This window comes from Rousettus aegyptiacus, unplaced genomic scaffold (genome assembly GCF_014176215.1).
Source record: "Rousettus aegyptiacus isolate mRouAeg1 unplaced genomic scaffold, mRouAeg1.p scaffold_m13_p_10, whole genome shotgun sequence".
Taxonomy (NCBI): domain Eukaryota; kingdom Metazoa; phylum Chordata; class Mammalia; order Chiroptera; family Pteropodidae; genus Rousettus; species Rousettus aegyptiacus.
In genome coordinates this window covers 14,151,846-14,288,952 of record NW_023416285.1, presented here as the reverse complement: position 1 = coordinate 14,288,952, position 137,107 = coordinate 14,151,846, and the positions used below count along the sequence as shown (strand labels likewise).

Below are 137,107 nucleotides of genomic sequence, written 5' to 3'. Positions count from 1 at the left end.
GATAGGTCTGAAGTCTTGGAAGTCCAAGGTTAAGGTACCAGCTGATTCGGTGAGGATTCTTCTTCCTGGTTCATATCTCTTGTGTCTCTTCTTCTAAAGGCACTAATCCCACTCGTGAGGGCTCCACACTCATGACCTAATTACCTCCCAAAGACCCCACCTTCAAATATGATCACATGGAGGATTAAGGCATCATGTGAATTTCAGGGGAACACAAACGTTCAATCCATAGCATTGGGACTAGATGGTCAAAGATGGCCTCACACAGAAATCTGGAAATTGGTATTAGCGATTGGCTGGGCTTCCTTCTCCATTCAAGGTCTTATCTTCACGATGGCTAGCCCAAGCTTCCTTACCTGTTGGCCCTGCGTTCTAAGAAGGTGAAGGTGGAAGCTGAAAGGTCCCTTAAGGCCAATAAACCCCCTCCACTGCATTCCTTTGGCCAAGGCAAGTTACAAAGTCTCGCTACATCCAGGGCAAAGAGGAATAGACTTCATCATTTGACAGGAGGCAGTGCAAAGTGACATTGCAAAAAGATGTGCGTGCACTGATGTGAGGTTTTATTATGCCCAACTTTTCAAACAATCTGCTGGGTTTACTAAGCAAATTAAACTCAGTGCAAGGGGTGAGTTATGTCTGGATGCATCGGTGGAGGTGACAACATGATACTGATCGGAGTCGGAAATCAGAGGGGCATCCTGGACGTGTGAGGACATTGTCATTTATGGTGTTACTTGACTGAGAACCTGGTAAGGAAGGTTTTTGGACTTTGCCTGATTCAAAGTCTAGTCTATAATTTTTTTTCCTGTGAAATTAGACATTCGCCTCATCTCTGTTACAGCACAGCCAGAGGCATCTGGTCGGGTCTGCTAACGTATGTTCTTAGATTTTCCTTGGCAGAAATTAATTTTTTTTCTTAAGAATTTTTTTCCTCTCCGAGGCTGTCTTTGGGTTAATACCAGGGATCCACAATTCATAAATTTGTTCCTCTTGCTTCATTGTTTCAAAATGAGACTTTTAATAGATTCCAAAGACTTAATAAGAGTGCTGCCTAGTCACATAATGAAGTTACTGTGCACGTGGCTGACAGGTAGTAATTTATTATTATCCTGGTCCCTGATAAGAGTCGTGCTATGCACAGCGGGTGCCTAGTAAATATTAGCGATAATCACATAAACATTGGAAGAAAGTTTGTCCCTTTGTGTGTCAACCAGTCATTCATAACGCATTCTTCTATTACTACCATGTCTATGTTCTGTCACTTTTATCAATTATTGTATGTGGAGGGGAACTCTAGCTGTGTCTTTATTATTATTAGTTTAAATGCCCGGTTTTATTCTGCCACCGTGTTTTGCTTAGCATAGCAAGTCAAAATATTTTTCTGTTCCTGCAGTGAAAGACTGCAGTAAGTTGATCTTGCTAACAAGAGATAATTATTAGCCTCCTCAAGAATGTTACCACATATGCTAATGTTACTACATAGTCCATTGCTAAACGTGCCAGGAGGATTAATATTTCTATAAATTTTGGACAAGACAAGGTAGCGGCAAAAAAGAGATAGGGCTGTTTTAATATTCGTTCTTGCTCCATTTGCATATCCATCACTGGTAATTTGTTAATGCTGCCGCGTTTCAGTCTGTGTTCACGCCGAGAATTAATGCACCTCCCCTGAGTACTACACCCAATTCCAAAGTGAGAACTAGGCAAGTCAGAACACTGGATGATTCTGGCAGTCACAGGGTTTGCGTTCAGGAGCAGCTTCGCAGGGTGATGCTTTTCTGAAAAGTAAGCAGCGCAATGGCAGATTTTAAGGCATGGTTCATTGATGCTGAAGGGTTTCTTCCTCAGGCGAACGGAGCTATTCTGGCACTTGGATTGCACAGATTTTTAGTTTTGTTTTTTTTTTCCCCCACCCTTATTTGTTTGTTTTATTGTTGTTGGGAGCAGACAGAGGAAGGTAAGGGGATTTAAAATTCAGCAGGGGATTTCTGGGAGTCAGAGGTCAGTGGGCCTGGCATGTCTTTGATTGCAAGCCGAGGGTCCAAAAGAAATGGGAATCTTCAGAGACTTGGGGGCCCTCTCACATGTCGACTTGCTAGATGCTCTAACAAGACTGCAGAGTGGTAAATATTAAAAACTTTTAATTCTTTCAGCACATTTCCAGGGGATTCTATTTAGGAAAACTTTGGATAAACCACAGGAAGGCAAATGTCTATAGGCTATATTAACTTGAAATGGGCTGTCATTATTAAACATTATTACAAAATATCTAGCTCGATCATTCCGCAGTTCATTTCGTCAATCAACAAATAATTATTGAAGGTTTCACATGGACCAGATGCATGGTGGGATTTGGGAATACCAGTGGAGTTTGCAGTCTAGAGGGGGAGAAAGACAAGCAGGAAGGCAGTTTCAATATGATAGGATTTACGGTTGGCGTCAGAACAGAGGGTTGTAGGTCCACACGCAGATGCTCCAGGCGCCATGGACAGGGATCTGAGTAGGCCTCTCTGGAGGAAAAGACCTCTTGAGCAGAAGGTGCAATGAGAGGCGAGACAGGAGGGGCAAGCAGCACTGGGTCTGTGGGATTCAGACCCATACTATGGAGTTTGGCCAATGGGAGGCATGGACGGCTGTAAGATGGAAAGTTACAGGACCGAGCTGAAGTTTTAAAGACTATTCTGCTTGCAGAATAAGGGTGGCACAGAGGTGTCTTAGATTGTGTTGCCCAGAAGCTGAGCCTAAGCTGGCTTCTTGGGCAAGCAGTTGTGAGGGAATGCTCGCAGGCGAAACCTGGAAATGAGTGAGTGAAGCATGAATAGGGCAGACGGAGACATGATCTAACCTCACTGGATCCCCAGGGGAGCGCTGGAGCATGGCGGAGGGGCAGCCTTGTGCCTCATTATTAGGCAGTCCTGGCTGTGGGCTGTCCCCACAGGGGAGGCAAAAACCTCCCAGGCTCTTCCAGGTGAAAATGACTGGCGCTCTTCTCCCAGGGCAAGTCTCCAGAAGGGAGCCCTTATGAGCAGTTAGTAGCACCCAGTCAGGGGGACCTGGGCAGGGCGCCAAATCATCTACTTGCAGAGGGAAAGAAGCGCAGTGTAGGGGTTCTTGACATCCTCCACGTGAGAGAGATGGGGCAAGCCACTGCTGGAAAGGAAAGGACAAATCAGTTCCTCTGATGGCAAATGCATTAGGCTTTTTAGAGAGAGCTGCTAAGGGATGAGAACAACAGGACACTTCAAGTGGTTTGGCTGAGGACAAGACTTAAGAGGTGCAACTATCCACCATGAAGGAAAGAAGTCCACAATTCAGAAGTAATCAGAGGTAAAGGGAGTGGAATTTGAGTAACACTGAGGTGTGTGTTGGGAGAAACAGGGACCAGGTTATGCCAACATTCTAAAAATAAATAATTCTCTCCGGTTTCCATCAGAGGAGCTCAAGGTAATTTGCAAACATTTGCAGGCAAGTTTTCACTGGGCTGAACTGCAGGCAAAGCTCCCACTGACTTCACAGAGAGCTCCCAGGGGATAAGCAGCAAGGTGAGGTTTTGGTTCTGGGTAATTAAGACTTACGGCACCCTTGTTAGTGAAGAGATGCCTGCACATATCATTGAAATGCAGCCAGCTCTGCAGCCCTGCAGCCCCTCGGCTGCCCGTGGCCATTAGAAGCCCGCTTGAGCCGTCATTAATTTTGCTATCCTTCACTTTCCGAAATCAGAGGATGACATCACTTTGATTAAGAGGGACAGTCACGTTATAGACAATCAGTGGAATCAGCCTGCGTTAGTCGGTGTCCTCAGAGCTGCTCACTGATGGTGGAGTTGGTGCCCCCAGAGGGAAATGATGTTCTCCGAGATAGACTCAAATTCCTTCTGAGTAGGCAATATTCTCCCCTAGATGCCCACCTGTACTCCTTTCTTACATTACTTTCCCGTCCTGTCCCCTTCTCTAAGACACAAAGGTTTGTCAGGCCTGGACAAGAGAAAATCTCCCTAGAACATTCTTTGAATCCCTCCTCTGGATCAGAGTGGTTGAGGGATGAGCAAATGAATTAGCAGATGTAAACTGAGCGTCACCATATGCACAGTGCTGTGCTGACAGCCAGGAAGGGTACAAAGAATTCTGTAACACATCCTGACCCTCAAGGAGCCTACAATCTTATGGGAGAGGCAAGTCTCTACCCAGGGTAAGATGCCTACCAACAGCGGTTAGCAGCACAGCTTCAGAGCTTTGAATCTTGGCTCTGCCACATTGGCTATGTGACCATAGGCAAGTCATACAACTTCTGTGTCTCCATATTTTCATCTGTAGGATGGGGATAACTACAGTACCTACTTCATGGGGTCACTGTGAGGAATAAATGTATTAATGAAAAGGCTTAGACCATGGTCATTACTCAAAAAATGTGAGGAAAGCAATAAACACGGCGTGTTAACTGTGCTGAGGGCTTTATGTGCTTTGTTTCATCTAATCTGCAAGTGACATATGAGGTGCGCACCATCATTATCCTCATTTCCCCAACAAGAAAGTGGGGGTTCAGAGAAGTTAAGTAACCCATATAAAGCCACAAAGCTAGGAAGTGATGGAGCTGGGTCTTGTACCCAGAGCCAAGGCACTTGGTCATTATTCTAGAAAGTGTCTCTTATAAGAAAATAGATGAGCACCAAATACTTTAGGTACTCGGAGAAGGAAGAGCTCCCTGGGAAGTGGGGCAATCAAGGAAGGTTTCTGCTGAATCTTTCTGGCAGGAAGTTCATTTATTTATTCAGCCAATATTTACTGAGCACATAATATGATCAGGCGCAGCATTGGAAATATCGTGTGTAATGCATAGTTTCTACTTGCAATTTAAAGAGGAAGAAATCAACGATCATACGCTACAGCAGAGGGTGGGGGCTCCGTAAAGGGCCACGTTGAGCAGGACTTTGTCGGGGGAGTGGACAAATCTCTCAGGGATGGGAAGACAGGGAAGGGAGAAGAGCGAGAAAGGATTCTTAGGAAGGTGAAGAGTTATGGCACAGCATGAGCAAAGGTTCAGACGGATGACTGGTCAAGGAAACCTTAAGTATTTACATGGCTAAAGCCAAGGGTGAAAGCAGGTAGGATGGTGAGAGGTAATTATAATAACAAACATCCTTTGAATATTCATGGCTCCTCAAGCCCTTTGCACTCTTTCCTTATTCTTTCCTTGGAATGGGCAAACTGCAGCCTGTGGGCCAAATCCAGCCCACCACCTGTTTTTATTTTTAGCCCATGAGCGAAGAACGGTTTTTACAGATGAACATTTGCAATAGATTTCAAAGATAGGGAATACTAACTTGGAACCTTAATTAAGCAAAATGTTATCCTTCCCTCCAAGAGATTTCCATTGTTCTCATTAGCAGACCTGTGTTAAAAAAAAAAAATTCTTCTCAATTATTATTATATTCTGAACTTTTGTCTATATAATATGTTGTGGAAATTTATTCTCTCTCTAGTTATATAAGTACCTGTGTAATAGCCTTAATGTTGTATCTTGACCTACAAAACCTGAAACGTTTACTACCTCATCCTTTATAAGAAAAGCTTGGCCTTCCCCTTATATAAGGCATCATCCTTACTTAAGGATAAGGGGACTGAGGCACAGGAGGACTAACTGGCGTGACTCGGGATGCAGAGCTAAAAGGGGGGGGTGGGGGGCGGAGGGGGGAGTAGGATTTGAACCCAGAGCGCCTTGTCCCGAGCCCAGGCTCTGAACCGCACTTCCACCCCACGTTTGGGGAAGTCTGAGAAAAAAAGCTAAGGGCCTGAACTAGGACAAAGGGAGAGGGGATGGATGGAGGGGGCACAGCTGCCGAGATGTGGAGACCAGCCAACAGCGGGGTTCTCTGGCTGCTGTGTGCCGACCTGTGCGGGGCCGGTGCGCCGTCAGCCTCGTTTCTCAGAGAAGAATTCCCGACCAGGGGCGTCGGGCTTCTCGCTCAGGTGACTGGGCAGAGTCACGGTGCGGTGCGGCAGGAATAGCAGGCCTGGTGAGCTGAGGGTGGGAGAGGGGGGACGCTCAGCTTGGACGAGTGGAACTGGAGATGCCTGGGGGGCAGATATGAAGCGACGTCCGGGAGGGGGCGCAGAACACGGGGTCTGGGGTCAGGAGCTCGCGGTAGAGTTGGGAGTCATTAGCGGTGGGGGCTGAAGCCTTGGAGAGTCAGAAATCGTATGGTAAGGGAAGAAATTATTCCCTGTGCTAAGGGCTGAAAGGCTTACCTTCTCAGAATGGGTGTGGGAACAGAGCCCTTTCTCATCTTTGAAGGTCTGGTGTGGAGGAGGGTGGGGGCCATGTTCCTGGGTTCAGCAGATGCGAGAGAAGGAAACGAGGCTTTTTTTTTCCTGAAATGGATTATCAGTGTCATCATATGATATCTTTTCACACACAGAGACACACAAACACACTCCAAAGGATCTTAAAGGATATATATTTCCAAAACTCCAGTGCGTGTATTAATTTACACAGACTTTTCTGATTAGCTTCAGTGGCTGTCTGTCGACTTGACCGTGAGGACTCCCCTGTAAAAGCAGAGAGACAATGCCCAGTGTAATGGAGAATGCAAGGAGATTTTTCTTCCAGTGAGGTTTCAAAGTAACAAAGGCAGCAGTCTCCGATTACATAATACTTACTTGGAAAAGTAAAAATCTTTGATTATCTATTTATGTCCTGCCGTACTTGGGGCAGAGGAAATCAGACAAGCCTAAAAGAAACTAATTCCTACAACTTTCCCTTTTCTGCTCTCTTGCTTCGCGGCCTCCCAGCCTCGAGGCGCTGGCCTGTGTGCGGCAGGGGCAGCCGTGGACCCTCTTTGGCAGGTTCTCTCTAAGGAGTAGCACTGCCGCCGAGGGAGAGATCTGGGTAAAGGCCCAGAGGCGATGATGCAGCCCCCCAAGTGGGCACAGGACTGAGTCAGCCTGGCCAGCTGCGGCGATTCATATGGATGGAACGTTTTCCCAAGAATTCTTGGGGGCAAATAAGAAGACTATGAGGCTGTCTGAAGTTTTAGAGGAAGTAAGGGTTTTTGTTTGTTTGTTTGTTTTTTGAGGTTTTGGGTGTGCCTCGTCTTTAGAATTTTTGCCTTGGGTTTCCTTGGGGCCAGTCCTGGTCTATAAGGCGCCTGTGTGCAAGTTAGAAAAAGGGGACTCTGCTGCCGCTGGCCTCCCACTCCAGGCGAGCCTGAGGCTAGGACTAACGGCAGAGTGAAGGAGCCTGGGGACAGAGCACAGCCACACGTCTGCCCCCTGCCCCTGTCCCATGTGTCTTACTCATTAATGTGTAGAAAGAGCAGCGTCTGGGGAGTGGGCTTGCCCGTCTCAAACACCTAGTTGTCCTTTTCCTGGGACAAACAATATAGCAATAGGCCTTGGGGCATGTGTCATTTCATGAGCCCTATACTCCCCTAGATTTAACCCTAGGAGGGGTCATCCAGGAGGTACTCTGAAAAATTACAGCCACAGTTTGAGGTGCTAGGGTTCCGGTGAATAAATGATCACTTTGGTGTTCTAAATGGAACTGAAGATCAAATCAGCAAGACCTAGGAAAGTTATTCAAAGATAAAAAAAAAGATGCAACGTGGTCTCATACCTAATACGAACACAAGATTTTCATGAGATACCTTTCGAAGAGAAAGCACATGTACATAAATATACAACAGCTGTATCAACTAAAACAATTATCTTTTCCGATTTGTAGGGAGCGTATGATGTAGGCAGAGGAGAGACTTGTATATTTACCTCTGCACCTGATTTGATTTTAATATCATTCTGTCCTTTATGAACAGTTCCCAAGTGCTTTGTCAGGAAGAGTTGCTTACTAAGACACTGAAAGTATCTTATAAAAATAGCAGACAATCTAAACTGTGAATCACTCCATGGAACCCCAGTGGCACTAGCACAATGACATTCTGCACCGAGGTAAACAGTTGTGCAAAAACGTGCTCAGCATTCTTTCCATGGCAGACTCAGTGCTAACCTCGGGGCAAAGGAGAACTCATAAGGCATAACCTAGTCGGAAAAAAAGTCCACAACCCAGTGAAGAAGGAGCCAACAGATTTTTAAAATGCAATACAAGATAGGGTTAAACCATTAGAAATCAATTAGAAGAGATTGCTCCGAAGTTGTCTTGATGACATATAGGTCTTAGTATAGAGAGTGCTGGGAACAGAGAAGAGGAGACGTTAACCCAACTTAGGGGTGCAGGGGAAACATCAAGGCAGAGACAGTGTCTTGAAGGATGAATAAGAATTCGAAAGCAGAGTGGGGAGTCTTCTCAGCAGAACAGCTGGGCAAAGGTTTGGAGACATGAGTGTGCCTCTAACAAGGGGAGCGTGAAGGGCTCTGCGTGGCTGGACAGCATAGTCTGTGTGAAAGTGACAAAGGATGAATCTGGGAAAGAAGCCAGGGCGACTGGGCCAGACCCAGTGTGAATGTGAGCCCTGAAGGTTTTCGGCTGAGAAAGACGCAAACAGATTGGTATTTTAGATGGATTCTTCTGCTGGCCTCTGATCAACAGAGCAGAACCTGTCAATGAGATCCGCCAGAAGTGTGATACATGGTGTTGCCATTGTTTTTCTCACGGACTCGGAGAACTAATCCATTTCCTAAAGGCTTTTGCTTAATCTAAGGGAGTGTTTACACCCTAGAACAGGAGACTGCAAAATGCAGTCCATGGGCCCTATCAGGCCCACCACCTGACTTGGTAAATAAAGTTTTATTGGAACACAGCCACTTCATTCCACTCAGTATTGCCTATGTCTGCTTTCTCACTTTGGTTGATTTCAAAGCAGAGTTGAGTAGTTGCAACAGAGACTGTATGACCCTCAAGGTCTAAAATATTTATGATTTGGTGCTTTACGGAAAAAGTTTGCTGATCTTTCCCTTTGGTTCTCCAAAGTCATTGCCATTTTTCCCATTAAAACCAGAAACTCCAAAGATAACCTTGAAGGTTGGCCTCGTTAGCTTCTGTACTGCTCACCACTGCATTTATTAAGTAGCCAATTTCAATTGCACTTTTCAAGCCAGCAGTGGGAAGCAACATGGAGAATCATGTCCAAAAAAGGTGGCAGGAACCAGGAGAGCCTCAGTGTTTGACCAGATAGGCAGGACACTCTATTTCTTCTCTGCCAGAGTCCTCGAGTGTGAGATCAGCAGCCTGCCACGGACACCACGTATATTGATTACAAGAGTTCAAGAACCTCTCACCATGTCCTTATGGGTAGGGTAGAACTGATAAGGCATTGTGTTGATAGTCAAACAATGGCCCCCAAAGTGTATGGATTCATGGGCCGACGTCAGTCTTGGAGAGCTCTCTAACAGTTCCTGCAAGGCTCCAATGTACGCCTGTCCTGCTCAGCATTTTTATCGGCACAAATAAATCAGAAGCCATGTTTATCAATGTGGAGTTTGCCCACAGCTGGGGGATGGGAGAGAGCTAATAACTGGCATTGGTATGTCAGAATAAGTGCTTGAAAAATCCTTGATAAACTAGAGCCGTGACTAAAATGTGGTCTCTACCAGAGAGGCAGTTTCTCCTAAGTGAGGAACGCAAGTCTCTAGTAGGTCCACCCCCAACAGTCAGGGGTCCTGGGGCAAGAGTACAACGGGAGGCCAGCATGCCATGTGTTCAAATCTTTAGAAGTTAATAAGTCAAGCTAATGTTTTTTCTTTTTTTTTTTTTAGCGCCATATTCTCGAGGCACTGCTTTTCCCCCGCCCCCCACCCCCACCCCCACACACACACCTGCCACTACCCTGAGTCACTGCCTGTATAGTTCCAGCTGCCTGGCTCCCCGTGCTGGCCACCAAAGTTTGGGGTTCTTTCAACGTGGTGGACGTTGACAACAAAGAACATTCTGAGCTTGATCAAGATTTGGAGGATGTTGACTCTATAGAAGAAGAATAAACTGGTGAAGAAACAAAAATGAAAGCGCATCAGCTGACGGTTCAGATGGTGTAAAATCCTCGAATTCTTGTAGCGCTCCTAGGAAGACGTGATGGTCTGGTAGAAACGCCAGCAGGATACATTGAAAGCTCGCCTAGGGTAGTTAAAAGATAAGTGAATGCTTTCAAAAGCCTTCAAGTTAAATGCGCACAGATAGAAGCCAAGTTCAATGAGGAAGTTCATGATCTCGAAAGAAAGTAGGCTGTTCTCTATCAGCCTTTATCTGGTAAGTGATTCTAGATCATGAATGCAATTTATGAACCTACGAAAGAAGAATGTGAATGGAAACCAGATGAGGAAGATGAAATTTCAGAGAAGCTGAAAGAAAAGGCAAAGATTAAAGAAGAGAAAAAAGGCTGAAGAAAAAAAGACCCCAAAGGCATTCCTGAATTTTGTTTGACTGCTTTTAAGAATGTCAAATTGCTCAGTGATATAGTTCAGGAACATGATGAACCTATTCTGAAGCACTTAAACGATATTAAAGTGAAGCTCTTAGATGCTGGCCAGCCCATGAGCTTTGTCTTAGAATTTCACTTTAAACCCAAAGACTATTTCACAAATGAAGTGTTGACAAAGACATATAGGATGAGGTCAGAACCAGATAATTCTGACCCCTGTTCTTTTGATGGGCCAGAAATTATGAGTTGTACAGGGTACCAGATAGATTGGAAAAAAGGGAAAAGAGTCACTTTGAAAACCATTGAAAAGAAGCGAAAACACAAAGGACGTGGGACAGTTTGCACTGTGACTGAAACAGTTTCCAATAACTCTTCCTTTACCTGTTTTGCCCCTCCTAAAGTTCCTGAGGGCGGAGACCTAGATCATGATGCTGAAGCTATCCTTGCTGCAGACTTTGAAGTTTGTACTTTTTACGTGAGCACATAATCCTCAACTCAGTGTCATACTTTACTGGAGAAGCTACTGAAGATGATGTTGATGAACATGATGAAGAAAGTGAAGAAACAGAGGAGAAAAGATAAGGAGGAGATGAGAAAAATGATCCAGACTATGGCTCAAAGAAGGTTCAAAACCCAGCAGAGGGCAAGCAGCAGTGAGGCAGGATGGATGTGGCCTTGTGGGTAACGGGCACTGTGACAGCCTGAACGCAACGATTATTTACTTACAGGCTTATGGTTGGTATTTTCTTGGTAGACCTAGTCATTTTTAAAAGGGAAAAATCACTATTTTAAAGACCAGTTTGTCCTACCTAGCATTTTAATTTCATCATATTCATCATCATTGCCAGATATGTTGAATGCAGAATGTCTCTCACACATTTTCATTTATTGCTACATAGTTTGGTTCTTCTGGAGTGTTTTTTATCATGTAACTATTAGATTACAGCTATGAAAATAAAATATTAAATGAAACGAGTCTTTTGCTTTGCTAATTTTTTTCCTGAAGAACCAAAGTATTTATTTCAGCTGGTAGTTAAAAGGGTTTAAATTGGCTTGCACCAGCTCTGTCTTTCATTACGTTGTTTTAGAAATGCAGTGCTTATAATAAGACAACTTATCATTTTAAAAGACAAAAACAAAACTTTTCAAGACGAATGTATGGTTAAGACATTCCAGTAAGACCACACCTATTAACTTAGGTTGTTAATGGATTTTTATATTTGAGGTGACATGGTTAACTAATGAAGAACCTTAACTCAGTAGTACCGTTATTGGTTACCACAGGGGGGAAAATAAAATCTAGCATTTTCAGAAGTTAAGCTTCATTCTTTTAACTGTACTTTTAAATTTAACTTCCATTAGCTAAGCATCTTTTCCTTGTGATAGTGTCTACCTTCTGTGTCCCTGGAAAGGATGACACGACTATTTCAAGTTTTCCTTGGTGTTTGTTTGCTTGGTTTTGTTTTTGCAGCCTAAAATAAAAATGTCAAATATAAATAATAATACAGTCAAGCTAACAAACTGCTAGACAAAAAGTGTTATATCCTCCAACCGTGACATATATACCTTCTTCACCACCTAGAAGCCCAGATTCGAATTCAGAATTCTCAGTCCTCAGAGTCTTAATACTGGAACACGGCGGCGTGAGAGAGCCAGTCCCATCCTGGATCCCAGCTCTGGCCCCATCTTTCTCCTTTCTGACCTGCGCTTGGACTCCTCAGCAACTTCTCCCCATTGCTTTCTCTTTACTGCCTCAGCAGCTGTGTCTGTCACTTGGTGCCACTTATGTGGCTCTCCCCTCTGGCTTCTGCACTTGTACCCAATTCCTGCTTCCACCGCTGTTTAATCTGTTTCCAATCACTTCGGATAACCAGAGTCTAGTGCTTCGGCACAGTCCCCAGGCAGTGGTGTCCCTGATGGATTCCCCCCAGGGCTAGGAAACAGAACCTGGCCAACTCCCACCTACCTTCCAGCAACCAGGTCTTATGTGATAACCTCCTCTCCCACTCCCATCCATGCCTCTGCCTCCGGTACTTAATTACAGATGATGAAGACAGGCTTCAGCACATTCGGGGCAGACGGGGGTGGGAGGCAGTCCCCCGGCCCCCACAACAAGCAATATATTGTTTTTGAATGCTAGTGTTTTTATTTTCAAAGGGTCACATGCTTTAAGAAAAAGTTTTAATCCCATGATTCATGTATAACGTACATTCCAAAAAGTACACAGAACATAAATACACAACGTAATCATAAGGCATATGACCACCAGGTGAACAAGTGTCCCAGGAGCCCCCCCACACTTGTGCCTCACTGTCTTCTTCCAAAAGGAAACCAACCACTGTTCTGACTGCTGATGCTATTGTCCAGTTTTGCCTGTTGGGGGGTTTTATGTAAACGGCACCAAACACTGTTGATTCCTTTGTGTATGGCTTCTTTCCCTCAATATGTTGGTGGGATTCATCTGTGATGCTGTGTGTGGTTCTAATCCACTCATTTTTATTGCTGGGTGGCCATTATATGAGCAAACAACAAGTTATTTACACATTTTATTGTTGATGGGCACTTAGGTTATATTCAGTTGTTAGTTATTCTGACTAATACTGTGGCAAATGTTCTTGTAAATATCTGTTGAGCATGAATTTGGCACCGCATATACCTAGAAGGAGATTGCTGGATGGTGAGTTTTGCATATTTTAAGTTAGTTGGTATTCCCAAACCATATTCCAAGTGGTTGAACCGACCTCTACTTTTACCTTCAGGCTATGAAAATTCTTGTGGCTCCACATTTTCATAAGGTTTTTATTTTAAATTCTTCTCCATGATATAGCCACGTTTGTTTCCCTGTTGAAAAATGTCATGCTTCTTTTCCTTTCTCTTTTTTTTTTTTTTTGCCAAAGAAGGGAAATGATACTTCTTGAAGATGCACCAAATTTGTCCTGTGACTTCTCCTGTCGCCAGTTGGAGGAGCTCAGCTGTGGACCAACCAACCAGCCTGACCTCTCAGAGGCTCTTCTCTCGGAGTCGTGTAACTTTTCACCAGACTGTTTCGCATTCACGGAACAGCTTCCCTCCTGTGCCTGGCACGACACCTGCGGCGTACTGGCTGAATGTGCAGGGGATCTATTGCTGATCTTCAATTCGTTTTGCCAAGACAGTGTTTATCCGAATAATCTTATTTTGATTACGGCTTCATCTATTTGTCACTCAGATTATTCTCTAAGTCCTTTCAAGGAAACGGACCATAACTTCTCTAATACATATACCTCCATCACCTGCAAGAATTCTTGGGACCCAGTGGGAAGTAATCAGTATTTGCTAACTGACTGACTGGCTCAGGGTGGCTTCAAATCCATCTTTATTTTTATACGATAGTTTAAATGATTTAATGAGTGGTTGTCACTGACAAGGCACTTGGGGACTGTGCATAAGATGACACAATAACATAAAAATAAAGCCTGCTCAGAAACTAACACACATTGCTTCCACGCACACATTGCTCTTTATAGCAGAGGAAACAATTCTTCCTTCGGTCAAGGGAAGTTGCTTTCATTGATAAAAAATAAGCAAATCTACGTTCCCTTCTACTACCTTAGTTGAATGCTTAAAAAAACAGGAATCATATATAACATCTACTTCAGCACTGAATATGCAGGAAGTGTTGCATCTCTTTATTTAGAGATTTAAACGTTGCCATCATGTTCACTGCGGTGATGGTAGGCTTTATATCTAAGACAGACTCATTTCTCAAAGTCACATTTAAATATCTTAAATGGTAGTGTTGGCTCTTCGGTATTGCACAACATATAACAGAAGAAGGAAGGTTAACCTCACCAGAAGAAAAAAGAAAGTAAAGAAATGGTGCAGCTGTGGATATTTCATGTTAGGGAGTGGCGGGAAGGGGGGGGGGGAAGAACAGAGAATTTTAGGGGAGCCAAGTTGCAGGGAGAATCTGGATGTTGGCTTCATCCAGAGCAGAGTGTGGGAGTTGTTCTCTAACTTAATGATGTTCTAAGTGAGGTGTACGGTTTTTCTCAGTTGCATGTTTCGTAGGCAGAGTTTCTCTTCTGTTCCCTTCAATAATCTAAATACCAAATACGGATAATCCAGATGGTTACCTAGACATAAGCACACACATGGTTTTGTACCTGTGGCTTTGCTCTTGATTCTAGGTTTTAGGATAGTTTTGTTTATTCATTTATCCATTCGTTCATGTGTTCTTTCATTCATTCGTTTAGTCAAATGATCAAGCAACAAATACCCAGCACCCACTACATGCCAAGTATTATGCTTGGTGCTCGGATTACAAGGATGTGTCCTGGCCAGACATTATTCAAATAATCACACACAAAATTGTAGAACTGTATCAGTGTAAGAGGTCTAAAGAAAGAATATAGTATGATGGAAATGTGTATTAGAAGAACTTAGTCAGGGAGGTCTGGGAAGTGTCCTTGAGGAAGTGAGCCTGGGCTGATTGATATCTGTTAAATGAGCAGGTGAATTAGCTAGGTGAAGTGGGGGAAGGGAGGGGAGTTCTCAAGAAAATGAGAACTGCTCTTGCAAAGACCCTGTGGCAGGGGACAGCATAACTTAAATGGGGATTCAAATGAAGGTCAGTGTAGCAGGAATGGAGAGATCAAAGTGTTTGGGCAGAACCTTGCAGGCCCTACAGGAGCTCCGTCCTCATCCTAAAAGCAGAGGTGACACATGGGGAAGAATAGGTGGAGGACAGGAAGGGATCCAATTTCATAGTGTGAGCTGTGGGACTCAGAGACATACAAGGAAGAGGGTTTTAGAGCCCCTGGTTGGCAACTTTACTCAATTACAGGTGTCCCCTGACAGCTGTTAGCCGCCGGGCAGGCTGGTCTCCCAGGCCTCAGTGAATAATAGCGAGAATGCTCAGGGGCAGCAGAGGGACACACTCCAGTGGTCCAGATCTGCAGCCTCCTCCGTGCACAATGAACCATTTGGGCAGGAAGCTGGTGCTTGCTGCTCACGGAGCCAAATGCGTTTAGTTGTAACAGTCTGACAGGGAAGCCTGGTTTCAACTTTAATAGAACACAAGGCACACAACCAGCTGGCATAATCTCTCCCCTGAAAGGTGATGTGTGGCATTTGTGTGCTGAGGCTTCAGCTTACAACTGAGATTAAACGTAGACATATTCAAAATACAAATGTTCTCAACTCGATTTATAATGCTAAAAATAAAATACATTGTAATAGCCATTTTCATACTCCAGGTATTCAACATTCAGAGATTCAAAAGATCTGAAAAAGCATTTTTGGTTCAAGCTATTGTAATACATAGCATGCTAAGACCACAATAAATCCTGGAGGGCAGAATTCTGGACAGTGGAGGAGGGGAAGGAAGGGGAAAACAACTATTTCCTGAATGCTGACTGATGGCTGGGGACAGGGTTTCTCAACCTTGTTGCTGCTGATATTTGGGGCCAGGTCATTCTTTGTGCTGTGCACTGCGTGATGTTTATCAGCTCCCCTCCTCTCTACCCATCAGATGCCAATACCTGCCCCCCCCAGTGGTGACAACCCAAAATGTCTCCAGGCACTGCCAAATGTCCCCTGTGGGGCAGAGTACCTGTCCCACCTCCACTCCTCACTTTGGAACTACTATAATTGATCCATAATTAATAAATCTGGTGGGGTGGTTTTGTGAAATAAAAACAAGGATTACCAATAATTTGAAGATTGTTTTACATAAAAAAGTTTTATGATGTCCTGTGGAACGTGACTAGAGGTTTTTCAAACTAAAATCAGTTTTAGCTCCCAAACTACGTAGACACGTGTACAGAAAAGACGGCACTCCGGGCTGCCTCGGCACTCCCAACCATGGGGGCAGATCCTTTCTAGTCATGGAGGAAAGCTGAGCTTATGATTCTGCAAGTCGACTTTGTGGCTTTAAGTTTGAAATAAAAGAACGGCTTTGTCATTTCTTTCTTAACGGCGGAACAGAAAAGGAACCGGTTGTTGGCTATCTGTGCTCTGGAGATTTTCAATATTTCTCTCCATCTCAGCTTTGGTGGGAAATGGGAGGGAATGAAAAGCTATAACACAATCGTTGGGATGCTTTAACCACAGTCTAGAGGAATTGGAAAAGCTCTGCAAAATTTCCCAAGAGAGTGAAGCGCTCTCGGGTGGCCTCCTCACCTCTGCCGGCACAGACATCGCCGCCCAGCTGGGGCAGCCGAGGGGACAGCCGGTGTTCGGCTTTCGGCTTCTTCACCGTGCTGTGTGTGAGTGACCTTGACAATTGGCAAAATCTCCTTGCGTCGCCACTGTCCTTTTTCTGAAAATAGAAATAAAAGCAGTGACTGAACCCCTGTCCGTGTGTCGCGAGGTTTAACACAATCGCAGTTGGGGGGGTCCGGCGTTGTCATTGAGGACCGTTACCTCTCACTTCCATGAGAGGTAACTTATTGGGAAATTGGTTAGGAAAGCAGATGTTTCTTTTATATAATTGGAGACGCAGGATTTAGAAATGTCACAGAAGTACCCGTTAACCATCCCAAATTGAAATCTCCTGAGTTGAGATTAGAAATAGACAAGTTAAACTTATGCATATATAAAACATATAAATTAAATAAACATATATACAAAATAAGTTTCAACTCATCTCTAATCTATTTAGTTGTTTGGTCTACATATTTAATGTATAAAATAGATTCAAACTATATATGTATGTGTATCTATATATACTAGAACAAACAAATATTCTGGGATAAATTCAAAATGTGAATAGTAATAAAATACCACCTAAAAATATTAATAATACCAAGGCTTACATTATTCGAAAAGGCTTTTTGTATTTTAGATTAGAAGGTATAAGATTAGCTATGTCTACGAAAAATGTGGAGTTAGAAAACTTAGTTGGTCTGACTGTCACTAAGCCCTAGACAGAAGCCCCCCCAGGCAGCCTGTATGTTTGTTTTGGGGAAGAAGAATTTATCCATAGCACCTGGAGAAATATGGAGAGAGGGCATGTTTTGTTTTGTCATTGTGCTGCTGGAAGCAGGATTGGGCAGGAAAATATTGGTTTGTTAATATTAAGGCTGACGACTGATCCTTGGCTAATGTTGAAATTAGCCAGCTCAACTTAGGTTAGTGTAGGGGGAAAACGAGGAAGAATATGAGACCGACATCCTCAAAACCGGAGCACGATTTTAGAACATCCCAGTGGCAGGAGTATGGGAGGTTTGTCTAAGAAACAGGGCGGGAGAAAGAGGCCTGTGAGTTTTTCGATTCTGACAGACAGAAGTGGGTGCCCTGAAGTGTCAGGCTCTCGTTCCTGTCCGAAAGGACACTAATAACCCCGTAGTTATATAGTTTGCAAAGCACTTCCCCAGACACCGTTTCACTTAATCCTCAGAACAATCCTGAGAGTGGCTGTCATCATTTTCAATGGATAAAGCAGCTCTGTAGGGTCAAACAGCTTGTTCCAAGGCTTGATTGGGAATTAGTGGAGAACCAATTCTATTCAACACACCGAGTTGCTTTTCTTTAAAAATAAATAAATAAGTAAGTAAAATAAAAAAAAAATAATAAAGTAAATAAAATAAAAACGGAAAGCAGTCAGGATTCCAGATGGATTTGTAAATCAATAGAGTGGCTTTGTTTGCTTTTCAAAAAAGTTTTTTCCTTCCAGCTCACCATCCTTCCCTTTTTGGTTTTAATTTCCTTCTAGTGGCCTTGGGGTAAGGTCGTCTTTCATTTTAAAAAGGTAAGAAAAGCTGTCTTCTTCTTAATCACCATCCTCACACCTCCTGTAGGTTAGTCGGCTACATCTCGACATCAGCTGCTGGTGGGTGATGTGTCGCCAGGTGATATGTACACGGACAAATGCATGCTGTGGTTTTAATTACCACGGTCTCTCCGAGGACCGTGCCTGCCCTCCTACATTTAGGGGCTCCACTTCTCGGGTTTTAAGATGCACTGAACAGAAGTCTGTCCCTGTACTGGACCAGGAGGTCTTAGCCCACGAAGGAACTCAGCTTCTGATGACAACGTGTCCGCCCCGCTCACTCGGCCGCCATGCTCGCTGCAACCAAACAGCTGCCACTTTCATTTCTTCTTTTCAAACGTTTCTTAAGTGTTTGGTTTGTTTTTTGTCCTCCACCGATTTGGACACATTTATGCTTTCTGGAGAGGTGTTTAAACCATTCTTGTTACAGCTTTTTTTTTTTTTTTCATGGTGTCCTGTCAACAGTACAATGAGGATATAATTTTACGAATTCGAAATATGTTTAAACGGAACTTAGTAAATGTTATTGCTCAGCACGTGGCATTTGACCTTTGCAATTTTATTTTATGCCACAATCGATGTTCTTGCTTTGAAATCCTTTGTAACTTTTATTTTTGTTCTAAAGGCAGTATTTTTTTTTAAAAAAATTATACCCATTTGACTGTCTTCTGATAACACTGTCCCTCAAAATATACTGGATTCCTAGAGTAATTCATATCCGTTTATGTGCCTGCCTATCTACTTATCATCATTTATCTATATAAACAAAAACTGCTTACTCTGACAGGTACCAGGACAGATTACCGCAGTATTCTATTAGTTCCCAGAAGAGGTCTTCTGTCCCATGGCCTCTGGTGAAGATCACGTGGGATTACCACGCCAAAGTCAGGCAGCCAGTCATCACTCACCAATCCACTCGGCCTTTTATGGAGTAAATTTGCTGCCTCTCCACTTCGCTCAGATGTGAGAGAGTTAATTATTTAATATGTTTGCAAAGTACATTGGGTTCCCTAGAGAAAGTGTGCCACATAAATATATATAAATGAATAATTAAGGTGGAAGCAGATTACTTGGTGAGTTCTTCCTTAACTGCCCCATTTTCCTAATGAGGTGTTTTGAAGTTACAATCTAGTGTTGGCTTCTCACCCCTTCTCCTTTCTGATGCCCTCTCCTTCTTCCCCTTCTTAATTTCCTTCTGTTTAATTCTCCTTCCCTTCTGTCCATTCTATCAGTGCCTACCGAATTGTGGGCACCTGGTCAATCACAATGATTTAGCACCAGATCTATAGGTAAAAGCCTTCATTAACTTCAACCGTCGTCATAAGCTTCTCAGAACTCAGGGTGAGATTAGTAATTAGATAATGATTCTCATGTGCTGTGAAAACAAGAAGCCAGGCTCATGAAATGCTGAGCACAGCGTGGTGATCCACAGTCAAGAAAAGCCTTGTTAACTGACCCCTTTTCCCTATCTGTGCAAGTAAAACAATAAAAGCAAATCCCTCCTACAACCTCGACTCCTCCCATGGACTCGAACGAAACAAGGAGGTTACAATTGAAGAACACGATTTGGAGGTTCGTTGGACTGTCTTTGAGGGAACAGTGGACTAATTTAGATCGCGTTGGAAGGAGAGACATAATTATTTCTTGAATGTGGACGTCCAAATCCTAGTTATTCCTTTACTAGAGATTAAGAGGAATTAGGGAACAGTTCACGTCCGTCCTGCTAAACCTGACCCAGTTTATTTACACTGTAATCTTACTTTGGAGCATGAGAGGGAAAATGAGCTGCTCTTATCAATTAATAGCTGAGGAAAAATTTAGATTCCAAGTTCAATGTAAGAGCTATTTATTCCAAAGCACAACAGAAGTAAAGAGATGCGTTCTGTTATGCTGGAGGAACGGAGGGGCGGGCAGGGCTAGAGAGAATTTTTTTCTCTCTCTCTCTTAAGAGTTTGAATTACTGTGCAATCTTGGATTTCCTAGTGACCTGTGTTAAAGCCCCGGGGCTAAAGCAGACCCATAATGGATCTATTTCTGAATTGTTCAGCAGTATTGGAGTTTAAAACAGCAGTCGTGGTACATGCATATAATGAGGCTAGTGCTTCCTTCTGAATCCAGGAGGGCACTGGTCACAGCCCTGCATGGCCTCTCAAAGCACAGAGGACAACAAGCTCTTCCTCTGCTCACTTCCAGAATTCTCCAAGGAAGTCAGTCCGATTCAGAGCAGATGCAGAGGTTGCTTTAGGGGTATGAGATAAAGGGTCGGTGAAAGCCTCTGCCTTCGCCCCCAAATTTCCCTGCCTTGCTTTGCCTACCCCCACCCCCATCCCACATTCTACTATCAAAGATTCACTTCTCTGGGTTAAAGCATTGTTTCATGTTCAAATGCCTCTGGGAGGTATAACACATTCTTTTCATCAGTCATTAATAATTTAGTGTTCATTCCACAAACATTTGTTGTTTGTTAAATTTATTCATAACGTGAATTAATTGGAGTCAGGGGGTGACGTGTTGAGTCCAATGCTGCCTTTCTACTGGTAGCGTGACCCCTCAGATCCTCCGCTGGCACTCCTGGAAAACTAGGGGGGTGGATTCAGGAGGTCACTCCAGTTCCAGCACTGTCTACCTCTAAGACGGCTGTGGAAATGGGCATGAGCCAGGTGATGGGAGGGCCTGAGACACAACAGAATGAACATGGAAATTTATCAGAAGGTTCTGGGTCTTCGATCTGCTTTGTATCAACCTGTGTCCTTGGGTCTGATTTCCAGAATTCAGCTCAGAGCCTGGTACAAAGTAGGTGCCCAATAACATTGTATTTAAAAGTATGGAAAAATGACAACATCTATATGTTAGTTTTTGAGGGCTTTTGGAACAAAGTGCTCCAAACTAGGTGGCTTGAAACAGCAGACATTTATTGTCTTACAGTTCTGGAAGGTAGAAGCCCAAACTCAAGGCACAGGCAAAGCTATGCTGCCTCTGAAGCCTCTAGACAAGGATCCTTCCTTGCCTCTGCTAGCTTCTGGTAGCTCCGGATGTCCCTTGGCTCTTGGCAGAAAAACTCCAGTCTCTGCCACTATCTTCACATAGTTGTCTTCCCTCTGTGTCTTCATATTGTCATCTCTCTGTGCATGTCTATGTCCAAATTTCCATCTTCTTGGAAAGATCTTAGCCATATTGGATTACGCCCCACCCTATGATCTCCTCTTAACTCGATTACATAGCAAAGACACTATTTCCAAATAAGCTCATATTCACAGGAACCAGAAGTCAGGATACAATTCAACCTATAACAACCTAGTTCACAGAACTGTTGAGACAATGACTGAAACATGGACCTGAAAGGTCTTGATGACTGGAAAGTGTTTATGCTAATGTAGGGTAAGGAACTCAGTTGAGATTTGCATCTGGCCCTTTCTCCCAACCATTCAGCTACCCACAGAGATTTTCAGCATAAGGACTCTGAAATAAAATTTAGGGACAAACGAAGACAAACGAAGGGGAAGACTATAGAAAATGAGGTCAAGGGCAAAGAAGACAAAGTTCACTGTGACCTTCGCAGGGCTGCCTGGACCTAGTTCAGGTCCCACACGAGTAAGGTGACCTCAAACACTCATGTGCAAACCCAGACTTCCCAGTAGGCAAGTGACACCCATTCACCAAGGCCACACTGGAAAGAATGAAAATTACTAGTTCATGCTCGTCTTTATGTCTCTTATTACTAGAGACTTTGAAGGTCACTTAATGAAGAAAACCTTTTATAAGAACCGGTAAGGTATTAAGCATCACACCATTCAGAAGACAGATGTGGTTCCTGACCTCCCAGGGCACAGGTTCTAAGGACTCATGGACAGCCACGCATGCATTTTATGTATACTTTCCTTTTCCTCTGTGGGGGTTAGCACCACGGAAGTATTACATTCTCCTTGATTAGGAACCAGAAGTCTAAATTTCAGTTCTGGGCTGAATAGTAATTTTTCCCGAAGGTTTGAATAAATCATTCAATTTGCTTCAGTTTCAACTATTTTCAGCATTTCTATTTTAATCATTAGTTTGGGCTGCTTAGGACCCTAGAGTAACATAGCCCTTTTGTGACTTAATTTGGGATGGGAATGAGGCAGGAGGCAGAAGGTGCCCCGAGAACCAAACAATAGAAGACAGGCTTGAGCTAGAGCCTAAAAGATGTGGGCAGATGTGAGAGGCATTTTCTCGTTGGTGACAATGGCAATTCTTTGTTCTAGCAAAGCACGTTATGGAATTTTCACAACTGTAATTTTGGTAAAGATAGGAGAGATTCTCATGGAAGGAAGGTAGTTTAATTTTCACTTTGTTTTAACTGTAAGGAAATGAGTCAGATCAACTATCCATTCAGGTAAACCATAGTACCTTAAGAGAATAAGTGCATATAATCCATCCACTCCCCTTTTCACTTCGAATGCCAGGAAGCTCAAAGCTAAATGTACCATTCAGTTAAAATACTAATATTAGTCTAGAACTAATATTAGTATTTTCAGTTACCTATTGCTGTGAATAAACTACCCCCAAACTTAGTGGCTCAAAACAAGTTATTTTTATCTTTCACGGTTCAGTAAGGACTCAGCTGAGTAGTTAGTTCTTGCTTGGGGAGTCACATGTAGCTTCAGTTGGATGGTGGCTAGGGTTGGAATCATCTGAAGACTCAACTGTGTTAGATGTTTAACATAGTTTGCTCATTCATATGTCTGGCACCTGGGCTGAGATGGTCGGCATGGCTGGAGGCTGGCTGAGCATTTCTCTCTCCCTCCACACAGCCAGCTTGGGCTCTCCCAACATGCTGGTAGTCACAGTTCACACGTGGCAGCTGGCTTCCCCTAGTGAAAATACCTCCCCCAGGGTTATAATGCGAGATATAGTTCATGGGTGGGGTCTATTTCGGAGACATGCTACCACAGGTATTTATAAACCTTCTATTTTTCATGGTCTTATTTGTGATGTATCTTCCTTTATGAGACTTCGTTGGAAGAAGGCGAGTGTGAATAGTACATAAATGATGCTTTACTCTTATCTAGGACTAGATAATTTACCATACACCCACTATGCAACCTTACCTGACCTCTACGACACCATGTAAATGGGCAGGTCAGTGACTTTATCCCCATTTTTATAAACCTGGAGACCGAGGTTCAAAAAGGATTAGTGACCTGCCTGAGGCAACATGGAAGTAGGAAGTAGTGGAATTAGGCCCTGGACAGGTATATCGGACATGACAATCTATCCTCAAGCACCTGGTGAAGCACTGACAGAGACCTAAGGCTAAACCCCAGGTGTGAGTCCCCGGCATCCTGCGCACCTGTTTGCCTCTCCGTCACCCGCTTTCACAGCACGAGTGTAGTGTAGTGGTATGAGCTCGAGTCCTTGAGCGAAATGCCTGAATCCAAACTGGCTCCGCCACCTCCTGGCCACGGACCTCTCTGGTCTTTCCAATGACTCAGTTCTTCATCTATAAAATGAGGCTGCTGCTGCTGCTGCTGAAGCCATAAGCATTAAGTGAATTAGTACCCATCAAATACTAGATAAGAACTTTAAAAAGAAATCTCTCAGAAAAAGCTGCATAGATAAGTAGGAGCCTGGTCTAGCTTCCCCTTCTGTACGCTTTTCTTAGTTTTATGGGAACCTTGCTAAGCATCCACACCAGGTACAGCTGATCTTGACATTTCATTTTACTTCATATTGTATATTACCGCTACAGTAAAAGCTCTAAGTCGATGTTAATGCCTGCCTGAGCACCATGATTTCAGCTGCAAGACGCAGTTATAAAATATTGTCAGGACTTGTCGACACAACCCATGTACCCCAAGATCTCACGTGTATTCACTGTCTCTCCTCATTTATTTACACTGACGTCCTCTGCCTGGTGCCCAGTCACTCTTTTCTCTTGCTCTCCACCTCAAGTGCATCTGCACATTTACATCCAACTTCTCTCCATTCCACTCCTTTTCCACACACACGTGCTTCTCAACACATCACTCAAAGATATTCTCCACCTATAGACACATGCCCTCGACCTTCTGTATCCCAAGGTAATTTCCTTTCTCAGACCCTCAGTGTACAGTTATTTCTGTGCTCACTGAGCCTGAACTATCCCCCCCTCCCATCCCAGGTCACCCAAGGATAGCAGGCGTAGTTTTTGCAGCCATACCCAGCAGGGCAAGATGCAGACCCATGTTTGAGTGAGGAGGCTGCACCTGCCCAAGGGTGTTCAGCTCACAAAGCTCTTCATCAGTGGCCAGAGAGTGAACACGAGCACTTGCCCTGCTGCCCACCTGGACAAGGCACAAACAGCCCATGTGGAGTCCAGAGAGCTTATGATAGTTGCCGCTTAGGGCAAGAGCTTTTGACACGGGAGGAGCCTTGGTTGAAGGAAGCTGCCTGCTTTTTCCCAGCTCAGAGTGGGGAAGAAGTGAACTGAATATGCACCTATTCAGAAGGGCAAAGAGCCAAAAATAACCAAGAGCAACAGCGTTTCATCTGACAGGCCCAGAAATACAGCTCATTTCGGAGCACGCCAGGGCTACAGACTGAGTGATTCAGAAACTCTCAGTATTCCCGCAGAATTACCTGGAAAAACTCTCAGGTTACACAAGGGCTTCCATTCCCTCTTTGCTACAACTTTTCAAAAGGAGAGCTCTGTGGCTCATAGAAGAGTCAGAGACTTGAGGCTCAAAAGATGGGGTCTGAGGGCCAGGACGTGAGGATGGTATTTGGTAGAATATTCTAATGAAGAAAGAAATGGGAAGTAATTGGTCAACATGGAGTATGCGCCGACAGGAAGAACAGAGATAAGAAATGGATTTAGGGGAGGTAAAGTCTTGGCATAATGAGAAAAATGGAAGTACTGAACATTAAAAATGGCATGCGGGATTTAGCTAGATCCTGAAGGTCAAACTTGGCAGAAAAAAAGGTCATGGTTTTCTCATTTTATCATCGAGATGGTGAATGCGTTGTTTGACAGCAGTCTTCTCTTCTATTTTTGTTTTATTCTCTTCTATTTTGATGTAAAAGACAAATGCCACAGTTCATTCATCTTTATTCTGACTATCTGAAATTGCAGAAAGGAAGGGAGTGAGAGAGAGGAGAAGGCTGTAGGATTCCTGAGAACCCTGACTATGGGAAGAAGATGGAGGAGATACCCATGAATAAAAAAGGAAAAGTAGGAAGGAAGGGAAGAAGGGAAGAAGATAGGGAGGATGGAAGAAAAAAATGAAATAGTAAGATGATGGATTCCATTTTATTTAGTGAATATGTCTAAGAACTATTCAAAGCATGAGGAAAATAAATCCACAGAGCTGATTAAGAAATAACCTCTGCTTTCAAGGAGCATGCAGCCTGCTGGAGGAGGAGACCAGGCCAACAAACCGACTGCAGTATAAAGCAGGATTAGCCAGTTGCCACGTGGGCTACAGGCAATGCTTGGTGGGGCAGAGAGAAACAACCAATGGAGTTTAAACCTGAGGGCCTGAGGGATGGCTCCCTAGAGCCGGTGGCATTTGCCTGGACCCCAGTGGTTTTTGTAGAAGGGAAGAGGGAAGGAGCGTTCCTCATGACCACATGGAGCCCTCCCCTTCTCTCCTGTAACCCAGAGGTCAGTTGTCCCTGTAGGGGCAGATCTCTGTACCCTGCATATCTTGAGTCCCTAGAAATGTGGCTTCAAGTGTCACCATGGATTATGCCAGTCTGAAGGTATGTTACTGCTGGTCCACAGCAAAATGAGACAAATACCAGTTGGGAGTTTTGCACAAGCAGATTATATTGAGATTAAAAGACTATCTTTGATTATGATATTAGGTCCTTCCTAATTTTTTGATGCTCTGTCTTTTAAATGAAATTACGTTGATGGGAGATATTCTAAGTGTATTTGGGTGTTGTTTTTTGTTTGATTGAAATATCTTTACTTGGCAAGTTATTGCCACCTGCATAGGTCCCTGGGATGGTATTCAGTGCTCATGAGGCAAGCAGTCAACGAAATTTTGGCCTTGTTTCTCTAGCCCTTCCCATTCCAGGCCACCGATGCTCCTTCCACTGAGCTTAGATAAGAGAGTCCACCATCCTCCCTCAGACTCTGCTGCCTTTGTCCTTCTCTGTGTTGAGGTTTGGAGTTGTTCTCTCCCTGTCTCTTTAGAGGAGATGTGATAAACTGACTCACTTAGGCAGTGATGAGAGATACGAAATTAATCGTCTCCCCAGGGGCCTTTGCATTTTAGCGGAGTATCAAAACTTAATTCAAACCGATGCATTATAATAGTGGAATTTTAAGCCCTTCCATATCACAATGGGAAAGAACGATATTTTTTAAGTAAAGGCCCTTCTGAAATCAGACCACACCCTTCAAATTACTAACATAAATGGCTAGAGAGGAGGCAAGGGCAATAGCATTCTGTCTTCTAGATCAAAATGTCATACTCCACTGTGAATAGAAATCCTGACCTCCACTTGCTCTGACTCTCTCCAGTGCAGAATTAATCGGTCAATGCTGCCACCCCCTGCCCTGGGTCACAGAGCAAACCAAAGTCCCTTTTAGAGAACCAGATTGTGTTTGGGTGAGTTTTCTGCATGCCTGCTGCTCATCTTGGAAAAGGATGGTTCTGCCCATCTCTGGATTCCAAAAGCCTTGGGTGGTGTCTGACGCATAGTAGGAGCTCAATGGAAGATGAGTAAGTGAGAGACTGGATATGCTAGGTTGGAAATAGCCCAGTCCCCTGTGGGGGTCCTTCGCACTGAGTGTAGTTAGGTATATTTAAACCCTTAAAGCTCACAAGGCTTTGAAACTCCAATTCCATGAATCCTGATTGTGAACAACCTGAGGGAGCCATTCAGTTCCCCGAGGACCAACCAAGTCCGTGTGCAGTGAAAGAGAGAAATTCTGAATAAAGGCCCAGAAAGACAGGTAGAAACCCCACGAATATTGTGAAGCCCCATTCCCTGGAACTGACTGACAATTTTCCTTCCGCATACATTAAAAAGTATAGTTTATACTTTAGCCTGACAGAGAAAATATGGACATGATCTGGGACAGAGTCACCAAATCTTTCATCCCCTTGGGCATCGGAGAGAATAAATGGTTTTCCACATCACACAGGAGAATGGAAGTGGTACAGGGTGGTGGTGACATCTGTCAAACAAGGAGACCCTCAAATGCTTCAATGTGGTGGCTGCTGGATGTGAGAGGAGCAGAAGTGACCCTTTCTCATAAGCCAGTGGTTCTGGAAATGCGGTCTCTGGACCAGCAGCATCAGCGTTAAGTGGGAGCTTGATAGGAAGGGAGCTTCTCAAGCCCCTGCCAGCGACTGACAGACTCCAAAATTCTAGCGAGGCTGTCTAGCCACATGTGCTTTCACAAGCTCCCCTGGTGATTTAGATCAGGCTACAGTCTGAGAACCACTAATATAAGGCATCACCTTGCAGTGAGTGACTCTGGGCCAAGAGCCTGACCCAAGGCCACTGCCCTCAAGCGACCTCAAAAAAGTAAAGGATGACTCAGCCGAAGAGCTGAGTGTAGCCAGGCCTATATTGAGATGGCTGAGGGCACGTCCAGTCCCAAGAGATTCCAAAACTGATAGAAGCCAACCCTGGGTATGCCATGTTCACCATCAGCCTGTCCCTAGGCCTGTCGCCTTGACCGCCTGTCGTGGCATCTCCACAGGGAAAGAGCTGTGCCCTCTCAGACTCCCAATCTATTATAAGCTCCAATCCACACAAATCCACCAGTGCCAAATGGAAGCTTTTGTGAACTTTCTCGAAGGTGGATTAACTGTTTCCGAGCAGCAGCCACGGATCCCAGCAGTTGTCTCAGCCTCTAGGCACAGCCATGCCCTTCCCAGATAGCCAGGGCGGCCTCGAACTGGGGGGGGTCACGCCATCGGCCGCGCCCGGGGCAGCCGGGCCCTGTTGGCAGAGTCCGGGTCGGCGAACAGCCAGACCCAACCTGCGTCACCAAGGCCGAAGCCAAGCTACGCCTGGATTTTTATTTATTTATTTATTTTAAAGCTGTTTGTGCACTTCAAGAGCTTCACCCCTCTCATTTGAGGCTTGAGTACAATTGCATTGGCCTAACTAGTTCATATTCTTTTCGGTCCAAAGTGGAAGCCGGGACACACAGATGCAAATCAAATACAAACCCGCTTTGGGCGCCGATACTCCGTATAATTAAAACAAAGAGCGCGGCGGCGGCGGCACCGCACAAAACCCTCGGGAAACATCCAGAACGTGCCGCGAACCAGCCGGCAGGGTGGGGCGCAATCCCGGCTAAAAATGTGCCAGCAGGGAGGCGGCCCCACCCCTGCAGGTGGACAGGTGGAGGTAGTCAGGGATCAAAATCCATCCTTAAAGGCTAGAGGCTGGGCTGCTGCGTGGCGCAGCTCCAGGGGGCACACTCGCCCCGCACCCAGCGGGAATGGCGCCCTCGCCAAAAAAAGCAACCGAACAAAACCCATTGCACCGGCGGGAACTGGGCTGCGCGCCCCGCAAAAGGAGTGGGTGGGATTGGGAGAATTCGGGAGGGATGAAGAGAATGAGAAGGGGAGAGAGAAAAGGAGAAAGTGGGGGGCGGGGGGGAAGGCGGTGATGGGATTAGGAAGAGAGGTGAGAGAACGCGGGAGAGGGGAAAAGGGAAACGGAGGGAGGGGAGGAGAGCGTGAGGAGGAAGAGCGGGGAGGGGGGCGGGGGAGGACGGGAAAGAAAGGGAAAGGGGGAACGGGCCGGCGGCCGAGCCACCGCGGCGGGGGGCCGCGGCCACGGGGCGGGGCTGGGGTCGGTCCCCACCTGCGTGGGCGCCGGCTGCCCTGGGGGGTGGCAGCCAGCGGCGGGAGGGAGCGGCCGGGAGGCGGGCTGGGCAGGGAGCAGAGGGGAGGGAGGGGACGGGGACTGGGAGGAGGGGAGGAGCCGGCGCGCTGCTGGGGCTGCGGGGGCGGCGACGGCGGGAGCGGCGGTGGCGGCGGCGGGTCCGGCGGCGGCAGGTGGCCCCGCGCGCGGCGGCCGGCCCTGCCGGGGGCGGGCGGAAAGGTGGCGCCTCGGGCGGGGGCCGGTCCCTGCACCAGGTGACCTGTTCCGGCCCGAATCCGGGCGGCCTCGCCATGCAGCGGCGCGGCGCGGGGCTCGGGTGGCCGCGGCAGCAGCAGCAGCAACCCCCGCCGCCCGCGGTTGGCCCCCGGGCCGCAGCCATGGCCCCCCCGAGCGGCGGCGGCCCCCCGGGCCTCGGCTGCCGCCCTGCCTGCGCGCTGCTCCTGCTCTGCTACCTGGTGAGCGCCGGACCCTGCTCGGGTCTTCCTCTCCGCGCGGGGCTCCGGGGACGCGGGTGGGGGGCCTGGGACCTCCGCCACGCGGAACGGGCGCGGTGCTGCTAGTTTTCTCTGCCCTGGCCGCTGCGCCCCGGGCGCGCCTGGCACCTGGGATGGGTACCCGGGGCGCGGGGCGCGGAGAGCGGAGCGTGGACCGGACTTGCCGCGCTGCGCTCTCGCTTGTTTCCCTTCTTCTCCCTACCAGACTCGTTCCAGACCTGGGTCAGGTTCCCCTCGAGACCCGGCCTGACCCCACTTCACCTGGGAGCCTCGCTACCCCGCGTTCCTTCCCTACCCCGCCGCGCACGGCTCTCCAATCCCCTCCCTGCCCGTCCTGGGCTTCCCTTACGATCTTCTCGCCGCTCCTTTCCTCCTCCTGCCCAACTTCGCGAATGCCACTCGCCCCGACCCTCCTTATAGTTTCCACCCGGTCCTCCTGGCCCGGACTGTTTTCTGCCAATGCACTGGGCGATGAACCTCGCGTTTCCAGCGCTCTTCAACTCCTCCATGATCACTCCAGCCAAGTTGCGGATGCCAGAAAGAAATCTAGTTCTTTGTAACACACTTACCGCCAGAGTGGTGACTTTCGCTGCGTCTTGAACATTGTCATTTCTGAGAATACGTTTGGCTTATGCATGTCAGTTGCAATTTGCACGCTTCTTGGCTTCTGTTTTAGTCAACTAAATAGCTCTAACCTATTTTTCAAAACCAACTCATTTAAAATACCAGAGTAATTTAGACCCTCAGAAAAAGGTGGGGAAATATCCCTCGGTTGCTTTGATGGCTTTTCTTCTGCTTTGGATTCTCCTAAACAATGGTAAATTTACAGATGGTGACACCCTTCCTGTCCAGCCTACCTTATGTTCCAGGATCCTGCAGAGACCTTGAGTTATCTCGCCATATATTACTGTAAATAAATGAAATGGGAAATGCTGAATCATGAAACTGATGTAATAGGAAATTCACAGAATGCGAAAAAAAAAAATTGAGCAGTATCATTGTCCAGAATTCTTTTCATTTATGTGGCGTTGTCATTATTCGGAGTCTTTCTTCTTCTTAGAAGCTAAAAACTGCTTAGGAGATACTTGCAGGAATTAGAATTTGATTCCAAAGAAATTTGTCACTCAGCTCAAGTTTCTTTTAATACTCATAACTTCTTGGGTGTTTCATTTCTTGAAGCAAGAGGGTGTAAAAATGCAAATTGTATTTCTGCTTTTGCATCTACCTGTTGAGCAATCCATGCTTTTCTTCATATTTTAAAATCGCATAGAACCAAATTTTGTGGTTGGATTTACTTCGTATTTTCATAAGAAGTTGGCAGTTAACAGGAATGATTTTTTTTTTTCACCCAAGAGATATTATTATTTAATATTTATGCCACAGGGTTACAGCATACAGGCTCATAAATAAAACTGCCATGACAAATGACAGGATTTCAGTTTAAACAGATGATCCCTGTCCATAGGCGCTGGTTACCCACAGAGGGAGAAATGATGTAGTAGAGTATTGTGTGAAACAGCAATGTACCGGTGGTCTGGAAAGTTCCACGTGGAAACCCTAAAACCTGGCAAAAAGAGGCCACTTCTTGACAATTTCAAGAAATCAGAGTCACAGCAGCATAGCCTAGAGGCTGAGTGATCTGAGGAAAGAGAGACAGATGGTGGGGCAGGTATTATAGTTCCGTATGGACTAAGGGGGATTTAAGACAACAGGTCACAAAGAGGGGGACATGAGACCGTGGGTAGACTAGGTGAAGAGAGGAGGCAGGACTCTGAAAAGGGAGATTATAGGAAATAATGTGTGGGAAATAACTAGAGCATAGATGAATGTCTCTGCAGACAAGGACAGAATGGAATTTGGAACTGTCATGGAGAGGGAAATGTCAGTGCTTCCTGACCATGTCTGTTCCCTTCAGATGGGCTTCAGATAGGCTGCTGTAAAAGGACTTTGATAAGAATGGCATTTTGCACCTGAATGAGAATCTTTTGCAAAACCCAAGGAAGAAAAGTGTGATTTGGGAGGCGGGCTTCCACTGTCATTCTGAAGGTCTAGCCACTTACTAGGGATTTGCTCTAGAGACTTGTGCTACCTGAGATACTGCCAAAAGGTAAGGCTTCCTGACTTTAGAGAAGTTTAGTCTGCAAATTGGGGAAAATGTAAACATGTGCATGAAAAACATGAAACAACCAAGAAAAAATGCAAAATTGGATGTATTCTGCTCATTAGGGAATGCTTCCTGGAGGAGGTGATCAGTACAGGGAGGGAAGGTAGGTAGGTGGAGGGGAGAGATTGAGCAAAATAGGTAGGATCTCAGGAATGTAAACAGCAGAGGAAGAAGGCTATTCTGTAATTTGGAAGCCGTAGTAGTAGTAGTAGTAGTAGTAGTAGTAGTAGTAGTAGTAGTAAAGAAGAATAGTGCTAAATTGTTTACGTGCATTATCTAATATTAATCTTAGCAATGACCCTGTGAGGGAGGAGCTGTTGTGATCCCCATTCAGATAATGTAACTGATGCTCAGAGAGGTAGTAAGTTGCCCTGGGCCACATAGGTAGTCCAAGATTGAAACCCTAATCTACTTCCAGAGCTCCAGTTCTTAGCCATGCTAGTTTATTTGCCTTCTGGGCTTCATTGCTTGTAACCCATTCCCCTCATGCATAGATGTATGGGCCATTAGCAAAGCTCTTGCAATTAGCAACTACTGTACAATTGGCCAGGATGTGAGGTCATGTCTAAAGAAGCCTAAAATATACAAAGCAGGAAGCACAGGCCACAGAGTAGAGGCAGGATGTTAAAGAGGTAAAAAAAAAAAAAAAAAAGTAAAATTGGAAGATATTTGCCATTTGTGATGGAGAGGTAAAAGATCAGGTCTTTATATAGCCCAGGGGCAGTTGGCTGGCAGAGTTTAGCACTTGAGTTTGTATGAATCAGTGTCCAAGTGCAGAGCAGAGTGTGCCTAGGAATGCATTTCAAAGCCGATTGTCCGTGATTTGGGGACTAATTCCTGTTTTGTGTTATTCCCACTGATTTGCTTGTTCACAAGGGCTAGAGGTTGAAAGTGGCTTTCTGAACAGATGCTTTTCAGCCGCTACCCTCATGGGGAGCCTGCTTCCTGGAGCCAGGGTCCGGAGGCCATGGGCGCCCTCTCCATTGGCTGGGACGGAGTAACCTTCAGTAGTAGCCTAAGAACGAAACTGTGACTGTAGCTAGGATACTGCCAAAGCATGAATAATTGTGACGAGGCCTGAAAGATAAGTCATACAATGATGCCAAGCAGATTTCTGAAAAGATGGTCCCTGGCTCTGGCAGCTGTCAGAAAATTCTGAGGTCACCAAAGGTCAAGATGTAGAGAGCCTCCCCAGAGGGGGTGAGGTCCTTGGAAGCGAAAAGTAATGCGAGAGCTTCACTTGAGGTCACACTGGTGCCGAGTGGTGTGGTCCATGCAGGACTCGCTCTGCCCTACAGACCCCCTCGCCATTCTCTTACATCATTAACTCTTACCTTCCTCCAGTCTTGGCTAGAACAGCCCGAGGCTGCCCCAGCCCCATCTGTGACGATGACACTTGTAGAAGGCAATTGTGTCCATTCTGAACTCTAGTCTCAAAAGTGTAATTTTTTCTTAAATGAGAAGATAAATCTTATTCCGGCCAGTATTGACATCAGCTGTAGAGCTGAAATGTTCAGTGGACATTTACACCTGTTAGACAACCAGAGGACAGAGAACTAAGAGGACATCAACAGTGCAGATGTATGCTGGGGATCATTAGCAGATGGTGGCTGTGACAGAGCCTTGTACAGAATTCTCTCTGTAAGTGGCCTTTGGTTATCCCTCTAGAAGTATTCATTAATTCCTTACTCTGTGTGTGACTCAGGACCTGGAAGATCAAAACAAGGTAAAGAGGCCCACAGTTGTCTAGCTTGTGCAGGAGCGATTATGAATATTTAAAAACAGAGATCATCCTCAAACTTCATGGCAGCCAATAGCTTCCACATTCATCCTGGCCAGAGCTCTTAAAATCTCCCAAGTGATGATGTTTACCTCTTATCTTCTAGCCTTTCTATTCCTGCTGGTAAAAGTGTAGAAGCCACAAATTGGCTGAACAGAAGCAGCAGGAAGAAAGGTAGAAGAGAAGACATAAAGAACCCAGGTATTTCACGAAGAAGATGGATAGACTTGAGTAGAACATAAATACCCGAAAGTGGATTCGGTTACCTTGTTTATTGGCTCATCCCATTCCTCTGAGGGGCAGGAGGGCCCTGCAGCATGTGAGGCCTTGCCAAGGAGATTCTGATTTGGCAGCTCTTATTCATCTCCCATCCTCACCTGAAAAAGAGCTGGGGCGATGGCTCAGTGCTGTGTGTGTGTGTGCGTGCGTGGATAAGGTAACGTCTGCTCTCCCTGGACATAAGATGTAGTGTAGTGACCCGATAGAATTATAGCCATCCCCCACCCCCTTTCAAGGTGGGAGTGAGGGATGTCCTGAGACTCGCTCACCTGTGGGCAGTGGTGAAGCTACAGAGGTAGATGGGTGAGTTGAGGGCATCATTTGGGGTGTTTCTGGAAGATAAGAGGCACACCATCGCCGACTTCGGAGTTAGCAGATATGGGTTAGAACTTTGGTTCTGCTTTTGAGTAGTTGGTTGACTTCAAGCAAATTAATTACCCTCTCTGAATCTATTTCATTTCCTCAGCTGGAATTTTATGTTCCTCGTGGGGCTGTTGCGAAGATTAGGTTTGAAGGGAAAAGTTCTGTGAAGTTCTGTGTGAGAGGATGGGGTAAAAAATTGAATGGGAAAGACTGACTGTCCCAATTCCTGGCACACGGGAGGTACTCTCAAACATCAAACCAAACCAAACCACAGTTACCCTCGTATGATTTGAATTAAAGAAATAGCATATCAAATCACATTAGAGCGGGCAGAGGACCCAACACACTAGGCGTGTTGTGATGGTGTGTCCCCAGCCAGCTCTCAGGTTTGGGAATGTGTACTAGGAAACTAGGAAATGTTTCCCAAGGCATATATCTTGATTTTGAACTTCGTATTGACATTATTGTCCATTCTGCTTACTTGCATGCTTTGTTGACATAAACAGAATTTTTGCTTATTTCTAGTCAGCAGAAATTGAAAAAGTAGGCCTTGTAAGCCAATACAATTACCCTTTTGACCTATGGAAAGTTTGATCTAGCCAGTTTGGAGAGAAAGCCCTCATGAGCCAAATCTTTCTTAGGGGACCAATGGGGCAGAATAGGCAAGAGTGAGAAAAACAGCCAATTATTGCTTGCATATCAGACATACCCACTTACACATGTAAGTGTAAATGAATTTCCCATAGTGAGACCTGAATGATTTAAGATTTTCCAATCTCTCTCCCTTCCTGAAATAACAAGTGGATCATATAGAAAAAAATAAAAAAGCCAAGTTTTCTCAGCTCTTTAGAATAAAGGAGGGTTATTTGAAAAGAGTTTCTTATTGATTTTGTTTAAAGGAATCAGATGCAGTCATCCTGAAAGAAGTTTAGGCGGTATTGATAGATTTTTTTTTTTTTCTCCATCCAGAAGATGCATAAATTCATCTGCTCCTCGATTCCCAGGCCAAACCGAATGCATTTAGATCTCTAGTTTTGGGCCTTTTATCATGAGCACGCGTTCGCCGACCCATTTCGATACATACGCGTTATACAAAGACAAAGGAATCGGTGTTCTGTGACTGCATGTGACACTTGTCTTCGACCAGGGCTTACTTCTGGGAGAAACAGGTGTCTGGGGGCTCAGGCGTCTCTCAGAGCCCAGCTCCACTGTGTGTAGAGCAGATCAGAAGCTTCCGAGGTGGGGCGTCTATGTGGCTGTATGAGCGGCGTAATTTGAGAGGCACAGAAATGTCCCCTCACACCCCGAATATCTTGCTTACAGCTACAGTGCATTTGGCCTTTGCTTTTAAGGCATTATTTCCACCAGGCTGGCATAGAAATGCAGATAGATATGTGACATGACTGCAGTGTTTCGTCATTATCACATTAACGTGGATGAACTTGCCAGATGAACAGGAGTTCAACAGGGGGCGGAGGGATAGGACATGTAAAAAATGTACTTTGTATTTTTGGTGTGGAGAAATGGAAAAGTTCTAGAATGTAGGGCAGTTGTCTGAAAGGTTCAGAGGGACTGAATAGCTGGGAGAAGTCTACCCCACACGGGTAAGGTGGGTGCCAAGGTGCCACCTTCCCTGACCTCACTGTCCCCACCTCAAGGGGCCCAGTGAGATGTCAGAGGGAAAGGGCTCTTAGGAAAGAGGTTGATGAGAAAATAAAGTGTTGAGCCTTCCCCATCCCCGGCCCACCCTGAGAAAAAAGAACTTGTGAATGTCAGGAAATGATAGTGGGTACTCATGGCCGGATCAAGTCCTTTGGTTTATATGTGGGTGACCCAAGGGCTGTGGATCAGAGACCCGAAATGGACCACCAAAACACCTGGCAGAATGCCCATGCCCAGTAGTTTTATTTCAGCGAGAAACGCTTATCCAGATCGTACGATGTGTCAAGCTCTATCCTAAAAGCTGGAGGCGTAACAATGAATAAGACGTGGACTCTGACCTCATAGTTTCTACATAAAGGAACGTTTTGGTAATTTTTAGCTTATGTTAATGCAACATGGCATGTGAAAATACCTACGAAGGTTGGACACGTGTCATGCCTGTAGCTGAAACTCTTCAAGTTAATTGCCTTGTTTTCCTGGCAGGAAATAGCTTATAACCACACATATGACTTGAGCCAGGAAATCAGCTTCAGCTTAATCAATATTTAGAGTATGATGTGTTGCTAATCGGTGTTGGTTTTGTACACAACAGAGGTAGCCCCAGCTCATGGGGTAGCAGCTGCCCACTGGGCCTGCTCCAACCCACGAGACGCCAGCTTCCTTCATTGCATAGGTGCCCGAAAGACTGAAGATTTTAACCCTTTGAGGGATTTAGACCATGCTTCTAAAACTGCATACAGTAATTCTGAGATCCTTCTTGGGGCCACCACACTCCCATCACATTATGAAAACATTACCCAATCCCTGAAGTTGATTTTCTCTTGTGCCCTAGCTGTCACTCAAGCTTTTCCAACTTCTCAAATAATCTTCCTCAGTCCATGGAATTATATTTCTTTGCCCAGCTTAGCTCCAACTTCTCATTCTGCGTAGATCTTTCTTCAAAGAAACAATATCAAGATGTCAACACCACCACCAGGGCACCTTAGCAAAATAACAAATCAAGCTCTATCAACTATACATGTATAAAATTATGCCTAATTGGGTTATTCATCTCATTTTTCTTATATGATAGCACCTTAAAAAGGGATGTCTTCTGTCACTTTGTGTTTTTCAAAACTTTATCTGGAATAAAAGTTTGATGACCGGAAACAGTGGTGGGCAAACGATGGTCCATAGGGCAATCCAGCCAGCTGCCTGCTTTTGTAAATAAACACAATTGTACTGGAGGACAGTCATATTTATTCGCTCTTGAGTTGTCTGTGGCTGGTCTCTTGATAGCACAACAGAGATGGGTAGTTGTGATGGACACTGAGTAGCCTACAAATCTAAAATATTTACCATGTGGTCCTTTTTCCCAGGGAAAGTCTGCTGACCTCAAATCTAGAATAGCGCCATTCAGTAGAAAGACGATGTGAGCCACAAATGTAATTTCAGATTTTCTAGTAGCGACATCAAAAAAGTAAACAAAGAAGTGGAATTAATTTTAGTAATATGTTTTATCTAACGCATTGTATCCTAATATCACTATGACATGTACTCAGCATGAAAATTATTGAGATCATTTTACATCCCTTTTTTATATTGTCTTTGAAGTCCAGTGTATATTTTACACTTAAAGCACACCTCAGTTCGAACTGGCCACGCTGAGTGCTTACTGTGGCTTGTGGTTGCTGGAGTGGATCGCATACTTCTAGAACTCATGAACTTTGAATTTACTTTTACCATGTTTTGGAGCTGGTGAAAATAAAATAAACTTCATGTAAGTATATGGAGATCCTTTTTAAAACGATTTCAAGGGAAGGCCCCGGAGAAGGCATGCCATCAGGTGTCCTCTACCTTTTTCATTCTCATCTGTCACCAGTGATCTCTGCGATGACAAGCCTGAGATCTGGAAAGTTGTGGTTGGTCAAGCAAAACTGAAGCCACGCTCAGCGCACTGCGCTTATCAAGGCAGAAAAGCGGGCTGGTGTGTTTTCAGCAACAGGGTGTGAAATAATGAACGTGATTATTATTAACTGCACTTTGCAATGAAATCTAGTGAAATCAAGTAGCCTTTCCCCCAGCATTCTGTTATAAAGAGGCTTTAGCCAGAGTTCCTAGCATCGGCAATAAAAATGTGATAAAAAATAAAAAATCAAAGTGGAGAACCGGACTTAACGTGAGTTGGTAAGGTATACCGTACCTGAAAAGAATGAGGAAGAGGTTTGAAGTCATTCTTTGAAAAGAACACAATGTGATATTTAATATCCCACAGCATGCCCTGGACTCTGCTCCCTATCGTTTCATTAACTAAGCAAATGTTTCCTTTCGTCGAACCAAGTGAAGGGAGCGTCAGGTGTGTTGAGAATGAGGCGTGCCAGCCACCCATGGGCCACTGTTCTGGTCCAGCTTCCTTCAGCACCCGCTTCTCTGGCTTCGGCTGGACTCTGGTGTGGGCGTAACCAGCTCGACTCCCATTTCGAGAAGGGGGCCACATCTTGGCACGCGTGGCCGAACGAATAAACCGCCGCTTGTGGGCAAATGCTGCGTGTCTCTCTATCCTTGCGAAAGCGGCATTCCGCCCGGAGTTCTCAGGCTGCTGTGAAGTGGCAGCCCTTGGGTGTTGCTGCCGTGCACGGCGGGGTGGAGAACGGGGCAGAGGGAGTGAGGAAAGGGAGCCGGGCGTCTGGGCCCGCCTCTGCTCCGCCGGCTGAGGTTAGAGTCGGTCTCCTCTTGGTTGATGTTTCCTCATCCAGAACATGGGGTGAGCTGGCTCATCACCGACGGCTCATTTGCTCTAACATGCTCTACTTCTAATTGTAAGATTATTTCTATTTTTGTTTCCCCCCTGTAATTTGGAAGTATAAATGAGGACATAAAATAATTACACCTCTCCCTATGGGGGTGGACAGTTTGGACTGTACCCTTCCTCTCTCTCTGTTTCTTCCCATGACTAATCAAAGGGAATGGCCAGCCCCTCTCCTAGTCTCTCTCTGTAATATGGAGAAGCTACATTTTCCATTTTCATTTTTTAAGACTGATGCTTCCCTCCCCGCCTCCATTTTTGGGAAATTTGTGCAGATCTTTCTCTTACTCTCTCTTCCTCCTCCATATGAACAATCAATGCTCTGTGTACTCAAACAGTCTGTATATATATATATTTTAAAAAACAAACAAACAAACAAACAAACAAAAACTTAAATGGTACTTCTGAGCCTGCTTTAAAAAACAAAACGTTGAAGATCATCCCATTATCTGTACATGAAAATTTCCCTCGTTTCAATAGCTGTGTCTTACTCCATGAGCAGATGTATTATAATTAATCTAACCAGCTCTTTTGACAGGAAGTTAGGTTTTCCATCTTTTGCTATTACAAACAGTGCTGCAGTGAGAAGCTGTACTTACAACATTTTGTACAAATTTGAGTATATTTGTAGGAGAAAATCCTAGAAGAGGAATTATTGGGCCAGAGAGTGGGTGCATTTATACTTTTGATAGATATTGCCTAATTGGGGTCCATAGAGATCATTCCCACCAGCACTAATAATAGGCCATGCTTCCCTACACTCCAGCCAGTGTGATGCCTTACTGGGCTTTTTGATCTCTGTGACTACTCGGTTAAAAATGGCATCTCTGTGTACTTTCAATTTGCATTTCTCTTACTAAGAGTGAGAATTTACTTATCAAAGAACTATGTCGTTTGCTCATTTTTCTTGATTGTCAGCTTTGTTTCTAATTGACTGTCAGCGCTTTAAAATGGAAACACCATTCCCCTTTACAGAAACCTTTATTGATTCTTTGCTATCAACGGAATAAAAGCCCACATTCCTTAGGCAGGGACTCAGTGTCCTCCAGAGCCTGGCACTGCCTTTCTTTTATCAACTTTATATCCCCATGTCCTTTGTGTATGCAATGCCTCCCCCACCCTCATCCATTCTCCAGCCAAACCGAGCTACGTGCTGGTCCCTCAACCCCCTACCTTCTTGTCTCTACTTAAGCTGTTCACACCACTCACAGTGTTTCCCCTTTGCTTCTCTACCTAAGGAACATCTCTTCATCCCTCAAAGCCCAGAGGTAGTAGCATTCCTTCCATGACACCTGTCTGAGACGCCCCGGTCAGAGTTACTCTCACCTGGAGCTGCGCCGCTTTCGGGCTGGTTTAGACTTTGGAACATGGGCCACATTCTGCCGTGTGTCACTGCCCTTTGTAAACATGATTCCTGTCCTAGCCACCTTGGCCCCTCCTACAGCCCTAAACCAGAAGTGAAGAAAGGGGTCCCTGTTTCTTCCTTCTTTGGAGAAGACCACGGCGACCTTTTGTTCAACACTGTGATAGAAATATTCATTGCATAAAAACTTACCATTTTAACCATGTTTCAAGTGTCCGATTCAGAGACAGTCGGTACATTCACATTGTTGTGCAGCCATCACCACCGTCCATCTCCAGAACTCTTCATCCTGCAAAACTGAAACTCTGTGCCTCTCAAACGATAACTCCTCTGCCTCCTCTTCCTCCAGCCCCTGGAAGCCGCCATTTTACCACCTGTCTCTATGAATCTGACTCCTCTAGGGACCTCATACAAGTAGAATCACACAGTATTTATTCTTTCGTGACTGGCTTATTTAATTTAGCATAATGTCCTTAAAGTTCATCCAATTATAGCACGTGTCAGAGTTTCCTTCCTTTGTAAAGCTGAATACTATTCCATTGTGTGTATGTACCATATTTTGTTTATCCATGCATCCGTTGATAGACTTTGGGTTGTTTCTATCTGTTATCTATTACGAATGACACATGGGTATATGTCTAGAAACATACCTCTTTGAGTCCCACTTTTAACTTTTTGGACTATATGCCGAGAAGTGGAATTGCTGGATCATGTGGTAATTCTGTGTTCAATGTTTTGAGGAAACTGTTTTCCACAACGGCTGCACTATTTTACATTCCCACCAGCAATGTGCAGCGTTCCAGTTTCTCTACATCCTTTCCAACGCTTGTTATTTTGCTTGTTTATTTTTTTTTAATAGCCGCAGTCATGGGTCTGAAGTGGTCCAAAGTAGCCTTTTTGCACTTGTGTTTTGGATGCCCGAACACAATGCCGAAAGTCTGATTTAGAAGAGCTCTCTCATCACCCATAAATCAGCACCTCGTGCTCCTAACAGTGCCTTGATTTTATGACCAAACTTACCAGATTTCTCCTGAAAGGAATGTCCGCACTGAGAGGCCTCGGCCATTTAGAGAACTAGATCAGTAAACGGGGAGCTAAAATCTTTCTTGGCCCGCGTAGTACCATCCGTGGTGAAGGAACCAGACAACCAAGTCTGTGGTCCAAGCTTGCCCGTGTGCAATTTGGAGCAATGGAAACCTCCTGCCGGTGCATCCATCATGCGTACTTGTCCTGGCTCAGAATTTACAGGAGGAAAAGAGGCCGGGCTGGTGTCCCTGTCCTGTCCCCTCTCTGGTGTACTTTGAGCTCTTCTCCCACCCTTTGATTTGGCTGCATCTCTCTAGCATTTGAAGTCAGGACAATAGTTTGGAAATGCCTGAAGCTGGATTGTCTCTTTTCACTCTAAGGCAGATTCACTGTGACTGAATGTGTTTTGAACTAGCTCCTCCATTTGGAAACCAACTCTGGAATGACTGCCACGTAGTTTGAAAGTCACATTTTGATCAGCAGATGCTACTGAGTCTGGGGAGAGAGTTTCCTGTGGCCTAATCTTCATTTGTGTTTGTGTGTGTTGGGTTTTCTCCAATTGTTCAGTAGTGGCTTTGACATCTTTTATCTTCCACATTCGTTGCTTTCTGTAGATGGATATTTTCTATCCCAGGAAAATCATGACTCGCATATCTGTCAATATGATAATTTTTAAACTTTCTGTATTTCCTTTTTCCCCCTTTTCAGAATTTTGTGCCATCTTTGGGCCGGCAGACTTCCCTAACGACATTGGTGATACCCGAGGCTAAGCAGAGCGTGGCTTACGAAGACTTTATTTATTTTACCGTCTTTGAAGGAAATGTTCGCAACATTTCTGAAGTCTCGGTTGAGTATTTATGCTCTCAGCCTTGTATAGTGAATTTGGAAGCCGTTGTTTCATCTGAGTTCAGAAGTAGCATTCCCGTCTACAAAAAAAGGTGGAAGAATGAGAAACATCTCCACACCAGCAGGACGCATCTAGTACATGTGAAATTTCCAAGCATCATGGTTTACAGAGATGATTATTTCATCAGACACTCCATTTCCGTGTCCGTGGTCGTACTCCGTGCCTGGATTACTCACGGATATAGTGGTGGAGACATGAATGTTAAATGGGAGGAAAACTCGCTACACACCGTAGCGAAGAATTTTACTCTGCTGAAGACAGTCCCGCCTTTTGAACGCCCTTTCAAAGACCATCAAGTGTGCCTTGAGTGGAACATGGATTATATTTGGAACCTTCGGGCAAACAAGATTCCCCAGTGTCCTTTTGAAAATGGTAGGTCATTTGCCTTGCTAGGGACCTAGTTCTCATTTCTTCAGGTAGTCCGTGTCGTAAGAGAATGGCGAGAGAAAATTCTTATATTCTCGGTGGGGAAGACGAGGAAAATGGGGCCTGTGATTTTGGACTTTGGGGATGAAAAGGGATATAAAAAGGTGAAGAGGGGAGAAAGAGTAGGAGAGAATAGGACTTAAGATGTAAGTGAGAGGGATAAAGGGGCCATGGCCACAGGACCTCGAGAGGTTTGATTCTGCTCGGAGTTGGAAAGGAGCCTTAATGCCGCTGAAACAAGGATTGGCAAAATCTTCCTCCTCTCTTTCCTCAAAAATCCCTCCACTGTCAGCTAGTTTCAGGGAAGCAATGGCTTTTCAGCCAAGCAGACCTGGGTTCCATCTGGGCTCTGCCACTTTCCTTCTGCCTGTGTAACTTTGGAACTCGCAGAGCCCCCGTTTTCTTGTCTGTAAAATGGGGACAAGGAAGAACGGTTTCCTCAGAGCAGTGTCGTGAGAATTAAATGAGACGTAATTTGCTTAGCATATAATCAGCGCTGAGTAAAAAGTAGCCCTGAGGATGATAGAGTCCGAACTCTCCATTTTATCCTAAATACCACATGGTCACAGCCACTGAGGGATCCATACGGGAGGCTCCCATGCCCTTTAAAGCCTCTCTTAAGCACCGGGCTTGGAGCTCTCTGGCTACGCACACTTAGGAAAAGGGGTCGGAAGTTCTCTCCAGTGGTGTGAGGGGCACCTAGCTATGTGGATGCCAAGCACCTGGCCCTCTTCTCCCTACCCAGCAACAGGGAGCCAACCTGGACACCACCCAGATCCAGTAGCATTTCCCAAAGTGTGGCCCTAGGGACAGACTGCAACAGAATCACCCAGAACTCTTGTTGCAAATGCAAATTCCCAGGCCCCATTCATTTATCTATTCAGTCAGGATCTGTGGGGCAGGGCCCTTGAATCAGCATTTATACATTCCCATGACTCTGACGTAGCCATAAGAACATCTAGACCAGGGGTAGAGCTGGTGGGACTTTGATCTAGAGTTACGGTGGCTGGGCACCCAGGCAGGCTTGGCGGGTGGAGGAAATCAATGAGCCTGTGACAGCATGCCCTTCCCTGGGACACTTCTGACACCTGTCTTCAGGAGGACTGGTTTGGGGCAAGGTGACTTAAGGATGCAGCAAAAACGATTGCAGTGAGTGTTTCCTGGGATCACCCCAAAACAGCCTCGCATACAAGGAAAACTTAAAGGCCTGTGCAACTATATAGTAAAGCTGGTCAGAGGCCACTTGCCATAGAACCAACACATTTGGCATTAAAAACATATCTTTATTTTGAAATGATTATAGATTTACAGGAAGTTGCAAAAATGGTAGCAAGTCCGGTGTATCTTTCCCCCAACTTCCCATAATGGCCATAATAGTTGTACAGTATCAAAACCAGGAAACTGATGTGGATCTAATAGCATTAACCATGCTACAGACTTTATTTGGATTCCACCAGTTTTTACATTCATTACATTCACTTTGTGTGTGAGTGTGTGTGTGTGTGTGTGTGTGTGTGTGTGTGTAGTTCTATACAGTTTTATTCTACATTTTGTTTTAATAGCCTTATTCTGTGCGGGACTTATTTCATGTGTGTGTGGTGCTTTAAGTAAGAGGTATGTATGAAAAGGAGGCACATTCCTTTTGTGTGTGTCTGTGTGTGTGCATCGAGGGTAGGGTGGGTGGTAATTAAATGTCTGAAATCGAGCTGCATGCATTTCGATGATCAGTGTGCATCCCTCTTCCAGGCAGAGCCCCATGCTAGCATCCGCTTGCGATGCCTTCCACGGGGGGACCTAATTTGCTGAGGAAAAGGAAGCATGGGGCACACACAACCACAGTTTTGCTTTGCTTTCGATTTTGTCAGGGCTTAATGATTCCATTTTACGTTTGGCAAATCGCATATTTCTCGTTGAAGAATGACTGAATTGCATGCTGGAAGTCTTCAAATGAAGTCACTTACGGACTGGCTGAGTTCTTAGGGCACCTGAATGTACCCTTAAAATGTGGTATGTCTTTTCTTTCTTTTGTTGTTTTTTCCCAGATTCACAGGGCTCAGGTTTTTCTCCTCACCTTCTTCAGATTATTACTTTTGGGCTGAAAACCAATCTAACACGAGCAGAACGCAGAGGAAAACCTTTTCTAAGAGTCAAAGTCACTGAAAAGAGGGGGGGAGCTCCGTGCACCCTCAAACCAGCTCTGCTTGCACGGCTATGATTGGTTCACCAGTTCACCATAAAAGGGGAGCATTTCCTCTCCCCCTCTTTAAAAGATGCATCAAAAGAGTGTCCGCGGCAGCCCCGTGGAAGGTGTCCGCAACCTGTGTTCTGACATTGGCTGTGCAGTGGAAGGCGGCCAGGCCTCTGGCTTGTTCTTAGCAGGGACTTCTTTCTTCGGCTCTTGATGAACAAGAGTCAAGTCAGAACAACAAGATGGCATTAGGGAGCCGCAGGGGTGCCTTTCATATCTGGTCACAGCCTACACAGCCAGCGCCAGTGCGGGCTGCGGGGGGGACGTTTTCTGTGTCAAGTGCCTGGTGTCCTGTGAGGGCTCTGTCTCTGAACTGAAGTACCGCCTGACTTGCTTTCATTTTCTTTTTCCTTTGTAAAAAGAGAGCGAGCCAAAGTCCCCGTGCACAGACATTTCTGCGAGGACGGCTGGAGTCCCGTGCACCAAAGGCCGAGCTTAGGCTCCCGAGGCGAGGGCCGCGGGTGCCCACGCACACGCCTCTGCGGCTCGTCTCCTCCCCCAGCACCCACGCCTGGCCAGGCTGGCCATCTGATTTTCAGTCGAGATGCAGCAGACTTTTGTCCTGCCCTGCTGAGTAAAGCTACCCGGGGTCAGATGTGGGCAGCCTCTCAGGATACTCGTGTGCCCAGGCTCCATACCTGCTCCTGCTGCCACAGGAGGCCAGGAACACCACGCCCGTGGCTCCACTTATGATAGTCTATTTTCTTGGGGAGGGGACCAGGCCTCAGCTGTTGTCCCTTACCAGTCACACGTGTGTCTGACTCATGCGTGAACTCATGAGATAAAGAAATCGGCCCTCGGGGCCAGGTGCTCTAGGCCCGCTGGACTTCTCTTCCTGTCATGTCCTATTGTGACAGGTCAGCCGGTCCCGCTGCCCCGATCTCCAGACCATATCACGTAGCCAGTTGCTTCTCGCCATGTGGGTTGCTGTCATCCTGGTCTCAGCCACATCGATGGATCCCTGTCTGGACTCTGGCCACAGCTTGCAGATGGCTGCCCAGCTTTGCCCTCATTCCTGACACAGCAACCAATGCAAGCAGGCCCATCGGCTCCTGCGAGCGGTTCCTCCCGCCGCAGCTACTAAAGGTCAACCCTCGTCCCTAATCGTGGCCTGTGGACTCTGTCCCTGTGCCCTTCCGGCCTCTTCTCCTGCCATGCTCCCCTTGCCCACCTGTTACAGCCACATAGGCCTGCTTGCTTCTTTCCCCTTGAACATACCGAATTCATCCCCAGTTTGGGACCTTCGCGTACTGCTCCCTCCACCTCAGCTGCTCCTCCCCAGGTTACCTACCTGGCTTGCTCCCTTTACCTCATTCAAAACCTCTGTACAAATGTCATCTCATCAGCGACAACGTCCCTGACCAGCTTATTTAATACAGCAGCCTCACCCCTGCCCAGCCCAATCCCATCATTGTCACCTTCATTTTCCTACATAGCCTTATAGCCACCAGACATTGACTTTAAATATACTTAATTGCCACTTTGCCCATCGAGAGTCTTCCTGTTAGAATGCGGGCTCCATAAGGCCTGGGTCCCGGCTCGTTTTGTTCCGGTGCCTGGCGCAGTGCCTGCGTGTGGCAGGTGTGCTGTGATTTGTCGATCGAGTGATGAGATGGAGTGATGAATGCTCTCGGCCTAGGGGCAAGGACCTTTTCCTCTTATGCGTGCGTGTGGCCATCAGACGGTGGCGGCATCCTCACACTCTTCAATGCCACATTAGGGAGCATGTGGGGGTATGGGCGTGCCTGCCTTGGGGCTCGCACACACCTACACTACTGCTTCCCGGGCAGACCCGTTTGGCGGTCAAGGCTGCAGCCTCCCCGTCAGCGATCCTCCTTTGCAACCACGTGTGAGCTCACCTTCGCCCCGTGCACCTGCCCTCCTACTTTGCATTTGATTAGTTTGATTTCTTATCCCTATGCCTTGGCTAAAGCAGTTCCTTTTACCTGGGATGCCTGCTTTCCCTGACGCCCCCCCCCCAACCCCCACTACTCCCCCCCCCCCCCGCCACCTGCTATGTCTTCCTGGCAAAATTACACCCATATTTCCACCCTTCTCTCACTCAATCCCTGAAGCTTTTCTCTTTATCTTTTTTCTTTTTGATCCCCACAATTAGAAATGAACTCTATCCTCTGTTGTTACCCACCACCCTACATGATGTGGGTCATGTTCGATTCGATTAAAGTTTGCTTGTGCACCTATTATTGTACCAATTTATTTTCTAAGCCTGCAGGCTTGCAGATGCAGACAGGATCCCTTCCTCTCTTTAGGTGCTTACGTGGAAGGTAAACACAGCTACCAATAGGGATAGTTACTTCCTGTTACTGATCGCTCACTATGTGCCAGGCACTGTGTTAAATGCTTTAGGTGAGTATCTGATTTAGACCTGCCCAGTGCTCTACTGTCATATTTACAGAGGAGGAAACTGACCCAGAGAGGTAGAGTGATTTGTCTCAGGTCACACAGCTATTCGCAATGGAACTGGAATTTGAATCCAGGTAGTTTGGTTCCCAAATGCCACACTCAGTCATCAGTCTGTACTGCTGGGTGATGTCACGGAACTGGTTATTCAAGTCAATCATTCACTGAAAAATCTTTTGATAGGTTTTCGTGTGGTAGGTGTGTTGTGAGGCTTCTTCACAGAGGAGATGACATTTGAACAGAGACTTGAAGGATGAGTTTTCAAAGTCAGAAAGGAATGGAAGGAAGGGCATCCAGGTAGAAGGGAAAGTGTGAGCCACACAGAGGAGGAGATGCAGCCTGGCGGGGAGAATGGCGATGAGTCTGCATCCCTTGATGTTAGGGATGGCAGATAGGTTTCGTTTGTACACCAACTGGGAGTGATTGGATGTGGCTACTTAGAGCATGTTGTTTTGTGCCTGGGGAGAAAGTACCATGTGGATTGATTACCAATGGCTGGCACAGGATGGGAATGTGGAGTAGAAGCCCTCGAGCTGGGTGTTTGTTCATGGAGAAGCTCGAGTATAGATGGGCAATTCAGGAAAAAGGACTGGAAAGGCAGGTTGGAGCTATGCCAAGGTGTAGTAAACATACTGCCCTAATGTCTACCTTATGTGAACATTTTTCTAATCTTTCCTTTTAGTTTAGAAACTGGGGAACATGGAAGTTTCCCTCTTTTCCATTCTCTTTTCCTTTCACTAAAAACATATTCTCATCTTCAGATACATTGGATTGGAATAATGATTTCTTATAACAAAATTCCATTACAACAAAGTAATAGATTAAGTCAAATATTGCAGCTGGACTTTACCTGTCTCTGAAAATATCGGTTTATGCAGCAGGACTATTCAAGTCAGTGATGTGATGATACTTTCTGTAATCATAAGAACTATATACTTGGTACTTTTAGGAAAAAAAAAAAGGCTTAGTTCCTCTTTTTTCCTAGTTAATCACAATAGTCTGAAATTTTTAGTAATGACACTAATGAATGCTTTGTATCTGCATTGCCCTTTACAATGTTCAAAACACCTGTTCCACGCACATTGTCTCATTTAATCCTTATAATATTCCCATGGGAAAGAGTATTATTCTCGTCTTTTCTTCACCAAGAGGAAAGCCAGGCTCGTGGTGCTTGTTTAACTGGAGTCTACGCTTCCTGATTCCTTCGACTTTGCTATGCCGCCTCTCTGAAATATGCTAATACAGCCCTAACCAGGTTCTAAATTAGGAAGAATACTCTTTTTTTAGGTTGAATTTTTACCGATGTGAATCATTCTGTTTTCCTCACCCACTGGACTTTGTCTCTTTAAAGCGAATTGAGCATCCGTGGAGGCGCAGGCTCCCTCTCCCTGCCTGCATAGAAATGCTCAAAGATGTTTTGTCTTTTAGCCAAAACAGTAATACATGGACCTGGTAAAAAAAAAAAAAAATTTAGATGGTGTGAAAGGGTTTGAGGGAAGAGTAAGTTCCCACCCAGCTCAATTTTCTAGTCCTAGTCCTGGAGGCCAACTCAATAACAATAGTTTCTTGTGTCTCCTCCTGGAAATGTTTTCTGCACGTGTAAGCGTTGAGGTGATAGCCCCTTCTCTTTGTATACACGTGGGGAGAATACTATAAATTCTGCCCCACGCTCATTAACGGTACAGCAGAGACTTTTCTGTACTAGTACGTGCTGCACAACCTCACTCTTTTCTAGCATTCCATTGCCCGGTGGTCCATAATTTATTTAACTCGTCTCCTGCTGCTGATCACGTGCGTCGGTTCTAGTCTTTTACCATTAGCAACAAGGGTTCACCAAACATCCTGGACACGTGTCTTTGTGCAAACATATAAGTCTGTTTGGAGGATAAATTACTAGGAATGGAATTTTTTCTTAAGACTTCTAGTAGTTAATATTCCACAGACTTTCTTAGTCACTCACTTCCCCGCCTGGTATCTTTTGGGGGGAAGTTCTGACCTAAATCATACTTGCTTGAAAGTAGAAGTCCTGTTCTCAGGCTTCAGCGTTAAGGAAAATTAAACACTGAGTCACTGCTGCTTTTTTAATGTCTTGTGTTTGGAAAGCATTATTGAGTTACCTGTGCTCTAGCTCTACTTCTCCAGGTGGAAAACCTTAGCTTCTTTTCCTAAAGGTTCTGCTTACAGGTTTGTAGTCACAATTATTCACTGCGATGAGATTATCTCTAACTTCACAAATGGGCCAAGGATCTCAGCTGTGTTATCGTGAGGCATTTGAGGCACATCCTGAGTAGGCGTTTGTTACTTGGAAATGGGACCTTCCCCAGAGAAGGTGTCTGTGTCAGGGCTCTGATCACTCAGCCAAAGTGGACAATGAGCTATGGGACCCTCCCAGCCACCCCACTGAGGGATGATATTCGAAATACTTAACAACCAGGAAGAGGTAGGGACCTGCCAGTCTCCCCCGGCACTAGCCCTAGTGCTGAAGCAGGGCAGTGCTGAGGCCGTGGAAGTTAAAGGCAGCATCAGTCATCTAACCAATATGGACATATTCCAGGTTTTAACCACCAGTGTGGCTGTCTAGGGACAGGCTGGCTGAACATCGGCCCTACTTCTGTCAGGAGGACTTGTGAAGTGTGATGTGGTTTAACACAGAGCCCATTGGTCTGCAGCGGGAGACTGGGTCTGAGTCAAATGTGGGTCTCTTATTTGCTGTACAACCTTCAACAAGACACTCAAACTTTTATTGTCTCCAAATGAAGGACTTTACATCCTATAATACCTAGCGCCTCTTCTTGCTCTAAAATTGGAGGAAATAAATAAGCAAAACGATCAAGGGGGTGGGTTCCAAACCTGAACTGTATTTCTGACAATTTACGTTTATTTCATAATGATGCCTAAGTTTCAGGGGGAAAAAAAAAAGGAATTGATTTAGGGTAAGGATCTGAAAGAAGATAGACTATTATTTGGCTTAGGCAGCATGGGGCATGTTACAGAATTGTGCAAAGTGTTGAGTCAAGGAGAGGTTCAAATCCTGACCAGGCCACAATGATATTCATTTGTTCATTAATTTATTCACTTACTTGCAAAATGCTTCTGGAACTTTTATCAAGTATTGGGCTCTGTTCTGAGCTCTGAGAAGGGAATAATGAAGTAATGTCCCTTCTGTTTTGGATCTTACATTCTAGAGAAAATTGGGCAAGCCACTTCACCCCTTTACATCTAAGTTTTTCTGTCTGTTTATTCTTTCATGGTAAATAACACTAGAGCTGTTACTCTCCATTCTGTGAGGACCATCACTAAGTAATTACAGCCCTCCAAGTGGCCACAGTCAGTTATTGGAAAATAAGCCTATATGTTTTTTTCTGGGCTAGATGAATTCTTAAATCCTTTCCTGCTATAAAATTTCATTCTTATTAATTATTTATAATTAACTGGAAAAACAATATAACCCTGAGGGAAAATTACAATGGAACTCCAAATCATGAAGCTATTGAAACTACAGATTTTACCAAAAAAAAAAACAAAACAAAAAACCCACAGTCGCTTTGGTTTTGTTGGACACAAAAGGTATGTGTTCTCATACAATGACTTTAGATCTTTGGGTCTTAGATTTTCCCTCCACTGTCTTTTGCTGCAAATTCTCCTGTTTAACCCACTTCGCTTTGATCCTGGGATAAAGGAGAGGCTCATCAACACTTACTTTTAACTCCTTTCACTTTGGAACCCTCCTCTGTGAAGCCTCCTTTTAGTGGAATCTGGTAGGGCAGAATCACATCCCACTCATTTTGATAAATGCTTCTACTACACACTAGATAACTCAATAGCCATCAGTAACAGAAGGCCACCTGGGGTCTAACATGGCCATCTGGTCTTTTCTGTGCCACTCGACACGAGGGAAGCCAAACTAAGCTTGGGCCGATATCAAACTCTGGGTAATTTTTTTTTCTCCCAGATTCCAAAGATACCCTTGCAGCATTTCTATTTCTAAATCCCTCTCCCTACCCTCATCACAGACCAGCAAGGCCAGCGTGTCCAAACTGAGCTTAAATTGTAAAGAAAAAGTTCGTCATGTTTCTGTTGAAAGTGATAACTCCACTGTTTTGGGCTTCCAAATGTATCTCTACATAATAAAACTAATAATAAAGTGGGCACTGAGGAAAATTTGACTTATTTAATTCATAATCATAATGTGTATATATATATGTATATATACACACATATATTGTATGCATACACACACACAGAAGTCTGAGGTTATGAAAACTTTGCTCTTATAATTTCCGACTTATAATGAACCAGAGGTACTGCTTTCTATGGTAAAACATAAGAGTGGAGGAATTTAGCGTCCCAGGCTGCGACTCCCATAATTTGTGCTCATATTGGCATTTAGAAACTTGCACAGAAATCAACTCTTTTCTCTCTGGGAGGCCCAGGGAAATAGATTGCTGCCACTATTTAATCACGGACCTTTAAACCAAGGAGCATTTTAGAGAAAGAGAAAAATGATCCTGATCCTTAGTTTGAGATGAGTAAATTCATTTCTCTTTGGAGGGAGGGGGGCACAGGAAATAAGAAGTTCCCATTCGCCTTGTTTAAAGCGGCAGGTGTTAAATACAGATGAAGTAACTAAGTTCTCCCTTTAAGAGTCATGGACGCCCTCATTTCTAGAGCCACAGCGTTCCCCCACATTTGCAAAATAAAGTGGACGGCCCTCTAGTTTTAAGGGGTGTGGTTAGGAAGATTTGCAAAGGGTAACGTGTTGAGTTTACTAGAAAAGTCTTCATAGAAGAAAAAAAAAACTGCAATTGTAAGAGCATGCATTCTGAAATCAAACTGGTTGAGTTCGAATCCCCGCTCTACTTCTTATTATGTAACAGGCTCTAAGGCTCAGTTTTTTTCATCTGTTAAATGGGGCATAAGGATAGAACCTATTCCATAGATTGTTGTGAAATTAAATGAGATTACTTCTGAAATGTGCTTAGCATATTGCCTGGGCATAGTCTAAGTGTTAAATAAATGTTAGTTATTATTTTGGCAGCTGTGCCTCCATTTCTTCATCTGTAGACTGGGAATAATAATGATGAGGATTCAGTGAATTTTTTTTTAAATTAAATTATCCTTACTTTGCAGCAGTGTGGACTATAGTGAGTCCTGCTGAAGTGTTAACTGTTACTGTTATTATATAAATTCAAAATGCTTTCTTTAACAATAGAGGAGGCATGTAAAAGAGTCAAGCGCATAAAACCCGGGCTCAAAACTGTAATTTGGCTCTCCAGTTATTAGCTCTGTGACCTTAGGCAAGTTATTTTACCTCTCTATGCCTCGGACTTTTCATTTATAGAATGGGACTAATAATAGAAGCTACTTATAGGGTTGCTGTGAAAACTAACTGGGATAGCTCTGTAAAATGCTTAGCAGGCACCTGGCATATAGTCCACATTCAATAAATGTTTGCTATTATTTGCAGACTATTTTGTTTAAATGTTGGAAGCTAGGCAGAGGGTTCTAGGAAGAATGTGATTTGGGGAACAATGCTTTTCTGGAGATAATTGAAAGGCAGCTGTCTGGTCATTTACAGATTTGGTCACCCTCCTGGGCTTTCTCTATGCCTCCAGTGGAGAGAACACAGGCATCGTGAAGAAGTTCCCAAGTTTTCAGAACCGTGAGCTGGAGGCCACCCGACGCCAGCGGATAGATTACCCAGTGTAAGAATGGGCAGATGATGGGGGTGGGTAGGGCCATGCTCTTTTTCTCTGAGAACTGGAGCAGGCTAGTAGAATCCCTAAAGAGGGCAAATCTTTTGTTACATGCTTTGGGAAAATGTTGAGGTCTGTACATCTTAGGCAGATTTTGTGGACCTGAAAACTTCCAAGTATTCTTGAATTATTCTTGCACTTAGCAATCCTCAGTTTGCCTTAGACTTTATATGTCCATCCCAGGAATGACATGAGTAGGGAGCAAGGCATTGGAGCCTGAGGCCTTCGCAAGATTTCCAGCAGAGCCAGCCGCAGCCAGCACAGACTGCGGCCTTTGTCCTGCCTTTCCTGTCTTGGAAGATTGGATGATGAGCTGCTGGAGATCTTACTGCTTCTGATCTTCTCTGTTGATTTCAGCAAAAACTCAGATTTTTTTTTTTTCTTTCTTTCTGCTGAATCGAAGATGCTGAAAATGGTTCCTGGTTCACCTCAGACTGGATGGATTTAGCAGTGTGATTTAATTCTTCCCATACTGCTGGCTGTAGAAAGATCTTGAGTCACTTTACTGAGCGTATGTTCTTACTAAGCTTCCTTGTAATAACTTATCTTCATGAGCTTGCTCAGCCGGGTGGGTCAGGAGGGAGCCGTGTGGCACCATCTGTCTGCATATCTTACCACTGATTTGGAGGCCAGATTATAAAGCTCAGAATATTCTAAAGGGCTTGTTTGGATATATCCCCAAAGAATCTGACGTCGCTGATACTTTAACCCAGACTTCGAATTGGTTCCTGGAGTGATGGGGAGAATTTTTTTGCATTTGTTTTGACCCTGATTCTTGTTTGATGTGCAAAATTCAGTTACTTCCAGCTCCGCATCTTTGAACTGCTGGTCACTAGGATAGTATGTGACTTCAAACAAGTGTTCAGCAAATATTTGCCGAGTGATTGATGGATCATATATTGTGGCTAAACGTGTCCTAGTTAAGTTGCCTACTGTCATTTTGTCCTCACTCCACAAATCACAGATGTACAGTATTTTTTTTTTTTAACTAAAATAGTCCCAGTCCGGAAATGGAACAATTAGATTAGTTGTTCCAGATTGGTCAGCCAGAACTGTGATACTGAGCAACCTAATGTGTGCCTTAAAATAGTATATATGTGTCCCGATTAGCATTTAGTGATGCCATTTGCAGAGTAGGACATTTTTTCTACCTTAGGGCTTTTATCTTTGAAAGAAACAAAATTGCTCAGAAAGCCCTAATTATGTTTTTTTCTTTTAATCATCGAAATTAGAATAGCTTCTTATCAAATCACCTCTTATTAAAATCCAGAGTTTTATTCTGTGTCTGGTTTTATAAGCCTTAATCAAGAATTCAAATGGTAAGCATGTGAGATTATCAGAGGCACAGAAACAGAGTTTTTGGTGCAAGGTAGAATGTCTGCTAGTTTTGTACAATGATGCTTAACTCCTGTCTTTTACAGCTTCTGTAACTACCTCCTTTGTCTCAAAAATCAAGCTTTGCAAGCTGATCTCCCATGATGAACATGCAGGCGAATTCATCCCTTCATTGGAAAGAAAGCAATTTACTTGGTCATTGTTAACTATAATTACCTGTTCTTGGATGATATCAATCTGCAGAATCTTTTTCCCCTCACTCTTACAGGTTTACCGTTTCATTGTGGCTTTACTTACTCCATTACTGCAAGGCCAGTCTCTGCGGGATTTTGTACTTTGTTGATTCTAATGAGATGTACGGCACGCCTTCTGTATTTCTTACCGAAGAGGGTAAGTACGAAACAGAACTTTAAAATGATATTGTCATTTTCTTATGCTCTATCTATTGGCAAATATATCTGTATAGAATAAGGAAGATACTGCCAATGTCGCAAGTTTAATGGGAGCAATGGCTATCAAATGTGGCCTTCAAATTAAACTTTTGTCCTGAAGCTTAAAATAAATGTCTTCTTTACAAAGGAATGAAGTTGTGTTTGTTTTGCTTTGATTTTTGTGAAATGAGGAAGGAAGACGATCTAGTCTGGTTGCTTCTTTGGACAGTTGTTGAAAAGGTGTAGCTACCTCATTTACTCCTATTTTTTTTTTTTCGTCATTTTCATGAGCTTTAATTTTCCTTTTAGGCCACTTGCATATTCAGATGCATCTTGTCATAGGAGAAGACCTTGCTGTGAAAACTAAATTCATCCTACCTTTGAAGGAGTGGTTTCGACTGGATATCTCTTTTAACGGAGGCCAGGTATCCGTGGGCACATCCCCCACTTCTGCCCATGAATCATATCAGCATCATCACTTAACATTAAGCATCACTGTAAAGTCAGGGAGCAAGAAAACCTGTAAAAGCAAATTTGTGGTAAATGATAAACTCTTTACAACTATACGCTTTTTTGATCAAACTTTTATAGATGGAAGATTAAATCATAAGAATCTCATACCGTTTAATTGGCTTTTAACGTGCTTCTTTCGACCATATTGCAAATGAGTAAATAATATAGCCAGCTATATAGCCACAATTATCTGAGGAATTCATTGCTTTTCCCCTGGTGAGATAGGCTTTGTGAAGATAAATGTTAAAACAGCATCAGCCATGTTTATATAGGGTTATCAGATCTACAACTTTTTTTATTTTTATTTTTGGCAAGAAATTTATTGGTTAGTTCAGTCAGGAAATGGTTCTACTGTTTTTGGAAGTTGAGACAATTGTTTATGTTTGGCATAAACAGACAAATAATAATTAACAAACCTAAGTGATAATTCTGGTGGAACAGAGGATCTTTATCTACTTTGTACTATAAAACACTATAACTGTTTCAAACTCTCATAACACAGGCTTTCTGGATTATAAATCTGTTGTTATAATTGAAGACAATTCCATTTTTTTTTAGTCTACATGATGTCAGTATGCTACTTTTTTTCTAGTGGCTTTATTTTCTCATCAGCTTTTCTTATTGATCTATGATTTTCCGGTAACAAAACTGGAAGAGACATCTTGTTTGTCTTGTGTATTAGATAATACACAGACTTCCCTTGGTGGTTAGGTTTATCACATTTCCTTTTTCTAAAGAGAAAAGAAATCAGGTCAGTCTTTGCTTTCCCGAGGAGAGTCTGTGAAATGTTAGCTGGGATGTTTTGTACATTAGTTTCTTTCCTTAATGATGTCAGGTGGCACAGCTATGGTCCATATTTTAGTTTCTCATTTACATGAGAACATACGATGACATTATAGCTTGGTGGCTGCTTTTCTCCTGAGAAGGTCAGCTCAGTGCTCGTGTCGCTTAGACAGGTATCAAACCGTCAGAGCAAATCACAGATCTTATTTTGCACCTGCTGTACACAAGACAGTGTGCTCCAGGAGCTGATAGACTACTTATGGACATGATATTCAGCAAGTGAAGGGTCATCGTAAGGCAAGCTTAATTGCCCAACGATTCATATAGATTCAGAGAAGAGAGACAGTACTTTATGCTGGGATTCCCAGGGAAGGCTTTGTAGAGAAGGTTCCTACAAATAGGGAGAATTGAGATGAGGAGAGAGCCAGGGGCGTTTTAGTGCATAGGCTGGGAGTGAGCAGATAAACCAGTTTGACTGGAGTAGAAATTTGCAGATTGTAGGACATTAATAGAAGAAGAGACTATCTTTAGGGGTGGAATGTGGAGAATCTTGAATATCATGGAATTTAGATTTCTACTTGTAAAGCAGCAGGGCGTCATGGAAGCTTTTCTAGCAGAAGAAGAGTAAATCAAAGTAGTTCTTTAATTAAAGAGATGAATTCAATGGCAGAGCACATGATTGGATAAAGCAAGAGAGAAGAATTAGGAAGACCAGATGGGGTGGAAAGAAAAAGGAGTAGATTTTTTTTTTTTAGTAGACTTTTTGTCTTTTTTCTTTCCATTCCATCTGGTCTCCTTAATATACATAGGTCCCCAAACAATACTTAATTGTTTTTCTTCACAAAATCCACATCTGCGGTGTGGCTACGATATTCATTGCTTTGACTAAATAGACAAACCGACTTAAAGTAAATGGTTGGTTTAGAGAAAACAACTGGTTCGAGTCATTTTCTTCATTTCGTATATGGCTGAATGGGGCTGGTTCTTTATGGGTTAGTTTGTCTCACAGACACAGTGTCAAAGGCACATTTTTGAGGATCAAAAATGTTAGGCTGGCACAGATTTGGCAAAAACTGGTTCTTTGTTGGCACTGGGAGAACTGGAAGGAGCCCGTTAACTCCAGGGGCTTCTGTCGTAATCCAAGACATGAGAAGAATGCGTGACGGCTAATAACATCCATGACAAAAACATTGTTATCATTGAAATGACAGCGACGAATCTCAGTGCTTAGGAAAAGAGAGTGAGGGACAGTAGAGCTCGAAGAACACGTAGCACCAATCTCGTTTTCCCCCCTAAGGCTCCCATGAAATCCGAGTAAAATTTCAAACACTCGTTGTAGTATCTTACACATTTCCTTGTCTTTCTATGCAACAAGCTTTGGAGCACAAACACATTAAGTGAACCTTTTGGCTTGTAGTTTTGAAATATCCGAAATCCACTGGGAAACACTGTATGATAGATCTTTTTACCACATCAAGTCATTTGGAGAAATCAAATTTCTTAAGTCTTAAAATATACACAGGGCTAGTAAGCTGTTAATTTTATTTTTGCAGAAACCGAGCAGGTAAAAGACTATGCAGCACATTTTATGAGTAATTTATACCAGGACTGTATTTGTGATGTGAAATGTTGAAGCCTTACTGATCCTTGTATATCTCTCCCACTGTAGATCGTAGTAATCACCAGCATTGGACAGGATTTGAAAGGCTACCATAATCAGACAATTAGGTAAGTGAGATTTTCTTTTGATTCAAATATTGCTGGGTGAAGGTTAAGGAATCTTCATGGACTGTAACATTATTCTCACACCTCCTTATTCACCTTTTCTTAGCATAGAAGAGTCTGCCCTGTGGCTAGTCTTTGTACTTTCTTTCTTTCTTTTTTTTTTTTTCTTTTTACTATCCACAAACTCTCCCGGTTTCCTCCACAATCTTTTTTTCTAAGCAAGAAAAACTTGTTCTCTCTCCAGATCTCATTGTAAATTCTTCCTTTCATGGCACTTTATATAATTCATTTTCTTTGAAAATTATCTTCCACGAAGGATTCTGAAAAATAAATCAAAGTGTTAATGTTGCTTATTGAGAATAGTTGGTAACTTTGGTTAGTATAAAACATAAAAGCAGACAGTCTTCATATTTATGTTTATAATCTAAATTTGAAATGTATGCAACTGTTGATATTGGTGTAACTTTTCATCTTTATAGAACTGTTCTCTACAAGAGTTACAGAAACTGAGAATTGGGTCCTTTGCCTTGTATTTCATAACTTCTTAAATTTGCTTTTCTATTTCTGTAAAATAGCAGGTTTTATAGTGGCAGAATGATGGGGCAAGACTCAAGATACCTCATCATAGATTGATAATATATATAATCAAATATATGTATACCTATGAATAAGTCTAAAGAACAGAAACAAAAATTACCAGCTTTGTGTGTATAATTTTAAAAAATGTATCAGGACCGTCAGGGTAGGGAGCCATTCCTTTGCCCTTTTGACTACACCAAGCACAAAGCTGCCTTTCCAAACAGTTTCCGTTCACTCAAAAGTCCTTATACCACCCAAATTTTCTTGAAAACCAATTATTACAGAAAGGAAAGCAAACAGGGGAAGAGATAGGAGAGTAAGGGCCTACGCTCTACTCCCTTTCCCCATTCCTGCTTATGGTTAAGTCAAGCCGATTTCTTTTGGATACTGGCACATAGAACAATTCTTATTTTCATGGCCGGATTAAAGGATTAGAGTGCTATAGAAAGGCTAAAGAATGTTATCCCATCGCCTACAAGAAAAGGTCAGTGGTGACTTGATAGCTATATTGTAGCGTAGACACTGAGGCCTAAGACCCGAGCAGAAGTCTCAGGGCATCAGGTGGGTTTAGGCAAATCAGAGGGAAGCCAGGGACAGGAGTTTTGTTGAACAGCAGGTGGCTGCGGGCTCTTCTCCAAAGAGTTCAAGAGCAGGAAGGCCTGGGAGTTCGCTTTGGTGCAACAGATGATTGTGACTTCTTCGGAAATGCCTTCGAGTGCCCCATTCCGCGAAGGGGACCCGGAAATGAAGGGTTTGCGTTTCAGGATATGAAATCCTCAATGATACTTTCCCCTCCTTGACACCCACCCCCAACCCAAAGACATTTCTGACAACAGATTGAATTTCATAGAGTCTTTTTTTTTTTTTTTTTTAATGTAAGGGCTGCCTTTCCTCTTAATTCCCAGAAATCTAGAGGCTGACTTGAGTGAGTCATAAACAAAGAGATCTCAGTATGATTCAAGGCCGGGACCAGGAGGAAAAATGAGAGAGGCGAAACAAAAACAAAAGCAAACACAAACCTCGGTAATTGTATTAGTTTGTTTGCGCTGCTGGAACAAAGTACCGCAAACTGAGTAGCTTAAACAACAGAGATTTATTGTCTCATAATTCTAGAGCCTAGAGGTCTGAGGTCAAGGTGTTGGCAGGGCCATGCTCCCTCTGAAGGCTCTGGGGCGGGGTCTGTGCTAGGCCTCCAGCTTCCGACGTCTTGGCTTGTGGCAGCCTAACTCCAGTCTCCGCATGGCATTCCCCCCGTGTGTGTCTGTGTCCAAATTTCCCCTGATTATAAGGACACCAGTCATATTGGATTAGGGGCCTCCCTGCTCCAGTGTGGCTTCATCTCAACCAACCACAAACGCAGTGACCATGTTTCCAAATGAGGTTGCATTCGGAGGCACCCGTGGGTCAGACTTCAAGATGTGCATTTTGAGGGGGGGGGCACAATTCAACCCAGAACAGTAATCACATTTAATACAACTTTTTTAACATTAAAAATTAGTGTAAAGAATCCATGATGAACAAAATACTAAAATGTTAAGAAAAGATAAAATCGGTATGGCCATATAAAGTTCCAGAGTTGAAGACCCACTTCCAGGTACATACCAGTTCAGCATCCCAGGTAAAGCACTGAAATGATTCCTTAGCTGGTAACACCGGCAGTGCTCAGACCTCACCGCCACCTCAGCTGCCCTTCCCAAACCCCTGGAACCCCCTCCCCCCATCGATCGAACAACTAAAGGGTTAACACCAGGCCCATGGGGGTCCCTGTGGTTAGATATCAGGAATTCCACTTTCAAAGAGGGCTGAGCCAGTGAACTAAATATTTACGATGTTTATAGATGTTCCAAGAAAAGCCTCTTAACCTTCCTTTTTGTTTCCGTAATGCAAACGTTAATGATAGCTGCTCTTCCACAAAGTTGGTGTAGGAAGATCAATAATTAAGTGCTGTACACGAATGAAAGGCTCTCAGTACCATTTGGTGACAGGTGACAACTGCAGACCTGTACAGTTTTGAATTCATCCATCCATTCATCCATCTGTCCATCTATCCATCCACCTTTTCATCCATCAGTATGTATTCATTCATCCAGCACATCCACCACATGCCAGCCACAGTGCTGGACTCTGGGAATAAATACAGCCAGTCCCTTCCTTCATGGAGCTAGAAAATCTAGTGGGGTAGACAAATCGTGAACAAACAAATTCATAAATAAATTTAAAATTGCAAATTGTGGTGAATGCTGGGAAGAAAAGGAATAATAAGGTGGCTTGAGAGAAGGACAAAGGAATCAGAATTTAGAGCAGGTCCTGAGGAAGTGATGTGGAAGGTGAGAATTATGCTAAGGAGTGAGAGGGACAGCTAGCTAATTTGAGTCTCTAACCTCCCCTACCCCTTCAAGCTGGAGCTATTTCCCAATTCTGAGTGAGGTCTGTTTAACAACAGTGATTATCTTTCAAGCTGCTGGTGCTCCACAGTAATAAACCAGAGCACCCTCCTATGTCCAGATAAGAGTAAAGATAGTGTGCCAGCATGTCCGAGGTTTTTGAAAGGGACGGGCCTGGGCTCTGGAAGAGTCTAGCTCAGCTTTTATGTCAGTGAAATTGATGGCCATCAAATAGTGCCCAGTACAAGGATCTCTTGCAATCTTTGTACAGCCACTGAGAATTTTAGAGGAGAAAAATGTTGGAGACCAGGCTAGAGAGATCTCCTGTTTTCATTTTATAATAATAATGATGATGATTTTTTAAAAAATCCAGTACTATAGAGATCAAGTAATTTATTGATCAGTTGAAAACTTCAGTTAAAGCAAAGATCCATTTAAAAAAAAAAGATAACTTAAACATTTGATTTTGATAAAAAAAAAATTAAAATGTACATTCATTTGCCAGTCTTTCTAGATAGAGCTTTTCCTTTGAGTAGAGGTCTACTGATTGGAATTCCCTGTGATCTTCTTGCATAAATAGCATCCAGTATCTGTTTCTTTTGATTAGAAGAAAACAAAAACACTTGTGAAACTATCAGAGCCCAAACTCCATCTAGATTTCTTCAACTTCTTTTTCTACCGTTTTACAGTTGTCCTAATTCCACAATTTTGTTTTAGTAACCCTTCTTTACTGAGCCTACCCAAAATATTCAACTTAATTTTTATAGAATGAATAACTCTTTCTGCCCCACTCATATTTTATTGGGTAACATATTTAATTAAATTGTATAATTACAATCACCATACAAACTGGCATTAACAGGTTTGAGAACACATGGATCTTATTCTTTCTAAGCATGTAACGAGATGGTAGCAAAAGTCCAACAGGGGACTAGGTTGACAATAATAACCTAGGGAACAGTGTGGTGTCTCCTGTGTGGCAGGCACTATTCCAGATGCATTGCTTAAATAACAATTCATGTAATCCTCACAACAGTTCTGTAGGTAGCTACTATTATCTTCTCCATTTATAAAACGAGAAGACTAAGTTTCCGGTAAGCAGACATCCAGCACATTGTAGGGATCGGCCATCAGGGGAGCTGGCGGGTGGGTTAGGCAGAGTTCTGTTAAGAGAGATTTTACCCAAGATCTTGAAAAACAGAATCAATTCATAGCTCTCAGAGGTAGTAAGTTTGTGGTCCCACCTGAAAAAAGACAGGAGACCATCACCTTCTCATGGCCCTTTAAGCTTGGTATTCTGCAGAGAGGAATATAAGAAGAAGAAGCACTTTCTTCCGTTTGCGTTGCCTTCGTGCGTAGCTCGTTTCTCAGGGTTCCCTCTGGGTGCCCTCAGTTGACGCTGTCCGCAAGTGCCCGTTTCTTTGCTCTTGTCTTTCTATCCAGCCGGGTGTACCTGCTGAGGATCAGCTTCCTTGCTAACGGTCCATCCCCTCTCCTGTGACGACCCCAAGTTGCCTGGATTCTCTGACCCAACCACCGGTAGCTTGCCCTGGCCCCGTGCGCGTCGCCCTGGCCCACCGCCCGTGTGCCTCTCTGGGCTCCTGGCGGCCCGCCTGACATTTCGTGTTCTTTCCTTCTGCTTCCATCTGCCCTCTGGACTCCCTGGCTCTTTCCTCTTTGCCTGGCTTCTCGCTTGATGCCTGTCTTGACCCCCCTTGCTGTTCACATATGCTCTGATCACACCTTGTTCACCCATTCCTGTTTTAATTTTTAAATAGGTAATGAGTGCACATGGTTTAAAAAATCGAAACTATAGGAAAAGGTATACGGTTAGCTGTCTTGCTTCTAGCTCTGCCCCCATCTACTCCATCCCCTACATGCCCTACCCCTACCCCTGCTCCACGGGGAGATAATTTTATCAGTTTCTCATACATACCTACAGAGTTCTTATGCAAATACTCCCCGCAATCTATCCTCCTCTTTCTTAAATAAAAGGCATATTCATGTTCTGCACTTTTATTTTCTTCACTTAAGGTCAGCCGCAGAGCCCCTTGTCTCTTTTTTAAGCTGTAGAGTAGAAAAGCTTACGCCCAGGACCCCGCGGGTGGGTGTGGGCCAGTCTTCAATGACAGACACCTGGAGTTTTCCAGTCTTTGGCGAATATACTCAAAGCTTCAGGAAATAACTTTGGGGATTTTATTTGTGCCAGCCCAGTTCTCCTTCCATTCTCCTTCCTGATCCTTTAAGTCTTTCGGGACAAGGTAGACTTACAGCAGTGTGTCACCTGTGCTGACCTCTTGTTTTTGGTCAAGACCTTTGACCTTGCTGTGGCCATCTCCTCTTAACTCAGTTCTTATCAACTAGGATGTGTTTTCAGTTTTTTTCCACAACCACTTTCTATCCATTCAACAACTTTTTATTCCTTTTAGAGGATACTATTTCCAGCTATAACCAGCAATTCCAAATAATTGTAATGATTCCAAACAATTTCGCCAATTTCAGTAGCCAGTACTTTGTGGGTATTTAGGCACCTGGCTAGACGTGTTATGTCCTTTTTTTTTTTTTTACTTAATTCTCTGAACAAACCTATAATTTACTAATGAGAAAAAACTCAATCTCAAAGAAGTTAAGGGATAGGTCCAGGGTCACATGGCTGGTAAATAACAGAGTTGACATCCTAGCCCAAGTCTTCCAGACCCCACAATGGTCTCAGAGAGAAGGGCTTGTGGAAATTTAAGGTAAGTCGGTGAGGGTCAGTGAAAGAGTCTCTCTAAAAATCCGATTCAAACTCAGAGCCTTTGTGTTTTTCTGCAGCTTCCGGGAAGATTTCCATTATAATGACACTGCTGGGTACTTCATTATCGGGGGGAGCAGGTATGTGGCCGGCATTGAAGGGTTCTTTGGACCCCTGAAGTACTATCGCCTCCGTGCTCTGCACCCTGCACAGGTGAGCCCAGGGGATCAAGGACACGTGTGCTAGTGCTCGTGCGTGATAGGTGCGCTGCGCAGGTCCCCGGAACCCGCTCTAAACAAAAGGTTTATCCAAGCCGGATCTCTCATCGGCTCTGTCATCAAACATTATTAATATTGAGTCTTTTCCCCCCCAGCGAACGTAATAATAGATTTCTGTTAACATTTGGTTCATTTAGTACTCATAAAATGGAAACCATTTACTTCCTCTGTTTTAATAACTACTGGTTTAATTATAGAGAGTAGATTTTTATCAGGCTGTTGCCTATCCAGTGATTAAGCTAATGAAAGGAGAGAGTCTTTGTTATTTGGTAAAGCTCCTTCCACACGCTATTATTTAAAGTAGCAGGAGAGGAGACACCGTAGCAAATGAGAATCTTGGTTCCGTTCACTGCTCTCTTCAGAAGCTTGGGCTTTCGGCTCACACTTGGGGGTTTGGCACGGAGGGCCTTGTATTCAGAATGGCATCTGCCGTCGGATGCTGCATCCAAAACCCGCCTGCAGGTGGAACCGTCCCGCCCTCCGGGCCAGGGCCAGCAGGGCTGCTGCAGGGACGCGAGGGGCCCCCCACAAGGGGGACTTTGCAGCGGCTGAGTTTTCTGCCTGGGTGAGGAGAGCACCCGATCCCTGGACGAGGAGCCTTTCTTTCATTCTCGTGACCCTGTGGGGTTTGTTCTGAGAAAAGTAGGAGTCACTAGGCAAAATCGGTTAGGAAAAATGGGGATCCCTACCACCCGCGGGTGCATCTTAGAACTTCTATTGAGAGCCCTCTATGAAGAAGGAAAAAAACGAAATTTATTTATTCATTTGTGCAGCAAACACTTATTGAGCACCTAATATGTACCAGGCTCTATGCTAGGTTCCGAGGCAGGTGTCCAAGATAAATTAAGATGGTAGGTTTCAAACTCTTTTTTTGAAGGTGATCCACAATAAGACATCTATTTAATATCATGAACAGTACATATGTATGCCCACACAGACACATATGCACACACATGTATATACATTCATACACATACATCTATATAATACAAAATGGAAACAGATTTTTCTGAATACGTACTCTTGCTATGTTCAATGTACTCTGATATTTTGGGTTCCACTTTATAAAAAAAATCACTGCTGGTTCCAACCCACTGAACTAATTTCATGACCCTCTAAGGGGTCACAACCTGCATTTTGAAAACACTGAGTTAAGATAAGGCCTCTGTTCTTGAGGAACTTCTTGTATGGGTCTTAAAAAGATAAGTCTCGAAAGAATTAATACATGCGGGGGAACACTGAGGTGGGAACATTGGCCTTGGCAACCAGGTGAGGGTGGGGTGGAGCCGCTCTGAAGTGATGACCTTGAATCTGGCCCTTGGAGGTTGAGTAGGAGCCTCCCAAACAGAAGAAAGTGGAAGAAGGGCTCCCAGTCTGCTGGCACAGCACGGGTGGACATGGCATCCTTGGGAAACTGAAGGGGAGATGAATATGCTCTTCTGGGGACAGCATGCCGTGGGGGTCAAGAAGAGGGTGGAGGCCTTGTCTCTGGGACATCCTGACTTTCAGGAAGCCCTGCAGAGGAAAAGATGCCACCAAAAGAAGATCGAGGGAAGTGGCTAGAGCCAGCAAGTCCTTGCAATACACCCTCCCTTTGCAAATCCAGAGCAGATCATCTGTGAACAAAGACCACCTGGCGATATCAGGGGGAGAAGGAAATCAGCCTGAACACAGCCTCTTAGGTATCAGTGCGTGTTTGATGACAATTGTTCATTCGATTTTCTTCTTGTAGATTTTTAATCCCCTCCTTGAGAAGCAACTTGCTGAACAAATCAAGTTATACTATGAAAGGTGTGCAGAGGTTCAAGAAATAGTGTCTGTGTATGCATCTACAGTACAGCAAGGGGGCAGGAGCCAGGAAGCATGTGAGTATTGAGCTTCCGGAGGGCAATCTTTAGCTTTGCACATCTGTATCAACAAGTTTGGCTTCTTTCTAATGGGATTAAAATGGAACGTATATGACTTTGACCCATGGGGACAGGTATGACCTCCACAGATAGGTACAAGTAAAAGTATACATTCCACTGGATTTCAACACCAATAGCCGACAACAGCCCAACCTGCCTCATAGCTTTAACCATATGTGATTTAGTTTAAGAATACAAATGAGAGTATTTTGAGCTTCGCATTTCATTATTCCCATTCATAACGGGATCTTAGGGCAGTCTAAGAAAATAAAAATGAATTGGAAAATAAATTAATCATTAGAAATGTTTCCCCACCAGAGCACTTTTGTCCTAGATCATTAATAACTGAATATTAGCTTTCAGAAAAGTTGAACAATGACTTTGTTGTTTGGGACTAGGTTTTATTTTTTAAATCCTTAAAATTGACTCATTCTGGAAGACGTTGGTAATTTGCAACAGAGGGGACGAATAATTTCAAACAGATTGCTTTCGTGCCTGCTCTATTTGCATGGACACCCTTTCACTCATATGGGGTGTTTACCGGTTATAAAACTTGGTCCTGTCTTGTCTTCCAATGGACCAGCTTGGATCTGGCACTGATCGGATTCTCTGTGCTGTGGATCTTCTTGCCTGATGCGGTAACACTAGACTTAGTCACACATATTCCTTCTGGAAGAGAAGTTCCTGTGGGGCCATTACCATCAGCAAAAGCAAATTGAGTATTTCAGTCCTGCCCACATATCTCACCATCTCCAGAGCTAGACTTCCATTCCAGGCCACGGAGAAGTCGATGTGTCTTGAACACACTCTGGCCCGATGGGGTTTGCATAAAACAGTCCCAGGGAGTGATTAGAGATGGTGACAGGTAAATGTGGAAAGGCACACTTTTTGTAATTCAATTTAAGAATAGGCTATACTGGTCCCCAGATGCTGTTCTCACCTCTGAATCATCTAGAAAATACAATGCTGTCAGAAGAGGGGGAAGATATATAGGAATAGTAATGTCCCAAATAGGAAAGAAACTGATTTTGATAACTGATCACATTTGAGGAGAGACGGTCTGAGTTGGAAGGCCAGCCTTGCATGCTGATCTGTTCGGGGGGATTGAGAAGATTTTCCTAACATCTCCCTCCTCGCCTCCCTGGGGGTCCTTGGTCTTTGCTTCTCAGCTCACACTGCCAACAAAATGGCCTAGATATTGGCCTCCTGGGGACCAGTCTGAGGCCAGCTGCTCATTCTGTAGAATTATTCAACAGCCATCAGCAACTTTGGCACATTTCCCTCGGACTTGGCTTTGAATTTGTGACCTCCGGGCAAAGGCATCACACCAATTTCAGATCCCAACCCATATCCAGTAACATGAAGTCTGGCCTCTTATTTCTGGTTCCATTTAGGGAGAGGGGATTTAGAGAGGCGAGACTTACCCTCTCCTAAGAGGAGTGGTATCTCATGCTTCTCTTTCCTGCAGGTGACCTGGGGAATTCCTACCTGGACCTGAAGTGCAGGTACGGGAGACCTTCGACATGCAGAGCCTTCCCCTGGGAGAAGGAGCTGAGAGCCCAGCACCCCAGCTTGTTCCAGGCCTTGCTGGAGATGGTTCTGTCGACGGGTAATTATGTGTTTTCCTCGCCTTTGGACGCTGGTTAGGAAGGCTCCCTGTTTTCCCACAGTTTTGCTTGTCCTCTTTGGTGATGTATGCCTTCAACATATTTTTAACCCCAGTGTTTTAGCTTAACTTCACATTTAAATTCTGTCCTGTCCACAACTCTCAATATATCTGCGCACATTTCCACCACTAAATACAAAAACATACATTTAGGAATCGCTTGAGCAATTCTTTATTTAAAGCCAAGGCCACAAGAGGACAGCTTACAGCCAGAGCTGGCCCCCAAATGAGGTTGGTTTGACACACACATTGTTGTCAATTAAAAAAAAAAAAAAAGTTACCAGCATTAAAAAAAAAAAACCACCGTGTAAAAAATGCAAATTTGTAGCTTATCTCAAAAACACACAAAGACCTGGCGATGCTGGGCCTCCATTCCCACGCGGTGGCGATCCTGGAGGTGAGCAGTTGGCACAGACACGCTCGGTCCATCCACAGCCTCTCCTCTCTGTATCGCAGCACCTCCTGCCTCCCTCGTTCGTGGGTCTTACCTTCCTGGGCCCATAGGCACTTGCACTTGAGACCCCTGATTTAAAGTCCACTTTAAGCAGCATCTCAGGAATCAGTGTGTACTTCCAAAACGTGGCCGGCTTCTCCTTAGGCCTGTCGCGATTTGGGTTTGCCTAGTAATTAAGCACACCGTGCGGGGTCACGAGGGCTCCTGAAGCCATGTCTGTTCGTCCTGGGGGAAGGGACAGCTGGTTTAGTGGTCAGAGCCAACTCGCGGTATTTAGCTAGACCCTGGAATCAAGGCATTGCTGCAATTGGCTTCTGCTTCATGTAAGACCCGCCCCCTAAGAATGGCGGCGTTCAATGGAATGGATTTCCTTTGCAGATAGTGACCGCCTCCCCTGTCCTGAAAGGATTCAAGCCATTTGGGATTTTTTTTTTTTTTTCATTTGATACTTGCCGAGTGACTGACTATTCAGTTACTTGGCTAGACTTCAGAGATAAGTAAAATAATGCAAGGCCCCTGACCTTGAGGGACAGACTTGAAAGGGAAGAAAAATGGTATCACATTTGAATAAAGGCTGTCAAAGTAAAAGGTAAAAGAAGGGAGTGGTCATTTCTACCTGCAGTGTTCAGAGAAGGCTTCCTGGAGGAGGTGACACTCCTCCAGGGACTGACTCTCGAAGGGTCAGTATATGTTTGCCAGATAAGCAAGGTGGGGTGGGAATTACAGGCAGAGTCGCTGCAGAGACATGGGCGCAGCGCTCCATTATTCATGATTTGCATCATGGTTTGGAGGCAGATGCTGATTCTTACTGGAGCTCAGACACCATCCTGGAGAGTTTAGGTTTTGCCTTGTAGGTAGGTGACAAGGAACCGTTGAAGGGTTTCAAGCAGTCGGTAGAGGTGCAATCGGATTCGGGTTTTTGAGGTCACTCTGGCAGCAGTGGGAGATTGGGGCGCGTGAACCGAGGGGTCTGGAAGCAGGGAGTCCATTGCCATAACCCAGAAGGAGAAGACGTGGGCCAGAGCGACGTAGATGGAGCTACCGGGTGTAATCGGGTTGGCTCTGAAGGGCTCCCTCAGAGTCAGGCGAGGGAGGCCGTGTGCAGGCCGATGACAGAACAGACTCTGGACCCAGGCGACCTGGTTCCAGTTTTTAACTTAGCACTTACTAGTTGTGTGATCTTGGATAAGGTGCTTCATTTCTCTGAGCCTCAGTTTCCTCATCTGCAAAATGGGGATGATAATGGTGCCTCTCTCCTAGTGTCGGGTTAAATGAATTAATATATACAAAATACTTAGAACAGTATCAGTACAGTGAACTCTCTGTAAGCAGCATTTTTCAACCTTGGCGCCACTGACATGGTGTTGGACTAGACTCTTCTTTGCGAGGGATCTGTCCCATGTGTTGTAAGATGTTTAGCTGCATTTCTAGCCTCTCCCCACTAGTTACCAGTAGCTCTACCTGCCCCCTATCACCACTCTTTTTTTAAGTTATGACAACCAGAAGTGTCCTTAGAGATTGCCAAATGTCCCCAAGAAGGCCAATTGTCCCTGGTTGAGAACCATTGCTATAGTTTTGTCATGGCTATAATTACCGAGCTAATAAGACTCTTCCCGGTTTTTTGTTGGTCATCTGGGAGATGGTAGAGCCGACCCCCCTGCCCCGCCCCTGCCCCTCACCCATGACGAGTGAGCAGAGCTGGACATCCATGTTTCATGGTGAAGACAAATGGGCTAAGACCACGTCCACATCAAAATTGGTTGTATGAGATTTCTGATCATATTTAAATATAATTTTGCTGATTGGAATAGGGATGAATCATTTTCACAATTCTTTTTTAAGTAAATACTCTCAATAGAATGTTTTCATGTTATTTTTACAGCTCAGAAGTTTTGTTTATAAGAATTTAGAATTATTTCTTCTCCATGGAGGTCTGGAAGTGGAATTTAATTAAAAATCCAAATCGCGAGCTCCCAAATGCTCCGACCTCTTGGGCCGTGGTGCTGTGGAACTGTCACATTGAGACCAGGCTATGACCTCAAGCCCCCATTCTGCCTTCAGCCCCTATTTTTCTAGATGACAGTGCCCTGTCCATAAGGACTGGGTCGGCTTCTGCAGATGTGGGGCATAGAGCCCTCATTAAAATTCATCTCCATCCGGCACCTTGCTCTTGCTCGGGGCTATCACAGCATCCTCCTGCGAACCCTGGAGAGATTGGTGTTATATACTGGGCCCATTTTCTAGCAAAGCCTAGAAAAATGCAGAAATTTTGATTTTGTAAATGGAGGGTAAAAAAGTAAGTGTGCGTTTTTAACATATCTCTCCTCTCATCTATAAAAAGAACAGTAGTAAGACTGGTGTGACTCCACATCCGTTCTTGGTTCCTCACAGAACTTGCTTCCACGTTCATCTTGCTTTAAGTGTCTAGCTGGCTTTGGATGACTCTGGATACTAGGAATGATGTTGAAGGGTTTCAGGCAGGGGGTGGAGGCATGATCAGGTTTGGGTTTTTGAGGTCCGTGGCTTTTGAAGTCACTTGTTTTTCGAGGTCGCAAAGCACTGGCTTGGAGTGCTTTGGACACCTCTCCTTAATAGAAACTGTAATTGCACCACGTTTTCTGTTGCTGCCGTGAGCTGTTCAGTCCTGTTGACTAGTAGACTTTATTAGAACGTCCTCATCATATTACATTTTTTTTTATCTTAGGTAAGCTACAAAATGGACTCAAGCATCAGACGTTTGATGCTTGGCATTCTCGCTGTGGGAACTGAACAGGCGTAGTTACGAAGAGAAGGAGTTTAATGGTGCGAGGAACATCCTAGGTCACTCATCCCACAACCTTCCGTCGGTTCATCCACTAAACCAGTGACTAAATGCTCCTGTGAGCCAGGCTAGAACGAGAGTTAGTTAGGTAAATGCAAAGAAAAATATCAACTCCCACAGTTTCTACAAAGGAAATTAATTTGTGGAATTCCACCCCCCAACCCCCCCCACCCCCACCCCCCCGCTGGCATTTTGAAAAAATAAGACAGTGTGAGACAATGGCCTGTGATTTCTGGTTCTTTGCAACAGGCATCTTTTTCCTTGGCAGCATCTCCTCAGATAGACGGCCGACTCTGCTTCCAGGCTGCCACACGTGCAGGTTTCAGACTTGAGAATGTTTTTTTTTTCCCCACACTGTGTGATTTTAGGCAGATCATCTGCTCTCACTCTAAGCCAACAACATACTTCAAAGGAGCTGTGAGAATATTTCAGAGGGTTGAGAGTTGGAAGTGTGGGCATCGTCAGTGACGAGGGGAAAGAGTATAACAGAGTGTCCTCTGCATTCCGCCGAGTGAGGTCAGGAGTGGTCCCCACCTTCCAGTTATCCCCAAAAGACCGAGCTATGTTTTCCTACTGCGAAGAGAATTGTCGAGTATTTACATCCTCGCTCGTTATGGATCGCGATTTAAAAATACACATATTTGATGGAGTAAGATACATATAACATAAAATCCCTCATTGTAGCCCATTTTTTAGTGTGCTCTTCGGTGGTGTTAAGGACCGTTCACATTGTTATGCAACAGATCTAGAAGTTTCTCATCCTGTAAAACCGAAACTCTCTACAGATTAAACAACATCCATTCCCACCCCACTCCCCAGGCCCTGGGATCCACTATCTTACTTCCTGTCTCTATGAACTTGACTACTCTAGGTACTTCGTGTAAGTGGAATCATACAGTATTTGTCTTTTTTGTGATTGGCTTATTTCACTAAGCATAAAGTTCTCAGTGTTCGTCCATGTTGTAGCATGTGTCAGAATCTCCTTCCTTCTTAAGGCTGAATGATATTCCATTGTATGTATATACTTCATTTTGTTTATCCATTCATCTTTTGATGGACACTTGGGTTACTTCTACCTCTTGGCTGTTGTGAATAGTGCTGCTGTGAACAGAGGTGTGCAAATATCTTTTCAGGATTTGGCTTTCAGTTCTTTTGGAAATACACTCAGAGGTAGGATTGCTGGATCATATGGTAATTCTATGTTAAATGTTTTGAGGAACCGCCATACTGTTTCTTATAGCAACTGTACCATTTTACACTCCCTCTGACAGTGCACAAGGATTCTAATTTCTCCACTTCCTTGCTAACACTTATGTTTTCTGGGTTTTTGATAGTAGCCATTCTCATGGGTGTGAGGCATAATTTATGTTTGTAGCTTATGTAGTGGGGAAAGTCTGGTTTAATAGCAATTAAGAGTAATGCTCTCATAAAGTGATATAATGTCTGCAAAAGGGCTTCCCAGATGGAAAGGTACCGTATGGGTATGACGGATACGGTTGCCTGAATGGAGCTCGTCTCACTCTGGCTCGAGGTACAGCTATCTGATTCTGTATGTATGTGTCTCTACTCCTTGCTCAGTTACAAGCGTGTTGAGGGTAGTACCAGCCCTGTAAGTATCCCACTTACACTTCCGGTTATCTGCAGGGCCTGTGAATAGTGCTGGGCATCCATTAGCTGCTTAGTTATCGGTCCTTCTTCCGTATGACCTTACAGAGCACGTTTCTACACCATTTCCCTCAGAGAACATACCTCACCCACCCACGCTTCTCAGCTCGCCTGCCCCGAAACCAGCCTTCAAGCCCCAACTCAGACACTGCTGCCTTGTGGCATCTTTCCTGTACCCCCATTCAGATAGCTCCATCTCCCATGCTGCCTTTGGCATTTCATGGCTTTCGCCTTTACCACCCCTGCCTTACTGCATCATGATTGTTGATTTGCCTGTTTGACATGCAACTTAGATGTCTTCAAAGACAGGAACAGGAACTAGGTTTTCTTTGAAGAGCCTTGATAAGTATTTGTTGGGTAATTGAATGAATTCTAAATGAGTAAGTGATCTCCTTGTAAGTTCTAAAAAAGTCTGTGTTGGGTCAGTGAGTCACTGAAGGAATGAGGAGTTTGGCTTCTGAGAGACAGAAGTTCGAGGTCTGCACTAACTAAGCCATGACACCACTCCAGACTGATAGAGTTCTGTGGGCTTATTTGTTCGCTCACACACTCCCTTAGCCTGTTCCCTCTCAGTAGCTGCTGTCCTGGCCCTGAAAACACCTCTGCGAACATAGTTCTGTTTCCCAGGTCTGCCGGGAGACCAGAATTCCTCTTACTCTGTGCACACCCATTAAAAAAGAACTCTCAAAATGTGGCCCTCGTTGTTCTCTCTTTCATGTATCTATCATCTAGTTGCCGAGGTATACAGATGGCCAGATGTAAAACCGCTTAGGTACACGCGAACCCAGGCCAGCACCCATGTGTTGGGTACCTCTGAACACCATGCTGGGCCCTGGGGCGACCATAGTGAAAAGCGTAGACCAGCCCACACACCAAACTCTGCCAAGTGCGAGAGGATGCGGAGGAAGGAGGTTTCTTCAATGTTGACAGCTGATATGCTCACCTGATGTAAAATGCAGCTGTCGCCTCTGGTGGGTCCCACTCTGAAGTATCACAAGGCTTGTTCTTTGCCTCCCAGAGTTGGCATGCCTTTGAATTAAAGATGGGAGTGCTCCTCGGGGTACCCAGCTATATGCGGTACACATAGAAGTGGCAGAACACCCTTCCTGCCTTGTGGCATTCCAGGGCCGCTGCACTGTGTCCTTGCTTGGCATGGGAAGTATTCTGCGCTACTCTGTCCTGAAATTCACCACTGTCCAGGCTCTGGGTGGCATCCAAACTAGACTCCGTGCTGGAGGCTTCCCGACCATTCTGATTGGTCATCCTCTCTGTTGTTTCCTGGGGAACCTCTAATTCTGTAGGAAAATGGCTCCTGTCGGAGCATAGAAATCGCCCTATTAGCATTTTCAGCTTTTTCTCATGCTGGATGGTAGTATTTTAGTATGCGCACCTTTTCACTATTTAAGAGGCATGCTGGCTATTTCTTTTGCTCTCCTGTCACCTCTCCTTGTCAAAATGGAACTCTTTGAACTCAAAAACTCTTTGAATGGGGCACCGGCATTCAGGGAAAAGAGATGGTGAGGACTGGCATGGACAGAGACTGCAGGAACGACAGTGGCAAGCAGGGCTCGTGGCCCGAGAGCTAGATATAGAAGGAGTGAGGAAGGATGCACTCAGGCGCAGGTGGGACCTGAGGCAGGCAGAGACAGGTGAGCGAGACAGGTGAAATGGACATCTTCTCCGTGGCCAGAACTGCTTGCTCCCTTCCTTCCTTTCATCCCGAAATGGGCACTTCAACCCGCTGGAGCTGTTAACTGTGGCTACAGGAAATCTGAGGTCTGCCAGCAAATGGCTCTCAGGAAGAGGCCAGGTCCAAGCCAGGCTCACCCCCAGGGCTCACACCATCTGCACTGTTCCTTCAGGGCAACGGGCAGACCCCTGACCCGGGCTTCGCAGTGCTGAGCGCAGGGGAAGCGGAGCCTCCACACAGGGCGCCCACGGGGCTGGCTGCACTGACACCACTCCAATATGTTTTCACCTCTTCTTATTTTTGCCTACAATTGCAGTGTTTATTTGGAGACTCTAAAATGCAGAGCATAGAAATTGTAGAAATACAATGAGGTGCCTTCATAATGCCAGGATACTGTGTCCTTTAAGAGCTGATTTACACTATTGTTCATTGCAGAGCCATCATCTTTATTTTTTTTTATCTTATTTAAGAAAGCACTCGTTATACTTTACAAAATACCCAAAAGCACAAAGAAAGGGCCACATTCTTTCTGCCCAGAGAATCCCTGATAACGGTCCTAAAAGGGGCAAAGGAGAGAAGGGCAGAGGAAGGAAGGAGAGAAATTACATCTATAAAACCTGAAAATTTGCACAGAAAAGTACACAGCGTTTACTTCCAAGATAGAAATTGGCCACCTTCTTAGGTGTCGGGAACCCAGTGCAGCTCACCTGACCAGAGGTAAATGAAGAATGCAGTGGTTTTTTTTTTTCCAACTAGAAAACTTGGTGAAGATCTTTTTCTGCCTAAACGACATTTTCTTCATTCACTTTTATGTTTTTTCACTTTAGAACATCTACTTTGGATGGATTACACTTTTTGAAAGCTTGAAACTAGAAATGACTTTCCTACTGATATCCCAGTTCCTCTCACGAGAAGTGAGTTGGTCTTTCTCCTGAATTCTCAATCAGATGCTGAATCCAGGTCCTTCAGGAAGAGGCTACCTTCTCATTTTCTTTTTGCCTCTTTTAACAATGGATGCACAAATGGCGGCCTTACGGCATTGCTAAAAAAGAAAAGGAAGGAAGGAAGGAAGGAAGGAAGGAAGGAAGGAAGGAAGGAGGGAGGGAGGGAGGGAGGGAGGGAGGGAGGGAGGGAGGGAGGGAAGGACGGAAGGAAGGAAGGAGGGAGGGAGGGAGGGAGGGAGGGACGGAAGGACGGACGGAAGGAAGGAAAGAAAGAAAGAAAGAAAAAAGAAAAAGAGGAAAATTAACAATGCCATGCTACCTGGAAAATAGGTTAATGAGCAGAGCTGATGCCCTTTGTTCCCTTAGCTTCTGATGCAGGAAGAAGAAAATCGAAAAGTGTCTCCTTTTTCTGTTTGTTTTTCATTACACCATTAATCTCCATAAACAAGGCATGTTTTTTAGTTCAGATCAACTAGAAAAAATACATATGCTAAACCAGATGGGTGAAATTAACAGTTTCATTAAACTGATTTCAAAATTGCCAGTTTTACAATATCACCAATGACTTGATGGCTTTGATGGTGCGCTACAGTCAGAGTTTGAACTTTAAGGAATGTGCAAAATGAGCGGTTTTACTGTAGACTTATTTTTTATTATATTCAGTAGTGTAGAAAATTGTTTAGGTTCTTTTGCCGAGAAAATACTGATTGGTAATATTTTGGGGGAGTTCATTTTAATACGTTAAAGAACTCATGAAGCCTTTTCAACCTGCCTATGTTTCAATCTGCAAAGTTGTGCTAAAGATTAGAGCTTTTGATATATTCCTCTTTTGTTCCTTATTCTCCAGCAATCCAAGCTACCTGGACACTCCCACTAAGGATTTCTGGAGTTCTGTGCCAGGGGTCAGTAGGGCAAGTGTTTCATTTGGAGCTTCATTTGGTTTGGAGTCTCTTCTCTCTGAACCCACAAAGCCTGTGTCCATGGCTACTCAGGCAAAATTCATCGTCTTAGTTAGGTGTTTGGCAGGACAGGTGAGGCAAGGATGAATCGTTAGCAAAATGCTGATGTTGATTTGCTCAGAATGTGCACAGAGGGGTATCTGAGATGAACATGTATTTAAAAGAAAATATGTGAATAAGTAGAAGTAGGGATTCTTTTGCACCTCTATTTGAGTGCCGTGGTGCACACTGCATTCATTGAAGGTTTATACCTCATCAAATGGTTGAGGAGGGTGAAATTCTCTCAACTACGCAAAGGGAAAAACCAACATTAGATCTCCAGACTCCCGGTGGAAAGGGTGTTGTTATTCAGATGTATCTCAACAGACGAGCAGAAGGAAATGTTCAAAGATGTTCACTTACATGTTGTTGGTTATAGCAAAACCCCTGGAAGCAACCCAACGGTCTAAAAAAAAAAAAAAAAAAAAAAACCAGCCCTGCTATAGAATGCAATACTATTGAAGCTTTAGGAAGAATGAGCTTCTGACAGCCATGGACGGACGCTCATGATATATGGTTAATTTTTAAAAGTCGAAGGTCAGAATCTATAGGCATTTTTTTGAGAAGAAAACATGCATGTATACATGCAGAAAGATGTGAATATGAATTTTTGTCTGTGCGAAGGAGGAGCCCAGAAACAACACACCAAGCTCGTAACAGTGTTTATCTTTGCTATTAAGAAGGATTGGGAGAGAGGGAACTTCTGTTTTTATTTTCTAAAAATATGTATTGTTTTATTTTTTTATTTTTATTTTTTTACAAAAAGCTATTTCTTTAGGGCTCAAAAAAAATACAGAAAGAGGAGCAAATTCTATTTGTTTATTAAGGTGATTTTTTTTCCAGCAACTACCACTTGGGATGGAAAGTGTAAAGCAGACCCAGCTGCTGTGTCTTAGAAACCCCAAGAGGTCCGGGGTGAGGAATTCCAGTAGCAGGAGATAAGACTTCTTAGCACTAGGTGGAGGTGCGGGTGGGCTCCTTCCCTACAGCTGGGCAAAGACACATGCCCCCCTCTCAGGGGCAGCCAGCCCAGCCTGCCTGTGTGCCCAGAGGGGCTGGCACCCGCTCGTAACTAATGGCTTGGGTTTCACAGAGTCCAGAATGCCACTGGTCTCTGTGCTTAGCTTGGACCTCTGTGAGGGAATTGCCCTTAAATAAATTCAGTCTCATCTCAGAGCTTCCCATTCAAGTTTCCCCACATCGAAAACTCATGTCTCTTCATTCCCTTACGGGGTGCTGCTGATAGAGTGAATCGCTTGTGGCCTCCTGAAAATTGTTAAGAACATTTTAATTTTGGGTAGAATGAAGAAAAATCAAAGAAAAATGTTAAGACATAATTTTTAGGCAGATAAAATTTTAGTCTGAAGTAAATTAATCATTTCTCTTTAAATGTAAATAGTATCTTCAATCCTATGTGCTCTTCGGTAACAACATAAAATAGAAAGTAAACACTCATTGTCTGAATTAATAAACAAGAGATATGAATGATGTGGACAGACCTTAGAAGACTAACGCTTACTCGAAATGACCATATAACTTGATCGTTATAATGCTTAAAGGCTTAAAACGTTCATCAGATTTATGGGAGGATTAGGTCAAAAGAAGTATCATATAACTTAAAGCAGTTGCGTAAAGAGGTCTCTAATTTGATGGTAAGGTGCTTATTAGGACAACTGGTAGCCTGTTAATCAGGTGGTAGGTGTAGCAGACTGAGAAGGAACCCTGGCCTTCCTGACCGGCAAAGCTGGATTCCGAACTTGGCTCAGCCGTGTGCCAGCTTTTTGTAACTTTAGACAGGTTAGGTGACCTCTCCAGGGTTCAGTCTCCTCATCTGAAAAAACGAGGATGCTAATAATAGTACCTACCTCATAAAAGTGTTCGGATTACGTGACATAGTTTACATAAGATGCCTAACCCAATATTTGGCATTTTGTACACCCTCAATAAAAGTCGACTCATTCGAAATTGTTTTTAGAAACCCCTGAGAAAAACTGGAGGCAAAAGATAAGAAAGCATCTCAAAATATGGGTTCTTTTGCTCAACTTTTTAGAGCAGCACCTAGGAATTATTTCTGAAATGAAACACATTTTTTTTTCCCCAAGAGTCTAAGAGGGAAAAAAGTCTCTCTGGAAGTTTCGGTGGTCCTGATTTGGCACTGAGTTACATTGTGTAAATTACTCTTTCGAGGCGCTGTCTCAGCTATATAAGGCACATCCTTTTTCTTAGGATACTAGGCTGTCATTTGGTGCCAAAGAAAAAGCTATTTACAGAATGACACTGTGGCATCCCCAAAGGGTTTGATTTACCTCTCCGGAAGGTGGTATATTTCAAGGCTCTGCGGAACCGACTGTATTAATAACTCAGATGGTTTAATTGGCTTTTCCCTCTTTTTTCTAAAGCCACGTCGATCCCATGGTAATTAATTGTGTGGGTTGTGACTTGTGTTATTTACAGTGCCAAGGAACCAAAATGAATCTGTATTAGGAATCGGCGAGAGGATATTTGAAAAGGCTGTAGAGAGACTCTCTCGTGTTGATGGTCTTCACCAAATTAGCTCTGTCATCCCCTTCCTGATGGATTCCAGCTGCTGTGGCTATCATAAAGCATCCTACTACCTCGCAGTCTTTTATGAAACGGGATTAAATGTGCCTCGGGATCAGCTGCAGGTAGAGTATTTCATGGGTTCCAAGGACATCAGTCCCTCGCATCGTATTTGCAGAGTGATGCTCTCATGCTGCAGGAGCAACCCGACAGGTTCACGCTCCCTGGAATCCTTTAAAATCTTTCCACTCAAGAAAAACATCCTAGTGCTGTGTTAAACACAGTATCTCCTGCTTTTGGTTTCCCCTCTCAGTCTTCGGGACGTGATTAGTATACATGAAGGAAAAGTTTGGGCAGGGTTTACCAGAAACTCAGCCCTTCAAGGACAGGTTATCTCTTACCCAAGTCTCGTAACCACTCTGGCTGTGGGACCATTATCCCAATACTTTTTAGTTAAGTGAAGTCAGGTTCTCTAAGCCAAGTATTGTTGCATCTAGCCTTCTACCATCAAAATAGAAGCCATACCAGATGGTTTTACTTTTGGTTTCAGATCCAGATATATTATGCAACTTGTCTAACATTTGGAATCACATTTTTATAAGTACTACTAAATGGCCCCTAATCCCTTTAAGTTTTCAAATTCGCACACTGGATTTTGAGATTGTACTGTGTAGACACGCCCAGATGGCTCCATTTCCTTTTCAGTGACTTCTTTGTGTGTTTCTGGCTTATAGAAGCTCGCGATTGATGGCCGACTTTCCTGAGTCCCTGCGTCAATCCCCACAAAGGTGGAATATTGTAGAAGCTTCTAGCCTAGTCTCTGCCACAGAGTGGTTGGTTGGCCATAGATAAATGACTTCACCTCTATGGGCCTCTATTTCCTCAACTGTGAAATGAGGGTGGTCTATCTGAAAAGACCCTTCCCAACACTAACATTGTGAGAGTGTGAGGTCAGCACATGGCCTGCTCTTCAGACCGTTGGGCTGTAGCTGAAGCTGACCAGGGATCCTAACAGCCAGTGGACACCCAGAGAGATGCTGTGAGAGAAGGCAGGGGACGGCCCCTGTTTGCACTGAGAAAAGGGCGAAAGTCAAGGAATTTTAAGCTATGAGACATTTAGAGGGACAGATCGCTTGGAATCTGTCAATCATTAGAAAGCTGTTGTGCTTTCTTTTCTAAAGATTTTTTCAAAGGGATGTTAGCATATTTCTCGAATGAGTAGGCTCATATATAGGAATGGAGCCAGATGGTTGAATTTTATGACCCTCATCTATAATCTTGTGAAAAGTGTCAATTTTTTCCTAACAGGGCATGTTGTACAGTTTGGTTGGAGGCCAGGGCAGTGAGAGGCTGTCTTCGATGAATCTTGGGTACAAACACTACCAGGGTATTGATAACTACCCCCTGGACTGGGAGCTGTCCTACGCCTACTACAGCAATATTGCCACGAAGACACCCCTTGACCAGCACACGCTACAAGGAGATCAGGTATGAAAGAAAAATGGAAGTAGTTATAGCCCTTTTTACCAGACGTTCCTGAATTTTTATCAAGTGTCTGTATCTGTGGCTGGTTTATTCGCTGGCCTCCAGAGGATGAACGTGATCTGATGGAGGGAAAAGCTTTCTTCCACTCTCCAGTCTGTGTGTCTTGACTGTGTTCTCAGGCTGAGTGTAGACACAATCTTCCATCTATGCATGGAAAGCCTTCCGTGAGTGGGAGGACCGCTACGCAAAAGGTAGATCTAGCCCTGGATCGATTTCGATTCTGCAAAAAAAAAAAAATGTGTGCCAGAAACATAGGCATCTTTTCTTCGTGCTAAGACCGTGTGAAGTGGTGAGCGCCGGAGATGTCGGGGGAGGGGGGGTTAATCACATTGAGTCTGGGGGGGGGGCAGTAAACACAGGGCTCCCATTTATACGTAGCGAGCAAGCAGGTCTGTGGTATGAGGAAGCCTGCTCCGTCCCTAGCTGTGCTCCCGTTGCATCTGTTCCTGTCACGTGAACCTTGCTAGTCCAGTGCTCCCAGGTAACCAAGAGCACGTGACATTCGAGGACTTGATCCTGTCCCAGTTTAAGGACCAGACAAGGGGTGCTAACTCTAGTCCCTAATATTGCAGGCTCCCAAATCTTTTTGACTCATCGGGCAAAGAGATCAATGGCTCACATCTACCCCCAAACACATCTTGTGTTACGTTATACCAACTGATGGCTCGTTTCTACACTTGTTTGGATGATGGCGAATAAAAGGGTCTGAGTAAAGGTGCTAGTGTGGGAACGCGGGGAAAGCTGCCTCAAGATGATGGAGCTCCGTACCCGGTGGGAGTAGACTGTGATGTCGTTACCTTCTCAGAATGTGTGTTTCTATATCCTCTTTCTCCAGATAGGATTTAAGATGTTCTGATGGTCATAACACTTGAAGTGGTCAAGTTGAGAGGAAGTGCCAGTAGTTTGTACCAAGAGTCAGCAGTTTTTTGTTTGTTTGTTTGTTTGTTTGTTTCTGTAAGGGCCAGATAGTAAATATTTTAGGCTCTGCCTATACAGTCTCTCTTGCACCTGCCCGACTCTGTGATATATGAGGCAGTATATGAATTATGAATGAATGGGGTGCCTGGGTGTGTGCAGCCATAGGCAGTACAGACTGCGGTGCCAGACTGGACCTTGATCCAGGCCGTAAACTCTTGATTTTCCCTGCTTATGCTCGGCGAGCTTGGGGGATCAGCCCGGCTAGGTCAGGACATGGGATCTTAGGCTGAGCAGCTAGTTGGGAATCAGACCACTCACTGTGCCCCAGCGTTGCTCCTGGATTGCACTCAGAAACCCACAGTGTGAAAAATGTGTGCTTTGATGACCGGGAATGGATAGAAAAGAAATCGACAGTGACTACTATACAGTTATGAAATAAATGACTCAAAGATATATGCTGTCAGTGAACATTAAACATGAGTCAGGCTATAAAACACCAAAAGGCTTTCTATATAGACATTCCGATTCCTTTAGAAAATAATGATTTGTTTTTAATAAACTTCCACATTCTCATCATCATTATATATTTTCTCTTGGTGTGTATATACTATGTGTTAAGATTTGACCTCCGTTTGACAAGAATTTAATAATTGATAAAAGTTTTTTTAAAAAATTATTATGAAGAGCAGTCATACAAAATCAAGTCACAAAATAATATTGGCATCGTTCTACTAAACCTGAATGTGTTAATGATGTCCTACATGTATACATTATACTTTTAAGAATTCTAATTCGGCATAAATTAGCAACAGGAAACGGTATATTGCTAACAAGCTCCTTTTCTTTTGAAGATCTGGCACATGAAACGTTATGATTATGAAAGAAAATGTTTAATTGGTCAGAACCAGAGAAGATGAATAGAAAAGATCCATCTTGCAGCTGAAAAGTCGTATGATTAAGAAGCCCAGATACGAATTACACAGTTAGAAGAGTTGTGTCATAGCTCATTTTCTTAAAAATGTGTAATTAATGGCTTCTTGAGAATTTAAGCAGGTGTCATACGTTGACTTAAATGTCCTTTTGTCGAGAACTCTATTAATTCACCAGCAGCACGTAGCAGATGAGGAGATACGGAAAGCCAGACCTCTAATTAACAAACCAAGCCTCCGTCAGAAGTTTCTTTCTTGATTCTTGTTTCATTTTCTCTTTTATGTAACTCGTGGTTCACATCATTTCATCTTCTTTATTAGTAATCTCTCTTCACATCACTTCTTTATGATTTAGTGAGACTCGGCTTCAGGTTAAAGAAAAAGAAGATGCTTGTTTTTTGTTTGTTTTGTGACTTAATTGCAAATGAGTTCCTCTGATTCTCGTTACTTTTTAGAACCTGCTTTTCCAAAAGGTTTGGTCCCCAGCCTGCTCTCTCTACACTTGCTAGAGGGGCAGGGGTCTCATCTAATCCATCCCCCTGGTTTTAACTGTCCTCCACATACTGATGACACTCAAACCTTCCTCTCCAGCTGAGATAGTTCTTGCAATCTGCATCTACAATCATGACATACTGCAAAGGAAACTCACCATCCTTTTCTCTCCATTCCCCACAAACACCTTAACTCAGGGGTCCTCAATCCCCTGGGCCATGGACTGGTACCTGTCTGTGGCCTGTTAGGAACCAGGCCGCACAGCAGGAGGTGAGCAGCGAGTGAAGCTTTGTCTGTATTTGCAGCCGCTCCCCAGCGCCAGCATCACCACCCCAGCTCCACCTCAGGTCATCAGGCATTAGATTTTCATGGGAGCACCGATTCCTGGTGTCAAAAGAGTTGGGGACCGCTGCCTTAACTGATGGCACCGTTGGCCTGGGATGGCGTGAAGCTTTCTCTGACACTGGGTCCAGGAGGTCTGAGGACTCCAGAGCCTCCAGACATCAGACCTCCTCTGACCTGGTCGGCAAGTTTTAACCCTGCAGTATAGGCTGCGAACTGATTTTTCTAGGGACCTTGATTTATAACACAGCAATGACAACAACAGCAAAAAATCCGGAAGCTACGGAAGAAGCCACTGCTCAGTCTGGGACTCTGGGTCCCCGACAGCATCTCCCCAGCTCTGCCCCTGTCCTCACCCCCACCGTTGTTTCCCTGTGCTACAGCTTCTTTCTGGATTGGTCACTTTCCCATGTGAAACATCATTCCTGGTCACACATGTCTGAATGAATGAACAACCAAATGCTGTTCCCTTTTAGGGTTGTCCCTTCATCAGATGTGTTCGTAGGGGGTCGGCTTTCACAGAAGGCCTGGGCCTGTGGCACTGACCCCTCGTTGCTGCCGTGCTGACCCCAGAACAAGGAGAGGCTCCTAACCGCCTGGCTGGGTGTGGCTGCTGGGCTAGATTCGCCCAGACCAGGTGCCGGGTCTGCTCCTCACTGGGCGTGACATCTTGGATGATTCCGCCCACCTCTCTGTACAGTTTTGCACCTGTAGAATGGGAGCCGTGGTGGCCTGCGCCTCGCACGGTGGCGACAGCGTGAGTAAGGTAACTCATGCAATGTGGAGCCCAGCCCACCGTGTGAGCTCTCGGATGTTTCTGACCCAGTGCTCCCGCCTCAAGTTCTGCGCCTTCCACCTTCTAAAGCATGCAGTTCTCTTAGATGGCTCTTCGCCCCCACGAGGCAAGGCTTCGAGCTGTACGAAACTGCAAATACCAGCAGGAGGGCTGATGTTCTAAATTGCTATCAGCCTTTTTCGCACGTTAGAACGAACCACGGACCTCAAACATAATGAGTTACCCTTACCGAGAGCTTACCATGTACCAGACACTCCGCTGAGATCTCAGGGACAATCTCATTTGATCCTCACGCAATCCTAGGAGGTCAGTATGAGTATTATTCCCGTTTTATAGATGAGGCAACCAAGATGCAGAGAAGCTAAAGAATTTGCCCATAGTCACACAGCAAATGAATAGTAGGGCCTGGATTTGAACCTAGGTCTTTCTAACTCTATGCCCTATAAAAATCATGGCCCATAGATTGAATACTTTACATATGGCAGATACCATGCTAAACTCCATTTTATGGATACAGAAACCGAGTCTCAGATAAATAAGGCCAGGGGCCCAAGGCCCACAGGTAGGTAGTGGTGAGTGAGAATTCATTCCCCGTGGTCTGATGTGAAGGTTGTGCCCCACCTTAGCGGCCCCACCTTGCTGCAAGGTGCGATGGCACTGCCGAGTTGCCTTGGTTGGGGACAGCGACGCAGAAGGCAAAAGTGTTCCTTCTCTGTAGTTATTCACGGTTGCAAGGTCCTCCGGAAACATGGCCTTTGCCAAGACCCCCGCATGGCACTGTTGGATAGAGTTCATTGTGTACAAGGGGGAACGAGGAAACATCCTCCCAGACTCATGAGTCCTTCACAGGGCAGTGAGGCTGGACAGGGACCGTGGCCCCCAGCCAGCTGGCCTGGGTGACTCCTAAGTTTGGAGAATTAAATACATGACCTTGAGTAAGTTACTAAACCTCTCTGGGTCTCAGTTTTCACATCGGCGACTTGGGGATATTGATCGCGACTGTCTGATGAGAGTCAGTGAGTCATTCTGAGCGAAGCCGCTGGAGCAGCGGCCGGCGCGCCGTCTGGGCCGGGTACCGCAGCACAGCATCACTGCCAGAGAGCAGCAGGAATGCCGAGGAGTATAAATCCTGTAGGGCAGGAACTGTGTCTTCATGCGTTGGCTCTTTCTTTTCAATCCCATGACAAAATTAAGAAGGAAAAGAAGAAAAACGACCCCAAATCAGAACACCCAAACTCCTCTAGTCGTACAAAAAACGTCTAGCTGTGAATTCCATTGTCGGAGCAGCTCGAGCCTCTGCCCCATTCCAGGCTCGTCACAGACAGTCGTGTTCCCCGGAGTTTGAGCTGAAGTGCCCACTCATTGGCTATCCACTTGGCAAGGGGTTAATGAGATAGAGTGGCCTGTGTCCAGGCAGGATTCCAGAACCTTCTCACTAGAGGACATCATGGGGGAGCAGGTCAGAGCCTTGTCTTTGGACTCGAGCCAGCCTGGCTTCCAGAGCCAGCTCTACAATGTGACCTCGAGTTCATGGTTTCACTTTCTGCGCCTCCGTTTCTTTGCCTGTAAATTGAGGACAGTGCTATTTGGGTCATGGCCCTGTTATGACAACTTAATTAAAAAAAAAAAAAAACAACAACAATTGTTAAGCACCCAGCACAGAGTTGGTTTCAATAAAAGGCAGGGGGCATTGTTATTCTCATCGTTGCTCTTCGCTTGGGGGCCTCCTGAGGTTAAACATCCGACAGGAATGGATGCCCCCTGGTTTTGAGTCCTACCTAGCACTGTCCCCAAGTCTCAGCCCCCCTAGTGGCCCTGAAAGGGCGGCGGCTGAGAGACCCCAGGAACTGGGCTGCAGGCCAGAGTTTGTAAATCTAAGTATTTTTCCTGCCTCGTCGACAGAGAGTGTCAGGAGGGAAATCAGCCCCTTGTTCTCCGAGGCTGTTCCTCCAAACTCATCCAGACCCAATTTTACTACCATCTGCCTGTGGCTGCGCTGATGTGGGAAGCCCTCGCCAGTATCTCTTGAGGCATTAGATATAATTCATTATGTATAAGGGGAGAAGGGGAAACCGTGAAATAACACGACCTTTTTTTTTTTTTTTTTGATAAACAGCCAAAATTTCTACATCAAAATGAGTCTTATTTTCTTCAGAAGAGTCAGATACCTGGGAGGCTGTGCACAAATGCAAAACATTTTCGCGAACTTTCCCTTTAGGTTCATCTTTGGAGCCTCCAGCACATTCTCGCTCACATCCTCAGCGTTAACATGCCCTCTTTTTTTCAAGGTAGATTTAATTTTTGGAAATAGCCAAAAGATATTTGAAGCTAAGCCTGCTAAATAAAAAGAGTTAGTCATGCAGGATAATAACACTTTGGGATGAAAAATAGGTTATACTTAGAAAATATTGATTTACCTTTTTGATGCTGTGTGTAATCTGGTTCTGAAATCAGAGGCAGAAAAGTAGACTTCTGAACAAGCTTAAGCAATAGAAGTGGAAGTGAAATAAATTTTGTCTTCCCAAAGCAAATGCTTCGATAGGCGCAAAAATACTCATTTAGATACATTAGATGCAATATACCCATTTAAAAAGGATTTGGTCTTACGATGTTGCGGACACACCTTGTATTTCGATTATTCATATATTTTTTTCCATGAGCAATTTCTGGTTTAAGAATTATGTCATATTTTTTGCATACCCATATCATTTGGATATTTCCTTTCTCCCCTTCTTCCTTTCCCTCTTCCCTCCCTCCCTCTCTCCCTCCCTCCCTCTCTCCTTTCCTTCCTGCCTTTTTAGGCATATGTTGAAACAATTAGACTAAAAGATGATGAAATACTCAAGGTACAAACCAAAGAGGATGGAGACGTCTTTATGTGGCTGAAGCACGAAGCTACCCGGGGCAATGCCGCAGCTCAGGTAAAAAGCAGTCCATCGGCTTAGAAATCTGCAGTTGCAATAGACCAGGTTATGCCGTGGTAACAAAATATCCCAGACTTAAGTGGCTTATAACAGTGCTGGTTTATTTCTTGCTCATACTACCTGTCTGAGGAAAGTCAAACACATGGGCCGTGCTATCATATCATAGGCTCCTAGGAACCCAAACTAGCAGAGTTTCCATCTCGATACTTGCTTCCAAAACTATTGACACAGCACAATAGCCATAGTACATCACAGGCTGACTCTTAATGCTTCTGTTCAGAAGTGGCACATGTCACTTCTCACATTTCATTGGCCAAAACAAGTCACTTGGTCACTCTTGACTTCAAGTGGGCTGGCAGCATAGTCCTACCCTGCACCCAGAGAGAGCCACAGTATTTATGATTGGTCCTGCAGACTATCATCACACATTTTAGTGTATTAGGCAGAAACAAAAAGAAGCATCTTGGGGTACAGGAGAGATTAGATGAGCATCAAGAAAAAGGCCATGAATTAAGCTAGGAGAATTACAGAAAATCACCTGCAGCATATTAGATCAAAAAGGTCAGCATTGTCTCTTGAACATGCCTTGTCTTTTGGATGGACCTTTAGGAGGTACTAGAAGGCTGGGAGAGTGTCCTCTATCCACCTTCTTGCCTTGATTTTGCTAGGAAGAAAGCCTCCTGATGGGAGCTCACTAAGGCTGATTGCACCAGGAGCGGGGTGACCTCCTTCCCAAAGGATTTGGCCTTGGCTTCGTGCTCCTGGTGAGCACACAGTGTCAGGAAATGCCTCTGGGTCTGCTAAGTGGGCGGAAGACCAGAAGTGGAAAGAGAAAGAAAACAGAAAAGAATAAACACATTGCCAAGCATACTTTTCAGACAGTAGTAACCAGTCTCCCACTCTCTGTAGCCAGGTCTTCTAGCATTTCGGGAGCTATTTCGCTGGAAGTTATAAGTCCTTGGCAGGAGGAGGAGTGGGAAGGGAAGAGAAGGCGATGAGAGGAGAAGCAGAAAGAAGGAAAGACAATCAGGGGCCAGCAGGGGGCCGGGATGTTAACAGACATTGTCTCTGGCTCCATTCTTGGACGGCTATCCCTAGCCTGCAGTCTTTCTAGTACAGGAGGGAATTCTAGTGCATTGTTCTGGAAACACCGCCAGATCCGCTTCCTGAGTACTTCAGAGCTTGCGTGAAGCTTCCTAGCAAAGAACACTTCATCCTTCCTTCATTCAGCAAATCTTTGTTGGGCAGCTTCTGTGAGCTGCTGTTGAGTGCTGGTGGGTGGGGGCTGAAGGGAAGAGGGCAAACGAATAACATCTTGAGACTTCTAACCCCCAGATAGCTCCCAACCTCGAGTTTAATTGTGGAGCTGGCCATGTGGACAAATGCTGGGATAGGAGTTAATGAGTGCTATAGAGAGACGCCCTAATTAATACAGATGTGCATAGATCTCCGCACTCTTCACTGGCCAAAAGGATGGGCACTACCTCTCAAAAGAAGGGGTATTTGAGGAGAGAAGACGGTTATAAATGTCTCCGTCCAGCTTTGGCCCTGGGTGCAGTTGATTCGTTCATACGCACGCACTCGTGAACACACACACACACACACAGAGATGCACCATTTCCAACTTGTGTTAAGGACTTGTATTTACAGAGGTCCACCTTCAGGGCTCTGCCCCCCCCCACCCCCCGTTGGAAGATGACATACATGTCTCCCTCATTCTCGGTTCTCATTATAAAAACATTCCAGGTTCTCAATATAAAAACGTTCCGAGCCACGTTTGTCTTCCCACCTTTTGAAACCTTAAGTTAAACATTACACAGGAGAGTCATTATTCTAAATTGCTATTGTCTTGAAGCAACGCTTGGCCCAGATGTTGTTCTGGGGGCAGCAAGGTGTGGCCAAAAATCCTGAAGCAGCGATCGAGTGGTATGCCAAGGGTGCCCTGGAGACCGAGGACCCCGCATTAATATATGACTATGCCATTGTGTTATTCAAGGTAAGGATCGCTCGGTGTGTGCTGAGGTTGTGTAGTTCTTGTCAGACTTCTGGAGCAGTTTCCTGTCGGTGTGCAGGCAAACAGGTTTTCTGTAACTGAAGAAACAGTGGGTGCTTACATCACTCTTGATGAGAGGGGATATTTACAGAAAAGGCAGAGTCAGAAGCAATCCCCTGGTCTCAGTTTTAATCATCAGTCTTATGTTTGGCACCCGGATTCTCGTTGCTTTCACAAGAGCTGTGGCATTCTAAAGGAGACACCTGTATTTTATGAATCGTGCATGGTCACCAACTCCCAAAGGTGCTGCGAGTTTGCCACCAGGCAAAGTTGTCACCTAATTACAGCTTAAAGGGCATGTTTAGGCTGCATCTCAGCAGTTCTACTGATCAAACGAAGATCTTGGTTGTAAGCCAGCAGGAGAAAAGGGGAGACAGGTAGGCAGAACATTAGTCCAGGAGACAGAGGATGGGGTTCAAGTCCTTCTTCTGCTGTGTCCTTGGAGTTATCTGATTTCATGGAACAGTGGTGATGACCACACAGGGAATGAAACAGCGTAACAAATGGGCTTTCAGAACTGTAAAATACTGTGTGTCTTATACAAAGTAATAATAATTCACAGTGCTTGAGCACTTATTACCTGTTACGTGTATGAACACATTTCATCCTCACGGCAACCTTGCGAGGTAGAGACTGTGGTGTGTTATTATTGCTGTGTCTGTATGTGGTAATGGGAACAGAAAGGCTTTGTAACTTGTCCCAGGTTACACAACTGATACATTTCAAACCTGGGACTGGGATCCTGGCTTCAGAGTCTGTGATCTTCACTTCCAAACACAGAGACAGCAATTTGTGCCGGGAAAGTGAAGAGCTGTCAGCTCTGGTAAGGAAAGCCTTAGACCCTACGTCCATGCCCAAAGAAAGCAGCTGCCCCCAGGTCACAAGTGTCTTCAAACAAAGACATGGCTTTGTGTGGCCAGGCCCATCTCCAGAACCACAGCTGTGACCACTGACTGATGAACAGCTATGACTTCTGCTACATTTCACCTTCCAAAGCCTTAAAACCTATTGGTTGTTATGGTTTCCAAATCCATAGCCTGGACTTCCTCTTTCCAGTTGTCAAATCAACATGGACATGGTTTGCCTCTTAGCCACATGCCCAGGCATTCATGTGTCTAGTCAATAAACACCCATTCAGGGCTGACAAAGTGCCAGACTCTGTGCTAGATGCAGGGGTATGTGGATGCATGAGCCACGTTTCTGGCCTCAGGCGACTCATGCTCTGATGGGACAGAGACAGGCACAGAGGAGAGACACCTGTCCACCAGAGTTGGGCCTGGCCACTACCCAAACTGCAGAGAAGATACAGGCATAATTCAGACTTTACTTTTGCCCACCGGGAACTCCCAATCTAGAGGGGGAGGCAGGCATGTAAAGAAATTATTCTGGAGGTAATATAATGTTTCCTCGGGGTCTGACTTCCCAAACCTTAAAGCTTTTTTGGTTTTCCTGCATTCTAACTAAATTATCCCTGAGTGGGATGAAGGACGCTCTCATCTCAAGGAACATTTTTACCTCTGGCCAAAAGGTCTCTTTAAAAGTGTTGCATGTGAAAGAACCCCACGCAGAAAATAGACTCTCCAAGTGTGAAGAACAGGAACGCACTCTGGGCTTACTGTGTCGTGTGGGCGTTCTGCTTATTGTATTCAAAGATACACAGTGGTGTCTGTGGCTTGTCCAGGACAGCCAAGTCCATCCCATTCTCTATCCACCTGGGGATGGAGCTTTGACCTGGACTGCAGCAACTGTCCTCCGTAAATTCGTCTAGTGGATATTACTGAGCACTCACTGCTTACCAGGACTTCACAGTTCTCTCGACGGCCTCCAGTACTACTCAGATTTGTGCAACGGGCATAGTCTTTGTGCAAGAAATTATCCCACATCTGATTCAATAACAAATATACTGAAAACTCCCTGGCCTGGAAATCAGAGTATCCGAGGTTTTGTATAAGCCAGTCTCTCTGAGCCGCTGTTTTATTCCTTCAAAACAAAGAACTTGGGGAACACGAACTTGCAGTTCAAGCAGGTTCTAGCATTCTGTGATTCTGGCGCTTTCCCAGGGGTCCAGCAAGTCTGCCCCATTGCCTCATTCAGTTATTCCAAGCAGCCTCGTGTCCCTTTCTCTTTCCTCTCCCTCGCTAATTAAATGAAGTAATGGTGCACCTCTGAAAAATATTTTCATCCTCCACTTTGCTTCAGCTCACCGCTTTTATTAAATTGTTAAGTTAAAGCCTAATAGAAACTTGGTATGTAATTTAACCTTTAACTGGATTCACAATTTTATCTTGAGTCCTGAAAGATATAGAGAGGAACACATCTTGCACGTTTTCGGTTTCTTGCAGAGATGTTATGAATCACTATACTTTCTCAGCATAGACCTGAAATGTACAGGGGGGGAACTAGCATAGTGGTTAGAAGCTTGGGCTCTGGAGCCCACCTGCCTGGGTTCGAATCCTGCCTCTGCTTCTCATTCACTGTGTGACTCTGGGCCAGTGTTTCAGGTGGGAAGGAGAGCAGCACTTCAGCCAAAGTTGCCGTGAGGATTAAATATGAAGGACGGGGCTCGCCCCATGTTAATTAACACAGGAATATTTACTATAGAGCTAAGTATTTAATTAGAGTTAAGAGCTTGAGAGCAGGAGCCGTTTCCAGTTTCCCTTGCCTGCCATCTTCGTTGTCAGACTTAGTCGAGAGAGACCTCGAGGGACCCCTCCCGCCCCACTCAGACCCTCCATTTTCCCCACATGATCCCGCGGTATCTCCCATAGAATTCCTCTCTTGTAACAAAAACCCCAAAGCCATTTTTTCTCCGTGGTGCACAAACCACCTCAGCCGGAAAAACTTGATTTTGCTGGAGGAACCTTGTTAGTATTTCTCAGCATCTGACGCAACCGGATTACAAAGAGTCCTATCTCCTTCAGAGCTAGTTCTCCAGTCCAGGGGTCCCCATCCCCTGGGCCACGGACCAGTACCATCCATGGCTTGTTAGGGACCGGGCGGCACAGCAGGAAGTGAGAGGCTGGTGAACGAGCTAAGCTTCATCTGTATTTGCAGCTGCTCCCCAGCGCTAGCATCACCGCCTCAGCCCGACCTCAGATCATCAGGCATTAGAATCTTATAGGAACTCTGGTCTCTGGTGTCAAAAAGGTTGGAACCGCTGCTCCAGTCGGTTCTGAAGCTGCAGTGTTCCACCCAATGGACTCCGATGAGGACCTAGGAAGGCTGCAAATGACAGCCTAATAACTCTTGACTTTCTGACACAGATAAAATGCTTGATCTGGCTAGAAAATTAGATAACCCCTCAGAGGAATGCATCCAGGATAACCAAAATCATTTAACCCTATTCACAACTCCTCCCAACAGCACCAGTGGATTGACAAGAATGTGAATCACTTGGTTAAAAAGTCGAGTCCCTTGGGAACTTTTCTATGGATGCTAAGCTGGGAGGCTGAGGTTTGAAGCCTCTGCTCCACAAATATATGCAAAATAATAATGATTATGATAATGATAATATAACAGCACTGCTTATAGAAATCTTTAAGATTAGATTTTTAATTAAGAAGGCTTGGGTTTTATTTTCAAATATTTTATAATGAATATTGATGTATCCGTGTCCTGTTTTTGAGCGCACGCTGGGTTTATTTTCTTCGTAATCATTGCTGTTTATCATTGTTTAGGGTCAAGGAGTAAAAAAGAACAGAAGGCTTGCCTTAGAGCTGATGAAGAAAGCAGCTTCCAAGGTAACACTTTTGCATATTGTGGGGGGGAATATTTACACCACACACACCCACTCTCACAAGTCTAGAGAGTAAATGGCCAGCGTCTCCCTACAAAGCCTGGAGTGGGGAGGGAGGGGTCGTCAGCATTGCAGCATTAGTCATTTTTGAGCTACACACATACAGAAACCTGCCACAATGCAGACAGCAAAATTCAAAAGCTGAGTTCACCTTCAGTCAATAGAATTCGGGCCAATTTTGTTGGAAGGCTGAAATTATAATCAGGGCTGCCCTGATAACGAGCAGCGGGGGCTCCTTGAAAGTGAATGGATATAAATGCTATTGAATTAGGAAAATCCAAAGCCTAATTCCTTTGAAGGTTAACCCTCTCATGTCCAGCGCCCGCTTGCTTCTCCTCACTTGATGAACGGAGCTGTTTATTAAGTTTATTGCTGAGTATCGGAATTATTTTGGTTTGGTCAATGTTTACTCTTCAACGTTATCTTCAAGTTGGCTAGTTTCAAAATAGCACTACAGAAGTTATGTCACTTGTGAAGGGACACACACACAAACACATGCATACGCATCCCTGCGTGCAAATACACGCCCAACGCATGCATACCCACGCATGCACGCTCATGCACGCACATACAAATTTACAAATAAAACAGAGTTATGGAAACCATTTGTCATTTCACAGCACTAGCAGGTCCTGTATAACTCTTCTGGCTCTCGAATGTCCCTCTGTCCCCAAGGCTGCTACCGTTTGGCCTCTCACGAAGACTCCTAAGGGACAAGGCTGGTCTTCCTCATTCCCCTTTTTCAGGGAGCTCAGTGTCTTTTTTATTTTCTGTAGAAGTGGAAGTTGGAGCGTGGAGTGAGAGAGCCAGGAGGCATTCCTCCACCTCCGTGTCATCAAGAAGGCATATGGCCCAGGAAAAGGGAACCCACAGAAGTTCCCACCAGCTCCTGACCCCACGAGTTATAGGCAGAAATAGATAAGCAGCTTAATGTTGGTCATCGAAGAGATTGGTTCCAGAGCACCGTAAAATGAGGCAGTGATGGGGTTTCTTTGCATCTCTTTAGCCATTCTGGTGGCGAACTGGTGTCTAATGTGCTTTATTGTGCATGTATTGTTGGAGGAGCTGAGATGAGTATTGAGGGAAATGCAATTTTATGCCTGGAGTAGTCACGTCTTTGGAAGTGTTATATGATTCTCGTTCATTCCGCAGGGAGTTGCGAAGCCCCTGTTCTTTGTCGGGCACTGTGGGGAAGGGTGCACATAGTTCGATTTTTGGAATTAGCCAGAAGTCACTTGAAGGCAAATCTGTTAACTGAGCAGTAAATGTCCAGAATAAGAGATGGGTATTAGGAAAGAAAACAAGATTTCTTATGTGGTTCTTGAACCGGGTCCAAATACAACTCCTAAAAAAGTTCTGTGGATGTTTTGAGCGGTGACAGGTACATTTGCATAAGCTGATGGCCTCTGGAGGTAAGCCCTGCCAAAGCGGGGCTTCGGGTACGTCCATTCTGTAGACTTGTTCCAGGGCTGGCTCTCGCCTCTCTATAGTATGGCCTGGTCTATTATGTCATCGAAATGTGCTCATTCTGCAAGACCAATCAGGAGCCTGCCTTGCACCTGGGACCATGCAAGGCTCAAGAAGAATGCCTCTATGACTGCATTCATGGCACTGACTCTTTCCCAAGTGTCAGCTTTCTTGGGGGCCTGCAAACCTGAACCCTACTATGGATCCTCAGGGTGTAGGATTTGGGTTTCATTTTGTCAAGCATCTGCATTCAAGCGTGGCTTTCATCCGTTTATCAAATATTTACTGAGCACTTACTCTATGCAAACACTAATATAGGTGCTTGGGATACAAAACGAAGCCCCCTGGCCTGATGGCGCTTCTATTCTAATGGGCTCCGTGTTTCTTGCCCCTGGGCCTCTTGACACCTGGATTCCAGCATCGGGTCTGGGTGGTAGAGCCCTTTCGGAGCCATGCAGACCAAAATAGGCTGCAGGCTGGGATCTTGACATCTTTTTTTAAGGGACACGTGGTCTTCACTTGAGAAGAGGGAGGTGACAGAGACTTGGTTCCGCACTTGGACTCTAACTTAACGAGTCTCACAGATGCAAGGGCATTGTTTTCCCCTCGAATCCTATTCGCACTGCTCGTTCACGGTCCTGTGGGTCTAGTAGGAAGGGAGGGGTGAGCGCACTGAATGCCCAGGTTTGCACACACACACACACCTGTGCAGGGCACCTGAGCCTTCAGCAACCAGGCTGGAGGCTGCCAGTGGAAGCAGGTGGGAGCACCTGGGGAAAGCAGAAGAGGCCACCTGAGAGCATGAGTCAGCAAGAATGAGGAGTCTCAAGACTAGAATCACAGGAATCAACCCTTCCCCGCCACCAGCACCAGGTTCAGACACAGTTCTGACACCCTCCTCCCTTCTCCACCATCTTCCCCTTCTGCCTCACCCCCAAACAATGAGGCTAAGCAGTCCCAAAGCACCTGTGCTTTGCAAGTAGGATGTTGCAGCTGCTTCCTTCAGAGGGTTTGTTGGTGTTCAGGGCAGAGTAATCAACAGATGGGCAGACAGGTCACCGAGAAACCGTCCCCGCCCATGCACGCTCCAGGCCTCCTGTTGCAGCGGAGTGCTCGTGGATTTCAAGGGCACTGTCGATGCTGCAGTTAGAGGCCTTTGTAGACAAGGGCGTCACGTAGAGCCCATAGGATCTGAGTGATGGTTTGGGGGCCAGCATCACTGCTGAGCTGGAAGCAGGAATCCTGGCAGCAGCCACGTGAAATCCACCTGGGAAGACTCTGAGGCTGGATCATGTTCTGTAGCACTTAGCTTTTCTTTAATGCCATCTGCCCTAAGAAAAGAGATGGCAAATGTTTTGCTCAGACTCAGGCAGAATGCTTTCCACAACAATTGATTCTCTTTAGGTTTCTTTTCTTCTTCTTTTTTTTTAAAATAGTACTTTCTTTCTTTCTTGTTCTAAAATCCAGGGGTTGCATCAGGCAGTCAACGGTCTGGGATGGTATTACCACAAATTCAAGAAGAATTATGCCAAAGCGGCAAAGTACTGGTTAAAAGCAGAGGAAATGGGGAACCCAGATGCCTCATACAATCTTGGGGTCCTGTATCTGGATGGCATTTTCCCAGGAGCTCCTGGAAGGAATCAAGTGAGTAGGATGAGACCAGCTGGGCAGCTGGTCGGTTCCTGGGTCATGAAGCCTTTGTGAAGGTGAACTGTGGACCTGGTCCGGATGAGGCACCGTGGGTGGTACCAGCAGCACCAAGACACAGACTCCACCCTCAAGGGGCAGAGTCCAGTCAGGCAGATAAGATAGTGAAGAGCAAGGGATGGCATTTGGCCGAGTTCCAAGTGTGTGCTAATTGGTAGGACTCCAACAGTTTTGGAAAGGGGAAATGCTGAAGGCCAGCGCAGTCAGGCAGGCTTCATGGAGGAGGGGGCACTTGAACTGGGGAGGGAGGGGGAGACGGTACCAGGTGAGAATGAGTGAGAGACCGAGTGACGGTGCCTGGACCGATCTTACTGGAAGCAAAGAGAGCTGTGTTCAGACAGGGTGACCTGAAGTGAGAAGAGATTTAATAATAATGAAGACAACAGCGATAATCTTTAGAGTTTCTTGAGCATTTCCGCTGTGCCCGACACTCACAAATGCTTTACGTGCGCAGTCCCATATCACCCTAACTACCTGCTGGAATAGTTAGTATTTTTCACGTCCACATTACAGAATAAGCAACCGAGGCTCGGAAGGAGTATGTAACTTACTCGTGGTCATATACTTCGTGGAGTGAGGACCTGGATCCTCATAGGAAATGGAAGCTTCTTGTTGTTAATAATAATATTGATGATGATAATAACAATGTGAGCACCATTCCATTTAACAAGTCATTGAATGCCTGTCCTATGCCAGGCACTGAGCATCCGGCTGCAGACAAAACACTATCTGCTCTGGGGAAATTTACATTCCAATGGGGGAGAAAGACAATAAACTATTCAGTATATAATATGAGGGTGTTATGGGGAGAAATAAAGCATGAGGCGGACAGGGAGGGCGGAGTTTGGGGAATGCTATTTTTAAGGGAGCTCAGAGAACATCTCTAATAATGTGACATTGTACAGACTTTTAAAGGAGTCTTGCAGATATCTGGGAGAACATTCCAGAAAGAGGGACCGGCCAGGGTAAAAACCCTGCAAAGCAGCTCGAGGAGCAGCAGGGAGGCTGGAGTAGCAGGAGCAGGAAGCAGAGGTACTAGGGGAAGGAGATAACGTCAGGGAGGCAGGTGCCCGGGGCATTGTGACAACTCAGCTGCTCCGAGCCAGATGGGAAAATACCTTGCAGCTTTGGCAGGGCAGGACAGGCTGTGTTTTCAAAGGCTCCTCGTGGATAGTAGCAGATACTAGGCTTGAAGGAGACAAGAGTGGGAGCAGGGGTTAATGCACTGAATCCAAGGGAGATAGGATGGGCAGTTCCAGAAGAAGGGCTAAGATGTGACTGGATTCCGGATATGGTTTGAAGGTCAATGTGACAGGATTTGCTGAAGATTGGATGTGAGGTGTGAGGGGGGAGAGGAGTCAGGATAACTCTGAAGCATTTGGCATTTATTGAGATGGGAAGAGCGGAGGGACATTTATAGTGGATTGGGCAAGACTGTGGCAGCAGCAGATCTGAGGGTGGAGAATCAGGAGATTATTTTTCATGAAGGACCATGCTAAGCCTCGAGAATATGTTTCCTCATTTAATCCTCACAACAACCTTTCATACTAGGTACTATCGGACACCACATTTTTTCAGTTGAAAAAATCAAGTTAATCTCTCAGTTGGAGAGAGAATAACTAACATGCCCAAGGTCACACAGCTGGTAAGGAGCAGAGCGGGGATTTGAACCCAAGCCTATCTGACTCCAAAGCCCATGCTTAAAATCATCAGTTAACTTTAAATGCCTCGGAAAAATAATAGTAATCAGTAGAATGTTTACCCATCTAAGTGTTTTATTTTGTTTCCCTCTATCCCTCTCTGATTACATGTAAGGCTGTATGTTTTTATGCATTGTCATTTTCTAATTTTCACCTTCCTACAGGAAATGCAGTTTTTGTACAAGAGTTTAAGGAAAGGTCTTAAGTAAGGTTTAGAAAGCAAATGTCTGAATTTTCACTTGGTGTGACTTCTGACACAGCCTTGTGTCTTGCTGGCAAAGGTTATGTGAGGATCAAATGAGATGACAATGATATTTGTAGTTACACATTGTCTTATTTGTTGTGTAAACCTGATCAACACAATAGCTGTAGTCAAGGTTATCACATCCAGAGGCTGGCTTCTGTGATTGGCCATCTTCCTGGAACTTGACTTGGCTTTCTTAAAGACACCGGAAGTTATAAGCCTGTGATGATACCAGGCGTTAAGTACCTCACTCCACCTTGGCTCTGGTGAAACCAGCCCAGCAAGGAGGATCCCTCGCTAAGGAGAATGATGTTTGTTCATCTTTCTGCACAGACGTTAGCTGGTGAATATTTCCATAAGGCTGCACAAGGCGGACACATGGAAGGAACCTTGTGGTGTTCTCTCTACTACGTAACAGGCAACCTGGAGACGTTCCCTAGAGACCCCGAGAAGGCCGTTGTGTAAGCATCTGTCGGATGTTGTGTGTGAAGGGAAAGCCATCTGCAGTAGCCCCTCTTATCCTCGAGGATACATTCTAAGACCCCCAGTGGATACCTGAAGCCACGGGTAGTACCGGACCTTACATATACTGTGTTTTTTCCTATATATACACACCTTTTCACTTAAAGGGAGCATGTTATGACTTCTCTTGGGCACATCCAAATTGTCAGCATCACTGCTCTTGCATTCTGGGGCCATTCGTAAGTGAAATAAGAGTTACTTGAACACAAGCACTGTGATGCCATGACAGGCAATCTGATAACCGAGACAGCTGGCGAGTGACTGATGGGCGGGGAGCTCTACTGAGTGGAGACACCAGACAGAGGGAGGGGTCGCGTCCCCGTCGGGGCAGAGCAGGATGACACGAGATTTCATCACACCACTCAGAACGGCACAGCATTTAAAACGGAGACGTTGTTATTTCTGGAAGTTTTGGACCACAGTCGACCGTGGGTAGCTGTAACCTTAGAAAGTGAAACCGAGGATAACAGGGATTACTGTACTACAGTCGCCACGCCTGAGGAAAATGGAGTTCCTCTTTCACGTACTTTCTAAATTTCGTTTTTATTCTTTCTAAGTTTAAAAACTGACGTAGTTCACAAAGTTTAAAGAGCCAAATAATTTAACAAACCAAAAATAAAAACAGAAATTTAATTACAAATTGAACTTAATAAGAAAAAAAAAAAAAAAACAGGAAATCTCTGCTATTCCACCCCAGACTCTCTTTTCTGCTTCCCAAAACAAATTGCTTTCGACTTCTTATTTCTTTTTCATTTGCCTCTAAATAACATACTTACACCACTATTTCTTGATATTTTCATTATAGGCCTTGCCTAATGACGTCCCACCGAGAAAGACAGAGATAGTTAATATTCTTTCACTCTGCCACCTCCTGCCACCTCCGAGTCACCCTTCCTGCCCTCTCTCATCTTCCCAATAAGTATATCATTATTTTAATTAGCTCAGTATCAGGAATTTACATTATTATGACCATTACTATCACCTGAGCCACGTGACTACCATGACTACTTTTTATCTCTTAACGTAACTTTGTGTTTGATGTGAAATCATTATATTTTATTGTTCTTTAGTTGCATAGCTTTCTGTGTTCTTACCATTTTCTATGTACCTGATCTCCAAATTCTCCCACAGCTGTCTAAATCTCTTCTCAGGATGTCCAGACCCACTAGGTAGTCTATTAATGTAATCTTCTTGGTGTTGTCTCTCCTGGAGTCTTTGTTCAGGACAGAGATACCCTCTTGTAATTAACTTTGTCATCATTTGGGGGGTTTGCTTTCCCTTCACCTCTGTCTCTTTTGGTCCTCTTTGCTGGACCCCATTTCTTCCTCTGGTTTACTCCTACATTTTGGCAGAGCACATCCTACAGTGGCTTCCTGAAGTACAGTGAACAGGAGGCACATTTTCGAGGTCACACATATCCGATAATGTTTTACAGGGGCGGCAAACTATGGCCCACAAATAACATGTGGCCTGCCATCTGTTTTGTATGGCTCTGAGAACTAAGAATGCTTCCTTTGTTTTTAAAGGGTTGTAAAACAAACAAGCAGATAAACAAAGAGGAATATGCAACAGAGACCATATGTGGCCCTCGAGACTTAAAATATTTACTATCTTGCCCTTTATAGAAAAAAAATTCGCAGACCTCTGCTTTAGACCACCCTCACACTTAGCCTGGCTCCCCAAAAGGTGTTTTTCATGACGTTCAAGAGCAAATCCAACTTGATCTGAACCCAGTCATGAAACTTATCTCAGTAATGAAACTTGAGGCTTTTTATCATTGATAATTAGGATATTTTGTGTGAACATTCATATATTTCATGGATTTTCTTGTTATCCTTTTCTCATTGATTTCTAGATTAATTATGCTGTGATCAGAGAATATATTCTGAACAATATTCGTCCTTTGAAATGTGTTAAGGCTTGCTTTATGAGCAGCATATGGTCAATTTTGATACATGCTTTATGGTCTCTTGAAAGAATATATTTTCTGAATTTGTTGGGCACACAATGTTCTGCATACATTATCAATTATGTCAAGTTGATTAATTGTGTTAGCCAGATCTTCTATATGCTTTCTGATGTTTTTTTTTCTGCTTGTTACATCAGTTATTGAAAGAAGTAAGTTGAAATCTCCCACTATGAATGTATACTTACCTATCTCTATCAGTTGTCAATTTTGCACTATATGTTTTGAATCATGTTATTTGTTGGGTCATAGAGATCGAGAATTGTTTTTGCCTTCCTAGTTGATCCCTTTATCATTTTACAATGTCCTCTTTATCTATGTTGATGGACCTTGCCTTAAAGTCTATTGTTTTTTATGTTAGTAGTTATACCTGCTTTTTTTAAATTAGAATTTGCATGTTCTATCTTTTTCTATCCTTTTGCTTTCAGTCTTTCTCTGTCCTTATTTTTATGTGTGTCTCCTATAAGCAGCATATAATTGGTTTTTTATTAAGTCTGACAATTTTAGTATTTAGACCACCTATGTTTAAGGTAATTATGTATACATTTGGTTTTAAATCTACCATTTTACTAATTATTCCCTATTTGTCCCACCTATTTTTGTGCCCTTTTTCTCTTTTCTTGCCTTTCCTTTGTGTTAATCAAGTATTTATAAACATTATCCTATAGTCCCCTTTCATTCGCTTGTTAGTTATGTATTCTTGTAATATCTATCCTTTTGGTTGTTGTAAATCTAAAGATTATAACAGACTAGTTCATTATCAATAAACTCCCCCAAGATAAACGAGGGAACAGAAACAAAACAGAGAGACTTTATAATAAATCAGTAAACATATTTTAATGGAGAGAGTACTAGAACTATTGATAAAGATGATCTTTTTCCATATTGGTGGATATTTTTCATTAGGAAAATTTCATGTGCTTATTTCCATAAATGACACCTCCTCAGCATTCATAAGCAAGAGCATTGAATGCAAAGCTCTCAAAATGCATCTTTCTTTACCTTCTTAACATTCAGTTCTGGTTTGTTGCTTTATAAAAATTCGAACAAGGAAAATATTCCCCAAGTGGGATTTATTGAGATCATACGAAGAAAAAAGCAATTATTTAATTTGCCACAGTTCGGATATTTTCTCTTCTCTTTCCTTTTCAGATGGGCAAAGCACGTAGCTGAGAAAAATGGCTACTTGGGCCATGTCATCCGCAGAGGCCTCAACGCCTACCTGGAGGGCTCATGGTAAGTTCGGGACCCACATTGCCGTGAACTCTCTTAGCCCTGACCTTTCAATCTGTCACTGTAGTCTTATGAGATGGAATCTTAAAACGCAACCAAGAAAGCAATTTGCAGAGAAATCACGGCCTCTCAGTACTACTATTCAGAGTATCACAGACTGATTGGCTGTTGATTGGAAAACATAGCATTTCCATGTTTAATTATACACAAAAATTAGTTCTCTAGGGGGAGCATCCACATTCATCAAGTTGAGAGACACATGAATGTGTTGACTTCCCTTCAAGCTTGTTTCTCTTGGTGTCAGAGTCTGGAGACAGCATGGGGGATCCTGGCTCACTCCCTGCCTCTCACTGGCAGCCACAGAAGGCCCAAGATTTCCACCTTGTTCGTGGGAAGAAAGGAGAGCAGTGTGTTTAGGTCTCAGGCTGCATCCTTTCGTAGATATTTTGCTGCATCTTCCGGGGCCAGGTGCCTAGGGTTGCTGGAAGTCCCTCATGAAACCTCTAATGTTACAACCAATCGAACTCCCCTTTCTCACCTTTTTCTGATGATGCTAGCAAACCTCATCCTGTACTCGCTGGGACGATGAACAAACACCCTATGGCACCGTATGTGAAGACTTCCAGTTCCCCTATTTGCTGTTACTTGACTGTACGAATAAGGGCACATTTCTTCAAACTCTACCTGACTTTGTCATCTTATTTTCTTCTGCCAGTCCTAGCATTCCATCTTACTTTTCCCTTGGGCTACATTTTCTTGGCTGGTTTATTGCCTAAACGATCTGGGTATTTCAGCAGTAACTAAAAAGGCTATGCAAATCAGCACATATCCCATTGGTCCACTGCCTCAAAGACATTAGATCAGACTTATCATCAATCATATTTTGATTTGAACCTTAATTAAAAATTAAAACATAAGTCCAAAAGAACACCATTTTCTCCTTTGGTCCATGGGTGCCCGTGTAATCAACAGACAGCATCTCAGTGATGGAGATTTTTAAGTTAGATAATGCAGGGGAAATGAGCCCAATGAAAAAAAGCACCCAATACAAATGTTTATTATCATCATCCTGTGAAAGTTAATCTGTGGCTTCACTTTGCATGGTAGGAAAGAAATTTTTAATGAAATTATTATTTTCCAGTTGATATGCCTTACAATTTTTGTGCTGTTTTGTCTTGTTTCCCAAATGAGCTTCAGTTCATCAAACTCCCAAATTTGACTTTAACTCATTCTCTGCTCCCACCCTTTGCTCTCCATAAGCTTCCTAGGGCGGAACTATGCGTTCAGATGTCAAAATGTTTTTATGTGGGGTTTTCCCAAAGGTAGAACGCATCTGTAAACACCCCCAGTACACACACACACACACACACACACACACACACACACACACACACACATGCATACACACATACACACCCCAGAATGTCTGACATTTTTTTTTTCCATAAAGAGAGTATCTTTCAGTAGCTTAGCTTCCTTGCCTACTTTTGAATTTAACACCACAAAGCACTTTGACATTTAAAAATTTGCTATGAAGGTCAAGGTGAATTAAGATTTTTGTGGCCTGCTGTCTTTTGTAGAATATTCAGCCACAAGAGATTGATTTTTTTTTGGTGGGGAGGGGATGGAGGAATTAAGTGTGTTCTACACTGTGAATCTGGGTTCAGTTCAGCGTATTGTATGTACCGAGTGCACTTACATGCAGGCACCTCGCCTAGGCTGCAGGGGGCGCCACGACTAGGGCTTGGGGAAGTTCACTGCTTAGTCTCCATGCTGAACTGCCGGCAGCTTCTCACAGGCCCACGTTCTGTCTGACCCTTGGGCCTTTGCACTTGCTGTTCATTATGCCCAGAAGCCCTGCCTGACTCTTTACTCCCTCTGTTCCTTCCATGGATCATGATTGCTTTTTACTTGTTGATTGCCCTGTGATTTGTATTCCAGTGCCTAAGACCTAGCAGCACCTGGAAAGGGCTCAAAAACTACCGAGCGAATGAGCTAAGGCAAATAGACAGAACGAATATTAACCTTAAGCACTGTGAACAGTATATAAAGAGCATGAGCAATTCCGAGGAGGAGAGATGCTATTTGGTTTGGGGGACTTAGGCCACCTTTTATAATGGAGGTGGCAGATGATATGACCTTGAGGAGCGGGTGGAATGTCCACCAGGCCATGCAGGGAACTGCATGTCCGATGAAGGGAATCACAAGAACAAAACCAGAGAGATAGGAAAATTCTGGGAATGTCTAGAAAATTAAGCTACCAGTTTGCCTTTAGGGTAAGAATGGTAAAAGGGAGTGAGATATATATATAATCTCAAGACCAAAGAGGTGTGCTTTATGGACTTTTGAATGGCAGGTTGTACACTTTTTACTTAATTTGTGGTGCAGCAGGGAGCCATCAATAGTTTTGAGAGAGAGTGGTTACGTGACAGAGCTGGGTTCTGAGATGCTTAACCAAACGACTGTGAATGATTGTGAAGAGAAGGGAGAGCGTGAAGTGGGGGGTGGTAGGGGGCGGGGGGTCGCGTGGTGAGTTAAGAATCCAGGCAAAAGGAGAAGAGCGTTCGAGATAGAGAAGTGGCACGAATCATTTGAGTTGTTTGTCCTTTTATCACGCAATAGTCGATATATGTGAAATAATATGACATATACGTAGGTTCCAAAACCTAAGTCAAACAAACACCCGTAAACCTACCATCCTACTGAAGAAAAGGAACTCTTAAAGCCCCTTGCATGTTCCTCCCAGATTAAACCCAACCCCACCCCCAGTACTCAGAAGAAACTATCGTCCTGAACCTTGCTTTCTTTATAGTTTTTGATGTATGCGGATATATTAATCTATCTAAGCAATAGATTTTGTTTGTCTTGTTTCTGAGCTTTATAGTATCAGAATGTTATTCTATACGATTCTTTAACTGCTTTTTTAAAATAAGCACTATGTTTCTGAGATTTATATATTTCGATGCATGTTCCTGTAGGTCATTCATTTTTGCTCCTGTCATATACTACGATGTACTTACTGGTTCTCATACTAACACATATTTGGGTTATTTTCCATTTCTTTGTTTTTAAGGACAATGTGGCCATTTTTAAAATATATATCATGACACACAGAGGAAGAGTTTTTCTAAAATATAAACTTAAAAGCAGTGTCACAGGGCAGGCGCATGTTAGAGTTTACAAGTAATGCCAATTGCTTCCCAAAATGATGGTGTCAATTTACTCTCCTGCCAACCACATATAAATTTCTGTTTCTCTACATCCTTGCCAATCTCGATGCTGATGCTAAGTTTTATTAAAGATAAATCTCAATCTGAATTCGAGGCCTTTTTTTCCCCCACATCAATAGAAAGAAACATCTAGCCTTACAGTGGGAGAGTCTTTGTCAAAATATACCCGAGGCAAAGTTCTTCTGTCTCTTCCTTCTCTCCAAGCCCCCCATACTTGTCCCAGGGGTTAAACAGAACATATCCGAGTGTGGCTTCCCCACAATGTGACTTTTTGGGGCACCATTTATTTTGCTGTAACAGAACTAAATCATCTATCAATGTCCCAAGCCCATCCCCTCTTTACATTTTCTGCAAGTGAATTTACTCTGGACATTATTTTCAAATTACACGTGTCAGTTTGATGAGCCTGTGCTTTTCTGTGTTGTTCTAAGATTTATGTGGGAGAGCGCAAAAGAGAAGCATGGTCGAGAAAAGGGCTTTTTGCTGTCCAGGCATAATGCAGAAGATAATATCGTCATGCCTGAGGCTGTCCTTGGACGCCAGAGAAGTCAGCTAAGAAGAGTCCATCTGTCATGTTTCGTTTCTCCCTGCCTCACCCCTACGTGTGTTTTATCTGTGAACCACATGTTTTTATTGTGCTTTGTCTTAAATACACCCAAATACTTAACCCAAGAGGTTAGCCCAATTATGGTGGGCTCGAGGCAAGACAAGCAGGCATGCCGAGTTCCAGCCGAAAGAGAGTCACCTTTCTGCAACAGAGCAGGGGTCCCGAATCCCACCCCAGGATTGCTATTCATCCTTCCAGTTTGAGCCGCTTCAGGCATTGGCAGAAAGGAACACAGGGAAAATAATATAATTGCGTGAGAACCTGCTCAGAGGTAGTCAGATTCACGATCTGCAGCCAGCAGCCTGAGAATTGATTATTAAGAAGCATCATTAGGAAAGTTCTATAAATATATGTGCCATCTTTGAAGTGGGGGAAGAGCAAACGTGCCCCTAACTTCATGCTTTGTATTTCCTCCTCTCTGCATCCACCCCTCCCCACCGCCATCAGAATCACTGTCTTGGGGACAATTTCACTTTAGTGCATTGGAAACGAAACTCGAAGCTCCGGTTGGCTTCCTAAACCTTGCGGAAATTTCAGGAAAGGCAGTACAGTTCTGTGTGGCGCGTCTTTGGGCTTCCTGCAATAGCAAATGTTGAGGAAATGTTTTGTTTCATGACTATGAACATAGCAATACCTCTAATTAATGCTTTCGGGCAATTTCTGTTGAAACACAATTAAGTAAGAGCCAAGTGCTGGGAGGGAGAGCCAATGCAGATAGGGTTTCTAGGGAGGCGGGGTGTCTCAGAAGTCTCAATAAGCTGAGCAAGTCTGGTCCTCAGTGATCTGACCCTCGCCTGCAGTCCACTCTTTGCTATGTGAAAAAGAATGGTGGCGGAATCGCCATACACTGGCCTCTGAATGTTGCTTCTGCAAGATGGAAGACAGCGGTGCATTTCTGTTCAGTACTTCGTCGACATCAATGTTTTTAGACATCTTTTTGATGGATTACAGTGCTTCCTCAAAGGACATGCTCGAGGATGCTATGAAATTTCCAATACGGCAATCGGGCAGTGGAAGTCTTCCTATGAACTTATTTCTCCCTTCCCTCCACCACCATCACACTAACTTTAGAGATAAGATATTGCTTTATAAAATTTATCATAGCGATTGTTTTGCAGCGAGTGTCAACCTTGTGCCCTCCCTGCCCAAATCCTAATAGTCCTCTAAGAAAAGCTCAATTTCGTTACATTTTAATAACATGAGTCACATTCTATCCAGTGATGGCAGCAGGGGGAGCCGGCTTGACATTTGACCTTGGGCTGGAACGTATGCACCGTCCCTCACTCATCCCTGAGGGAAACAGACATTGGGGTAAGCCTGAGTGACTCCGAAGACACTTGAGACTTTCGGAACAGGATCTTATTACGGAATGACAGGGACTTTCTGCTGTACCTCCCTCTCATACCCCCCATCTGCTCTGAGGATTCTTGTCACCACACATGATTTTTGCAGTTCATGTAAGAAAATGTCTGGGCGTCTTTCGTGGCGGTTTCGCGGCTGCAGTTGTGTCTCGTTAGCTGGCTCGCCTATGCAGGGGACACTGCTTAGCCAGCCTTGTGTCTCTTTAAAATGAGTCATGGCTAATTGGTCGGCTGCCTTGGGTGTCTCGGAGACCAAGAATCAGCCCACTCAGCAGCCACGTGGCCCATGACCTGCAATATGTCTGATTGAACGTCTGCTGTCCTAATTTGACTCCCCAGTCACCTCTCTCTGTCCCCAAGGGATGGTCCGCCAGAAGCAGCCTTCGCGGTGTAGGAAAGGTGATTTCAGAATCTGCTTCCCTTACTCCCTCTAACCCGACCTTCCTCCTCCTTTCCCCACACCACTTCCTAGATGGAGCTAAAATTAAGAGTTCTTAATGTCAGCTCCTTAAAGTGAAAAATAAGCTTTCAAAACAACCTTTTATGGTTAAAATAAATGTTTACTCGTAAACTGGGTGACACAAAGGAAATGGAGGAAATCAGATAAGTCAAAAGTAGAAAATAAAAATGACTTGCGTTCTCACCAGAGATAAGTACTGTTAGCATTTTGGTAGATAATTTTTAGGTTTTATTTTTCCTCTACATATATAAGTACCTGTGTGTATGTGGACTTGTGAGTGCGCAGATTTATTTTTGTTTCATGAAAATGGAATTGCACTGGTTTTTATGTTACCTTTTTTTTTTCCACTGAGTAAAAAATTTTGCATAGCCATCTTTCTGCCACAACGTTTTTAATGGCCTCATTGGAAAGTGGCGACGCCGTAGGTTAATTTAGTCACTGATTTTCAAATATTTAAATTGTTTCCAGTTTCTCTTTTCCCCCATTCTTTTAAACAGCTCTGCCATAAATTCTCGCCACAGAATCTTTGCACATGTCTCTAATTGTTTCTTTAGAATAAAGCTTCATGGGAAGAACTGTTGGCCCAAGTGATCTGTGCAATTGTAAGACTTCCCACACGGAACCATGGCATTAATTAGCTTAACCGCTAACAGTGGTTTTAAGAATATGTCCGTTTCCCCAAGTCCTGGCCGTTATCCGTGTTATGAATCGTGTGTCAACCTGTCAACAGATGAGAAGTGGTCTCTCATTGTTTTGCAATTATTTAATTATAGTAGTGTCAAACATTTATCTTTTTATGGGTGTTTCTGACCATTGCTATCAAGCCTCTGGAAAACTGCCTCTCCTTTGCCAAACTTCTAATGTACCACAAAAGCTCAACTTTAAGGCCGTTTCAGAATCCTAAGCCCCGTAAAGCCTTTCGCAAAACAGGACTCAAAAGGACGGGAGTTTTTCTTAATACCACTATCTCCTCTTAAGTGAGGATGGAAGAAATCAAGGACCGAGGGCTAATCGACAACCCAGCCTCGCATTCGACCTGCAGTTCAGCCAGTAGAGGTAGCTGTTGTATCAACTAGCTCCCAACCTTATCTGTCACTTCAGCCTTAAGACAGAAAATAAATCAGTGCATGCAGTATTTTTAACAACAGTATTTATTTAAAAAAAAAAAAAAACTCATGGTTTTGTGGTTTTAATAAAAAAAAACTGCTTATTTCATGCCCTTCTGTTTGAACATCAAGCTCTTTGTGAATATTAGTAAAAGCTACTATATGAAATTTATTATTAATCATCTATTTTTAGGCACGAAGCTTTGCTGTATTATGTTTTAGCAGCAGAAACTGGAATTGAAGTGTCACAGACAAATTTAGCACACATCTGTGAGGAGAGGCCAGTAAGTAAATGTATTCTTCTCAGAATAGATGCTCTAAGGTTAAGGATGATGAATTGGGTTTTAGGGAGGCAAAATTAGTCACTTGGGCGAAATATTAATCAATTAACTTTTTCTCCCCCTTCACCTCCTTAGGACCTGGCCACGAGATACTTGGGTGTTAACTGTGTTTGGAGATACTATAATTTCTCTGTTTTCCAAATTGATGCTCCTTCGTTTGGTATGTATAGAAAAACAGGTGCTCGATTGAGGCATTGGAGGCTTTTAATCTTTAGTAACAGGGAACATCTAACAGCTTTGCGTGAAGTGTGATGTTGCTAAACAATTAGGAAAGAGAGTGAAAATCTCTGCTATTAAGATCATGACCAAACTCAACTCTCAGCCTCCTGCAAGGCATGTCTCCTCGTTCGTTGTCCATTGTGTGCTTGGACCTACCATTTCTCTGGTCAGTGAGAATTCAAAAGAGAATGCTATCGTGGAGATTCCCTGAGCCCGTGGTTTGCCTTTTCGCCCTCACATGAATTACCTGTCTTCCTGTGCTCTGTTCTGTGTGGTAGGGGGCTACCCCCGAGGAACTACAATTCCCAGACTCCTTTGCTCTGGGACTTCTGATTAGTTTCAGCCACTGGGAGACCCTGACAGGACATTGCAGGCGGCGGGAGGGGAAAAGCCCAGGTGTTTCTCTGTCTATGCTTTGGGCGGGCCTGAGTCTCTGGCAGTGGCTGCTATTTCCGTGGTCCCAGCTCCTGCCTGGAAGTCCCTGCTCTGTGGTCTCAGCTGATCCTTATCCCAGATATGGTAGGAGCTTCCTGCATTGCTGATGTCTGGGTTGTCTGTTGTTCCCCATTTGCTTTTCTGGCTTTCCCTGACACACCCTTCCAGGGCTTGAAATCCCTCTTTTGACCTACCTGATGTGGATTCTGTTTTTCTGATTGGACACTCGAGTGATACATATGCTATCGAACAAAACTTTTCCCTCAGAAGAAAAATAAAATAGAATAAATAGAATAAAGAAATACCTATCAGTCATCAAACCCAGGCTGTAAAATTTCTGATGTGAAATAAAGTGCCTCCCCAGTTTTTGACTGATTGGGCTGTGAGGTTGCAGGCTGTGATGCTCACAAACAGACCCGTTCAGGAGAGCTACCGAGCAAAGCAAAAAAATATGTCTGGGAATGTGGGTCCTCAGCATGTGTTTTTTGTTTTTGTTTTTTTTTTGTTTTTGTTTTTTTTTTCTTTTTTCTTACTCCTGCCACACAAAACAAAACAAAAAACTAAAGATGTCCTGTATCTGGATTCTGGTAGGAGAAACTCTCAGTCATGGGAATGGGCCAACTGTTAAAATGTCAGTCTGAAAAGGAAAACAAAACAAAACAAGCAAACAAACAAAAAACAAAAACGCCTGACAAATGGACCTGCGTTTTTTTGTCCTGCAGCGTATTTGAAAATGGGCGACCTTTACTACTATGGCCACCAAAACCAGTCCCAAGACCTCGAGTTGTCTGTGCAGATGTACGCCCAAGCAGCACTGGACGGAGACTCACAGGTAACAACAATGAGGTGTCGCCGACGCGCTGATGCCCGTGTGTGAGGTTATAAGGTGTAGAGTCCTCACCAGCCCTCCGTCTACATACGCTTCACAGATTACAAAGTCATTTCTTATCCGTTGTCGCAAGTCTCTCACAAAGACTCTGTGAGGACACTAACCATGAATGTTTACCCTTTATTGAGCATCTACTGTGCTTCTCACACCAATCTCACAATAGTCTCTTGGGGGTGGGGATTATTATGCCCATTTTATAGTAGAGGATACTAGGACTATGATAAAGTGATACATTACTCAAGGCCAAACCATCAGGTAGAAGATGAAGGAGCCGGAGCTTAAACCTAGGTCTTTTGGCTCCAAGCTCAGGAGTCTTTGTACGAGATTTCATCAAACTAACTCAAGAAATTGGAAATATGGTCAAGATGGGAAATGGTTTGCTTGTATAGTTGGGCCAATAACACTTCAGCGATAAGACTTTGCTCTCAGTGACTTTCATTTTGAAACTTTTTATTTTGGAATATTTTTAGATTTATAGAAAAGTGACAGAAATTGTACAGAGAGTTACCGTATTCCCTTCATCCAACTTCTCCTAATGTGGATATTTTTCATAACCACAATACCGTTATCAAACTAAGACATCAGCATCGGTTCATTACCGTTAAGTATACTTCGGACTTACTCGGATTTCACTAGTTTTTCCACTACTGTTCTTTTTCGTTCCAGGATCCTACATTGCATGTAGTTGTCATTTTCCTTTGGTCTTCTTCAGTCTGTGACGGTCCCTCAGTCTTTCCTTGTCTTTCATGACCTTGGTACTTTAAAAGAATACTTATCAAGTATTTTGTAGAATGTCCCCTGATTTTGATCTGGCTTCTGTTTTCTCATGAATAGCTTGAGATGATGCCTTTGGGGCAAGGATAGCACAGAAGTGATGCGTCCTCAAGTTATTATATGAGGCGTACATGACGTCTTGTCGCTGGTGAGGTTGATCTCTGTCACTTGGTTAAGATGGCTTCTACAGGGTTTCTCTCCCGTAAAGTTAATATTTTTCTAATTTCTAGATATCTTGGGGAGATAGTCTGTGACTATGTAAATATCCCATTTCTCCTCAAACTGCTGTCTACTAATTTAGTATCCTTCAGTAGCTCTTGTGACAGTTATTGTGCTATGCTAATGATGATTCTCTGTTTCCCTCATTCCTTCTGCATTTCCTAATTGGAGTTCTGTGAGGTTCTCAGGGTCATTTTCACAATGCAAATTGGAATAGTCATTATCCTCATAGGCAGTGGGTTTCTGGTGTTGTGCTTTGGGATTTGATCACAGAGTACAAATGGGAAACTTGTCCCTCTCTTAGTCTTTTTAATTTTTTTTTTTTTTAAGGAGGCACTGCATTAGGGAGATTCTTTACCTGGGTTAAAGTCTCTCATCTCTATCACTTCATAGTGATTTGTACGTGGCAAGTCACTAAATCACGGAGTCTTCGTTTTCTCATTTGTGAACTGGGAATAATAACAGCACTGACCTCAGAGTTTATGAGATGTTTGATGGGAAGCGCTGAGCCCAACACTGACTCAATGGACATGATCTATTCTGTTATTATTTCTTCTGGAATGGAATAGGAAATGGTGCTAAAAGGACTTGGTATGGAACCAAACTCCATTAGATAATATTTGTTGATACTCAAAATTAGGTCTGGACCATTTTTTTAAATCCGATTTTATTTTTTGGAAAGATAATGTTATGAAAACATTAAAGTGTAATTTTAAAAGAACAGCCTGTGGCCGAGGCTTTATTCCTTCACGTCTTCATGTTCCCTTCCAGTCCCTGCCACGGCAAGTGTGTCTGTAACGTTAACTAGAGTGAACATGCCACTCTTTTAACGTATTATAGGAATACGTGAATTTTATTGCACAGTCTCTATCACTCTCAACAACTGCTCCATATCTGTTGAGCTGAGAGACTGTAATTTATTAAACTGTATCTTGTTGGTGGACTTTTTGTTTGTTTGTTTGCTAATTTATTCATTGAGCATATCTTTATTCAGTGCTGCCATGTCTTGGACAGTGCTTAGTGGTGGGGACATAAGATTTAAAAAAATAGACAATGTTCTTATTTTTATGGGACTTATAGTCTATTAAAGAAGATAGGGTCATTTCCTATTGGGTTGTAATTATAGCTAGCGCTACAATGAACATTTTCATATTTTCATGTTTTATCTCCATTTGAACAATTTCTTTATAATCTGAGGGATAGTATTACTGAGTCAAAAAATCTAAGTGGTTTTATGGCTACCTAGTAATGGTTTACTGCCCAATCGCTTTCCGAAAAGGTTTTCCAATTAATACATCACCAAGCAGTGGTTAAGTGTAGGAGGATAACTGAAATCTTGTCTACACTGGATGTTTTCATGACTTAATTTTGCTAATTGCATAACTTTAAATCGAACTTCTGGATTGTCCTAAATTGCATTTATTTATTAGTGGGGTGGACCCTTTTACATATCTTTCTCTATGATAACTTACTGTTAGCATTTTTTATATGAATTCCCTATTCTTAATCTTTGCCTGTTTATCTATTGGAGTTTTGATACTTTTTTTTTTCTATTTAAGTCATAATTAGTTGTTTATACATTTGCCCCGTAGATAATGAACCTTAAGCTCTTACATTGCATACAGGTATTCCCTTAGCCTATTTTCCCATTTATTTTAATCTTGTTATTTTTCTATTCTTCAAAGACTAAATTTTTATAGAGTAATTTTTTTCTTTTCTTCTAATATATCAAGTTTTAAGAGCGCCTTACTTTCAAAGAGTGGAGAAATATTCTACTTTCTGTGTGTGCATGCGCATCTTAAAGATACTTAACACTTTTCTGTACTTAGAGGTTATTGGGCAGCAGGATGGAGGTTAAGATTGGAGACTCTGGACCCTGTCTGCTTGTGTTTGGATCACAGCTCCACCTCCTGTCCAGCTGCATGACCTTGAGCAAATTCTTTAACCTCTCTGTGCCACAGTTTCTTCATCTATAAAATGGGGAGGATAATGGTACCTATCTCAGTTTGTTGTTATGAGGATTAAGTGACTATGTATAGAAGAGAATAGTGCCTCACGTAGAGCAAGCACTCAGAAAATGTTAGCTGCTGTTATTTTTATCGTGATTATTGCATAGGATGCTTTTGAGAGTCCTGGCGTATACAACCCAGGGGGATGGTGATTTTCATTTAGATCGTTGTCAGTGGCAACTAAAAAGGAAGGTGGAAGGGAAGATATAAGTCATTAAAACATGACCGTGAATTCTTTGAAGGGCAACAATCCAGTGAAATTTGTAAAGCCCTAATAGTAAGCAACACATCAATTTTTGTTTATTTCTTGGTCTGGCCACATGCTCAGCTCTTGATGGACCGTACATCTCCACCAGGCAGTACAATAGTTTCTGTGCTTGATGGAGTACCTCCACCATCAGGCTCTTAACTGTGGTATTTTATTGGACCTTCAGAGCCCAACAAGGCAGGTCCTACCTCTGAGGATCAAGAACAAGGTGTATAAGGAAGAGGTAGGGAAACATGCCTGAATGGAGGTCTGTGCCAAGAGGAGTCATGAGAAGTTTTCCACACTGGCCTAGGAAAACCGAGACAAACACCCATCTGTTATTCTGTGTATAAAAGAGTCTCTGTATTAGAACTTCAGTCGTGAGTAGCATCCCCAGCCACAAAAGCATTTTAGATTTCTGACATGCTGATGGTGACCCAGGGCACAGTCATAAGTGATGGACATGGCCTTCAACTTGACATTCTGATTTTATCGATGACACAAAGGCACTTTTTCCAGCAAGTTCTGTTTTGAGAGAGTGAGCAAGAAAGGACAGATCCCCCGGTTGACTGGCTTCTGAGCAGATGGGACCCAGCATCCTCTGAAAGCCTCCTGGTTCTCCTGAAAATAAATTTCTTGATGCATATATTTAGGGAAACAATTCATCAATGAAGATGACAAAACCATCTGGCTTTAGGGACTGAAAAAAAACTCTAGAGGTTGTAAAAGTTTACATTCTGATGAAGGGTATGTGTCTGGGTTTTATTATGAGTTGTTAATGAGGTTGTTTTGTGGCTTGTTTTCAGGGTTTTTTTAACCTGGCCCTGCTAATTGAGGAAGGTGCTATAATCCCGCATCACATTTTGGATTTCTTGGAAATTGACCCAACTGTCCATTCAAATAACATCTCCATTCTCCAGGAATTGTATGAAAGGTAAGTTCAGAGCCTCTTTAGTATTGTGCAACCTAGATGGGTGCTTTTTGCTTCTTGGTTAAAGTTAGACTTACTTTTATAATGCCACTTGTTATTAAAAGGGCTAAGGATTTTGTTTCAGTTAGAGAACATTCAGCTGGACCCAAACTTACTTCCTTCTTCCAGAATTTGAGGCTTATGATACAGAAAGAGCTTGATCTGAAGTTAAACTGTTGACCAAGGTTTTCCTGGAGAGTGAAAAAAAAAAAATGTCCTGTTGGACCATGCTTTTCTGCAAGATAGGGAGGCATTCTGACATCTGGACTTTGGGCAGACACGCGGACAGGATTGCTCAGCAGCCCCCATGCTTCAGGGGCCTTCTTGACCTGGTCACTTCTTACTAAGGACAAGACTGATCTTTTTCTGAGATTTCTACCAGAATCCTAGAATTTCGGGGCAGGCCCCACCCATTAGAACTGACTGTATTCCTTTGTCTCTCATTTCAACTGTGCCAGCTTGTCCCTAAGCAGAAGGAGGTGGTTTTGAAGATCTGAGAATGCCGGTCCTGAGCAGCACCACCTAAGTTCCCTGACACATTGAGGTGCCCTGTGCTTTTTGTCTGCAGGTGCTGGAGCCACAGTAGCGAGGAGTCCCTGAGCCCCTGCTCCCTGGCCTGGCTCTACCTTCACCTCCGGCTTATTTGGGGTGCTGCCCTGCACTCTGCCCTGGTAGGTAGTGTCTCCAGCCAGCCCTGCCCTCGTGGTCCGAGTCCCTCGTCAGTCATCTGATGTGTGCTTCGGATGTTTGCAGACCTACTTCCTGGGAACCTTCTTCCTGTCCGTGTTGATCGCCTGGACCGTGCAGTATTTCCAGTCCGTCTCAGGTAAAGATTTATAAAAAGCCAAGGCAGTATAAAAATGTAGTGATTCTTTTTCCCTGCCAGAGAAAGGACCTTCTGCCTCCTCATGCCATTGGTCATGCTATTTCCTTTAGTTAGGATGGTCATTCATGGGTAGGGGCTTCTCCTAGGGGTGTATTGTAATGTCTGACTGGTATATCGTAATATCTGGCTGGCCTCAATTATGGTTATATTTTTCAAAGTAAGCGGGATTTTTTAAATAAGAAGTTTAAGAAATTGAACTTAAGTGTCTTCTGCCATTGAAAATATATCTGCTATCAAAATTCTATGTCTGTGTACCTTAAAACCCAGCTCTGGAGCCCCCTCCAGCATGAAGTCTTATCCTTTCTATCCTAGTCAAAGAATAACTAATCAAATGGAATGATAAACAAGCACTCATGAAGAATAAAAATACCCAGCCACAAGGATTCAGAGGCAGGATTTGAGAAGGAATGTAAAGCAAACATGTATTTTAGTGTGGTTTCCACTTCTCACTATAGTTTTTCTGAGCTAGTACAGGGCAGTAGTCACTTCTGTTTGGGCTTAGAGTCCAGGCTTGGCTACTTATTAGCTACTTGAGTTATGGAGAGTTATTTCACTTTCCTGATCCTCCAATGTCTTATCAATAAAATGAGGCTATAACAGTAGCTACTTCTCAGAAATGTTAAAAGGGTTCAATGAAAAAAATACACACGAGACTTACCGAATGACAACTGTAGCTAAATTTTAGCTATTATATTTATCTGGCATATAAATCCCTCTCAATAACTTTTAGCTATTACGCTTATCTCCCCTGTTAGATCATGAGCCTGTCATTTGTGATCTCATGCTTAGGTGCTCAAATGATTATGATTTTCCACCATCTTGGATGACTGCAAAGGGACATAATCACTCATAAAACCGACAGGGGCGTTTACACATGGGTACATTAGGACTAGACGTGGCATTTAAGCATTCGTGCAGTCATCATTTGTGGAGCAGATAATGGAAAGGGAAAGGAGTACATTTCATATCAGATTTGACGGTGAGACAGAAGTCTCTGTTACGAGAGGCTAACACAGAATTGTTTCTCTTTGATTTACCTGAGGAGGTTAACAGGGAACCATCAAAAGCCGTTCCAGGTTTGATGCCCTGTGGTATGCCAGCCTATAAATTTTCCTCATGCAAATTCTGTCCCATCCCTAAATTTGTTGCCAGGTAGAGCACATTTATTTTGCATCTTGTCAGTGTTTTCCATTTCAAATTATCTTTGTCATTTTTACTCTGTAGAAATATTGTTATGATTATTACAATTGCAATTCCGTTAGAGGAGCCGAAAATTGTCTTTACGATTCCGTGCCAGCTGGTAGCCATGAAAATTCATGGGCTGGCGGAATTGCTTTTATCAGAAGTCATCTCTTTCTCCCGTCTTCATGTCTTCATTATCGGCCCCTTCTCATTCTCATCTCCCTGTCCCCGCTGCCCTTTCATATTTGTCCCCTTCCTATGTGTCCTTTGCTCTTTTGCACATTTTCTTCATTTTTCCCCCAAACTCTTTCACTTGCTTCTTCCTGCACGTACCTCCCTTCTTCCCCCCATTCACCAGCCTTAGTGAAATCTGCATAGGATCTTAAAAATAATTTCATTTTCTGCCCTTCATTCTACAGATGAAGAATTGGGGCCAAACGGATAAAGTGGTTGCCCAAAATCACAAGTAAAGTCCAAGAAAGGAGACGTAGGGCAGCAGAATGTCAAACTTTTTCGAACTCACCACACTTTAAGCAGTCATTATCAGCTGCCCCAAACCTGTTGTCCTCTTACATAAGAAATATTTTGCCACACATTTTTGGTACCCTGAAATGAATAACAATTAGCCTGCCTACGCATATATTTTGAAAATAATGCCCTAATAGCCATGTAAAGGAGAGATTGAAAGAAAGTAATTATCATAAAATAATATATATTTCGGCATGTAATTCTAGCCCAGTGCTTCTTAATTTTAATGTGCACGCGAATCGCCCAGGGATCTTGGGTAACGCAGGTTCCGGTTCTGTCGGTTAGGGGTTCTCCGTCCCTAACGAGCTTTTGGGTGATGTCCATTCACTGCTGTTCCGTGGAGCACACTTTGAGTTTAAGGGTCTTGAAGTAAAAAACAAAACAAAACAAAAACAAAAACAAAAAACTCCACAATTTCCAAAATGTGCCCCCACAGTGGTGTTTAGCTCTAACCAGCCTTGTTAGAGCTAAAGTTGTGTTAAAATACATAGTAAATTGCGTTCACATTTTTAAAGTCCTCGACGTAAATGCGAATTTGTCAATAGCTTCAAAATAAATAAGTAGGTGCTCCATCAGGGATAGGGAGATGGGACGGGGGTGTCAGAGGTGCAGACATCAGAGGCAAGCCACTGCAGGGGGACCCTCAGGGCACAGATTTTACCACTAGTGTTTCTCTGATGAGTGGGTGCCAAGGTCCTGTGCATGACCTGCCACCCCTGGGAAGGGGGAAGATGCAGTAGCTTTGTGTAAAGATTGTGCTATAAGTTAGGGATCTTTGTCATTTCATGATTTGCATTTTTGCGGTCAGTTGTTTTTAAAAATTACTGGCTTACGGTCAGACCTTTCAGTTGAGCTGTCCATCCGTTCTGCATTCAGCTCCAGTACCTTCATTTCCCCCGAGTGTATGTATGTGCTCTGTGATGTCCTGCACCACGTTTGCCACGTTGAACTGTCCCACGTTCAGAAGGCTGGCAGCACAGGACAGTAGCCCACAGCACAGGCTTGAGACTCAGGCTGCTACACTTCTGGCCCTGCCACTAGCTTTGTGACCTTGGACAAAGGAGGCAGCTTATCTGCGTCTCAGTTTCCCCATCTGTAAAATAGTGGAAATAGTACAACTACCTCCTATTGTAGTTGAGAGAACCAAATAAGATAAGACCTAAGGTGCTTAGAATTCCAGGAGTTTTAGCTGGTAACTTCCAAGGAGGAATGTCCTCGGGGCATTTTACTTGCAATGAAAGCATGCCCATACCAGGTAGCGTCTGCACTTAAATAGCTTGGTTTACCTCAGTATGGCACAGAGCCTGCTATGTTTTTCTGTGCCGTTAGACTCTTTCTAAATCATAAAGCACTTTTTAAAAGCATCTAAAGATGATATTTATTGACTAGTCTATCAAGGGGACCAAAACAAGTACAGAAAACACATTGCACACCCTTTCCATCTCCTTCGAGGGAACTCGTTTTGGACTCTTCGCTTGCATTCCACCAGGCAGCTCCGTCTCTCTTGAGGTTGAGGCCTCCCAGGTTTTGCAAAGGTCCCTGGGTCTTGGGTAACACTAGGCACACTCATATGGTGCCAGGCTGAGAGCAGGGCACACACAGTGCCCCGGGCCTGCACTGTCCCTCCAGGTCCATTGGCTTTGCAGCTTCTGGGTCACGTGGCGTCCCATCACCTTTGCTAAAGCTGAGTATCATTAGCCTTTTTCCTACCAAGTCTTCCTCTCTCAGGTTGCCGAAGGTGCAGCAAGAGGCCTCTGCTGATGGTGTGACCCTCAGCCAGGCACAGCCACTGCCCAGGCTCCAAGAAGGCTCTTTGACATCTCCGAACCATGCGCCCTCTCCCCTGCCTGTCAGGAATGCCAAACATAATTGCCTTAATGGACTCAGGCTTTTGAAAAAAACAAAAACAAAAACAAACAAATCCCAAAGCAAAGTATGTCTAGAACCATCTCCATTTCTGCCCTACCACTAAATGAATGAATGAATGAATGAATGAATGAATAAATAAATAAATAAATAAATAGGCATGGAGACCCGCTGGCTATCTGAAGGAAGGTAAAGGGAAGAAGAAAAGTAAATGACCATTTCAAAGAAGGAGTCCTGCGCTAGTAGCATCAGCGTAAACTTTATGTCTAAGTAGAATACACAGTACAGAGAAAGATTTGCAAAACAACCAGCTCCTACGTATGACTGAGTAACCTTTCAAGCCAATATCAGCCTATTCAAAACATTCATAATTTAAGCCAACTCATCCTTTCTGCCTAAGTGGTTACCCTAGTGTAAGAGGAAGATGATATGAACAAGATTAATTAAGCCTTTTCCTACTCTTTTCCTGTCCTCTACATTTCCAATTAATGAGGTTTCTACTAAAATTACAGTAAAATGTCACAAAGTGATAACTCATGAAAAAAGCAGTAGCCTTACAGCCGCAGCGATCTGACTGTGAGGCTTCGCTGGTCTCCTGTCTCATTAGCCTGGTGCCCTCCCAGTATCTCCACTCACGAGAAGTGTTTAAATAATGTGGATCACGTATTTGGACTGGGCCCTGCTAGATCCAGAGGCGCAAAGGAAATAGGCTACATTCATAGCATGTAATTTCCAGGGCTTCCCCCTCACTCATCCTCAACTTTGCAAACATTGCACTATCTCAGGACTAACCCAATGTATTCTCTCATATTCTTCTCTCCTTTGTGCTCCCATCTGATCGACTGGCCTTGCAGATGTTTCTCCTACAATGGTCTGCAACAGAGGTTGGCAACTTTTTTCTGTAAAGGGCCAGATAAACATTCATGCCTTTAAGGCCCATCTCTGTCTTGACTCAACTTCCCTTATAGTGTGAAAGCAGCCATTGACAATCCATGAAAACAAATGGTTTTTAATAGAACTTTACAGAAGACATGAAAATTTGAATCTCATGTTTTTCGCATGTTGTGAAATATCACTCTTCTTTTGATTTGTGTTCAACCATTTAAAAATGTAAAAACCATTCTTAGCGTGCAAACCATAGAAAAACAGGCAATGAACCTCCTTTGTCCCATGGGCTGCAGTCTGTCTACACCACTCAGGGCCAATTCTTGATTATTCCCAGTAATATAGAGCAAATGGTCCCCTGAGCAGCAAGTAATCCAAAAATCACTTCTCTTTGGCTCTGGAATACACTCTATAATTTTTTAAACAGCATACTTACTTTCCTGGTTACCTTGGTTGTAATCTGGTAATCAAATTAACACACATTCCAGGTGAGCAGAGAAAAAGAGGCCACTTGAAAATTATTATGGTCTGGAGGGGGCTTGTCCAGTGATTGCAAACCCTCGATGGAAGAGGGAGAGTTCTAACATGGGTAACAACAAGCTTACTGTAGAAATATCGAGCATTTTTATTATGCTCTGACAAGAAGATTTAAATTGAGGCAATGCTAATTATGCATTCCCTCTACATTTACACAGTGGCACTTTTTTGTTTTAATCAGAAAACTGATTGCTGATTTATCTTGTTACCATGGTGATTTAAACATTTCCCTGCGCTTGAAAAGGAAAAATGCAAGCCTTGGTATTTCATTCACTTCCTCAGAGATCATCAGAAAGATAAACTTTAGGTCCCAAAGGGGTCTTGGACCATCTGATCCAAGCCCCTCGATTTGCGAGTGAGGAAACAAAGGCCTACGAGATCCAATCATTGTAGAAGCGGAATGTCTGCCATTCAGATCTATTCCAAAGTCATTTATTAGTAGAAGGTAAATGAGACGTGACCAGACCAGGTCTCTAGACTCTAGCGAATGGTCTTTGTACCACATCCCTGGGCCTCCTGCCCACTGCCAGGGTTAGATCATCTGTTGGATAACCCAGAACCATCACATCATTATGTAACATCCTGGATACCCCCACCCTTCCCTTGTCCTGTCTCGGGAGCCAGAAGATCTGTAGGTATTGAAAGGTATTGACTTCCTGGGAGAATTCTTTTATGTGTCCTGAAAAGGCAGAGGCTTTGGAGCCCTTGTTGAATTTCTGAGAATGGCCCTTTGGAGATCACCATAGGTACTTGGAGGTGGAACTCTTGAAAGTTTTTTTCTAAAAGACATATTGTCAGCATGTAATGGCATCTTCTTAAAGTCAATGCATTTCAGGATATTTCGGGACATTTTTAAATGGTCCCATCTTCTGAAAATCATAAAAGACTCAAGGATCACTAAGTGTAATTAAGATCACTGCTTAAAAGCAAACTAGCAATCGTTTGCACAGACTATGGCCACTGTGCTGGCCATACTGCACGCATCCCTGCAGACTGCTACCCCCATTTCACAGACGAAGAAACGACAGCTCAGAGAGGTTAAGTAATTTGCACAAGACTGCTCAGAAGGTAAACATCGGAGCATCCCAGAAACAAATGCACCAACTCTGTTATCAAACCTGCAAGCCATGTGCCTGAAATTGCTGACTAATAAAACACATTGCCCCAGTAAACCAAGTCACCAGTAGGGATAACTAACATTCATTGAGCGCCTGTGCCTGCCAGACACTGTTCTAAGCACTCTGTATACATTAGCTCATTTAATCCTAACAGCCCAACAGCGTATAGGGACTTTTATTTTCTCCATATTTTAGAGGCAGAAAGAGAGTGGGAAACTTGTTCACGGTCACATAACATGAAGGGCAGAGTCACCAGGTTCCAGAGCCCATAATCTTATAACTAGGACACCTCTTGGCCTCAGTACCTAAATCAGGGTATGTCAGCCTCAGCACTGTTGGCACCCGGAGGCTGTCCCACACATGGCAGAGTGCTTTGTAGCATCCATGGCCTCTACCTGCCATATGCCAGTAGCACCCCATGCCCTAGCTGTGACAACCAAAAGGTCCCCTGACATTGCTGACTGTCCCTAAAATTGCCCGCATTTGAAAACCACTAACATAAAACTTCATAAGCCTCCCTAATGTTCATGGTGGTCTAACCTCCTACTATAGATTATTAGATTGCTAATAATTAAACCTAATACATTTAGTACATAAAATCATTTGTTTCATTTAAATAGATGAATTTAACCAAATTTGGTACATCATTCAAATGGAATATGGATGTCAATAAAACCACCGCTCCTTTCTAATTGATTGGAAGCTTGCACTGCATCAACACCACGGGGGGGAAATATGACCACAGGAAACATAGGCCAAAGAGGTGTTTTTCTTTTTTTCTTTTAATTAAAATATTTGCCTGGCAGTCCCAGCATAAATGCAGAATTTTGAGTCCCAGAAGGTCAGAACCCTCGAGAGATCCTAGTATATCTATTCCACCTGCCATAGAGAAGATACCAAAGTCCAAAGAACCTAGATAATGGGTCCAAAGTTGCTTATCTAGTTAGTAGATAACTCAATATCTCCTGGTTTTGCTAGGTTCCAGGTGTGGTTGTGAATACTCACCACCTGTTATGTGTGTGTTATGTGTGTGTCTCTACAGCCAACAGTTCCAGCCTGATACCAGCCGGGGGGGCCTCCCTTGACCCCACCGCTCCTGCTGCAAGTCCAGCTGTGACTCCAGCTGCAGATGCCTCAGCTCAGGACCAGCCCACAGTCACTAATAACCCGGAGCCACGTGGGTGAACTGCGCTCCACAGTTCTCTCCAGATGAGAGAATCCTTTCAACAGATGGTATTGACAAGCTGGGGCCAGGGCATTATACTGATAAACACCTTAAATGTCTTGTCAACTGAATGCAAATTTTGCACTTGGTGTCTTTTTTTTTTTTTTTTTTTTAATCAAATTACAAGCAGGTACCCAGAGAAGACAGTGGTACCAAAGGCTATCAAATACAAGGAACATCCTGATCATGGGGTGTATCAGGGAGGTTAGCTGGGTCACTGCATTTCTGGTGACTCTGTGTATCGGGAGTCACAGTTTGCCCTGCAGCATATCCGAATCCTTTTACACTGAAATGTATTTTAAGAATCCTAGCCCCTTGTTCATTCCCTTTTATTAAATAACGGAAAATTGTGACTTTTCTACAAGTTAGACAATATTCTCGTACATGTTTGCCGCAGCCCTGCTCCTCGAAGTCCAATCAACAGATTTCAATATGACTTCCAACACCCAGCGGTTCTAAGGCACTTTGAAATAAATAGCTTATGGCTGGAAGTATAGGGAAGGCGATGGCTTTGTAAATTGGTTTACATTTTTCTCCTTGAATTTTTCTGAGATCGTAGTGCTTCCGAATCATTCAATGACATGGTTGGACATTGGTCACTTTTAAATTGCAACCCATAAAGTAACATTTAGAAAATTCTTAGTATTTACGTGTAGCCTTCTCCATAAATTACCCCATTAGAATAGACCGGCAGCAGTGGAATACGCAGGAAAAAAGCCTTTAGCTCACAGTCTCATCCCCACCCCTTATGCCTGCTTGAGTCTGTGTAGGGGTGTGTGTGTGTGTGTGTGTGTGTGTGTGTGTGTGTGTGTGTTTAAGAAGGAGAGGAAGAGCAGATTGTCTGTACACTGTATGCTGCTACGGTAGTAAATAAATCAGTAATGCAATATTGTGGGTCCAAACTACTCTTTGCACTACTTTATTTACAGTAGTAAATAAAAATTATTTTTATACCATTGACTCCTGGGAAGTGACTTTTTTTTCTTCCTTATAGTTACTGTTGTCATCATACAAAGTCCTAAGGTTCGTGCATTCCCCTCAGGAGGCAAAAAAAAGAAAAAGTCCTCCTTATGAAAGGGATTATTTCCGGTAACCCATTGCGTTTGTGGGTGTAGAGTTGCAGGAGGCCCCTTTCCGGGAACCCCAAGCTCCAGGTCTGGCCCCCCCTGATGTTTGCACAGCATCAGACATTATTTCTTCTGGCTGTTCCGAGGCTGGATTTAAATTTGTTCTGGGTTAAGTCTAAAGTCCACTTCTCCCTCCTATGTGTGCTGTGTGTACTGCCCTTGTTTTAGCAAAGCCTGTCCTTCCTGCTTGCAAAAGAGCCAGACTTTGGAGCCGACAGCCCTGGATTCAAATCATGGTTCTGTAATTCACTAGCTCAGTAACCGTGGGTGAGTGATTAACCTTCTCTGAGTCTCAGATTATTGTTTTATAAAACAGGAGTAATAAAATTCACCTCTTGGGCTCTTCATGAGGCTTAAATGAGATAACATATGGAAAATCCCCAGATCAATGCCTTGAACATGGTCGGTATTATTCTTATGAGAAAGAGAAGTCCAAGGGGGCAGATAAAGGGCTCCTTGCTCTGCCTAGAGACTCTCTTCATGGTAAACACACCCATTCCTGAGTTGCTGGGAACGTAGACTACTGGAAGCTCACAGCTGCACCCCTCAGTGGGAATTGCCAATAGCCGTGGGGACCTGTCCAAGGTTCCGTCCTTGCCAGAGCGGCTCATGGCCAATGTCTCCTTGACTGACGGCAGGCTTTCTCAATCTCGGCAGTATTGACATTTGGGGCTGGATGGCTCTTTGTTGTGGGGGGCTGTCTTGTGCACTGTAAGATATTTAGCGGCGGTGTTCCTGGTCTCCACCCACTAGATGTCAGTAGTGCACCCACGCCCCCTCCCCCAATTGTGGGAGCCAAAAAAATTCTCTTCAAACACTGCCAAATGTACCCTAGGGACAAAATCGCCTTCCTCCCTTCACCTTGAGAAAGACCATTGTACAAAACCAGAGGCCCCTTTCCTCAATTTGGAGCAGCCCAAATGGGCCATCCGAGGTCCAGAACCTCACCTTGGTGGCAACCTCACTGTAGGTCAATTTCTCCCAATTCTGCCTTCCTTGTTCTCATATGGGATTTCCCATACACTTTCACACACAACTCCGCACTTCAGAGTCTGTTTTCAAAGAACACAACTGTATTAGTCCCCTAATGCCACCATAAAAAGTGCCACAGACTAGGTGGCTTAAACAATAGGAACTTCTTCCTCAATAGGTTTGGAGACTGGAGTCAGCAAAGCTGGTTTCTTCTGAGCCCTTCCCACCCCCCATCCTCCCTTGGCTTGTGGATGATGACCTTCTGCCAGCATCTTCACGAGGTCTTCTCTCCATGTGTGTCTGTGCGTTAATCTTCTCCTGTAAGGATACCAATCATACAGGGTTAGAGCCCCCCCCCCCAAATGACCTCATCTGACCTAATTATGCCTTGAAAGGCCTTATTTCTAAATACAATCACACTCGGAGGTAGTAGGTGTTGGGATATTTAAATCTGGAGAGGACACAATTCAGTCCATAACACCAACCTAAGACCATAACGCCAACCGTGGGGGGTTGATTCAGGTCCAGAGTATGGCCTCGTGGGCGCTATTCCGATCCGAGACAGCTGTCCGACCATACTCAGTTGCTGGAAAGAACTGGAGTAGTTCCAACACCAAACTACTCCATATGAAGCTGGTCGGCCACCCATCAATTCAGGTCCCAGCTTAGGCTCCCGTTCTTCTGGAAGTTCTCAGATTGTATGACCTGGGTCCAGCCCATACCTTCTCAAGTTCTAAGTTCAGTTCCCGCAGGGCTGGTGTCAAAGCTGGCTGGAGTAGAAGCCTTCGCAGTGAAGGCAGCATGAGGTAGAAGAAAAGGAAAAAAAGGGGTGGAAGGGTAAGGTCCAGAGGTGATATTCAATTACTTCCTTATTGTCTCCTGCCCCTGGGACATCGCTGGACCGGAAGAGGCAGACCAGTAGATCATGAAACGAACAGCACACAGAAGTGAGTGATTTCTTTGGCTCATCAAACATTTTTTAAGATTTGAATTAGTCGCTAACATCTTAAAATCAAGGATTCGGGGCCTCTCTTAAAAAAATTTAAAAATGTGAAAAAAAACCCGAACTTTCATTGCCGCATGACAAGAATTAGCTATAATGAAAAACTGCACTAGCCAGAAAGGAAGGAACTAGACTTATGAATAGCAACATATAAAGATATTTTAAAAATATATTAATAAATAAAAAATATATATTGATAAATGAAAAAAGATCTATATCTCAATACTATGTATGTAACTTAAAAACCAAACTCCCAAAGAATATTATATATGTCCTATGTGTACATATACACACATATGTATATGGGCACATGCATGTGTATGTGTGTATTCTTTTTTCAGGGTACACACATAGCTCTCAGTCTTGCCAATATTCACATTTGGGGCCAGCTCTTTGTTGTAGGGGGCTGTCCGAAGCACAGTAGGATGCTTAACAACAACCCCAGCCTATCTGTATTAGATGCCAGTAACACTCCCTCAGGTGAGACAACCAAAAGATTCTCTAAACATTCCCAAATGTCCCGTGTGAGTGTGTGTGTGTGTGTGTGTGTGTGTGTGTGTGTGTGTGTGTGTTAGGGCGGGGAGGGAATTACCCTGGTTGAGAATCACCGGATCATAAACTCAAACGCCTATGGGCTAAGTGTAAATTAGCAGGGAGTGGTGGGCACTGGGGCAAACCAGGAAGCACAGGTTCTACCTAAAAGGAGCAGACAGACCCGCACAGCCTCAGGAACCTGTGGCTTGGCTTGGCCCAGCTGATCTAGGCTGGACGCTGGACTCATCTGGGCTCAGTTCCGGGCTGTGAGGTGGGTCTAGGCATGCTCAATGTGTCTTTTATTCTTCTGGGGTCATCAGGCAATTTGGGCGTATTCATTGAACGGAATCCCTATATGTGACCCCAATATATGCCACTTTGGCTATTGAGAATCGGCAGATGCAAAAGGAGCTCTCTACCTTCCCCCTTTCTGCCTAAAAGCAGCGTATACATTTCCCTTTGCGAGGGCGTTTCATTCTCTCAGTTACCAGGACGAGGAGAGCAGCTCTTATCGCCAGCGATGGAGAGAAGGCCGCAAGACGAGTCTGCACGAACAAACCTTACCAGCAGAGCCTTATCTTCTATTAGTTCCCACATGCGTTTTCTAGTTACTTCCCCACCACTCATCATTCCTCTAATCCCAAACCCCTTTCCTTTGTAAAAATGGTATGTATATGAGCCCCTGAGTCCAGTCACCTCAAATTTCTCTTCTTCTGTGCATTCCCGTACATGCAAAATATTGATAAAAATTGGATGCTTTTTCTCCTGTTAATCTGTCTTTTGTTAGTTTAATTTATGGGCCTCCATTTACTGAACATGAGAGAGTGGAGGAGAAGTTTAGCCTCCCCAGCACTCTCATGGCAAAGGCTAAAAGCCCAACTGTGCAATCGTATTTGAGGCCTTCTGTTCACATCGCCTCCACTTAATGTCTCGTGGGCTAAAGCAAGTCACATGAGCTAACCATGTGGGCAGGGATGCGCATACGGCTCCCGTGGGGTGGCGTGGGGCATGCTTCCAACTTCCGTTTGTCTGGAAGCTCCTTTCTTGCAGCCTTAGTTGGCTGTCCCCTCCTGTGAATTCCTTGGCACATCGTGTTTACCATTCAACGAAGTAATAAATACATACTTTTTCTTGTTGTTCAGTCTTTGTTTGTTAGTATTGACTTTGTCTCGCCCAATGGGACTGTTGAGTTTTTAAAGCAGGGGCCACTTCTGGGCACCCAGGTCCCCTGTACAATGTGGGTACAGAGAAAGAGCGCAGTAAGTGTACAAGGACTGATAACTGGTCAAGTGCATGGTTCCCATCTTCCTACCGAGAAGCCTGCAGTAAGCGCCACTGTAGGTATCCTGACAGATTACAGGACAACGGGCCCCAAAACACTGAGCCTGTAACTGTGTCCCACACTGCTAGAAGAATTTGACAGTTCTTTATTTCAGAGGATCTTCCGCCAGCAGGTACAGCTGGATTAATCAGCACTGTATTATCCTCCTTGCAGACTTAATTAGCAGGTCTTGTCAAAACTTAGCTTCTTGTTAAAACCAGACTTAAAAAAAAAAAAAATGATTCCAAGCTTATATCTTTATTTTCAATTACATTTTATACAGACAAGAGACCAAAATCTCACTTCCTTTTTTAAAAATAGAACTATAATTGACATAAAATATTGTGAAGTTTAAGGTTTACAACGTGTTGATTTGATATGTCTACTGTATATTGCTACATGATTATGACCGTAGTGTTAGCTAACACTTTCATCATATCACATAATTACCATTTCCGTTTTGTGGTGAGAACATTTAAGATCTAGTCTCTTGGTAACTTTCACATATATGATACAGAATTGTTAAGGATAAAAAATAGAACTACCATATGATCCAGTAATCTCACTTCTGGGTATATATTGAAAGGAAATGAAATAGATATCTCGGAAAGATAGCTGAACACTCACATTTTTTTCAGTATTACCCACAATAACCAAGATACAGAAACAACCTAAGTGTTCACCAATGGGTGAATGGGTAATGAATAATGGTACATATGTGCAATGGAATATAATTCAGCCATGAGAAAGAAGGAAATCCTGCCATTTGTGTCAATATGAATGAAACATGAAGGCATTATGCTAAGTGAGATAAATTAGAGAAAAATAAATACTGTATGATATCACTTATATGTGGAATTTAAAAAAGCCAAACTCACAGAAACAAAGAGTAGGATAGAGGTTACCAGGAGCTGGGGAGTGGGGAGACTTGGGGAGATGTGGGTCACAAGGCACAAACTTGCAGTTAGAAGATGAACAAGTTCTGTGAATTTAATGCACAAATCTCATTTTATAAAGAGTCAAGAAATGAGAGTCAGAGTAACTCAAGACTGCCTTTACTATGTTAAATGGAGATGATAATGCTGGTGAACACTTACTCAGCACTTACTATGTACAAAGATTATTCGTTCATAAACTTGATGAATCTTTACTTAATCTTATAGCTATTATAATATCCCCATTTTGCAACTGTAGAAATTGAGGTTAAAAAGATTATGGGACTTGCTTATGATTGGTGAAGCTGAAAAGTAAACCCTGACCAAAAAAAAAAATTGGCTTTTAAATACTCTATGCTAAATCCCTGCTGTGTTCATTTTTATTTGAATGAACTATGTCAAACATGAAAAAATTTAAAAGTTTAATTGAGAAATAATACTCATTTACCGCCAACCAGCTTTGTAAATGTCACTTTTTGTTCTTTTCTATTCTTTGGTATATTGTTGTTTTGTGGATATTGTGCATAAATTATACCTTTTTCCTCTTTCTTAAATAGTAAGGAGAACATAATAATGATAAGTTATTACTAATATTACTAATAACAGTAAACAGTTACCACTCATATGGCCAAGCACTATTCTAAGGACTTCACATATTCTAATTCATTTGATTTTGGGGAAAACCCTATTACGTAGTTTTACTATCATTCCCATTTTATAAATGCAGAAACTGAGGCACTGCAAAATTATTTAACTTGCCCAAAGTCATCCAATTGGTAGATGGCAGTCTTGCTTTGGAGAATAAATTTTTAAAATCTTCTTTATGTATTTATTTTATGTTATTTTTAGGGGAGGCAACCCTTAGTTGACCTCAGAGACCACCAGGATCTTGTCAGTTTACAATCCTTTATTTTTTATTTTTTACGCTTTCAGCATCTGGTCTTCCTAGGTGGTCTCCCATCCAAGTACTAACCAGGCCCAACCCTGCTTAGCTTCCAAAATCAGATGGGATCAGGCTTGTTCAGGGCGGCATGGCCATAGACTTAAAAAAATCTTAAAACGCCATACACTTATTTATGATGAAACCTCTAGGAAGGAAGGAGACATTTAAAGAACACATGCTCCGAGATACAGTTTGGGCCACGTGTTTTCAGTCTCCTGGCAATCCTGTGCAATGAGGATTATTATTTCTGTTCGTAAAATGCAGAACCTGAGACCTAAATAGATGAGTAATCTGCCCAAGGTTACACATGTTTCAGGCTGGACACAGCAGGACGTGAGTATGCACCTGCCACCTCTCCAAACCTCGAATTGGGTCAATATTGTTCTTACCTACTCGAGAACCAACGGAGTCACTCTCTGGCATGAGTTTTCAGACGTAGGAGGCTTAGTAACCCCAAACCAGTGCCAGCGCGGTAACGCCAAGTATGGATACAAATGAAACATCGAAAAGAAAATACCGCATCCTTACGAATGTTTTTAAAGTATTGTCAGACTCTCACTGTCTGAAGAAGTTAATGAAGAATGTGAAGGTTATAGGTAGACCTCACTCCTAGCTCTTGGAGGGATCTCTGAAGAGAGTCCAGTAGCTCCGCCAATCAATTACCAGCAAGCAATGATTGGGAATCTTATGTAAGATGCTTGGCCTGTCTCATGCTAGTTGAGCTGGCCAGTACCTGCTCTTTAGCTACTTAGGGGACATACCAATCACAGGGGCCTTCTCCCATAAGAGGTAGTGGTCCTAGGTCAAGGGGAAGGAGGCTCCCCAGAGTATCACAGCCATGATACCATCTGCTCTTAGCTTTCCAGGTCGATCAGTGAGATGGACTAAATATGTTTTGATTCACAAGTTCCATCCTCTGGAAAGTAAATTCTATGGAGGTGCTGAGATCTTATGTTCCTTTCCGTACAGAGCCATAAGATTCAGGCTCTATTTTAAATTTGTCTAAATAATATTTTGCTAATTACAAAAGTAATATGTAAATTACAGAAAAATCTGGAGAATATGGAAAAGCAAAAAAAAAAAAAAAGTCTTTATAATTCTCAGAGCTTAGGACTCCCATGGCTCCATTTTCGGGCTGTGGAGATAGATAGATAATAAATAGATTATGATTAATGATAGATGATAACAGATAATAGATAGTAGAGATAAATATAGATAGAAAATACTGCTCTGTAATCTTTCTGACTTAACTATTGTGTTCACTTAACAGAACAACTTACTATGTCAAAAAATGTTATTTTTCTTCACCATACTTCTAATGATTGAATTGTATTGCATTATCATTGATATATTGTGTTTGGTTTATCCAACCCCCCTATGTAGGATATTTATGTTATCTCTGATATTGGGTTATTATAATAAATTCTGAGAAAAGAATCTTTCTGGACACACCTAGTTTCCACATTAATTCCTTTGGGATAATCCTACTGGAGTAGGATTGCCAGAACAATGAAAATGTTCCTACTGGAGTAGGATTGCCAGAACAATGAAAATGTTCAGTTTCAGACTTGCCATATGTGTTCACCTCCTCAGGCTGGGGCTGATGTGACCACTCAGCTTCAGATGCTTGGACTTCCGACAGGATCCCCAGCAACTCTGGCCTCCAGGGGCGAAGCTACATTCAGGAACTCAGCAGCTGACATCCCACAGCTGGCCTGCTGCATTGGGGCCCTCGATAACCAGGCACTTCTCCACCTATTGCTGTCCCCTGAAGGACTAAAAGCAGAAGCAGTCACAAGGGAAAAGGTCGCTTTTTCTGGGATCCTCTGAACTCTAGAGGTTCTGGACCTAGAGCTGGCTAGAATCTAGAAGTTCTAGAACCCAGAGTGAGAACTGACAGCTCAAAGTTAGAAGCAGCTCTGAAAATCTCTTGGGGACCTGTTTGGGGGAAGAAGAAAGAATAAGTTGCCTCTTGAAATCATTGATTTTAAATAAAGGAGGCAGCTGACATTCTCAACAAACAGCCCCTGGCATTCTCTGAAATATGGTTTCTAGTTTATTGGAGGCCCATGCGATATTCCAGTTCTATTTGCTTAAACAGACACAGGCAAGAGAAGCTCCAGGTTGAATTAAGTGGGTCATTGGGGGCTTGTTTTTATTTTTTATTATAATTGATTAAACTGAACTTCGTTTCCACTGTTTAAAAGAGAGAGCGTGGACTTTGAAACCACATGATCTGGGCCAAAATCCTGGCTTCTGTACTTTTTAGATATCTGCCTTGAGCAAGAGGCTTAACTTTTTGTGCCTCGGTTTTCACACCTGTAAAACGAGAATTAAAATATCTATTTCATGGGCTGTCGCAAGGATTAACGAGAAAACAAAGGCTGTGCACCTGAGTGGCCAGCATATAGTAAATACTTAGAAAAAAATTAATCCTCTTTTCCTCTTCTTGTAGTTTGGCAACAAATCTGGTGTGGTGTATATATTATAAACGTGGAGTTCTTCCCAAGTGTTTTATTCACAATCTCAAGTTAATTGACTATTTTGAATTAGAGTGAGGTCTTATTTCAGTTAAGCATTTCCTGCAACAGAATATGAATAGAATAAGAGGTTTCGAAAACTGTAAAATACTATTCTATAATCGCCAGCGTGGATAAAGCTCTTCATATTCAGAAATATCAGAAAAGCAAACAGATCCAGGAAGTCAATTATTCGAAATCATATCGCCTCCCTTATGCAAAGATTAGTCTTGCCTGTTGGTGTGTCATATGCACGGAGCCCTGATTTGGGAATTGAATATGACCACAATGGATCGCTTTATTCATTCTTCTCATTGCATCTTATAAATGAATTGAAAGGATCACTCAACTTATGTTTGATAAAATCATGAAGAGGGAGCAGTGCCCCCACTGACGTACAGGCTCATGGCTCTAGAAATTTTCTTCCTTGTCATTTTTTTTTGACATCGCACAGCAATCTGTTCTGATAACCACCCTTGTTCCTGGACCAGAGCTCGGGGTGCCTGGCTGTTCTTTCACTATCTCCTTGACTATTCTATGGAGATCAAAATCGCAAGGTAAGACCATTTAACAGAGAAAGAAGAGTCTCTTCTACAGGTGGTGTTGAAACAACTGAATTTCCACATGCGAAAGAATTAAGTTCAACTCCTACCTCACATTATATATAAACATTAATTCAAATGGATCAATAACCTAATTATAACAGCTTAAAAGAGTAAAACTCTGAGCAGAAAACTGGGACAAACCTTCATGACTGGATTTGACAGTGAATTCTTAGACGCGGCACCAATGAACAAGCACCAAAAGAAAAATAAACAACTGAGGACTTAATCCAAATTAAAAACTTTTGTACATACAAGGACATTGTCAGGAAAGTGAAAAGACAACCTATGGATGGAGGGAAATATTTGCAAACTGTATGTCTGACAAAGGTCTAGTGTCCAAAATATATAAAATACTCTTAATGACTCAATAAAAAAACAATACAATTGTTAAATGGGCAAAGGACTTGAATGGACATTTTTCTGAAGAAGATATACAAATAAGCCAATAAGCACATGGAAAGATGTCAACATCCTTATTCATTAAAGAAATGGGAATCAAAACCATGATGAGGTGCTACTTCATACCCAGTAGGATGACTATAATAATTTTTTTTTAAAAGGAAAATAACAAATATTGACCAGGATGTGGAGAAATTGGAACCCTCACACATAATATAAAAAGGTTCAGTCACTGTAGAAAACAGTTTGGTATTTCCTCAAAAAGTTAAACATAGAATTACCATATGACCCCATAATTCTACTCCTTGGTGTATACCCCAAACAATTGAAAACAATGACTGGGGCCAGTAAATGTACAGGCATGTTCATAGCAGCAGGGCCTACAATAACTAAGAGGTGGAAACAGTCCAAATGTTCACCAACGGATGAATGGATAAACAAATTTGGCATATACATACAACGGAGTATTATTCAGCCATTAAAAAGGTGTTGGTATGTGTTACGATGTGGATGAACCTTGAAAACATTATGCTAAATAAAAAATGCCAGAAATTAAAAGTTACATATTATATTATTCCATTTATATGAAATATCCAGAATAAATAAATTTATAAGGAAAAGACACAGATAGATGGCTGCCACAGGGACGGGTACCATGAGGGAAAGTTGCTTAACGGGTAAATGGTTTGTTTGACTTCAGAGCAATGGAAATGATTTGAAACTTGATCCAAGTGATGGCAGCGCAACATTGTGGCTGTACTAAATGATGCTGAACTGTTAAAATGCTTAATGTTACATCGTAGGGATTTTGCCTTAATAAATTATTACTCTGTTAAATCACGAGAGGGCCAAAACCATTCTTTTGTAAACCAACAAACGATCTAGCAGGAATAAAGAGGCGAGCATGGCTCTCCACGGGACGTAGGCATTTCTCCTCCTCTGAAAAAATAAGAATGACAGCAGTTCCTGCCTCACAGAGCTCGTGGGGGAATAGAGAGTCAGTCCATGCAACACACTTACTCCAGGGACGGGCACATGGCGAGCGCTCCCTGCATGTTGTCTGCCATCATTATTATTAATTCTTGCTCAAGGAACCCACTAGAAAGCTTCCTCGAAAAGTCCTACAGCAAACCGCTTCCTCCTTTGCTCCCGTTAAGACTGAAAAAAATCAACACCCTGTCGTTTGCGAAAAAAAGGTGGGACAGAAACAACCTGAGTGTAACCAGTATCAGTGGAATCGGCGGTACTTGCGTCTCCTGGGCAGGTATACATCCCATGCTTTGCAACTGGGGAAACAGAGGCTCAAAGAGGTTAAATAAACTGACCAAGACCTCACGAACGGCTCGGTCAGTGTAGGTCCAGAATTCAGACCGGGCCTGGTGTTCGCCAACTCTCATAAGCTTCCTAGTTCGCAGCACTCTCTGGGCCCAGCCCGTGGAAGACCCGCGGGAGAAAGGAAAAGCTCTGTGGGGGCGCGCAAACCCTGCTGCTGGGGCTCCTGACCCCGCTGACTTCCTAACTGGCGTGGGCCACATCCTCGAATCTTCTCAGGACGCCTTAATCCCGAGCTTCAGACTGGGCCCTGCCTGACGTGGCCTTGCTGTTAACCAACTGATTCGAAAGGAGTTCTAAAACACACTTAAAACCTATACGATTTTATTAACCCCAATAAATAAATTTAATTTAAAAAATATGCGTGTGCGTGTGTGTGCGTGCGTGTATTTGGCCAGGACAGATACCTGGGAAATCTCTGCCTTCTACTCCCACCCCACCCCTACCCCACCACACACTGCATCACCCAGAAATGGAAGCGAAGCCTCTACCCCAGCCGGTTGTGAGGGCTTCAAGACGGAGATGTCTGCCCGGATCACGCCTGTAGGATGATGCCTTGTCCTGCCCTCTACTACCCGCAGACCCCCATCTGGATCCGGAGTTGCCTGTCTCATCCTCAATCTAAAGCTGGTCAGAGCCTGGAAGAATGACTTCAGCTAATCGGCATATGCTTTAGCAGCTTAAGGCCAGGGCCAACCAAGAGGCGAGAAGCAGGGCTTTTTCCCTTGCTGGAACGTTAAGCTGGAGAGCGGAGAAAATCTGGACACTGTAATACTAAAGTATAGTACTTTCATGCTGAAAGGTACCAGCCTATCAGCCAACCTGTGTGTCTATTCAGGGTTGACGGCAGGTACCTGTCCCGAGACAGTCTGGGTGCCTGGGACACTGATACTCTCTTCCCCAATACTCCTTCCACGTGGTGTCACTGTAACCTAAACCTCCCCTGGGGTCTCCTCAATTCCCCCTTAGGTCTTAGGGTACCTGGCAGGTTGCAGGGGAGCTTGCCTGCTTTTTACTAAGGGCTGGAGAATCTGGTTCTCAGGGCAAAAGACCACTCAGCTAGAGGAAAGAAAAAGAATTGTAATCCCACCTTTGGAACTAGGGCACAGAATTTAAGGAAGCACTTGTCTGACCCCAAGCGTGAAAGCCTCCTTAAATTTTGTTCCCCAGGTGCCTCTTTCGCCCCACCCTCTTCTCCTCCCTGTTGATCCCCAGCTGCTCAACAGTCTGCACACAGAGGCACATTTGACACCCCAGGCCAACTCCTGCCAACCCAGTCCAGCAGGCTGGTGACCAGCACCAGAAGGCCAGCTTTATTCACTTGCAACCTTTTAGGCCAATTTAGATTACAGAATGCAGGGAGGGAGGTACTAAAAATACCAAATCCTTATTGAACTTCTACACGCTATGCAGTATGGTAGTGCTTTACACTCAGTATCTCACATAATCCCCACAACAATCCCAGGAGACAGATACCTGAACACATTATCCCTATTTGACATTTGAGGAAACTGGGACTTAGTGAGATTAAAGGATTTGCTTGGGATCCTGGAGCTACCTACAGTCTAAGACTCCAAAAGTAACCAGCAGAGAGACTAGTTGGGAGACGATTACAACGCACTGAGGCAAGAGACGAAAGGGTGTGACCTGAAGGCGCAGTGGAAGGCGGGGGAAGGACAGGATTCGATCGGTAGTGAAAAGGGGAAATTGCCAGGCTGCCGACCCTGGCAGAGGAGGGTGGGGCAGAGGAAGGAATGGAAGACAGCGCCCAGGTCTCTAAGTTTCAGCCCCAGGTGGGTGAATGGCGACTGTAACAGCCACAGCCCTTACATCAGAAACAAAGCGCTCGTTTCTGTTGAAATGAATTAATAGTTCCATATGGGCTGCTCGATGCTTGGCCCCGGTTAGCAAGGGAAAGGATGAGAACTGAACGCGTGAGAGGTGTTTTTCCAGTCTTATTAGCCTTGTAGACTTTCAACCTTGAGCCACTCTAAATAGTTTTGAGTCTTCTCAGGCCATAAATGGAAACAGGTGGCTTCTCAAAGTTTTCACCAGATCCGTCAGGATCAAGTTCAAACTCCTGGAGAACAAGTACGTGCTCTTTATCTTGGTCTGAGCCAATTTGTCTGTTGCTCCAGGATCATCTCAAATGCAACCCCTCATGCCCTTTCCTGGCTGCCTTACAGGTAAATTCCTTGAGTGTTCTGAGGTCCAGTTTTCCCTGCCTCAGGGACTTTGTTCCTTTTTCTAGGAAAGCACTTCACCGCTCAGGCTTCGGTGCTGTGTTCGGCCATCACCCCTCTGGGAAGCCTTTCTTCTTACCTCCCCGTTCCAAGGAATTGGGTCTTCTCACTTTCTCTGTGCTTACTCCTGAGAGTTAACAAAATTCGTATTTAAGCCTGACCACACACCAAACAATGTGCGAGGTGCTTTTCATTATGAATCTCAGTATGTCCTTAAGTGTAGCACATGAAATGGTTCTTCGGGCTAAGGGTGGGATCAGACTCGCCAGGGTGCCACAGAGCCTCCAGGACCTCAAGGTAGGGCTGGGGGTGGGAGGTAGAGAGAAAGGAAGGGAAATGATCAGGTGGTACAGGAGGACAATGACCTTTGACCTTAAGCACCTTTTCCCCTTCCAAGCTCAGAGCTCAACCCACCTGAGGCCAAAGGAACTTCCTGTCCTTGACTTCCTGTCCTTGGTGAGCATACCAGTCAATCCCGAGGTTTCTGTGGAGTCAGGTCAACAACGCCCTGATGACTGAGATAACATGATTGATGAGGGAAGGCTCCTGGGCCAAATCCAGTTTCTTTATTGACACGCCTCTTGGGATTCATTTTTTTTACTCATGACAAAATAATGTAAGTTTATGGTTGAAATATTAGGATGAGAGCAGGAAAATAAGTATATTTTCCTTACACATTCATTTACAAATAAAAAGTAATATAAATGGAGTTACGGAGTGCGGGCAGCCATCTGAGAGGAAACGCCTTGCACACCTCACTCCTCATACTCTGGAATGTTGGTATTGGGCAGAACATCTACGGTCCGGGGCTAAAGCAGTGTTTTCCAAAACAACTACGGGACTGATAAAGACAGCCTTTAAAATTGCCACCTTACGTTAGCTTATCTGCACCTGAAGAAATTCCTCCCTTAGCTTCTTAACAGCCATAGAAATTCATTTCTTCTATCCCGTAATTATCCCTCTTCTCTTTCTCATAAATACCCCTTGCCTTCACCTCCTAATTGGATCACTATTTGGGTTTCTGCCTGAATCACTGCTTCCCAAATAGCTATTGCTCAAATAAACGCTTGTTGCCTCTCGCTTTGGCTTTTTTATTTTTAGGTTAACATGCATATGAATATAAATTATAAATATATAACAGAAATAAATATAATATATATAAAACTTTTATAAATATGTTTTATCACCCAGAAATGACTATTAGCATTTTGTGTGTGTGTATAGGGGGAAAAAAAAAAAAGTAGAAAGGAAGACGAGAAGTGGGAGGAGGAGTGAGGGAAAAAGGAAGGAAGGGAGAGCGAGGAGGCCTGGCAAACCGTGTCTAAACGGGCTTAATTTCTACCCTTTGCTGGGGCAGAGTTCTTATAAAGCGTGATTTGATAATCATGTGCAC

At 43.9% G+C, this 137,107-nt stretch overlaps 1 protein-coding gene and 2 pseudogenes across 2 annotated transcripts; 2 read left to right on the top strand and 1 right to left on the bottom strand.

Moving 5' to 3' along the window:
• The first annotated feature begins 9,281 nt into the window (after positions 1 to 9,281).
• Positions 9,282 to 11,134, top strand: LOC107515708 (annotated as a pseudogene).
• Positions 11,135 to 29,143: 18,009 nt separating this feature from the next.
• Positions 29,144 to 122,741, top strand: SEL1L3 (SEL1L family member 3). Of its 2 annotated transcripts, none has more exons than XM_036227566.1 (24): positions 29,144 to 29,386; positions 41,556 to 42,126; positions 52,410 to 52,554; positions 54,209 to 54,330; positions 54,681 to 54,796; positions 57,337 to 57,395; positions 63,170 to 63,302; positions 65,100 to 65,232; positions 66,743 to 66,883; positions 77,967 to 78,178; positions 79,362 to 79,541; positions 85,877 to 85,996; positions 87,855 to 87,995; positions 91,730 to 91,792; positions 94,783 to 94,959; positions 97,300 to 97,427; positions 100,607 to 100,690; positions 107,645 to 107,735; positions 107,868 to 107,952; positions 109,169 to 109,278; positions 113,391 to 113,518; positions 114,123 to 114,225; positions 114,308 to 114,380; positions 121,599 to 122,741. In XM_036227566.1, exons 1-24 carry the CDS (start codon positions 29,222 to 29,224, stop codon positions 121,739 to 121,741), a joined length of 3,423 nt encoding a protein of 1,140 aa, XP_036083459.1. In that variant the 5' UTR covers positions 29,144 to 29,221; the 3' UTR covers positions 121,742 to 122,741. The 2 variants fall into 2 exon arrangements, with proteins under 2 accessions (XP_036083459.1, XP_036083460.1); XM_036227567.1 differs by having other exon boundaries at positions 29,147 to 29,386; positions 52,428 to 52,554.
• Positions 122,742 to 128,597: 5,856 nt separating this feature from the next.
• LOC118608976 lies at positions 128,598 to 128,716 on the bottom strand (annotated as a pseudogene).
• Positions 128,717 to 137,107: the final 8,391 nt, after the last annotated feature.

Bases quoted from the DNA above. Each gene is read 5' to 3' on its own strand.
- SEL1L3 (XM_036227566.1), top strand. From the start codon at position 29,222: ATGCAGCGGCGCGGCGCGGGGCTCGGGTGGCCGCGGCAGCAGCAGCAG. The intron at 52,555-54,208 runs GTAAGAATGGGC...TCACTCTTACAG, and splicing joins CAGCGGATAGATTACCCAGT to GTTTACCGTTTCATTGTGGC. The intron at 79,542-85,876 runs GTATGAAAGAAA...CTGCCTTTTTAG, and splicing joins ACACGCTACAAGGAGATCAG to GCATATGTTGAAACAATTAG.